Source organism: Eucalyptus grandis, chromosome 6 (assembly GCF_016545825.1).
Source record: "Eucalyptus grandis isolate ANBG69807.140 chromosome 6, ASM1654582v1, whole genome shotgun sequence".
Classification (NCBI taxonomy): Eukaryota; Viridiplantae; Streptophyta; class Magnoliopsida; order Myrtales; family Myrtaceae; genus Eucalyptus; species Eucalyptus grandis.
This window is the reverse complement of record NC_052617.1, coordinates 41,159,117-41,303,295: the sequence shown is the minus strand read 5'-3', so window position 1 is coordinate 41,303,295 and position 144,179 is coordinate 41,159,117. Positions and strand designations below refer to the sequence as shown.

At 38.2% G+C, this 144,179-nt stretch overlaps 7 protein-coding genes and 1 long non-coding RNA gene across 8 annotated transcripts in view; 2 read left to right on the top strand and 6 right to left on the bottom strand.

The window, feature by feature from the left end:
- Positions 1 to 442, bottom strand: part of LOC120294749 — a 1,431-nt gene extending 989 nt beyond the window's left edge. The window contains exon 1 of the long non-coding RNA XR_005552044.1: positions 414 to 442. This is a non-coding gene — a long non-coding RNA (uncharacterized LOC120294749). The remainder of the gene's footprint in view (positions 1 to 413) is intronic.
- Positions 443 to 47,235: 46,793 nt separating this feature from the next.
- LOC104449805 (12-oxophytodienoate reductase 2) lies at positions 47,236 to 51,085 on the bottom strand. The gene is made up of 5 exons (XM_010064073.3): positions 50,909 to 51,085; positions 49,505 to 49,645; positions 49,272 to 49,402; positions 48,613 to 48,789; positions 47,236 to 48,032 (listed from the first exon to the last, which is right to left on the bottom strand). The coding sequence occupies exons 1-5, from the start codon at positions 50,980 to 50,982 to the stop codon at positions 47,440 to 47,442; spliced, it is 1,116 nt and encodes a 371-aa protein (XP_010062375.2). The 5' UTR covers positions 50,983 to 51,085; the 3' UTR covers positions 47,236 to 47,439.
- Positions 51,086 to 54,860: 3,775 nt separating this feature from the next.
- Positions 54,861 to 68,596, bottom strand: LOC104449804 (phospholipase SGR2; the record flags this gene model as incomplete). Its single annotated transcript, XM_010064071.3, has 21 exons — positions 54,861 to 55,590; positions 55,829 to 55,875; positions 56,824 to 56,927; positions 57,009 to 57,057; positions 57,758 to 57,820; positions 57,924 to 58,017; positions 58,594 to 58,696; positions 59,168 to 59,240; positions 59,559 to 59,635; positions 59,769 to 59,847; positions 59,933 to 60,484; positions 60,571 to 60,636; positions 61,522 to 61,671; positions 61,988 to 62,158; positions 63,850 to 63,900; positions 64,942 to 65,094; positions 65,211 to 65,282; positions 65,526 to 65,681; positions 66,139 to 66,318; positions 66,738 to 66,838; positions 68,350 to 68,596. Coding segments are annotated over 21 exons (2,826 nt in total), but the record flags the coding sequence as incomplete, so codon positions are not given.
- A 1,350-nt stretch (positions 68,597 to 69,946) lies between these two features.
- On the bottom strand, positions 69,947 to 76,051 carry LOC104452010 (TVP38/TMEM64 family membrane protein slr0305). Its single transcript, XM_018875609.2, is given in 8 exon segments — positions 69,947 to 70,186; positions 70,762 to 70,872; positions 72,393 to 72,459; positions 73,363 to 73,586; positions 73,674 to 73,766; positions 74,086 to 74,138; positions 75,385 to 75,535; positions 75,537 to 76,051. Coding segments are annotated over 8 exon segments (1,065 nt in total). The 5' UTR covers positions 75,879 to 76,051; the 3' UTR covers positions 69,947 to 70,162.
- Positions 76,052 to 78,640: 2,589 nt separating this feature from the next.
- LOC104449803 (bifunctional aspartokinase/homoserine dehydrogenase 1, chloroplastic) lies at positions 78,641 to 89,288 on the bottom strand. Its single transcript, XM_010064070.3, has 18 exons — positions 89,006 to 89,288; positions 88,391 to 88,455; positions 87,879 to 88,253; positions 87,400 to 87,488; positions 86,987 to 87,290; positions 86,777 to 86,829; positions 86,486 to 86,700; positions 86,278 to 86,365; positions 86,085 to 86,198; positions 85,308 to 85,406; positions 84,885 to 85,079; positions 84,002 to 84,084; positions 81,821 to 82,046; positions 81,083 to 81,228; positions 80,807 to 80,942; positions 80,088 to 80,171; positions 79,905 to 79,997; positions 78,641 to 79,351 (listed from the first exon to the last, which is right to left on the bottom strand). Exons 1-18 carry the CDS (start codon positions 89,143 to 89,145, stop codon positions 79,106 to 79,108), a joined length of 2,751 nt encoding a protein of 916 aa, XP_010062372.1. The 5' UTR covers positions 89,146 to 89,288; the 3' UTR covers positions 78,641 to 79,105.
- A 6,399-nt stretch (positions 89,289 to 95,687) lies between these two features.
- LOC104449802 (probable protein phosphatase 2C 2) lies at positions 95,688 to 99,327 on the top strand. The gene is made up of 5 exons (XM_010064069.3): positions 95,688 to 96,652; positions 97,279 to 97,452; positions 98,212 to 98,382; positions 98,477 to 98,656; positions 98,819 to 99,327. The coding sequence occupies exons 1-5, from the start codon at positions 95,966 to 95,968 to the stop codon at positions 98,963 to 98,965; spliced, it is 1,359 nt and encodes a 452-aa protein (XP_010062371.2). The 5' UTR covers positions 95,688 to 95,965; the 3' UTR covers positions 98,966 to 99,327.
- A 13,603-nt stretch (positions 99,328 to 112,930) lies between these two features.
- LOC104449801 (F-box/kelch-repeat protein At3g23880) lies at positions 112,931 to 115,928 on the top strand. Its single transcript, XM_010064068.3, has one exon. It carries the CDS (start codon positions 113,013 to 113,015, stop codon positions 113,697 to 113,699), a length of 687 nt encoding a protein of 228 aa, XP_010062370.3. The 5' UTR covers positions 112,931 to 113,012; the 3' UTR covers positions 113,700 to 115,928.
- Positions 115,929 to 121,196: 5,268 nt separating this feature from the next.
- On the bottom strand, positions 121,197 to 124,071 carry LOC104449800 (nuclear pore complex protein NUP50A). The gene is made up of 2 exons (XM_010064067.3): positions 123,832 to 124,071; positions 121,197 to 122,838 (listed from the first exon to the last, which is right to left on the bottom strand). Exon 2 carries the CDS (start codon positions 122,810 to 122,812, stop codon positions 121,559 to 121,561), a length of 1,254 nt encoding a protein of 417 aa, XP_010062369.1. The 5' UTR covers positions 122,813 to 122,838; positions 123,832 to 124,071; the 3' UTR covers positions 121,197 to 121,558.
- Positions 124,072 to 144,179: the final 20,108 nt, after the last annotated feature.

Below are 144,179 nucleotides of genomic sequence, written 5' to 3'. Positions count from 1 at the left end.
ATAACAAGATCGTCCATGCCCTTCTTAATTACCATATCAACTGTATTTTCAGCATTCAGAGTTGAAAATCACAAAGAAAAAAAAGGCTAAAATAACTTTCTTGAAGATCCGCAGGAATAACTAGCTGCTCCTCACGCAAATATACACGGAAAATGCAATCAATGTCACAAAACAAATTCCATCCTCCGCGCCCTTCTTCTCCTTCTCCTGGAAGGAAGAGCATAATTGAAAGAACGATACAAAGGTGCATCCACACCGGCACGTCAAAACCTGCACACCGAACGAGCCCCTTCTGTCCACGACTACAGCTAAAAAACACGAGTCCAGGCCAAAACAGGAAAAGCCTACCACGTTTCCACGTTCTCAAACCAGAAGAAAGACCGGAAATCACTCTAAAGTGGGGAAAGATCAACCTGGAAGAGTATGGTGAGGCGCGCCAAGGAGCCGTGCAGGTCTTACTGACGGCCCCGGCCACGCCGCCGGCGAGCAGCTGCGACACCATCCCGATCTGCGACGGCTGCTGCTGCTGGCGATTCTGCGAGCATTTCCGCGCGGCTCCGTCCACCGCCGCCAGGCTCCCGTGCCCCGAGCCGATCCCTCTCTGACCTCCTTCCACCACGACCCCGACCCTCGCCTCCGTCTGCATCCCTTCCTCTTCCCTCCGCGCCCGAATCGAACCCAATCCACCGACGAAGCGGCCGGAGAATCAGAAAGACTTCACGCCGAAGCAACCGCGAACGACGCGCCGAACCGAAACCGAAACCGAAACCGAAGCCTCTCCGGCACCGGCGAGGACGCCCGCCCCGAAACCTCGCGGATTCCTCCGCCGCCGACTCCGACGGATTTTCCCTCCCCTCGGAATCTTCGCTTTCCCTTCAGAGCTCGCTCCGCCTCTGCCTTTTGTGCTCTGCGTAGTTTGAACGAAGTCGGAGAGAGCGAAGACGAATGGAACTCACCTCACCTCGCGGTCGTAGAACGTCGGCGTATCGTCGTTTTTGGGTTTGGCACCGTCCTCGTTTTCGAGCATGTGAAGAGAATGTCAAAACGACTTGGCGTGCGAGGTGTCTGTCTAGGGCTTGCGTCACTTTTGAGCCGAAGAAAAGTTTGCCGAACCGACTCATGGGGGCCCCCACTCGCGCGCCTTCCGCGGGCTCATCGCGGCCGTCGGTTGAGCGGACTTTGGAGGGCGGGGCCCCCCGGTCGCGGGATTCGGCGGTCGCGATTGGCGTGTTTGCGGTGGGGCGGGAAGGGCTGGAGCGGGTCCCGTCGCCGAATACGGAATATCTGATGGCGCTCGTTTTGGAATATCCGCTGCGGCGTCGTTTTGGGAGGGGCGGGCATGCGGTGAGCTGCCATCTCGCCACGTGTGACGGATGGACGGCGGACGAGCCCCGGAGTGGAGGGGCCCTCGATAGGCCGTGACACGGACCGGCCCAAGGACAGGGGGCCTGGACCTGAGAACTGACATGACCCGTGGTCAGCATCGACAGTCCTTACGGTTCACGTGTGCATGGAAATATAAAATTTAAATATGGCACGTATATACAAAAATAAGCAAAATCCAAAGGCTAGTACTCATAGACGGGACTCTATTTCAAGTAATAGAATGTACGAGAGAAAAAAAAAAAAAAAATCATCTTCAGGGCCTTTTCGAAAAGATAAAAGGGTTTTAAAAATTATGCAGATAATTTAGGAGACTTGCTAAATTGAAGTACCATTGATAAGCAGCTTCAAACTATACTACAAGTAATAATAGCCCCTGGTGTTGTTATTGAGATAGATTTTACTAATCGTCTCTGTACCTTCATGCATTTTCAAATCAAGTACATGCACTTTAAATTTATTCCATTGTGCTCTTTTACTTTCATAAAACTTTATAATCTAGTCCCTCAAACATCGGATTCAACTAAACTTAGCTGACACGGCATGACGGTTGGTTGACATTGAAATATGATATGGGTAAAGCATGCAGAGGCTTACGTGTGCATATGGAAAAAATAGTTATGAATTGACAAAATTGGAGTACGATGAGGATAAAACTTAGCTAATGTGGATATCCAAGTGGATGTTTATTTTAACTTTTTTTAAAAACTAAAGTTGCACCACAATGTTGTCTAGGCTAGTCATCTAGATTTAATCGGATCTAGTGTTGGAGGAACTTGACAAAAAAAATTGCGAAAGAAGAAGGATGTGGTTAGATAAATTGAGAGTAGATATCATTTCTCAGTAAATTGAATATTTTACAGGCACAACTTGAGAAGGAAACGAAATTCCGGAGCAAAAACAAGCCCAAGCCCACAAGTTCTTTAGTGAGAACAGATTTTTTCCCACCTTTCTTTAGCACAGTGAGATGCAAAAGATATCGGGCAACAATCGCTCATCCGGTTTTTATCAACCACATCCTATAATTAAATCACGTCGATAATTTGTTTAGTGTGGTGTGCATTGAGAAATGATGATAATTGAGATGGATGATTTACACAATATGATATAATTAGATTAATTGACATCATACATCATATTAACCGAGAATGTGATGTGTAACAATTTTAAATATTTCCCGAGTTAATAAGCATTCTTATCTTCCGAGCATTCTAATTAGATAATTGGCCTTATTGATGCCGGTAATTGTCTTACTAATTTATAGTTGTTTTACGTAATTGATAATTGCTTTGAAATATTCATTGCCATTACAGCTACCCATTCAAAGTATATGTGTTAATTTATGGTTAAATTTCATATTTCATGACTGTTTTCTGTTGAATTCCTTTGAACATGATAATTTGGTACTTTCTTTTGCCGTAGTTGGTACTCCCAACATGTGTTTTCTTTCATATATAAAGAGAAAATGATAAAGAAGCACCTCTCTTAATTCTTATCGATTTGTCTTCTTTCTTGATGTTCTTGACCTAGTCTTGTCTTCAACCAAGATTCATTAAAAAGTCAGGTTGTTTTGTGAGTTTAGTCTTTCTATTTATCTGCGCGTCGGGCCAGGGTTTAGTCAAGAATTTCTCCTCCTTTACAGCATGATTAGTACCTCCAGACCTTCTTTAAAGAAAGCAAAGAAATGAGAAGCATCTATTTTGATTCTTGATCCTTGATTTGACTCCTTTCTTGTTTCTCTTGACATGGTCTCGCATTCAACCTAGATTCATCAATGTTGCCTTCAACTAAGATTCACTTGGAAACTGAAAACCAGCTTACAAAAGTTACTTGAATCAATTAACTCATATTCCTCTCAATTAACTGAAAATCAATATCAAAATCAAGTAAATTAATATTCAAATGAATAATTAAATTAAACTATATTTATTCATCATCCAATCGACTCCTATTGGTTAAAGAAGAAATTTGTTTATAGTGAACAATTATCTTTGTCCGTTATGCATATTGTCAATTACATGTAACTTACATGTGAAACTTCAAAAATTCATTTCGTTCAAACCATATTTTGGAAACGATTTTCGTCGAATCTCATAGCTCCAAAACGTTCTGAACTATCAATTTCTCAAAACTTCATCTCTTTACAACTTTTAAATCAAACCTTGCAATTCAAAGTTCACACAACTCCGGATTTAGGGAGTAATTTCATAGATTACTTTGATTAGATGAATAAATAGCTTGAATTCTAACAAGGCGTTACAAATTGAAATTGATTCGGTTTGTCGGGACGTTCGGAGTGTGTAGGCAAAAATTTCTCTCTCTTTTCTCCATTCCTCTTTTTTTTCTTGTTTTCGTTGCCGGTTGCTTCTTTTCCTTCTTACTCTCGCATGCACACCTGGTGAGGAACAAGTGAAAGTGGGCTGAGTCGTTAAGGTTGAAATTTTATAGGGTTTTGGGCTGAGGTGAGCCCATTAGTATATTTTCTGCCAAGACTTTATCGTAGTTATAATAACAAGGGGAAGGACAAAAGAAGAGCGAAGCAAAGGGCGAAGAAAAGTGCTTCAATAGTGTTTGTTAGTGGACTAGGAGATTTTGATTCTTGATAAGTTAAATAAAATTTATGGTTTTGGGAACTGACCATGATTACTAACTCATGTCCTTAACACGTACCAATATTTCAGACTCGAGAAGATTTTGATGTCGAAGGTCGATATTTCCTCGTTAGAGTGCCTCTAAAAAGTGAAGTTAAAAGATTATATATAAGCTATCCCACATCGGTGATATGTGATGGTATGTGCTAGTTTATAAACCTTTCAAGTCTATCAACAAAATAACTAGCTTTCAAGGATGAGCTCTCCTAAGGATTATTGTGCGTACAATTTAATTTATTGGAGGGAAAGGGGCATTGTACAATACAAAACCCATGGGTTCTCTCTCCAAGAAAGCTAGTTTTTGCTTGGACTTATTTTTTTTCTACCAAGACTTTTAACTAGTCATATAATATAGTAAAAAAGATTTCTTTTTATGTGAATGAAATTATTTTGCCACCTACATATATCAAATAGAAATTAAGAAAAAAAAGGAAGCACAAATGAAGAGCGAAGAAATCTTCTTGACTAGCGTTTCTTGGTGGACCACAAATGAAAGAAACTCTTTTTGCATGGGAATGGATTAAATTTTCCATACACGAGGTGAAATCAAAAGACAAGGATAGTTCTTCACCAGTTTTCTCCTCTGCGCATCGTCTTCTTCCCATGTTTCTAAAAATCAATATTTACTCTCTAAAGGGCCTTTAAAAAGTGATATTTAAAGTTCTATACAAATTGTTCCATATTCAATAATAACCCATGATGCTTTGCGTGGGTTTGTAGGTCTTTTAAGTCTTGAAACCTAGTTATTAACTTTGAAACATGAACTCTCAAAGAGATTATTGTGTGTACAATTTAATTAATAAACTCTTAAGTTCTCTCTTGAACAAAGCTAGTCTTTAATTCAATGAATATTCTTTTACAGCGGCTTTAAAAATTGAATAGAAAACACACGAAGGAGAAGAAATAAAGGGCCAAGAAAAGTTCTTCATGCTTCTCCTCTACTCATTTTGTTCTCTTCATGTTCTTGCACTTGAAAGGAAACTTCTTGATGCTTTCAAGGTCGTTATTTTAGGGAAAAAATGTCATTCCATTTTTTCCTCTCTCCCCTTTTAAAATCATTCATTCTTCTCCAGTTTTACATCTTTTTTATGTTTCTTTAATAATCCTTTCATCACATGCGGGAAGGTCGATCTTTAAAATCTTTTTGATAACCCTCTTAACTTAAGCTTTTGTTATTGATTTTCTTTTGTTCTCTCCTGCTTGTATCTGTAAAATCTTGACTTCGACCAAGATTCTTCTGCAATTTAGGTGGTTCTTGTTGTTGCCTAATTTCCTACTTAATTAGATGGCGACACTAGTTTCGAGGTCTCGAAATGCATTATAAAATATATGTCTACTACAATAAGATAGAAATTTAAAGTGATTGCACAGTCTTCCTCATGAAAGTGATCCGGCAATATTCAACCTACACTTTTATGAATTAAGTCCCTTAATTTAGAAGGTGGTGATTAACCATTGGGAAGTGTGGGAAGCGCCGACGTCTATACCAAACTAAAACATTATACTTAGAGTATCTTAAGTGGACACATATAGGATGAATCTTCTTGATTTAGTATTATCTAGCAAGAAATTTAAAGAATTTTAAAGAAAGACTTTCGACATGAGATGAGATTTTTTTTTTTTTTTGGGTAAGTGTAAAAATTATTAGTAAAAAAATGAAATGAAAGGGTTTTAAAAATGATGCAAATAATTTAGGATACTTGCTAAATTGAAGTACCATCAGTAAGCAGCTTTGAACTATCCTACAAATAATAATAGACCCCGGTGTTGTTATTGAGATAGATTCTACTAATCGGCTCTATACCTTCATGCATTTTCAAATCAAGTACATGCACTTTGAATTTATTCAATTGTGCTCTTTTACTTTCAAAAAACTTTATAATCTAGTCCGTTAAACATCATATTCAACTAAGCTTAGTTGACACGGAACAATGGTTGGTTGACACCAAAATATGATATGGGTAAAGCATGCAGAGGCCTACACGTGCTTATGGAAAAATTAGTTACGAATTGACAAAATTGGTGTACGACAAGGATAAAATTTAGCTAATGTGGATATCCACGTGGATGTCTATTTTAATTTATTTTTTTAACTAAAGTTGCACCACAATGTTGTCTAGGCTAGTCATCTGGATTTAATCGGATCTAGTGTTGGAGGAAGTTGAAGGAAAAAAAATGGTGAAAGAAGAAGGATGTGGTTAGATAAATCGAGAGTAGATATCATTCCTCAGTAAATTGAATATTTTACGTGCACAGCTTGAGAAGGAAACGAAATTCCAGAGCAAAAACAAGCCCAAGTCCAGAAGTTCTTTAGTGCGAACAGACTTTTCCCACCTTTCTTTAGCACAATGAGATGCATACATCGGGCAACAATCGCTCATTCGGTTTTATCAACCACATCCTATAATTAAGTCACGTTGATAAATTGTTTAGTGTGGCATGCATGAGAAAATGAGGATAATTGAGATGGATGATTTAAAGAATATGATATAATAAGATTAATTGACATCGTACATCATATTAACCGAGAGTGTGATGTGTGCCAATTTTAAATATTTCTCGAGTTAATAAGCATTCTTTTTCCGAGCATTCTAATTAGATAATTGGCCTTATTGATGCGGTAGTTGTTTTACCAATTTATAGTTGTTTTACCAAATTGATAATTGCTCTGAACTATTCATCGCCATCACAGCTACCCACTCAAAATATACATATACTTCAATGAAGTGTTAATTTATGGTTAAATTTCATTTTCTGTTGAATTCCTTTGAGCATGATAATTTGGTACTTTCTTTTGCTGTAGTTGGTACTCCCAATACGTGTTTTCTTTCATATATAAAAGAAAAAAAAATCAAAAAAGCACCTCTCTTAATTCTTCTCGAGTTTTCTTCTTTCTTGATGTTCTTGACCTAGTCTTGTCTTCAACCAAGATTCATTCAAAAAGTCAGGGTTGTTTCGTGAGTTTAGAAGCATCTCTTTCTATTCATCTACGCGTCGGGCCAGGGTTCAGCCAAGAGTTTCTCCTCCTTTACGGCATGATTAGTACCTCCAGACCTTCTTTAAAGAAAGAAAAGAAAAAGAAGATGAGAAGCATCTCTTTTGATTCTTGATCCTTGATTTGACTCCATTCTTGTTTCTCTTGACATGGTCTCGCATTCAACCCAGATTCATCAATCTTGCCTTACAAAAAATTCACTTGGAAAGCTGAAAACCAGCTTACAAAAGTTACTCAAATTGATTAACTGATATTCCTATCAATTAATCGAAAATCAATATCAAAATCCAAGTAAATTAATATTCTAATGAATAATTAAATTAAACTATATTTATTCATCATCCAATTGACTCCTATTGGTTAAAGAAGAAATTTGTTTATAGTGAACAATTATCTTTGTCTGTTGTGCATATTGTCGATTCCATGTAACTTACACACGAAACTTCAAAAATTCATTTCATTCAAACCATATTTCGGAATTGATTTTCGTCGAATCTCATAGCTCCAAAACGTTATGAACTACCAATTTCTTAAAATTTCATCTCTTCACAACTTTTAAATCAAACCTCGCAATTCAAAGTTCGCACAACTCATGATTTAGGGAGTAATTTCATAGATTACTTTGATTAGATGAATAAACATCCTGAATTCTAACAAGGCATTACAAAATGAAATTGATTCGGCTTGTCGGGACGTTTGGAGCGTGTAGGCAAAAATTTTTCTCTCTTTGCTCCATTCCTCTTTTTTCTTGTTTTCGTCGCCAGTTGCTTCTTTTCCTTCTTACTCTCACATGCACACCTGTTGAGGAACAAGTGAAAGTGGGCTGAGTCGTTAAGGCCGAAATTTTATAGGGTTTTGGGCTGAAGTGAGCCCATTAGAATATTTTCTGCCAAGACTTTATCGTAGTTATAATACCATGGGGGAGGACAAAAGAAGAGCGAAGAAAACTGCTTCTCTAGTGTTTATTGGTGGACTAGGAGATTTTGATTCTTGATAAATAAATAAAATTTATGGTTTTGGGAACCGACCATGGTTACTGACTCATGCCATTAACACGTACCAATATTTCAGACTCGAGAAGATTTTGATGTCGAAGGGTCGATATTTCCTTGTTAGAGTGCCTCTGAAAAGTGATGTTAAAAGATTATATATAAGCTATCCCACATCGGTGATATGTGATGGTATGTGCTAGTTATAAACCTTTCAAGTCTATCAACAAACTAACTAGCTTTCAAGGATGAGCTCTCCTAAGGATTATTGTGCGTACAATTTAATTTATTGGAGGGAAAGTGGGCATTGTACAAAACAAAATCCATGGGTTCTCTCTCCAAGAAAGCTAGTTTTTGCTTGGACTTATTTTTTTTCGACCAAGACTTTTAACTAGTCATATAATATAGTAAAAAAGATTTCTTTTTAATGAATGAAATTATTTTGCCACCTACATATATCAAATAGAAAAGAAATAGGAATATATCAAATAGAAAAAAAATAGGAAGCACAAATGAAGAGCGAAGAAATCTTCTTGACCAGCGTTTCTTGGTGGACCACAAATGAAAGAAACTCTTTTTGCATGGGAATGGATTAAATTTTCCATACACATAAAGTGAATAGGAATATAAAAATATGGAGGAGGTGGAATCAAGAGCCAAGGATAGTTCTTCACCAGTTTTCTCCTCCGCGCATCGTCTTCTTCCCATGTTTCTAAAAATCAATATTTACTCTCTAAAGGGCCTTTAAAAAGTGATATTTAAAGTTCTATACAAATTGTTTCATTTTCAATAATAACCCATGATGCTTTGCTTGGGTTTGTAGGTCTTTTAAGTCTTGAAAGCTAGTTATTAACTTTGAAACATGAACTCTCAGAGATTATTGTGTGTACAATTTAATTAATAAACTCTTTAAGTTCTCTCTTGAACAAAACTAGTCTTTTATAAGCTAGTCATTAATTCAATGAATATCCTTTTACTGCGGCTTTAAAAATTGAATTGAAATGTAAACACACGAAGGAGGAGAAATAAAGGGCCAAGAAAAGTTCTTCATGCTTCTCCTCTACTCATTTTTTTTTTTTACGTTTCTTTAATAATCCTTTCGTCACATGCGGGAATGTCGATCTTTAAAATCTTTTTGATAACCCTCTTAACTTAAGCTTTTGTTATTGATTTTCTTTTGTTCTCTCTTGCTTGTATTTGTAAAATCTTGACTTGACCAAGATTCTTCTGCAATTTAGGTGGTTCTTGTTGTTGCCTAATTTCCTACTTAATTAGATGGCGACACCGGTTAAGAGGTCTCGAAATGCATTATAAAATATATGTCTACTACAATAAGATAGAAGTTTAAAGTGATTGCACAATCTTCCTCATGAAAGTGATCCGGCAATATTCAACCTATACTTTTATGAATTAAGTCCCTTAAATTAGAAGGTGGTGATTAACCATTGTGAAGTGTGGGAGGCGCCGAGTCTATACCAAACTAAAATATTTTACTTAGAGTATCTTAAGTGGACACATATAGGATGAATCTTCTTGATTTAGTATTATCTAGCAAGAAATTTAAAGAATTTTAAAGAAAGACTTTCTAACATGAGATGAGATTTTTTTTTTTTTTTTTTGGGTAAGTGTAAAAAATTATTAGTAAAAAAATGAAATGAAAGTTGATAGTCCAAAACTTATTCATAACTTAAGCAGAGAAAAGTTGATGAATCATATGAATTAAAGTTAATAATTTCATAATTGGTTCAAAGCGTAATTATGAAACGTAAATGAAAGTTGGTGAAAAATAAGAAAAAGTTGGTGATATGCATACTGCAAAAATTAGTTAGAATTTTCATAATAGCTTCAATAAATTGCCAATAAGTTAATGTAGCTTTAGTAACATAATGAAAGATTATTGTTTTATGTGAATGAATTAAAGTTTCCCCTACATAAATTGAAAATAAATTAACAAACATGGAGGAGGACAGATGAAGAGCGAAGAAAAGTGCTTCACTAGTGTTTGTTGGTGAACTAGGAGATTTTGATTCTTGATAAGTCTAAAATGACTAAAGGTTTTGGGAACCGACTATGGTTCCTTGACTCATGCCAATAACACATACTAATGTTGTAGACTCGAGAAGATTTTGATATCAAAATGTCTATATCTCCTCAGCAAAGTGCCACCAAAAAGTGATGTTTAAAGATCATATATAAGCTGGCCCACATCGGTGATATGTGACGATGTGTGCGAGTTTATAAACTTTTCAAGTCTGTTAACAATATAACTAGCTTTCAAGGATGAGCTCTTCTAGATATTATTGTGTGTACAAAATAATTTTTTAGGGGGAAAATGGGTGTTGTAAAATACAAAATTCTTAGGCTCTCTCCAAGAAAGCTAGTTTTTGCTTCGATACATATTTTTTTTTAGAGACTTTTGACTAGTCATAATAAAATTATAGGAGAGAAATCTTTTTTTTCTGAATCAAATGATTTTGTCAGCTGCATAAATTGAATAGGAACTAAAAAAATGAGGAAGGACAAATGAAGAGCGAAGAAATCTTCTTCACTAGCATTTCTTTGTGGATTTGAAGATTTTGATATTTGATAAGTCAAAACCATTTTAGTGTTTAGGGAACTAGCGAGTGGTCATGCTTACTTGGGCTCATCCCATTGCACGTACCAAAGTTGCGAGTCGAGATTCAAAAGTCGAAATCTCACCCCTAAAGTGTCTCTAAGAAGCAATGTTAAAAGGTTGTATAAAATTATCTCTCGAAATGCTATGTGCACTAGCACGCACATTTATAAATCTTCTAATTCTATGAACTAAATAGCTTATTTTCAAGGATAACAAATAAAAAAGAGCTATCTTTTCGTATGAATGGATTAAACTTTTCCATAATGCATAAAGTGAATAGAAATACAAAACTGTGGAGGAGGTGAAATCAAGAGCGAGGGATAGTTTTCACCAGTCTCTCTCTTGCGCATCGTCTTCTTCCCATGTTCCTAACAAATCGATATCTACTCTCTAAAAGGTCTTTAAAAAAGTGATATTTAAAGATTCTATATAAATTGTTTCATATCGATAGTACCCCATGATGATGTGCATGGGTTTATATCCATTTTAAGTCTTGAAAGGTAGTTATTAGCTTTTAAGGATGAGCTCTTTGAGAGATTATTATTCGTACAATTTAATTTATAAACTCTTAAGTTCCCTCTCAAACAAAGCTAGCTTTTAATTCAGCCTATATTCTTGTACCGACACTTTTAAAATCGAAAGGAAATGTAAACCCATGAAGGAGTAGTAATCAAGGGCCAAGAAAAGTTCTTCATACTTCTCCTCCGCTCATTTTATTCTTTCCATGTTCTTGCACTTGACAGGCAATTTCTTGATGCTTTCAAGGTCGTCATTTTATGGAAAAATGTCATTCTTTATTTTCTTAGCTTCGCTTTTAAAATCATTCTTTATTCTCTATTTTTACATTTTCTTTCTTTTTTTATGGTTCTTTAATCATCCTTTGATTCGCATTCGTGAAGGTCGATCTTTAAAATCTTTTAAATAACCCTCTCAATTTAAACTTTAGGTTATTGATTTTCTTTTGTTCTCTCCTGCCTTTCTCTGTAAAATCTTGACCTCGACCTAGATTTTTCTGCAATTCAGGTGGTGGTTGTTGTTTCCTAATTTTCAAATCTCTGCAATTCGGGTAGTGGTTGTTGTTTCCTAATTTTCTACTCAATTTAGATGGCCACACCAGTTGAGAGATCTCGACTTGCATTATAAAATATCTGTACACCAAAATAAAATGGAAGTTTAGAGTGACTGCACAATCTTCCACATGAAAGTGGTCTCGCAATATTCAACGTAAAAATACTATGAAATACGTCCTCTAATTTAAAATGTTTTTCGTGACTTAGGTTTGCCTTTTAAAGATGGTTAATCATTTGGAAGTGTGGCAAGCACTAACGTCTGTGCCAAACTAAAAAAAATCAAAATATTATACTTAGAGTATCTAAAGTGGACATATATAGGTTGACTCTTCTTGATTTAATAATATGTAGCAAGAATATTCAATCTTGGGTGATAGCATGTGAATAAAAAGAATTATAAAGAATGACTTTCTAAAGAATTTTTTTTTTTTTGGTAAGTGTTAAAAAATTATTAGTAAAAAAATGAAATGTGAGGTGATAGTTTGAAGCATATTAATAACTTAAGCAGAGAAAATTTGATAAAGCATATGAATTAAAGTTAGTATTTTCATATATTGGTTCAATGCGTAATTATGAAAGGTAAATAAAAGTTGGTAAAGAAAAGAAAAATTCGTGATATGCATACTGTAAAAATCAGTTAGCCTTTTCTTAATAGGGTCGGTAATTAGGTGAGCAAGTGTGTTAGAATAGACTTTCACTATATGCATTTTGCTTAATCTAAATCTTGCAACGCATACAGGTTGACTACTTTTAGATCATAAACACTTGAAATTTCACAATAGACAAATATTGACATGTAAATTCACATAAACTCTTCTGATACTTTTGTGAAACTTGGACAATATTTTAAAGTGCTGGTGAAAGAGCATAAAAGTACTTTTTACATTAAATTTAATTGTAAAAAAACAAGCCCAATATATTTTTATGCTCTGACCATTTTCAAAAATTTACCAGCACCGTTTCCTTTTGAAAAATGTAAAAACAAAATTGCGATAAACTCTGTCACTCTACATTGTGCATTCATATATGACATTCAATTTATGCTTGTTTTTCCCAAGGGCTTTCCAAAATAGTCCCTATAGAATCATTCTCTTATAATAATGTAAACGTGATGATCTAAATTTTGTCATAATTATAAAGGCATGGAAATAAATGTATCAATTTAAAATTTTTACCTATACGAAATATGCCTTATTTGCAAGATGGAAACACAAATAAGCGTAACATATAAAAACTAGAATTTCCTAATATACATATGAAATGTATCTCTTCGTAATATAATGGCTATCAACTCTCCAAGAAGAATACTTGAAGGGACACTAGAAGCATCATCCGCGTGCAAAAAAAATTCTGGTCTTCAGAAACCAGAAAGTATCGAGAGCTTGACATTTTCGTTCATTAGAAGTGACGCAGTTTCATCATTTCGAAAAGAAAAACGACCTGGAAGCTTAGTGACATTTGAATCTTGGGTGATAACGCATGAAAAAACAAATTATGAAGAATGACTTTCTACCATGAGAAGTGAAAATATTTTTGGTCAAAATCGGACTTATGCTGCACCACAGATCAAGAGCTGTTACCTCAATGAACTAGAAAAACATGTGTGTCAAAATCAAGCAAACAACATGAAACTAAGAAGATAATCATGCATGACAATGCATAACTGTTGCCACTTGCCGTGTCGTGTAGGGTAACGCTTTCATGAATTAATTACATATTTATCAACTTTAATTTGCACCGTCATCCGATGAAATTGATGTGAAACCTATCATTTTAAAGGTCTAAATTTAGTCGATAATATATACTGAATTCGTAGAATTTCTCCCCTATAGCCTCCTCCATGGCATGAGAATTCTTAGAACTTCCAAATGAATTAGTAGCTTTGTCCTCCCTTTTGATGAGGACGCCTGGCTCCTATCTAGAGAATCTAGAACTCTTTTTATTTTTATTTTTATTAAACTCTAGAGTTCAAAACAAATCAATATAATTTCAAGACTTTCATTCCCTTCTTAGTAATATGATCATTTCGAAAGAGATCTGTCCTTTTTTCATTCAGTCGGCAATGGGTGATCTCAAGCATTTTGGCCTCCTTGTGATGATGATCGTTGTAATGCGTACGAGCCCAGGAGAAGTGGGAACCGCTCCAAATTTTTACCGTCATCAACTCCGTATGAAGACACATTTTCAACGTCTTTAACGAACAATATGCAGCATCGTTAATTTCTCATTAAACTCTAGAGTTCAAAACAGATCAATATTTACATTATACAAACGACAATTTTCTTTTGCCTTTTCTCATTTAGTGAAAGAAGAGAAATTAAGAGCGAACAAAATTTCTCCATTAGTGTATCGTTAGTTTCTGATTAAACTCTACATTTCAAAACAAATCAATATATACAGCACGCAAACAACAATTTTCTTTTGCCTTTTCTCATTTAGTGAATGAGGAGAAATCAAGAGCGAACAAGATTTCTCCATTAGTGTTTCTTGGTGGAGTAGGAGATTTTAATTATTGAAAAGGCAAAACATTTTAGAGTTTCCAAAAGATCGTATTTACTTAACTCATGTCATTGCGTTTACCAATGCAAACTTGAGAAGATCTTGATGGGTCTCGTGCTTCTAAAACATGATGTCAAATATTACATATAAGTTGTATCAGGTCAGTGATATGTATTGGGATGTGTACCTCTTTGAAGCCTTCCAACTAAATAACTAGTTTTTAAGGATGAGCTCTCAAAGGGATTTTTTTTTTTGGTGTCTAATTTAATTTATAATAAATACTAAGGGTTAAATGTACGTGGATCTTATATAATAGAGAATCCTTAGGCTCTCTCTCTCTCTCTAAGAAAGCTAAATGAATTTCCTTTTTAAATATTAATCGTGTATATCTTGTCCTACATCGAAAAAATGTAATGGTGCACATGCATTTATAAGCATGCATTTATAAATCTTTTAAGTTTACTAAGTAAATGATTAACTTTTAAGGATGAGCTCTCTGAGGGATTATTGTTTGTATAATCTAATTTTAGGGTCTCTCCTCAAGAAAAACTAGTTCTTTATTCAACCCATATTTTACAAACCACGTACAAAAATTGTTTAAAATTATATTAAAAAAAAAAAAACACCGAGGAGAAGACATGAAGAGCGACGAAAAGTTAGTCACTAGCGTTTCTTTTCCACGTATTGGCCGTCTTCTTCCCATTTTCTGGACACTCGACTCGAAATTTCTTGATGCTTAAAAGCTTGTCATTGCACGGAAACACGGAAACAGGCCATCGTTTATTTTCCTCTCTTCCCTTTTCAAACCATTCTTTAATCTCTCTATTTCCGCATGTTCTTTTATCATCCCTTGATTTACTAACGTGGAATTGGGAGTTCAGACTTTAGGTTATTGGTTTTGGTTCTCTCCTGCTTTTCCTTACAGAGTCTTGACTCCTACCATGGTTATTCTGCATTTAAGGTGGTGGTGGTTGTTGTTGGCTAATTTTTGTAGTCAATTAGATGGTGACACCAGTTAAGAGATCTCAGCATACATTTAGAGTGATTGTGCAATCTTCCACATGAAAATGATTCAAAAGTATTCAAGTACAATTTCTATGAATTTCATCCCTTAATTTAAAAGGTTTTTCGTGATTAATTTGTTCATGAATGTTTCACTACTACAAATGGGATTTGCAGATAATTAGGAGACACACTAAATTGAAGTAGCCATCGATAAGTAGGATCGAAGTATGCTACCACTAATAATAGCCAGGGTGTTATTATTGAGATAAATTCTACTAACCATCTCTATACGTTCACGCATTTTCAAATGTAGTTACATGCGCTTTGAATTTATTTAACTGTGTTCTTTTACTTTCATAAAGCTTCATAATCTAGTCCCTCAAACGTCAAATTCAACTAAACTGAACTTACACGACAGTCGGCTACGATGTAGGTAAAGCATGCAGAGGCCCACTTGTGTGTATGGAAAAATTTAGTTATGAATTGATAAAATTAGAGTACGACGGGGATAAATTTAGTCAATGTGGATACCTAAGTAGATGTTTATATTGGATTTTTTTTTCATTAAAGTTGCACCATAACGTTGTTTGGGCTAGTTAGGTAAATTTAATATGATTTAGTGCTGGAGGAACTTGGAAAATTTTTATGAAAGAAGAAGGATGTGGCTACATAAACTAAGAGTAGACATCATTTCTCGGTACACTGAATTTTTACTTGCACAACTTGAGAAGGGAAAGAAATTTTAGTGTAACAATCGGGCAATAATCACTCATCCGGTTTTATCAACCATGTCCTGTAATTAAATCACGTCGATAATTTGTTTATCGTGACGTACATTGAGAAAATGAGGATAATTGAGATGGATGATTTACACAATATGATATAATAAGATGAATTGACATCATACATGATATTAACTGAAAATATGATGTGTGATGATTTTAAATATTTCTCAAGTTAATAAGCATTCTTATCTTCCGAGCATTCTAATTAGATAATTGGCCTTATTGATGCCGGTAGTTGCCTTACCAATTTATAGTTGTTTTACCAAATTGATAATTGCTCTGAACTATTCATCACCATTACAGCTACCCATTCAAAGTATACATATACTTCAATGAAATGTTAATTTATGGTAAAATTTGATATTTCATGACTGTTTTATGTTGAATTCCTTTGAACATGATAATTTGGTACTTTCTTTTGCCGTAGTTGGTACTCCCGACATGTGTTTTCTTTAATATATGAAAGAAAAAAGATAAAGAAGCACCTCTCTTAATTCTTCTTGATTTTTATTCTTTCTTGATGTTCTTGACCTAGTATTGTCTTCAACCATGAGTCATTCAAAAAGTCAGGGTTATTTCGTGAGTTTAGTCAAGAAGCTTCTCTTTCTATTCAACTACGGGCAGGCGAGGGTTTAGCCAAGAATCCCCCTCCTTTAGGGCATGATTAGTACCTCCAAACCTTTTTTAAAGGAAGAAAAGAAAAAGAAGATGAGAAGCATCTCTTTTGATTCTTGATCCTTGATCCTTGATTTGACTCCTTTCTTGTTTCTCTTGACATGGTCTTGCATTGAACCCATATTCATCAAACTTGCCTTCAACTAAGATTCACTTGGAAAGCTGAAAACCAGCTTACAAAAGTTACTCGAATCGATTAACTCATATTCCTATCAATTAATCGAAAATAAATATCAAAATCCAAGTAAATTAATATTCTAACGAACAATTAAATTAAACTATATTTATTCATCATCCAATCGACTCCTATTGGTTAAAGAAGAAATTTGTTTATAGTGAACAATTATCTTTGTCCGATATGCATATTGTCGATTACATGTAACTTACACACGAAACTTCAAAAATTCATTTAGTTCAAACCATATTTTGGAGTCGATTTTCGTCGAATCTCATAGCTCCAAAACGTTATGAACTATCAATTTCTTAAAACTTCATCTCTTCACAACTTTTAAATCAAACCTCGCAATTCAAAGTTCACACAACTCATGATTTAGGGAGTAATTTCATAGATTACTTTGATTAGATGAATAAACAGCCTGAATTCTAACAAGGCGTTACAAAATGAAATTGATTCAGCTTGTCGGGACGTTCGGAGAGTGTAGGCAAAAATTTCTCTCTTTTCTCCATTCCTCTTTTTCTTGTTTTCGTCGCCGGTTGCTTCTTTTCCTTCTTACTCTCACATGCACACCATGTGAGGAACAAGTGAAAGTGGGTTGAATCATTAAGGCCGAAATTTTATAGGGTTTTGGGCTGAGCTAAGCCCATTAGTATATCTTCTGCCAAGACTTTATCGTAGTTATAATATCATGGGGGAGGACAAAAGAAGAGCGAAGAAAAGTGCTTCACCAGTGTTTGATGGTGCACTAGGAGATTTTGATTATTGATAAGTTAAATAAAATTTATGGTTTTGGGAACCGACCATGGTTACTGACTCATGCCATTAACACGTACCAATATTACAGACTCGAGAAGATTTTGATGTCGAAGGGTCGATATTTCCTCGTTAGAGTGCCTCTGAAAAGTGAAGTTAAAAGATTATATATAAGCTATCCCACATCGGTGATATGTGATGGTATGTGCTAGTTTATAAACCTTTCAAGTCTATCAACAAAATAACTAGCTTTCAAGGATGAGCTCTCCTAAGGATTATTGTGCGTACAATTTAATTTATTGGAGGGAAAGGGGGGCATTGTACAATACAAAATCCATGGGTTCTCTCTCCAAGAAAGCTAGTTTTTGCTTGGACTTATTTTTTTTCTACCAAGACTTTTAACTAGTCATATAATATAGTAAAAAAGATTTCTTTTTATGTGAATGAAATTATTTTGCCACCTAGATATATCAAATAGAAATTAAGAAAAAAAAAGGAAGCACAAATGAAGAGCGAAGAAATCTTCTTGACCAGCGATTCTTGGTGGACCACAAATGAAAGAAACACTTTTTTGCATGGGAATGGATTAAATTTTTCCATACACATAAAGTGAATAGGAATATAAAAACACGGAGGAGGTGAAATCAAGAGCCAATGATAGTTCTTCACCAGTTTTTCTACTCCGCGCATTGTCTTCTTCCTATGTTTCTAAAAATCGATATTTACTCTCTAAAGGGCCTTTAAAAAGTGATATTTAAAGTTCCATACAAATTGTTTCATATTCAATAGTAACCCATGGTGGTGTGTGTGGGTTTGTAGGTCTTTTAAGTCTTGAAAGCTAGTTATTCAATTTGAAACATGAACTCTCAAAGAGATTATTGTGTGTACAATTTAATTAATAAACTCTTAAGTTCTCTCTTGAACAAAGCCAGTCTTTAATTCAATGAATATTCTTTTAACGCGGCTTTAAAAATTGAATAGAAATGTAAACACACGAAGGAGAAGAAATAAAGGGCCAAGAAAAGTTCTTCGTGCTTCTCCTCTACTCATTTTGTTCTCTTCATGTTCTTGCACTTGAAAGGAAACTTCTTGATGCTTTCAAGGTTATTATTTTAGAGAAAAAATGTCATTCCTTTTTTTTCCCTCTATCCCCTTTTAAAATCATTCATTCTTCTCCAGGTTTACATCTTTTTTTTTTTCTTTTTTTTTTCTTCTTTTACGTTTCTTTAATAATCCTTTAATTCACATGCGTGAAGGTCGATCTTTAAAATATTTTTGAAAACCCTCTTAACTTAAGCTTTTGTTATTGATTTTCTTTCGTTCTCTCCTGCTTTTCTCTGCAAAATCTTGATTTCGACCAAGATTCTTCTGCAATTTAGGTGGTGCTTGTTGTTGCCTGATTTCCTACTTAATTAGATGACGACACTAGTTAAGAGGATACAATATATGTCTACTACAATAAGATAGAAGTTTAAAGTGATTGCACAATCTTCCTCATGAAAGTGATCCGGCAATATACAACCTACACTTTTATGAATTAAGTCCCTTAATTTAGAAGGTGGTGATTAACCATTGGGAAGTGTGGGAAGCGCCGACGTCTATACCAAACTAAAATATTATACTTAAGAGTATCTTAAGTGGACACATATAGGATGAATCTTCTAGATTTAGTATTATCTAGCAAGAATTTTAAAGAATGACTTTCTAACATGAGATGAGATTTTTTCTTTTTGGTAAGTGTAAAAACTTATTAGTAAAAAAATGAAATGAAAGTTGATAGTCCAAAACTTATTCATAACTTAAGCAGAGAAAAGTTGATGAATCATATGAATTAAAGTTAATAATTTCATAATTGGTTCAAAGCGTAAATGAAACGTAAATTGAAAAGAAATTAACAAACATGGGGGAGGACAAATGAAGAGCGAAGAAAAGTGCTTCACTAGTGTTTGTTGGTGAACTAGGAGATTTTGATTCTTGATAAGTCTAAAACGACTAAAGGTTTTGGGAACCGACCATGGTTCCTTGACTCATGCCAATAACACATACTAATGCTGCAGACTTGAGAAGATTTTGATATCAAAATGTCAATATCTCCTCATCAAAGTGCCTCCAAAAAGTGATGTTAAAAGATCATATATAAGCTGCCCCACATTGGTGATATGTGACAATGTGTGCAAGTTTATAAACTTTTCAAGTCTGTTAACAATATAACTAGCTTTCAATGATGAGCTCTCCTAGATATTATTGTTCGTACAAAATAATTTATTAGGGGGAAAGTGGGTGTTGTAAAATACAAAATCTTTAGGCTCTCTCCAAGAAAGTTAGTTATTGCTTCGATACATATTTTTCTCGTAGAGACTTTTAACTAGTCATAATACAATTATAGGGGAGAAACCTTTTTCTGAATCAAATGATTTTGCCAGCTACATAAATTGAATAGGAATTAAAAAAATGAGGAAGGGAAAATGAAGAGCGAAGAAATCTTCTTCACTAGCATTTCTTTGTGGACTTGAAGATTTTCATATTTGATAAGTCAAAACCTTTTTAGCGTTTAGGGAACTGGCCGGTGGCCATGCTTACTAGGCTCATCCCATTGCACACACCAAAGTTGCAGAGTCGAGATTCAAAAGTCGAAATCTCACCCCTAAAGTGTCTCTAAGAAGTGATGTTAAAAGATTGTATAAAATCATCTCATGGAAATGATAGGTGCACTAGCGCGCACATTTATAAATCTTCTAATTCTACGAACTAAATAGCTTATTTTCAAGGATAACCAATAAAAAAGAGCTATCTTTTCGTACGAATGGATTAAACTTTTCCATGATGCATAAAGTGAATAGAAATACAAAACTGTGGAGGAGGTGAAATCAAGAGCGAGGGATGGTGACTCTCTCCTCTACGCATCGTCTTCTTCCCATGTTCCTAACAAATTGATATCTACTCTCTAAAAGGCCTTTAAAAAAGTGATATTTAAAGATTCTATATAAATTGTTTCATATCGATAGTACCCCATGACGATGTGCATGGGTTTACATCTGTTTTAAGTCCTGAAAGGTAGTTATTAGCTTTTAAGGATGAGCTCTTTGAGAGATTATTATTCGTACAATTTAATTTATAAACTCTTAAGTTCTCTCTCAAACAAAGCTAGCTTTTTAATTCGGCCTAAATTCTTGTACCGACGCTTTTAAAATTGAATAGAAATGTAAATCCACGAAGGAGTAGTAATCAAGGACCAAGAAAAGTTCTTCATACTTCTTCTCCGCTCATTTTATTCTTTCCATGTTCTTGCACTTGACAGGCAATTTCTTGATGCTTTCAAGGTCGTCATTTTATGGAAAAATGTCATTCTTTATTTTCTTCGCTTTGCTTTTAAAATCATTCTGTATTCTCTATTTTTACATTTTCTTTCTTTTTTATGGTTCTTTAATCATCCTTTGATTCGCATTCGTGAAGGTCGATCTTTAAAATCTTTTAAATAACCTTCTCAATTTAAACTTTAGGTTATTGATTTTCTTTTGTTCTCTCCTGCCTTTCTCTGTAAAATCTTGACTTCGACCTAGATTTTTCTGAAATTCAGGTGGTGGTTGTTGTTTCCTAATTTTCAAATCTCTGCAATTCGGGTAGTGGTTGTTGTTTCCTAATTTTCTACTCAATTTAGATGTCCACACCAGTTGAGAGATCTCGACTTGCCTTATAAAAGATCTGTATACCAAAATAAAATGGAACTTTAGAGTGACTGCACAATCTTCCACATGAAAGTGGTCTCTCAACATTCAACGTAAAAATTCTATGAAATTCGTCCCTTAATTTAAAATATTTTTCGTGACTTAGGTTTGCCTTTTAAAGATGGTTAATCATTTGGAAGTGTGGGAAGCAGTGACGTCTGTACCAAACTAAAAATAAAATAAAAATATTATACTTAGAGTATCTAAAGTGGACATATATAGGATGACTCTTCTTGATTTAATAATATGTAGCAATAATATTCAATCTTGGGTGATAGCATGTGAATAAAAAGAATTATAAAGAATGACTTTCTAAAGAATTTTTTTTTTTGGTAAGTGTTAAAAAATTATTAGTAAAAAAAATGAAATGTGAGGTGATAGTTTGAAGCCTATTAATAACTTAAGCAGAGAAAATTTGATAAATCATATGAATTAAAGTTAGTATTTTCATATATTGGTTCAAGGCGTAATTATGAAAGGTAAATAAAAGTTGGTGAAGAAAAGAAAAATTGGTGATATGCCTACTGTAAAAATCAGTTAGCATTTTCGTAATAGGGTCGGTAATTAGGTGAGCAAGTGTGTTAGAATAGACTTTCACTATATGCATTTTGCTTAATCTAAATCTTGCAACGCATACAGGTTGACTACTTTTAGATGATAAACACTTGAAATTTCACAACAGACAAATATTGACGTGTAAATTCACATAAGCTCTTCTGATACTTTTGTGAAACTTGGACAATATTTTAAAGTGCTGGTGAGAAAGCATAGAAGTACTTTTTACATTAAATTTAATTGTAAACAAACAAGCCCAATATATTTTTATGCTCTGACCAATTTCAAAAATTTACCAGCAACCGTTTCTTTTTGAAAAATGTAAAAACAAAATTGTGATAAACTTTGTCACTCTACATTGTACATTCATATATGACATTCAATTTATGCTTGTTTTCCCCAAGGGCCTTCGAAAATAGTCCCTATAGAATCATTCTCTTATAATAATGTAAACGTGACGATCTAAATTTTGTCATAATTATAAAGGCATGGAAATAAATGTTTCAATTTCAAAATTTTACCTATACGAAATATGCCTTATTTGCAAGATGGAAACACAAATAAGCGTAACATACAAAAACTAAAATTTCCTAATACACATATGAAATGTATCTCTTCGTAATATAATGGCTATCAACTCTCCAAGAAGAATACTTGAAGGGACACTAGAAGCATCATCCGCGTGCAAAAAAATTCTGGTCTTCAGAAACCAGAAAGTATCGAGAGCTTGACATTTTCGTTCATTAGAAGTGACGCAGTTTCATCATTTCAAAAAGAAAAACAACCTGGAAGCTTAGTGACATTTGAATCTTGGGTGATAACGCGTGAAAAGACAAATTATGAAGAATGACTTTATAGCATGAGAGGTGAAAATATTTTTGGTCAAAATCGGACTTATGCTGCACCACAGATCAAGAGCTGTCACCTGAATGAACTAGAAAAACATGTGTCAAAATCAAGTAAACAACATGAAACTAAGAAGATAATCATGCATGGCAATGCATAACTGTTGCCACATGCCGTGTCGTGTAGGGTAACACTTTCATGAATTCATTACATATTTACCAACTTCAATTTGCACCAAGATCCGATGAAATTGATGTGAAACCTATCATTTTAAAGGTCTAAATTTAGTCGATAATATATACTGAATTTGTAGAATTTCTCCCTTATAGCCTCCTCCACGGCATGAGAGTTCTTAGAACTTCCAAATGAAATAGTAGCTTTGTCCTCCCTTTTGATGAGGACGCCTGGCTCCTACCTAGAAGATCTAGAACTCTTTTTTTTTTTTTTTAAATTAAACTCTAGAGTTAAAAAAAAATCAATATAATTTCAAGGGTTTCATTCCCTTCTTAGTAATATAATCATTTCGAAAGAGATCTGTCCTTTTTTTCCTTCATTCGGCAATGGGTGATCTCAAGCATTTTGGCCTCGTGATGATAATCGTTGTAATGCGTACGAGCCCAGGAGAAGTGGGAACCGCTCCATATTTTTACCGTCATCAACTACGTACGAAGACACATTTTCAACGTCTTTAACGAACAATATGCAGCATCATTAATTTCTCATTAAACTCTAGAGTTTAAAACCAATCAATATATACATTATACAAACAACAATTTTCTTTTGCCTTTCTCATTTAGTGAATGAGGAGAAATCAAGAGCGAACAAGATTTCTCCATTAGTGTATCGTGAATTTCTTATTAAACTCTAGAGTTCAAAACTGATAGATTTATGAGATGGGCCTGAGTTGGCCCATCCGCTCAAATTGGGCCCAAAGGGCTCGGCCCACGGGAATAGGGCCCGTGGAGGGGGAGAGGTATAAAAGGGAAGAGAGAGAGAGAGAGAAGACAACGTTTGACAATAAAACGTACGTCTTCTCCCGCGCGTTCTCTCTTCCTCCAAAAAGAACAGTAAGTTCAAGGCACTGTTTTCTCTCCTTCAAGTCATCATCGATCGAACAGGGCCAGAATTTCTTCCTCTTCTTCGGCATTGGTGTTTCTGCGTGGCTAACAAGGTACGCTCGAATCCGTGGTGTGCTTTACGATCGGTGATACGTGTTTTCCGGGCTTCGTCTTCCGCATAGATTTAGGGGTTCGATTCGGTGTCGAATCCGGTTTTCGGGATCGGTAATTCCCAACATTGGTATCGAGCCCTGTTTCACGTCTTTCCCGATCAATTCGATGTTTTGATTGATTTTCGCGAAATCCCTTCGGCCGTACGGAACCGGACAAAAATCCCGACACCCGAGCGTTCTTCGGCCTTTTTACTGAGTTTTCGTAAGTCGAAATAAAATTCTGAAGGCACTGGGAGAAGCACGACGTCGAGATGAGTCCGGCGATATGTCGATCGCCGCCGGAAGCCTCCGCACGCGCCTACACGCGGCCGGAAGGCGATGCGCGTGGGCGCGACGCGCCGGGAAGCGGGCGCGCCGCCGCGTGCGCCACACGCGCCGGTGACGAACCGGCACGTGCGCGCCGGCGGCGGCCGAGCGGCACGCGCCGGTCCGCGGACCGACGCGTGCCGCGTCACCCGGCGACGTCATCGTGGCGTCACCAACGGTCGATAGCCGTCGGGGATGGCGTCATTGATGACGTCAGCGCCGACGACGGTTGGCCGGCCGGTCACCGGCCGGCGAACCCGACCCGGCGGCGACCCGACCCGACTCGCGAACGAAGCACGCGCCCAGCACGTGCCGGATGACGTCTGCGTGACGTCATCCCCCGCACGCGCGAGGCACGTGCGTTCGGTCCGTGCGGCGGTCCGACCGGCCCGTCCGGTCCGACCGGTTCGACCGTCGCGACCGGTCCGACCGGTCCGACCCGCGCGCCCGTTGACCCGACCCGTTGACCGACGACCGTTGACCGTTGACTTTGACCGTTGACCCAAAAAAAAAAAAAAAAAAAAAAAAAAAAAAAGGAATTTGTTTCTTTTTCAATTATGTCTGTGTGGGTTGTAGGTAATCCATTTTTATTCTGCATTTGTTGCATGAATCATGGAAATTTATGTATTTTCCATTTTGTTTATTATGGATTATAAGTGATCCATTTTAGTTCGCATTTGTTGCGAAACTATGATGCGTAATGCACGGATACCCGCAATCCGAGAACGGACGAAGGAAGAGCTAGACTGAAAAGGCTGATGAAAGAGTTAGCTGATTTTCAGTGGCTTGATGGTGATTTAGTATCACATATGGTCAAGGTCAATCAGATGATACAGGAAATCATCAATAATGGTTATCTTATGCCGGATTTTGAGAAGGTGCCGGCTTTGTTGAACACTCTTCCACCTGAATGGCAAGCAGTGTTAGATCGGCTATGGGAGGTCAACGTGGTCCCGGGTTATAGGAGGCTGGTGGAAGCTTTTGTAAGAGAGTACTATAGGATTGAGTTGGCCAAAACTTCAACCCTTAGATTGTGCGCTACGTGGCGCGAGTGAATGCGCCTTGGTGGCGACATGAGAGCTCTCCAAAAGTTTTTCCATGGTTGGCAAATGTACCTTCAGTTTTCTCAGATGTTTTGACTGATAGATTAGAATGGACATTCCCTATTTATTTCTTTGATTGATTATGTAATGATTACTACCTGATTGTTGTTAATGTAGCAACCGATATATTAGTTGTATTATGTGAAAGCTCTGTTATTCTATTGGATGTTAGATAATATTTGCTTTCTGTTACTGCTGATTGCTGTGGGTAGTTAGCTGTGGGTAGTTATAGAATATTTTGTAACTTCATAGAATCGATTTTGCATATGACAATCATATTAATGATAATTTAAAGTTAGGATTTTTGGAGGATAATTGGAAACGTAGTGACCTTTTGATTCTGAAGCCTTACTTAAAATTATTCATTAATATGATGGGTCTATGCAAATAGGGATGCATAAATGATAGGCATTATTTATTCGTGCATGTATGTCTGATGTGTTCAGACTGATGGTTTCAGCAACTAAGAATTTAATTGCTGATTTGAACGGCTACAATTGTGAAATATTGAATATGAAGATTCAATATGTGCTGGAAAAGCAAGAAGCACTAGAAGCTCTTGACCATGTTATGGAAGATCTTGAGAATGTTGTGCGCCACCTTAAGCTGGTAGAGGACCGCTTAACGGCATGTGAGCTGAGAATAGATATATGCAATGCTGGTTCTAGCTCATAAAGAGTTTTGAGCTCTAAGCGCAAGCGTATTGATTCGTTCAATATGTGGGAATGCAAAGGATCAAGTCCTTATTGCAAGAGATCAAGAGTTAACCAACACAAGAGAGGAAAAAGTCCTCAATTGAAGAAAATGTCAAGGGTGAAATGTTACAACCGTGACAAGAAGGGTCACTATGCTCGCGATCGTCGTGAGCCAAAGAAGGCATACACCTCTTGTACATTTGAGAACTTTGATTATGTGTCAAGTTCTGAATTATTGGCTGAATCCAATCCTTTGTGGAATGTAGATTCATGAGCGACAGACCATGTAGCAAAGGATAGAGGATCCTTTGTGGAATTCCGACGAGTACCAACTGGAACTGAGTGGATCCATATCGGAAACAACTCTAGAGGCGATGTAAAAGGTGGCACCGACCAATAGAACATGCATGGTGGACGCATCTTGATGTTCTATATGCTCTAGAGATTCGTCGAAATTGAGTGTCTGTCTTAGTGTTGGTTAAGCTTGGTTTTGGTATGAACTTCCATAATAAATGTGTAGATTTGTGTTTAGATACAAACTACTATGGTTGTGGTCACTTTCTAGATGGTTTTATTGTACTAAATGTTGACTGTGATGATGTCAATATGTTATCCCCTTGTTTCACGTCTTCTATCTTATATAATAATGATGTGAATATGATGGCATGCTAGACTTGGTCATATGGGCCAACAACATATGAAAAGACTAGCCAAAAAGGGTTTGTTGGGCAACATTGAAAAAAGTCGATTTGCCCATATGTAAGCATTGCCTAGAAGGGAAAATAACAAGGAGACCATTTGGAAAAGGTAAAAGAGCTGAATTTCCTCGGCATTTAATCCATTTGGACGTCTGTGGTTCAATGAATGTGAGAGGAAGGCAATGGGCTGTTTGTTTCATCACTTTTATGGATGATTCTACTTGATTCGGATGTGTCTATTTGATTTCTCATAAATCTGAAGCATAAGTTGTTTTAGAAGGTTTATGAACCTGGTAGAAAATCAATTAGACAGGAAAATAAAGGTATTTAGATCTGATCGAGGTTGAGAATATTTATCGATAAGTTCAGAAAATTATGTGATGAAAAAGGAATAGAAAGACGGTTGTCTATTCCATATACTCCTCAACAAAATGGTGTTGCGAGAGAGAAGAAAGCAGAACCCTACTAGAAATGGTTAGGTCCATGATGGCGTATGCTAACTTACATATCACTTTTATGGAGTGATGTGTTGTTAATGCTGCCTAAATACTTAACCGGGTGCCTTCCAAATCAGTTAGTTTCACTCCATATGAGTTATGGATATGTAGAAAACCGGACTTAAGTTTACTTAAGCCATGGGGTTATGCTGTCTATACTCATATGTCCTCTCACAAGTTTGAGAAATTGAGTCCCATATAAAAGTAGAGTATTTTAATGAGATACTCCGAACACTCAAAAGGGTATGTGTTCGTAAGTGAGCGGAAAGTGGGAGAATAACTGAATTTGAATCACGGGATGTCATATTCTTAGTGGATGAATTTCCTAAGAAGGGCGAAATAGGGAAGATTACTTCCTATTTGAAACCTTGGATTAAGATTATGATATTAATGGAGTTCATCCAAGTGGGAGTAATATAAGATGTGATGAATTGAATTCAACTCATTCTCAATTGCAACCACCTGGTGTGACGACATCATCATTACCTAATCCAAGTGGGAGCATAATGGGGAATGATGTGCTAAGTGTACAATCTCCCATACGGTGAACAAGTCGCCAAAGTATTCCCCGTCGATGTTTTGACATTGAAAGGGAAACTTTTATGGTTGCTCCGCAAGATGAGGATGAGCCAAGAAATATTAATGAGGCTCTAAATTGCCCTAGTAAGGAGAAATGGATTTATGCAATGAAATAGGAAAATGGAGTCAATGAAATCAAACCAAGTCTCTGGGAGGCTGGTTGATCTTCCAAAAGGACGCAAAGCCATTGGGAACAAGTGAGTTCTCAAAGAAAAGCGAAAGGCTGATGGCTCGATTGAAATGCATAAGGCTCGCCTTGTGGCGAAGGGGTATAATCAATAGGAAGGAATTGATTATGAAGATATTTTTCTCCTATAGTAAGATTTGCCTTGATTCGCATAGTTCGGCAATAGTGTTTAGTATGGATCTTGAGTTACATCAAATGGATGTAAAGACTGCTTTCCTCAATGGAGAATTAGAGGATGAAATATATATGGAACAACCTGTTGGTTTCATAGTGAAAGGCCAAGAAGAAAAGGTATGTCGACTTTGGGGGTCGATATATGGCCTTAAGCAGTCGTCAAGACAAGGATATATACGTTTTCATAATGCCATAATGGCATATGACTTTACAATGATAGATGAGGATCATTGTGTATATATCAAAAGATCCAAGGATCAATTTGTGATCATATCATTATATGTTGATGATATACTAATTGCCGGAAGCAATATGGAGCTAGTCAATCTTGTCAAAAGTTGGTTGTCTTCCAAATTTTGAATTGAATGATATGGGATTGTAAACCCATTGACGCTCCTATTGCAAAAGGTGAAGGATTGAGCCATAGACGTGTCCAAGGACTCCACAAGAGAAGGAACAAATGCAACATGTTCCTTATGCTAGTGCTATTGAAAGCTTGATATATGCTATGATGTGTACAAGACTTGACATATGTTTTGCAGTTGGAATGGTGAGTAGATACCAATCCAATCCAGGTCAAGCACATTAGAAAGCCGTTAAGAGAATACTGAGGTATCTAAAGGGAACTGCTGATTATATGCTGAGTTATCAAGGAAAGGATCTGCGACTCGAAGGCTATTCTGATGTTGATTGGGGAGGAGATTTAAATGAAAGGAAATCTACCTCTAGGTTTGTTCTCTTACCGAATAATGGCACCATGTGTTGGAGCAGTAAGAAACAAAAGTATATAGCCTTGTCCACGATGGAATTGAGTTCGTGGTATTATCGGCAACAGTATAAAAAGATGTTTGGCTTAAGAGATTATTGGATCATTTAGGTGTTATTGGAAGTGCTGCAGATTTGTTATTAGTTAACTATGATAATCAAGCAGCAGAAGTGTACACTAAAGATCCAAAATATCATGGCAAGACCAAACATATAGATACCAAGTATAACTTTGTTATGGATATAATTGCACGAAAAGATGTGAACTTAGAGTACATACTACGCATGGAATGGTAGCAGATCCTATGACAAAGCCAATACCTAGAGATGTGTGTTGTGGCCATGTGAAATCTCTAGGATTGCGTAGAGGATGATGTACTGAATATTGTAATTTCCCTAAGAGTTCACATTTGATGAATTTGTGTTTTCATCATTAATGCCTATGAATCTTTGTTTGATCTTTATGCATCTTAATGCTCGGTGCATTACTTTAAGTTAGAAGAAGTATGTCGGACAGATGAGATTAGCCCACTCACACGGGTAATCGCCTCTATTTACTGTGTGATAAATAGAGATGAGACTGTTTTTAAGCTTATTATCTAGGTGATAATTGAGAGCTCAAGCTTAAAACACGTATGTCGCCTTGCGGATGTTAAGATGAGGACATAATACTTACTATGTCCGAGAGTAAAATACCCCACATATTTTACTTTATCTGTCTATGATGCGGATGTGAGTTCGATGAATTTAGTGAATGAGTAGATACGTGAACTCAAGTTAGACATTGGGTATGTCTAAACTATCATCTGTACGGTATTGAAAGGTGTAGACATACGCTCCATGGGAAAGGAGTTAATACCGTAATACGTATTTCATACTACGTATGCAAGAGACGACCAATAAGAGTGGCAAAAGTTTGATCTCAACTTTTTTATGTCGTGTGAGACTCTTGAGGAAGAGAGTTCCTCAACTTCTTAGTCCCCTCATGACTCTTACTTATTCTCAAGATTTCTATTTAGTGTTTGCTATCTTAGGATGTTGCCAATGATCATGAGTTTGATTCGATCTAATGGGGCATTTCTAGAAAAGCAAGCTGGACTGAAATTGAGAGTTTGAAAGAAAGAGGAAGATCGATTTTGGAGAATCACATTGTAGTTTTGTATTCACCGGTTAACCAATTATGACTGTCTTTGTGATAATCATAATTGTGAATACAATAAATATATCATTGTTTAAAAGAGATCAAGAGAGATAAAAATGTGATCGATCGATCTAGGTACTGCATACTAAATCTACTCGGGAAGTGATGCCCATTATGAGCTGCTATGTATTCCTAATGAGATGTATGGCAACGAGCTCTCAAAGTATCTTTGGTCGCACGGATTATTCACCGGTATGAATGTTGAAGAGAGGTAAAGAGGATTATGTTCGACCCACCATGTTAAGAGAAAGTCTATGATGGATTTTTCTCAAATGAGGCTAAGTAGGGCCTGTCCGCCCATGTTGGTTTTGTACCACCATGTGCGAGTGGGAGATGATAGATTTATGAGATGGGCCTGAGTTGGCCCATCCGCTCAAATTGGGCCCAAAGGGCCCGGCCCACTGGGAATAGGGCCCGTGGAGGGGGAGAGGTATAAAGGAAGAGAGAGAGAGAGAGAAGACAACGTTTGACAATAAAACGTACGTCTTCTCCCGCGCGTTCTCTCTTCCTCCAAAAAAGAACAGTAAGTTCAAGGCACTGTTTTCTCTCCTTCAAGTCATCATCAGATCGAACGGGGCCAGAATTTCTTCCTCTTCTTCGGCATTGGTGTTTAATCTGTGGCTAACAAGGTACGCTCGAATCCGTGGTGTGCTTTACGATCGGTGATACGTGTTTTCCCGGGCTTCGTCTTCCGCATAGATTTAGGGGTTCGATTCGGTGTCGAATCCGGTTTTCGGGGATCAGTAATTCCCAACAAAAACAAATCAATATATACAGCATGCAAACAACAATTTTCTTTTGTCTTTTCTCATTTAGTGAATGAGGAGAAATCAAGAGCGAACAAGATTTCTCCATTAGTGTTTCTTGGTGGAGTAGGAGATTTTAATTATTGAAAAGGCAAAACATTTTAGAGTTTCCAAAAGATCGTATTTACTTAACTCATGTCATTGCGTTTACCAATGCAAACTTGAGAAGATCTTGACAAGTCACGTGCTTCTAAAAAATGATGCTAAAAGATCACGTATAAGTTTTATAATGTCGGTGAATGTAATGGGATGTACCTTTGTAAATCTTCTAAGCCTGCCAACTAAATAACTAGTTTTTAAGGATGAGCTCTCAAAGGGATTTTTTTTTTTTGGTGTCTAATTTAATTTACAATAAATACTAAGGGGAAAGTTTACGTGGATCTTATATAATAGAGAATCCTTAGGCTCTCTCTCTCTCTCTAAGAAAGCTAAATGATTTTTTTTTTAAATATTACTCATGTATATGTTATCCAACATCGATAAAATGTAATGGTGTTCATGCATTTATAAATCTTTTAAGTTTATTAAGTAAATAATTAACTTTTAAGGATGATCTCTCCGAGGGATTATTGTTTCTATAATCTAATTTTAGGGTCTCTCCTCAAGAAAAACTAGTTCTTTATTCAACCCATATTTTACAAACCGCGTACAAAAATTGTTAAAAATTATATTAAAAAAAACATGGAGGAGAAGACATGAAGAGCGACGAAAAGTTAGTCACTAGCGTTTCTTTTCCACGTATTGGCCGTCTTCTTCCCATTTCCTGGACACTTGACTCGAAATTTCTTGATGCTTAAAAGCTTGTCATTGCACGGAAACAGGCCATTGTTTATTTTCCTCTCTTCCCTTTCCAAATCATTCTTTAATCTCTCTATTTCCGCATGTTCTTTTATCATCCCTTGATTTACTAACGTGGAATTGGGAGTTCAGACTTTAGGTTATTGGTTTTTGTTCTCTCCTGCTTTTCTTGTAGAGTCTTGACTCCTATCATGGTTATTCTGCATTTAAGGTGGTGGTGGTTGTTGTTGGTTAATTTTTGTAGTCAATTTAGATGGTGACACCAGTTAAGAGATCTCAGCATACATTTAGAGTGATTGTGCAATCTTCCACATGAAAATGATTCAAAAGTATTCAAGTACAATTTCTATGAATTTCATCCCTTAATTTAAAAGGTTTTTCGTGATTAATTTGTTCATGAATGTTTCACTACTACAAATGGGATTTGCAGATAATTAGGAGACACTAAATTGAAGTAGCCATCGATAAGTAGGATCGAAGTATGCTACCACTAATAATAGCCAGGGTGTTATTATTGAGATAAATTCTACTAATCGTCTCTATTCATTCACGCATTTTCAAATGTATTTACATGCACTTTGAATTTATTTAACTGTGTTCTTTTACTTTCATAAAGCTTCATAATCTAGTCCCTCAAACGTTAGATTCAACTAAATTGAGCTTACACGACAGTTGGCTATGATGTAGGTAAAGCATGCAGAGGCCCACTTGTGTGTATGGAAAAATTTAGTTATGAATTGATAAAATTAGAGTACGACGGGGATAAATTTAGTCAATGTGGATACCTAAGTAGATGTTTATATTGGATTTTTTTTTCATTAAAGTTGCACCATAACGTTGTTTGGGCTAGTTAGGTAAATTTAATATGATTTAGTGCTGGAGGAACTTGGAAAAATTTTTATGAAAAAAGAAGGACGTGGCTACATAAACTAAGAGTAGACATCATTTCTCGGTACACTGAATTTTTTACTTGCACAACTTGAGAAGGGAAAGAAATTTTGGTGCAACAATCGGGCAACAATCACTCATCCGGTTTTATCAACCACATCCTGTAATTAAATCACGTCGATAATTTGTTTAGTGTGGTGTTTATTGAGAAATGAGGATAATTGAGATGGATGATTTACACAATATGATATAATTAGATTAATTGACATCATACATCATATTAACTGAGAATGTGATGTGTGACAATTTTAAATATTTCTCGAGTTAATAAGCATTCTTATCTTCCGAGCATTCTAATTAGATAATTGGCCTTATTGATGCCGGTAGTTGTCTTACCAATTTATAGTTGTTTTACCAAATTGATAATTGCTCTGAACTATTCATCACCATTACAGCTACCCATTCAAAGTATACATATACTTCAATGAAATGTTAATTTATGGTAAAATTTGATATTTCATGACAGTTTTATGTTGAATTCCTTTGAACATGATAATTTGGTACTTTCTTTTGCCGTAGTTGGTACTCCCGATACGTGTTTTCTTTTATATATAAAAGGAAAAAGATAAAGACGCACCTCTCTTAATTCTTCTCGGTTTTCTTCTTTCTTGATGTTCTTGACCTAGTTTTGTCTTCAACCAAGATTCATTCAAAAAGTCAGGGTTGTTTCGTGAGTTTAGTCCAGAAGCATCTCTTTCTATTCATCTACGCGTCGGGCCAGGGTTTAGCCAAGAATTTTTCCTCCTTTACGACATGATTAGTACCTCCAGACCTTCTTTAAAGAAAGAAAAGAAAAAGAAGATGAGAAGCATCTCTTTTGATTCTTGATCCTTGATCCTTGATTTGACTCGTTTCTTGTTTCTCCTGACATGGTCTTGCATTGAACCCATATTTATCAAACTTGCCTTCAACTAAGATTCACTTGGAAAGCTGAAAACCAGCTTACAAAAGTTACTCGAATCAATTAACTCCTCTTCCTATCAATTAATCGAAAATCAATATCAAAATCCAAGTAAATCACTATTCTAATAAATAATTAAATTAAACTATATTTATTGTGACATCCCGAAATACGACCCCGTTTCGATAAAGTGAAATGGGCATTTCGTCGACGCGCCTATAGTCTTTTTCTACGGCGATCACTCACGAGTTAACTAACCTATTGGGTAAAGCCGTTAAGGGATGTATCAGCTGTAAAATTCCTAAAAGCTACCTAATTGGTTGGATTGAAATTTAAAATCACGTCGATCGATTTTAACCACGAAATGAACTCGATTTCGGGAATCGAATTTTAAGACGTCATAATTCTTATTTTTAGGATCCTCGTTTCATCGTCGATTTATTGACGGGTCCGAAATTTCAATAAAGAAATTATCGGAAGAAAATTTGAAGCCCAAAAGAAAAGAGAAAGAAAAAGGAAAATTGAAATAAGGAATTATGCATTTCCTTTTCTTTTTCCTCTCTCTCCCTCTCTTTTCTTTTCTTTCTTTTCTTTCTCTCTCCTCTCTCCTCTCCCTTTCCCCCTCGTGCGAATTCCCCACCGCTCACTTTCCCTCTCTCTTTTATTGACCGGTCAACCCTTATCCCTTCTCTCTCTCTCTCTCTCTCTTTCTTTTTCTTCTTCTTCCTCCGCACGCTCGACCGAACCAGCTTCTTTCTTCTCCTTCTTTTCTTCGCCGAGCGAACCAGAAGCTGTAGCTCGCCCCTCAGCCGCTTGCCGCTCGTCCCGCTCGCCGCACCGTCGCACCGCCGCCCGCGCCCGTGCGCTCGCCGCCGTCCGCGTGCGCCCAGGCCGCGCGATCCAGCTCGGCCCAGCCCTGTTTCGCCTCTGTTCCAGCACCGACCAGCCCATCTCCGGCCACCTCCGGCCACCGCCAACCTCGCCGGACCTCCCCCGCGACTCCCTCGCCCTCCGCCGGTTTCCCCTCGCCGCCCTAGCCGCCGGAGCAGGCCCGATCGGCTCCGTCCAGCAGACCCACGGAGTGGGTTTCAGCATCTTCGGGCCCGCTTTTGGGCCGTTTCCCGGCCCCGAACCCGAGCCGTGCTTTGGGAACAATCGTTCCTCGCGTCGCTGCCGTCGGATTGATCCGATTTGCGTGCGATTTGGTGAGTAATCTCACTAATCCAGGATTAGTTGGCTAATTATGCTTAAGGTTGGTTTAGATTTAATTAATTATGTTTAGGTTGTTAGATTAGAATAAATTAGTAATTATTAGTCAATTGTGATGTGATTTAGATAAATTGATTGTGTAATTAGCAAGTAGACGTGGTCTACTAATTATCGGAAGTGCCTCGGGATTTTTCCCCGACCCTTAGTGGGCTCCAATTAGGCTTTTCGGGCCTAAGTGGATATTTTTGTATTTAAATATTAATTTTCGGAATTAAATTTAATAATTATTTATTTTCCGAAAATTCAAGGAGATGGTTCGGAACCGGAATATTGTGCTGATGACTGTGGTGAAGTCCGTTTATTTAATCGGGCTTTAATTTGAGTTAAATGGGATTTTTAATATTAATTATTTAATATCCGAAATTAATTAAATAATTATTTATTTTCTGAAAATTCAACTGAGATGGCCCGGGGCCGGAATATTGTGCTGATGACTGTGGTGAAGTCCGTTTATGTAATCGGGCTTTATTTTGAGCTAAATTGAATTTTTAATATTAATTATTTAATTTTCGAAATTAATAAATAAATTAATTATTTTTCGGAAATTAAGATTTTGATGGCCGACGACCGAAATCTCGTGCTGATCGTCGTGGTGCAGTCCGTTTATTTATTTGAGCTCCACGTTGTATGGAATTGAATAAATTGTGATATTTTAGGGATTTACCCTAAATTGATTGGAATCGATTGAGATTGAATTATCGATTGGTGAATGACCAAGTATGTTCATTCAGCATTTATAATGCTTTGTTGAGTTAATTTAATTATTTGATTGAGTATCGATTGGTGAATGGCCAAGTATGTTCATTCAGCATTTATAATGCTTTGTTGAGTTAATTTAATTATTTGATTGAGTATTGATTGGTGAATGGCCAAGTATGTTTATTCAGCATTTATAATGTTTTGTTGAGTTGATTTATTTATTTGATTGAGAAATCGTTGGGCATTGGTTGTCGATATTGAAAGTGAACTGGTAACCTTGCAAAGAGGACACGTGGCTCGGTGAATTGGAATGTCACCTGGAAAATGCACGTGAGTTCGGTGGTTGAATATGTCACCTTGGCGAAAATGTCGCCCGAGAGAATGCACGTGGCTCGGAGACTCGGTATGTCGTCCCCGGAGAATGCACGTGGCTCGGTGACAGGATTTAGCATCTAAAAGGACACGTGGTCTCGGCGAATTGATGCATCGCTTTGGTGAGATGCACCTTAGAGAATGCACGTGGGTCCAGCATTAGGAATGGCATCTAAAAGGGCACGTGGTCTCGGCGGGTGATGCATCGCTTTGGTGAGATGCACCTAAGAGAATGCACGTGGCCGGGCATCTAAAAGGGCACGTGGTCTCGGTGACTTGATGCATCACTTTGGCGAAAAGGGGCCCGAGAGAATGCACGTGGGCCCAAGGTTCGAGGCACGTGAACTCGGAGACTTGGAATGTTGTCCTAGAGAATGCACGTGGCCTCGCTTTTAGATACTCCTCGTGGAGAGTGATTTGTTTGACATGTAATCGACTAGGTCGATGCTTTGATTTGATGTGAATTGATTGTCGAATGGGAATGACCGTGAGTGGTCTTGTTGGAATATAATCGACTAGGTCGATTTGATCGATGCTTCGATCGGTGATATGATTGCTTGGGTGCCTATTATGAATTGTCTTGACTTGCGGAGGTGGGATGCGAGGCCAAGGTAAGTCCTCCGCCCCGTGCGTGTTTAGGCAGCCTTTAGTATAATAGTTTACTAATCGGGCAGTGGGGTAGAACTCGCCGAGACGTAGTCTCATCCCGGTTTGGAAACCATTTCGGGACCCCGCTGAAGAGCTGTGGAGGAGGAATCCGAGAAGGAGAACTCGGAGGTGAGATCTGAAGAAAATGATTTTGGAAGAAGAAGACAATCCTGAGAGGGGCCTTGAGTACGGCCTAGTTCATCTAAGTTTGTCTTCTTTTGAGATCTCCGTTTTGATGTGAATAGTTATGAAAGGGTTTGTGGTTTGTATAAAAGTGTGGTTATAAATTTCAATATGAAAAATATGGCCCTGCTTTTCTATCCCATCGTTTTATTGTCTGGGGATTTTAAACGCTTCCGCATGTGCTTAAAAAATTAAAGGGTCGGCGATACATTGTCTGGGATATCGCTTTATAAAATCGACCAAGTGAGACGGATGTGTGCGTGCCCGAGGATCGGGCGTGACATTTATTCATCATCCAATCGACTCCTATTGGTTAAAGAAGAAATTTGTTTATAGTGAACAATTATCTTTGTCCGTTATGCATATTGTCAATTACATGTAACTTACATGCGAAACTTCAAAAATTTATTTCGTTCAAACCATATTTCGGAATCAATTTTCGTCGAATCTCATAGCTCAAACGTTCTGAGCTATCAATTTCTCAAAACTTCATCTCTTCACAACTTTTAAATGAAATCTTGCAATTCAAAGTTCACACAACTCAGATTTAGGAGTAATTTCATAGATTACTTTGATTAGATGAATAAACAGCCTGAATTCTAACAAGGCATTACAAAATGAAATTGATTCGGCTTGTCGGGACGTTCGGAGTGTGCAGGCAAAAATTTCTCTCTTTTCTCCATTCCTCTTTTTTCTTGTTTTCTTTGCCGGTTGCTTCCTTTCCTTCTTACTCTCACATGCACATGTGGTGAGGAACAAGTGAAAGTGGGCTGAGTCGTTAAGGCCGAAATTTTATAGGGTTTGGGCTGAGGTGAGCCCATTATTATATTTTCTACCAAGACTTTATCGTAGTTATATTAACAAGGGAAGGACAAAAGAAGAGCGAAGAAAAGGGCGAAGAAAAGTGCTTCAATAGTGTTTGTTGGTGGACTAGAGATTTTGATTCTTGATAAGTTAAATAAATTTATGGTTTTGGGAACTGACCATGATTGCGACTCATGCCATTAACACGTACCAATATTTCAGACTCGAGAAGATTTTGATGTCGAAGGGTTGATATTTCCTCATTAGAGTGCCTTTAAAAGTGATGTTAAAAGATTATATATAAGCTATCCCACATCGGTGATATGTGATGGTATGTGCTAGTTTATAAACCCTTCAAGTCTATCAACAAAATAACTAGCTTTCAAGGATGAGCTCTCCTAAGGATTGTCGTGCGTACAATTTAATTTATTGGGGGGAAAGTGGGCATTGTACAAAACAAAATCCATGGGTTCTCTCTCCAAGAAAGCTAGTTTTTGCTTGGACTTATTTTTTTCTACCAAGACTTTCCTTCGAAAAAAATGCTTTTCATGTTTTCAAATGGCTTTCTTTCTCGATATTCGTTTTTATTTCAATAGAATACCTGCTAAGCGTCTAAATTTCCTCATAATTGGTTTTATCCGAGATGTTTGCGATGAGAATTATAATTTTTGCTCCAACGTTGAAATTCTAATCTTATGTATCACAATCTGATTTGACGTTACATGCTAAAATTAAAGTGTTTCTTTAATGGCATATGCAATTAGATCCTTTGGAACCAACCTCGAAGGGTCATTTGCTCATCTTGCTTCACTCCCATTCTTAAATTTGAAGAAAGAATCTTGTCAAATCGCACCAACGTTCAATAGAAACAATTAAAGAGATCTTCCCTTTGATGAAGATCGCAGGCCGCATGAAGAGGGTTCGCATCATTGACACGTTTACATTTATATTCTCATTGGAGTTGCCACGTGGAAGTTTAAATTATAAATATTTCCCTTGTGGCATAAAGCTTATTATTCCACATCTATAAATTGAATAACACAAGTTGGGGGGATTGAAATGGAAGATGGTTCTTGGCGAATGGAAAAATCTTATTTTAGTGAGTCTCTTTTTAGTTCTTGTGTAGCTCTCCACCAACTAGTGTTTGCGTCGAATTCTTTTTAAATAAATAATTGTTTCTAATGGAGCAGTTCATGAAAGATAAACATCACCAAACGATCGATTATGGCTTAATTATATGATGTCACTATTTCAGCAATTGCATATCCCACAGAAGCAGAGGGAATTAAATTCTGAAGGAAGATGCTGCTTGTTTTTTCTTTTGCAAAACTCTCTAGATCAAAAGGAATCTTAAATCATAGAAAAAGCAAAAAGAAGCACGAAAATATAGATAAACCACTCTCATCTTAATTAACTTAACGAGAAGTCATTGCTTACGCTTGGGCTAATCAATTTAATTACCATACAGTTTCGAACAAAATATAAGTATTACCGATGTATATCGTTGAGATTCCAATAGAGAAATTCGAGTTTTATGGATATAATCTTTTAACTATGATTAATAGAACGAGTTTATATATATAACTTCGAGATTTCTCGAGCAAGATATAAAATTAGCAAATATCTGAAAAGAATTAGGATTCGCGAACGTGTAAACACCACATTAAGCACACAAACCCTAAAGAGAACTGCAACACAGAGCCAATGCCATTAAAGGTTGACCGTGAAATAGCCAATCAAACTGGTCCCTTGATGGCATGAGATCAGGGTTGTCAGGTTCGAGAGGCGTGTTAGAAAGCGAGATGCGAATATAGCGAAGGTGATGATCGAGCTGCACTGTTAAGCGTGTAAGCCATGACCACTTGCACAAAGATATAATTGGCCCAGGTGCGAAAACATATTATCGAGGGTACAAGGCAAGTCATCAGTACACCATCGCAGTCTAGGGTTTCTGACCTCCTTTTTGCACACCAGAGAACTTTTTCTTCTTTGTCACAACTTTTTTCCGTCTTTTGCTTCTTTATATTGGGTGGGGCACCCATGGAGAGGAAGAAAGATCAGGATTGGATTCAATAGCGAAAAAGCTAATCCTCTGTAGTCAGTACCCACCCACAAGCTTCACTATCTGTGTAATTTGGCGTGCTCATAGTCATGGGGTACTTATAATTCTGCTCGGAGGTCTTGCATAATAGACAACCCCACCGTGAAATCTATAAGACTTCTTGGTTCTTGATAAAAAAAAGTACATGAATATAAGTCAAAACCCTCATTCCTCTTTTTCCTTGAGGTTTAAGAAAAGAAAGATAATGCTAAATCTTCAAATACTTAACTGATTCAATAAGGTCATGATAGATCTTGTCCCAACGCAATAGAATAATTATCGAGAGAAGACACTGTTGGGATTAGCCTCAAGAAAATATCTTGGGAGAACCAGGATTCATGGAAAAAGTAATTTGGTAGGGAGCCTTTTTTTTAGCTTGTACATTTTGCCATTCAAGACCCTAGTTTAGCTTGGACATGTACTTGAGATTGGTCTGAGGAATAAATCAGCTGGGGTGCACTTGGATTCTATTCTATTTCTCCTTGCTTAATCTATAATGGCGTACCCTGGGGGTAGCTGGAAAGGAACTGTGAAAGTGAAGGTGAAGATGCTAATGAATGTCCCCCTTCAAAAGTTTATTAAAAAAACTAGTTAAACAGTGCGACAAGTCTTAGATGGATTTTTAGGAGAGAGAAGCTTGTACTATTTTCAAACACGGTCGAGGGTTTAGATGGAATCGGGACCTATCCCACCCACTGCTAGAATATTTGATTTAAAACATCAACGAAGATTGGCAATACATTTAAGCCCAAGTATGTTTTTCACAAACTAACCAAGGTTTCCTGAGAAGAGAATAGGCTGAAGAATTGAACATGCGACCTCTAACTTGCAAACCAAATCTAGAATAACCCAGCCAATTACCTGGTTGGTGACTTGCTCATACTCAAGATAAAGCTAGCTTGTCCAAATGCTCAATAACAGTTTACTAATTCTGTTGTTGGAGTCATATCTAAGAGGCTCGTGGATGCCCTAACTCTCGAGGTTTCATAATTTCTGTTAATATTAAGTACTATTTGAAGAGATATTCATACACAAAAATTTTCAATCAAAATTTTTATCTTGTCAACATTGGTTAAGGTCTCACATTGCTCAAGATATGGTGTTAAGGATAGCCTTATCATATGAAAATTTCGTATGATCTCTCCTTTGGCATTGCGATCAAGATATGAACCCACCTCGCTATAGAATAATCGCCCATGAGTAAACATGTTTATAACCCAAAAGTGTTTGGATCCCCATAAGGTTTTCATCGTTGTATAGGTTAGAAAATCCTTAACTTCTTGTGCATACGGGACTACAGTATTTACACAGATACTTTGGAGCAATGATTCTCAGGGATAAACACCTCACCGGATGCTTGAATTCGTACTAGAAAGATAGATTCAGTGCAATTTGATCTGGTACTTGAACGAATGATCTTTGACCACATTTATAAACGAGGTTCCAAGTCAGCGAGCACATATGATTAGAAAGCGAACCCTAGGATACAGCTAAGTTGGCATCAAACACAGCAAATCTTTGGGAACCAATACATATGAGGTCAAGAATGCGTTAAGATACGTGTCGCAGAAACATTTAAAGGAAAAAGACAAAAGAGTGATTCCGATGTTGATGAGAATGTTGACCAGAAGGAACAAAGTTTTAGAGCGTGAAAAGAGCCTCCAAGTGTATCCACTTTTGATTGGAATTCGCTGGAGTCAAAAGGATTTGCCTTGAATAAATTCTTCACTTGCCATCAGAACACGATCCATCGCTTCTGGAGGGTGGTTCGCATGCTTCGTACAATCCTCATATTAGCTTTCATTTGGGGAAGTAATCTATAAAACATAATGTGCAGCTAAAGATCTCAAGTTTAGTTGCTCGTACCGCTTCTTCCTTCCATCTATTAGATTTGCTTTCATTATGTTCGATGGATTTCAACAATTCATTCAGACACGTGCATTCATTTGGCATGCTTAAGGCTATTAAATTGGCCGTGTTGAGTTTGTTGTTGTTGTTATGGCTCGGTTTGGTAGAAATATCATCATGACTCACCTAGGGGGTGCCGGAAAATTCTTCCAAGAAAATCACCATATCGAGGTCAATCAAATGAGCCTCTAATGTGTGTAGACCTTTTGATAATATGTCATGGATTCTCGTGCATCACTGCATTGCGGGTTGGGGTTCATTTCGGCGAAGGAGATAATTATTAGAGGCGTGATGCAAGTTAGAATTTTTTGGTACATGAGAATACCTAACTTAGACTAAGGAGGAGTTGGTCTAGTGCCGGCTCGTTGCAGACGGGTGAAGGCAAGATCCGACCAATGAATTGGGGGAAAAAAATACTTGAAGTGCAAAAACTTAACACAGAGAGACACTTAAGTGTCAAAATGTTACAAAAATGATGCTTAAGTGTCCAAAGCTGAGTAAAATGGATTAGTTAAATGCTAACGGCAAGAAAATTCGACCAAAATGCTACGTGATAATTTTCCGGCGAGGCAAGTGCAAAACGATGTGGCTAGACAAATGCAAAATCGACGTCATTTTACTGCTGACGTGGATATATAATTAAAATAAATATTAAACAAATAAAATTTAAAGCTAAATTATATATATAGGAGGTAGAAGGCGAGGGCTCAACTTGTTACCACCTCCCCACCGTTGTCGGGAAGGTTTGGCGACAGTGGGGGGAGGGTTAGCCAAGGTCGTTGAGCCCTGGCTCGAGGATGAGGATTGAGCCCTCGCCACCGCCTCGTCCTTTTATTAAAAATAAATAAAAATATTTTAATTTAATTAATATTTATATTAAAATTCAAAAAAAGACAAAATAACGTCGTTTTGATAACTTGTTGCTAACTCATCTTTTAAGTGAATTATATTATTAAAAAATTGTCATATAAAATTTCCGACTACTTTCATCAAATTTGGCACTCAAGTATCTCATTTAAAAAAAAAAAAATTGATATTTAAATGTCATTTTCGTAACTTTTAATACTTATGTATCCCTTCGTATCAAGTTTTGACACTTTAAGTATTATTCTTCCATTGAATTTGTGAGACGTGGACACTGTATTTTTGAATTTGAAAAGAGTAATATGCGTACAATATACTTCACTCATAACTGGATAGTTCCGGGGACATCGTTGGACTTCTATTACGACGAGTACATGATGCAAGCACTTAATCTTCCATTGACATGACTAGATTTTCTATCATTTCTTTCAAGCTCACTCTAAAGAGTGTAGCTAAAGCTTCTGCCTGTTTTCTGGCCAAATCCGTCTTCCGTCAGACATTATCCCTGTACTTTCGAAACCATTATTTCTCAGGGAATTTAAATGAAATTTTTCGACAAACAAGCGGGCAGACATCTTGATTATAGTACTCATCGCATTTAGCTTTTTAGATTTCGTTGTCTGTCCTCCGTGTTCGCAAGAGATCTGTGACGAGATTTATCTCATCAAACGGAAGTCATTTTCGAATGGTACTATAAGAACTTTAAAAAAGTGAAGTCACACTTTAAAGTGAGACAAACCCTAAGATCTTGTAAGCTTTCTCCCTATGTTTCTTTCGCTAATGAAGTTCAGTTTGAACCATACATGCTTCAGACACATGAAATACTCTAATAATCTGATCGAATAAGTAAAATTTAGAACTGAAACTTATATGGATATGCCTAAACATGAGATTATTTGACTATATTGCGCTACGCATAAAACCCCTACCCTCCATGCCTGACGCAAATCACGCATGATTATATTTTTTGTCCATTAAGCAAAGATGTGAGTTTAACAATACTGTTTTTAGGGATAGGAAAATGCGGACTGTGTCTATAGGAGGCATACAAAGTCCCCCAAAAAGAGAGAGCGACCGTAAAAGTCAGCTACTGTGTACCAAAGCATCATAATGGAACAAAGTTTACATGCAAAAGATCCATTCATATCTCAAAAGTTTGAATTTCGTACAACTTTACTCGATAACAACTTGGATATATGTATATTTATCATCAGCAAAAGGCTTATCATGGCCTTTCCTTGTATGTTCTTTCATCTTTCTTTTCTCTCTTTCGGTTTCTCTTTCATTCTCGCATTAGATTTCTCAATGGGCTGCCTTGAAGTGACGATTCCGAGCAAGTTGGCATTTATAAACCGAACCAAAAAACTCAGTTCAGTGTACTGTTCTTGATAACAAAATCCTTACGATAGGTACCCGAGGACCAATCATGCCTTCAGCTAGAAAGTGCAGCGCCGTTTGGCTTAAGAAATTTTACTTGTATTAATAAACAAAAGGCTAGGAAACGCAACAAGGGAAAGATCTCTTCACATGCTATAACAGTACGATAACTAAAGAGAGGCGATGGCTTCTGGTTATGGTTCGGGAGAAAAGCGGAAAGTTCGAACATCTCGCATGTGCTGTCAGACATTCCCACAACATTTATTGGAACTTGTGGCTTGTCCTCACCTGGACACTTTGATATCGATGGTTTTACGTGAAGAAAATGAATTGTAATGAGTTTTTACATTAGGTAATGAATTGCAGCCACAGTGCGCAGACCCGTCCCGCTTTCATCGTTATGGCATACTAATTTCAGAGTTATCCCAGTTGACATACAAAGTCTGTATCCATTAGTCTGGATAAATTAGATGTTCAATGGACAGGATCGAATTGAGGTGAGCCCTATGATCGAAACTCGGAGATTGTGATCTATGTGGAATCAGTTGAGTTTATAATATATGTTGGTTGATCTTAGTAAAATATTGCCTGTTAATTTCTATATAATCTCTCCCTTTAGGCAGATAGATCAGAACACAGGAAACAAAATGCACGTTTGATCTTTTCTTAACTCGTTTTTTCTCTCTCTGTGTGGTGGTAATATGGTATATATTCATCAACGGAGCATAATTGTGATGAATATTAAAATACAAAACTTTGAATCAACCAAAAAACTCCACGAAACCTTTGGGAAGCTACGACCAAAAACAAAAACGCTTTGGGGAAGCGAAGGGCAAAAAAGAAATAAATAAATAAAATACAGAAGGAAGTATTGGGAAGATCAAGTAGAGGATCTTGGAATATGTGATATTTACGAAAAATTTATCAAATCATTCAAATGTTAATCAGTCTTGAACTTTTCAATTTTGTTAATTTATTCATAAATCTTTATGTGCAATTTTAATATATTCATTTCATAAGATTAAATTGATAAGATCGAAAAATTTTAGATTGAATTAGCTTCCACATACAAGTTTAGAATTGATTAATTTATTTTTCTGAAAAGAATGCACTGCTGTAAATTGCTAGCTATAACGAACATTTCTCCAATTAGAATCTATACCTTTGGTCTTTTGTCTTTGCATCCTTTAAAGCAAACAGTAAATAAAATGAGATGAGGGGATGAATCAATCCAAGTATCCTTAAAAAATGGCACATTTTGACAAAGCATGCGTTTGGCAACTAACCATTATGGTGTCGGAACAACCGTAGCTACTTAATTACTTACTCTCTAAGCTAGCCTTGTCTGTCCGAAACTTGAACTTTTGAGACACCAAAACTTACCTTTCTGTAGCAAATATCACAAATAACAAAAGAGAAGTTACGAAGTTTCAATAGCAAATTAGTCAACCCTTCCTTTTTATAATATGGAAAAGTTACTAAAGTGCTGTAAAATACTTGATACAACGATTGTTCGATAAAAATTTTGCTAATCGTAGGAATGAACCATTGATATTTGATGAGTGAATTTTTTTTTTTTCTCTATAGAGCTTTAAATTTTGTCCTTTCAGGGTTACCCTTTGATGTATAGTGGCAACATTTCACTTAAACGGCACTAAATGACCTAAATGATAACTCTTAACTAGACAAGGTGAAAAGATTTGGAATTGGAATTATGATTACAAATCTAGAACAACTCAAACCTATCGATATTTTATTCAAATCGTTAAGCAGAAGCAACACTCCAATTTCACGGCATAATCAATCACCTGCTGATTTCTAAGGTCAAGATAGATGCCATAGCCCTCGATGGATTTGAGTTTTTTGAATAATTGGCTATATGTCATGTCATACTTAGCTAGAGAATGCTTTAAGAAAATCTAATCCATCGAGGTGAAACCACCGGAAAAAAGAGAATTCGGCCAGACGACAATGGACATCGCCCATATGCAAAATGTCATGAGAAGATGTCCTCTTTCTCACGTTAGGGAAACCGATGCTCTCATTACGATTCCAGCATTCATACTTGATATTATTCTTATTGAAAAGAAAGAGAAAAATTTAACAAGCTTGATTAAATATAGATATACATTTGAGTGGGATGTGATTAGCCTTCGCATTTGCTTTGAAATTTAACATAAGAAACGTCCAATCATCTGACAGATTAATTAGATTATGGTTATCCGGAAGCACACGCACAGAAAAAAAGAAAAGAAAAAAAAAAAAAAAAAAAAAAAGGTATGCTGTCCTAAGATAATCTAACACATCAGATGCTCAAAGTAAGGTGATTAAGCAATATTAAACCCTTAATTAAAACAGTCGTGCCCAACAGCCAATCAAATCCATGAGATTCCCTTGCGGGCTATTCGCTTTATTCATGTGATTCGTTAAAGAGGGTTCACTCAAGAACATGTTTTCTTAATTTTTTTTTCTCTTCTTTTTTATTTGCTAAGTTGCTGTACGAATTATTTCAATACAAGATTAGACAATGCTCCTCGTTGACGCATTAGATGATCTCATCAGGTCTAGTCGGCGGTTGAGATAACTTAATTCATGGATCCGTCAGTCACTCATTCGTGAATTAATTTGACTTGGCTCAATTATTATCAAGTTAAAAATATTAAAAGATGACACGGCGTCTTTATTTGATCGCACTATAGATAACATCTTTCAGCAGTGGAATCTAAGTTCAGGAAAAAAAAAAATATCAAGTCTAGCTTGGAAATACTTCTGAATGTGAAGTATACTTCGGTAAATACAATTTCTTTTGAGTAAATGCCAATGAAAACTTGTTTATGCAATTGGGCAATTTTCCTTTAATCTTTCAGTTGGTCAATTTAGCAAATTGGTTCACTTGTTTGCACTTAGTTGCTAATGGGTTTGCAGATGTGATATGCAATTGACTAACAAGCCCATGTGAAACTAGTGGGTCGATTGGGGAAGAAGGGTGTATGATCCAGAAACTCCAAGGTCTCCTTGCTGTAGTCACTGATCCACCTTCAATTGTTGCTGGTCTCCATCACGGATGAGCTTCATCATCTTACCCGGCATCATGCCCCTCCCTTTGTGTATTTGTCTTCTTTTCATGTTTTGAGTTTCATTTTAAGACTTAACACACTCCGCCATCATCGACAACCCTTGTAAGATGCTGCCATATGTTTATCGCGGTCATCTTTGAACATGTGGTACAATTTTTGGGAAGCCTGTCGATTGTATGATCACGTCTTGATGTCGTGCTCATCGGAGATGAATTTTCCAAATCGGAAACTTTTAAACTATCTGTTAGCTCAATGGTGCTAAAACGTGCAGTAACGAATCTTAGGACAATGATCACACCCTCAAACAACCCATCAAAATGAACAGATACCAAACCTATTCCGCATCAAGCAATTCATTGATTGGTCCATGCCCCGTGATTGTATCAAGACGTACAAATTTTATTGTGTTATGCATATCAATGCAGCGGAAGTACAAGGGTAAGAAAATTCTCATCGGCATGCCTAAAAATAGGCAAGAATCAATGATGAGCTGTTTTATTCCAAGTCACGTCCGGCAGTGACTTAAGCCGTGCCCTCCAGGAATGGATAATCGGTGTACCCAATCACCGGGTCCGATACGTAGAACGTCTCTCTGTTGTACTTATTCAGAGGTGCGTCCAACTGAAACCTCTTAGGCAAATCTGGATTGGCCAAGAACCAACGGCCGTAAGCAACAAGATCTGCACGGTTCTCGGCCACAGTATTGTTTCCATCTTCCCGGGTATAACCTCCGGCTACAATGAAAGTTCCCTTGAACAAGTTCCTCATTGGCACAAGACTGTGCGGACATTCGCTCATCTCGCCCACAGTCTTCATTCTTGGCTCAACCATGTGGCAGTAAAGGATCCCATAATTATTTAATTGTTCGACCATGTATTTTCCTAGTGCTTTGGGGTTCGAGTCTGCTGCTTCCGAGTAGGTTGCAAAAGGGGAAAGCCTGATCCCGACTCTGTCTGCGCCTATTTCATTAACAATGGCCTCCACGATCTTAAGAGTGAAACGACACCGGTTCTCCAGAGAACCTCCATACTGATCTGTTCTGTCGTTTACCTGGTCTTTCATGAATTGTTCTAGTAAGTAGCCATGAGCTCCATGTATTTCAACACCGTCAAAACCTATGTCGTGCATGCAAAATAGGCATCACATGAGTTAGTATCATAAAGCAAGAGTGGGCATAAAATGGAAGCTAATATGATCAATGCACGGGACAGCACTCACATACTTCTTAGATTGTTATACAAAATATGTAGATTCTAAAGCCAAGTCAACAGTACAAAACGTAAAACTGATATGAAAATTTTTCCACTAGTATTTCTACATAGTTTCCTTTTTGTTGTTACTGGCTACTTCATTTTTACACCACCTAGAAGAAACATTAAGTGATTTGTTGTCATGCTTTTAAAAATTTCTTGTAACATCAGATTCAGTTCTGCTGAGGCTTTAGATATATGAAGATCATTGTCATGTGATTAAAACTTTTTTTCGTCTCTCAGACAGCCTTTTCTTTTCCCTTGCCATACATGTGATTAAAACTTTCTTTCGTCTCTCAGACAGCCTTTTCTTTTCCCTTGCCATACTCTTACACAGGTTCAGGTGACAAAAACCACACTGTAATAACCAACTTCATTGGAGTAAACCTCCCATCATTGACATAAAAAAAGAAAAGAAAAGAAAAGAAAAGTCAAAAGGATATACCAGCTTCCATTGCATTCCTTGCAGCAAGTCTGAAGTCATTAACAATGTTTGGAATTTCATCAGTCCTTAGTCGCCTTGGAGGCGTGAATTGAGCAACATCAATGCCATTACTTCGAAGTTGAGGAGTCAATGGCTTGTCAGTAGATGAGATTGGAGCCTGCCCATTTGGCTGAAAACCTGCAGAGAAAATCCAGATGCAATATATAGAGAGATCATGCTAATTGCCACTTAGAAAAAATTCCTGTTCCATTATATAATGGCTTCATCTTATCTAGTCATTTTCTTTCAAGGAAATCATCTATCCACCCAGAAGAATTTGACCTACATCACTTCTAAAAATGATAAGACTTAATATGTCATTAAAAATCATGGCCTTTAATCATTTTCACGAAGATGCACATAAAACCAGCAACAAAGCTCAAGCAGATGACATGTTGTTTGCACAAAAGTAATGTCAGCAAGCCTATGGAAACTTTTCTCCTCATTCTGTATAGAACTCACCATTTATTTTGCACGTCTAAAGGTTCTAAGCAGGTTTTCAAACTATTTCAGTTGAAAATCGCAGTCAATTTGCATCAAGTTGAAAATCAAATCAAGCACTTCTTTTGTGCCAATTATTTAAAAGCAAAAATTATATAGGAAATGGAACACGAAGAAACCTGTATTTGAGACCCTCCCAACATGCCAGATCTGACAGAAGAGGATACCACCCTTGGCATGAACAGCATCTACAATGGGTTTCCAAGCCTCAACTTGCTCTTTAGTCCAGATGCCAGGTGTATCTGGATACCTGAAGAAACAGGGCGCAGGAAGTTAAACTCGAGCCTGTGGAAAAAAGTAGAACCTCACATGCTAGGCAAAGTCTATTGGCTGAACAAGTGAGATTAATTACCCTTGTGCAGTGTCAGACACTCCTGTGGCTTCAGTAATGAGAAGGCCACCCTTAGAGGTTCTCTGGGAATAGTACAATATGGCGTGTGGCTGAGGAACGTTCTTGTATGATCTTTGTCTGGTCAACGGTGCTAGAACAACTCTGACAATACAAGCACCGAAAAGGCAGTTTATTAGACGATCTGTTTCTGCTTGAACTTTGGAAAAGCTTCAGTGAAGGAAAAAAAAACAAAAAAGAGACCCTTTTCGCTATTCTAACAAATCAACAATGGTTTGCTAATATTCACCAAAAAAAAAAAAAAAAAAACAATGGTTTGCTAATCGTTGACACTACCAACAAAGCAACACCACTGAAGCACCTGCACTCAATTAAGTTGGTGTATAATAACTCCCAGTCCAAAGCAATGACCTTTCAGTTTAAGGGATGATCCGGCATATTCTGGGGTCCTAATGTTTAGCACATTCAGGCATGCTTTTGCCTAAGAAAAGACGAGCAAATAGAACTCCCAATGCAGCTTTGAACAGAGATATGGCATCAAAACTTCATCAAATACAGAAGGGAGCCATAGCCTTTCCGTCCGGCAGCAGTTTGGCTGTGGCAAAGACTCGGGGCTCAAACCCCACTGTCAGAAAAGCAAAAGAATACAAGACTGAGAGATTTAAGCACTAAGACGAAAAAGACTCTATATTTTAACAAAATGGCCTCAGATTGTGTACATGGAGTAAAGGGAAGTGACACTCTATGAAAACCAAATGACAAGGAAAACTATAAGAAGGTAAGATTAACTCAAAAAGGGTTTGGAAAGGCGGGCAGCAACCAATCTTTCCATGTGCTATGTACGAAAGTAAAACCTGATTGACATACTAGAGTAAGGCTTGATCGGAGAAGCATTTTGGGTTCAATATCACCCATTACTACAGTAAATGCAGCCAATGTGCCAGGAAAGAATGAGGCAGCGGAATCATGAGAAGTGAAACGACAGATGACTCGATCCACCATCCTGACATCCAGTCTATGAGGAAAAATCACACAACAATCTACTTCCAGCACAAATAACACCTCATTCAAATATTTACGAGGTGTATGCTCATTTGATCACTGAAATGCATGTGCAAGTTACCTTGAAATTCCAAGTCTTCGTGACAGAGAATAAATTTCAAGTTTAACTTGTTCTAGCAGAGACAAGAAGATTCACAATTCGAAACCCCCGTTTTAACTCCCCAGGTCCCGCGTCCAGTGTAAAAGATCAAATTTTGACACGCCACAACGACGACAAAGCTCTTCCCACGTAATGGGGAAAGATCAAGGGGAGCTCCAACGGAGGGGAAGAACTGAAGAGCGAGTGAGGAAACGAGACTGAAAACGGAAGGGAATCCTCGAGAGAAAGAAGGAAGAGATGCGAACCTGTGAGAAAGATCGAATCTTCCCATCTTGTAGGGAGTGAGGAGAGGAGGCGTGGGGAGTTGATGGGCAGACATGGTGCGAGCGCTGTCGAATCTCTCTCTCTGTGTTGTGTCCTAAAATGGCGTTGCAGACCCTTTTGATTAAAGGATTTTATGGTCGCGAATTCAGCAGTTCATTCGTTCCCTTTTTATAATAGCGCACAGCGTACTACAAAAGCATCAACGAGGAAGGTCCCTCCACTCCACTCGATCGAGAGAGAGAGTGAAAGTTCAATTCATCAGACGCGTAAGGTCCAATATCTCCACACCGCTCCCGAGAGAGTGCATCCATTGACCGGTTCAATTCAACTTCGTTTTGAAGACGTTAGCAAATACGTTGCCCGAAACTCTGGCGACGTGTTTTTCTATTCACGCCCGAAGCGGCGGACTTTTTGTCCCGAATTAAAGGGCAACTTGGTAGAATGGAGGCTCCAGGTCGACTTTTTCTGAAGATGGTAAATGCCATTTTTTCCAAATTTGCGGCTGAATGAAGATGGATGTAAATTTGAAAATCATAAACCCCAAGTGGAATTCTGATTAGGGTTTTTCCGTGGATTTACTCCATCTTTCCCAAATTTGCTGATCGATTCTCCACCGTCTCGATGGTATCCGGCGTTCTTAGCTCAATGATCCGGCAAACTTTCTTTCCCAAGTTTAATCTTCGTTACGCGTAGTCTTTGTTATAGTGCCATCTTAAGGTTCCTCAACTTTTCTTAGTGGGTAATTAATGTTAGAATATTAAATAATAAATCATATATTTATTTAATAACTTAAATTTTAGAACAATTGATAAAAATCTTGTGAAATCTCATTCGATAACAAAGGGAGGGGTTTAGCTTAAACTTTTAGCTACGTTTGGTGTCCGGATAATAATCGGGATAGAATAGGATAAAGTAAGATATTAAATTCTTTGGATAATAAAGGCGGACATATCTAATCCTATCAAGTGTTTGGTGCACTTTAGGATAATATTAAAAAATAAATATAATATTTATTTAAATTATAAAATTATAAAATAGAAAATTCAATTAATTAAAGGCCATGGAAAAACCCTAGTGGGGAATTATAGTTGTTTGCACTAAAAAAAAAAAAACTTTGACTTTGAATGGATTTTTTTGATATATTTGTCAAAAGTTGTTTGCATTAACTTTGACTTTGAATGGACTTGATATATTTGTCAAAATTGGATGAGGAGTGATTGTTGGGAGGAGATGACCCAAACAAGAAGTGGCTCTCGGCAAATTTTTAGGATGGCAAAGAGGCCAATAAAAAACCAAATTGCTCATCAAACACAAAAACAACACTCTTGAATTGAACATATTAAATTGAAATTAACTTGTAAAATGTGTGTTCCAATTGCTATGCTCAAGTGAGAAAATACTTTCATGATGAGTGACCTCTTAAGAAAGTGCATACCTAAATATTAAAAGACAATGTCAAGGTTGGTGTAGGATAGGTCAAAATGAGAAATTTTTTGAATGAGTTAATCTTAAGGGTATCACAAAAGAGGCAATAATTCAAATTTGGTACTTTTTTTTTTTTTTTTTTTGGACAATCAAATTTGGTACTTTGTTGACGCATTTTCATGACAAAAAGGGTGGGGAACGACAAGAGAGGATGAGAAAGTCCACATTGTCCTACAAGTGAAAACAAAATTCGAAACAGAAGTCTCCCTCTTTATATATATATAAAGGGATATAATGAAAATAACAGGATTATTATAAACAAATAATTATTGATGATGCTATATGCTATATGGACACACAGATATAGTGTACGCATGATTTAATAATAATTATGATTTGTCGACGTCGAAAAATGGACAGGCGAGCAGACAATCGAGAATCGGGATGGACAGCATGTCCAAGTTCGGACTAAATAGACAACGCGAGGGAGACAAACCTCACAATCTGGAGTGGGCGGCCGTGCAAAGTGATTCGAAGATGTCTTTTCAGCCTCAACTCGTTTATTTAGAAAGTCATCAACTCTGACTTGTATTCGGATTTTGGGTCGTTCAGGAAAATATCAGAAGCTACCAATTATGTACTTTTAGCAAACTGGTATTTGACATTCGAAGTTTGCATACACTCATGATTTTTCTTTTTTTATTTTATTTTATTTTTTGCTGAAATTAATGGCCTGAAATTATTACTACTTCTAGTGAATTAATTTTTCGAGTAGATCTTATAGAAACAACACTCAACGCTAAAATCAGGATGTCCATACATTCACGACTTGTTTTATATATAGGATCGAATTTAGATGTGTCTAAGCATAACTTAGGTCATCGAAATGTTGTATTGTTAAGAGACTATTAAGGTTTAAGATTCCTCGGATTCACGAAATGTTGAGTTCCTCGTTGCATAATCCATGATTGATGGATAAAATAAGCGTTAAGGTGGCTACTTGCATCATCGAGAAACAACCGGTCATTTTCTCCATTGCCCCCACCGATAGAGACGGTTAGGGTGCGTTTGTTTGCGTTTCTGTTTAAAAATTGTTAGGGAACAGAAATAGAAAAAAAGTGTTTTGTTAGGGGAATAATTTTTGAACAAAACAACGCGTTTGGTAAACTTGTTCCGGGAATAAAAAATAAACGAAACATGTTTGGTAAATTTGGATAATTTTTTATTTCTTTTATTTTTCTATTTTTTTTCCTTTTTTCCTTTTTTTCTTTTTCATTTTTTTCTCCTTTTTTGGCCGGTCGCCAAGGCCTTGGCCTTGGCCGGCGACCGGCCGGCGAGGCCAAGCTCGCCCGGCGGCGGGCGGCGCGGCCTCGCGGCGAGGCCGGCTCGCCGCCGCGGGCGAGGTCGGCACGGATTTGGGCGAGATCGAGGTCGCCCGGCGGCCGGCGAGCCTCGGCCTCGCCGAGCCACCGCCCGGGCGATGGCGAGGCGAGGCTCGCCGTAGCGGGCGAGGGTCGGCTCGCCATGGTCGGGCGAGGCCGCCGCCAAAAGAAAAAGAACAAGAAAATAAGAGAAAAAGAAAAAAAAAGTGTTTTTCAAAAGTGTTTGAAACAAGAAACACAAAATTTATATTTCTTGTTTTGTTTTTTTTTTTGTTCCAGGAACAAAAGAACAAAAAACAGAAAAAGTGTTTAAAAACATAAAAAAGAAACACAAACAAACGGGGCCAGTGTCTTGGTTATTATCCAAGCATGGCCTTATCATTTCCCGAACCGCGCCAGGCAACCCTAGGGAAGGCTTCACGGGGATCAAAGGTGGGTCCCTAACCCTTTCGGGCTTGGCCGGGATACCCAATGGAAAGATTATCCCATACTACTCACCCCTCATTTCCCTGTAAATGGGTTGTGAGGAGGAGTGGGATCTTCATTTCGGGGGGAGCAGTTTAGAGACCTACTCAGGTCTCAAAAGAAAGCATGATGAGGTTTCTCTTTTCACGGATGGTTATAGATGGCCACTATTGCGTTTCATATAATCTTTATTTTTTAGTTTGGAATTTATCAATTTTCAGCACGTGCTAATGTATAAATAAACACATGCATTATTTTTCTTCCACGGTCTTTTTTTTTTTTTTTTTTTGATATAAAGTTTAAAATACCTTTTCAGTTTCAAAATTTTTGCACCGAAAACTACGAAATTTCAGTAGAACCAAACGTGGACTGGCCCATTTGAAATTATTGAGCACGAAAAATGGGGAGCCGGGTGTGCGGAGAATCCACTACTTTCGTGGCATGACATGGGACTTCACCCACTCCGTTGCCTCTCGGGCATCCAATGAAACCTTTTCCAACGCCGTCAGAGCTTGAGTTTGAAAATCGAAGGAACATTTCCTTTCCTCCTGCTGTCTCAGGAACTTCTCTCCTCCCGATTTGCCCGACATACAGCCCAAGAGATTGGACTTGAGAAAAATGACCGGAATAGTTCTAGAAAATAGAGAAGTTACACAAGAAATTTCTGGGCAGTGGAAGGAAAGAAAAGCTCCTTCCATTTACACAATCTTCTGAAAATCTGTACACATGGAAACAGGGAATTCTTTTGGTACGTTAGTATTACATCTCAACGTGTATACACCCGCGCGAGCAAGAGCAACCTTCCTAATTATTGTACACAACAAACTGTATCCAACGAAAGCGATCAATTTCCCTGCAGTAGTCTGACCCCGCTCCTTCGTTTTTATGTACTGGGTGGTGGGCACTGAAAGCAAAAAGATACCAAGCAAACTGCGCTAAAGCAACAGATGCCGTGTACAGTTGAGGGCCAACGCTATCCCACTGATGACGGAAGGTCCCTGCAGCTCGTCATGGCACTCAAACGTATGGGTGATGGCCCGAGGGTCAGCTGTTGCTAGTCTGTGCATATGCCACTTTGACACCGTCAGAAATTGCTCCATCCAGAAGGTATATCTGCATTTGATGTGGTTCTGTATGGCACATGCACGATTGTTCAAGGTTTCACGACTTTTTTAGCTTTCTTAGAGAAGCTTCTGACTAAGATTTTGTCCGAAAATGTCAAGGGAAGCTCTTCTTCAGCAGCCCCTCTACCTTCGCGCCAAGCTGCATCACCAACCCCATTTTTTGCACCAGATACTTCAGGGTCTCGAGAGAAATAGGGCTCCTCAGGTATTTCTCGATACAAGTGTTTCAATATAAATAAGGCAGTGTCATTATCCCTCCAATAATTTCTGCATCATCCATATGAAAAGATAATTGCAACATTAGGTAAGTTGGGCAAAGGGTACATCCTTTCGTGCTTGCAGACATAAAAGGCAGACAAATATGGCGAAGCAACATATGCGTGAAACAACTTTCAGCAGTTTGCCCATTACCTATGAAGAGAATCAAACAAAAGAATGCACAAAACATTGGAGTGCTAGAAGACCCACAGTACTAAGAACTTGGATATAAAGTCCTGATACTTACGTATGCGAACCCAGGGCCGATATATAAGGATGTTGAAATGTTTTATCCTGCAACCCAAGTAAAATAACTAGCATTAGCAAAATATAAGCTATAAAACATGAGTTGACAGAGAATACTTAACAACAATCCAGCCACAACAATTTATATCCAAGGCCAAAAATGTTATCAAAAAAAAATATATATCTCATATCAAGAGGACTCTTACAAAGACTAGAAGACACTGCATATTTTGAAACATCGAAAATGTAAAGACACAACCAAAAGCTTTCAGGACCAACCCATTCAGGGATATTACAACTGGAATGCAAATTAAAACATATAATTGATTAAAAAGGAACATGACCAGTAACACAATGAATACCTAGTTTCCAAAATCTAGGGACAACCTACAGAAAAGGAGATTTCTTGGCTGCAGTCGTTTCACAACTTATTTGAAATTCAGGATGCACCATTGTCTGATCACAAATTCTTGTCCTCTAACATATCTCGTTATTTTCACATTGATCTTCAGGCAATGATTACCACCAAGAGGTAACATAAAGAGAAATTTCACCACACATACAAAAAGTAAAGAATCTTCAAGCAAAACAAGATGTCAACAGGTTTCAAGCAGCAAAGAGCAACAGTTTAAAGTAAGACAACATCTTGTTGTGAAGGTAATTTGAGGTCAACGTGTATTCGTAGAACGTCATTCATCCAACACAAAAGCAAACAAACAAACACTTAAATAAGTAAGACAACACGCTTTTTATTTTCACATCAATCTTCAGGCAATGATTACCACTAAAGTAACATAAAGAGAAATTTCACCACACACACAAAAAGTAAAGAATCTTCAAGCAAAACAAGATGTCAACAGGTTTCAAGCAGCAAAGAGCAACAGTTTAAAGTAAGACATCTTGTTGTCAAGGCAATTTGAAGCCAACATGTATTTGTAGAACGTCATTCATCATACACAAAAGAAAATAAACACTTAAATAAGTAAGACAACACACTTGAAGCACGTGATCTATCCTTCCTTCTTCACTTCCAGTTAGTTGCTCCATCATAAGCGAACCATACGATCTCTCTTTCTTCTCTTGGCCATCTTCTGCTGCTTCTGCAGATTTACAAGACAGTTTCCCATCACTTAATCATGTGTGTTCATTCATGGGTATAACATTTCTTTGGTGTACGTTACCTTCAAGGGAGTCTCTGTTTTTCGATTGGCATACCGTGAGAACCTTGACCTGCCACCCCATTAAAGCACTAAAATTTAGAATTCAGTTCTTCAAGAAAGAAGACCAAATAAATAACAACTCCATCATTGCTGATTCAAGTTGGCAGGTCTAGGTAACGATTTAAGCAATTTTCAAATATGAATGTGATAGAGAGAGAGATTTTTTTTTTCCTTTCTTGAAGGAAGGAGGGGGGGCACGCTTAGTTGGTTTTGTATACCATAAGCAGATAATTCCATGAAACATCACAATTCAATTCTCGTGCAGCAGCCCCTCTTGCAAGGCATAATTGAAACATTATTGTAATCACCAGAAATCCTATTAATGAAGTAAAAGGGGCAAGATTAGTTGTCCATAATGCATCTACCACCAATTTTACTGCACGGTGAACCTACAATCTCTCTTTTGAAATACTTCTCACACACCGCACTTGATATAGAGTAATAGAGACTACATTGTGTTTCTTTTTTCTTTTCACTTTTCGTTGCTGGAAAATACAATTTCATCTTTCAGAATGGATCAAAAGGTCTTTCAGAATGGATCAAAAGGTCTTCCCCAATGTTTACCACAGAAAATACTGACCTTTAGGGCCAATAGTTGATAAATGTTACATAACCAACCAACAAAAACAAATTTGCATCCACAGTGAGTGTGTGTGTGAGAGAGAGAGAGAGAGATTGAGAGAGAGAGAGAGAGGTCTGACAGAACCCACCCTCACGAGGTTTAGGTTATCCATTATTGCCTGAGAACGAGCAGCTAAATCTTCGGTAAATTCCTATAATAGAAAAAGATATAATCAGTAACCACTTAAACACGATAAGATATAAATGGATTTCCTGGTAAAAGTCAATATCAACACGATAGATAGTTTATCCAACCTGGAATCCAATGTGCAACCTCTTTCCACCTCTGTGGTAAGGAACAATCACAGGACGTTTGTCGGTGTATTCCTTACAGACTAGTGGTTCCACTCTGCATCGGAAATGTCAGTGCTTGCTAAATGGTAGGAAACCTCATAGACCAAACTTTCAAGAATGAAGTGTGTCGACAACAAGGAGGGAATCAATTGAACAAGCCTCGACCTTCTAATCCTTTGTATGAACAATGCCAGACTGCATTGTTCATTATACACGTACCCATTTATATATATATTAAAGAACCCAGTTTGAAATTAATGAATGTTGACAACAAGAGCAAAATGAATCCAACAACTCCCATTTTCTAATTCTCATATGAGAATGCAAGACTGCATTATCTCATTATACTATACAATGCAAGGCTGCATAATTTTATTACATTAGCTGAAGCTTGTTGGATCCGCACACATGCACGCGTGCGCGTACACATAAGTACATATATAGCACGTCTTGCACACAACATCAACCCGACGCCTTTGTTTGCCCCAGCTTGGCAAATCACTGTTAGTTGGGCTTGGAAAGGATCATATACGTCCAAAGAGTCGGAAAAGAAATTTCCAAAATAATATGTCTGAAGGGGGAAATCGGATTTTCTGAATATATCTAGGGCAACATAGGTACTAGAACAAACCTGTATGCTACTGGATCGAAAGGGTGAAAAATGTTGAACATTTGACGGCAAGCAGGCATCTCTTCAATTATGTTTTCTTCACACCAATAGTCCTTCCCTTTCCCTAAAAGCCACAAAAAGCGGGCAACAAAATAATCTCATTACATACAAGAGACGTGATGGACAACTAGATATCTATAGGAGTAACAGCTCAATGATTAAAAAGCAAGAGACAGCTTTGATCTACTCCAGCCGTGATGACAACCAAGTTGGATTGCTAGTATTGATGCTATTCGATCCTTGTTCCTAACAGATTTAAACACTTCCTCATATATTACCAACAGGAGATTGTAGACTGAAATTATACAGAGAGCATAAGCATCCTAAAAACAAGTCAGAATTCTGTTGACATATATCACAAGCAACTTATCCTTCTTTCTTCTTCTTCTTCTCCTTTTTTTTTTTTCTTATATGCAAGATGGTAATATCCAGTGCCTTTCCTTTGAGTAACTCGTAATCCGTGTACTTTATATTTCATGAATTTGAAAACTTGCGAGGAAGAGGAATGAATATCTATGAGGGTCAAGGCCATTACCAATTCCTAGCCGAATATTGCGAAGAGCAAGAAAGAGACCAAGGGGCGATCCAACTGCAAAGAATGTATCAACCTAACAAAAGAAACAGAACAATGTTCATGGACCCAATCAAAAGAATCAGCTATACAAAGAATACCTTGCATCTTTGGACATAAATTGAAAGGAATGAGAAAGAGAAGCACGAAAACTACTCATGCTCTAAAGAATATGAAAAGGCTAAGTTTCCAGAACACTATCAAGTGACACAAGTTGCAATAATTAGAACTTTCGCCAGTATTGATGTCTCATTAACATTAAATTCTTCCCATTTCCTACAGAAATCTCCCACATCATAGTCAAAATAACCCGATCAATTGCAATTGACAAGAGTATGATTTTCATGTTCCCTACCTTGAAACCAAGCTTTGTATACTTGATATAAGGGGTATGACTCCTATAAGGATCATCATTTTGCCCAGGAGAATAATCTGCAAAAATAGATTGCATCATATTATGCTTCTAATTTCCTGAAGGAGTAATGCAAAAGAAGTTAAAGCCAATCTAGAAATTCCTCCAAATGAAAAGAGGTGCACAATAGAACAGTTCTCGAGCAATAATTACCTTGTGGCAATACATCATCCGCTTTCTTTCCAAAAGACTGCAATTCCAATTCAGCAAGTTTTGCTTTCAGAGAATCAATCTGAACGACAGTCAGATACAAAGTTTCAAGATAATGAAATAGGTAGTTCATGGAAAAATATACATTATTCAGTTTAAACTCCTACCTCCTCTTTTAGAAACTCTATTACTCTTTCCTTGTTATCAGCATCTTCATATGCCCTATGATTCAACCTTTGTTCGCTACCTTCTTTTGATCCACAGTTTCTATTTGTTGCTTCATCTAAGCTGTCTCTATCTTGGGAAAGCATGTTATTGGATTCAACAAGGGATTGATGAACATCATCCCCATTCTTTGGTTGGTTGGATGCAGAAGCCCATGGAGAAAGTCCATCAGAATCTGGTTTTGCAGGAGCAGCAGAACAGGAACCCTGAGTACATTCTTCGTCATGCACTGTTGGAGAAGCCACTGTGCTCTCCTCATCCTCACTAGTGGGGAACAGCTCCTTGTTGGCTTTATCCATTGACGAAACTGTTCTATGTTCCATCTCTGTCAAGGATTTGCTTTTAAGATCTTGGTGGTTACCAGATGAAGATTTTTCATTCTCATTTTGTTCCTTATACACCAAATTCATTGGAAACGGAGATGATAGGTTTTCTTGATGGCAAAGTATGTCGTATGAAAGGACACTTCCCAAAGAATGCCCATATATAGAAACCTAATCAGGAACTCTTTCAGAATTAGAACATCTAACTGAACAGCCACAAGTAACAGAAGGCTAATCACAAGGCAGAGGTCTAATACCTTTCCACTGTAACCAGGATTCCTTTTCAAAAACTTCAGATACAATCGATTCAACTGATTGGAGACCTGGAAAGGAGTGATTACTCATCACTTTGCACAGAATAGCACAATTCAGATATTTTAGAAATTGCAAATTGGACAAAGTAGCACTTGTTGTTCATCTCCTTAAGTGAACGGGCTAAACCAAAAATGAAATAGTAGTGTGCTACTTTTTGTTTCCCAGCAAGGCTCTCGAGATCACAAACTTCTCTGGGAATTGAAATGGTTAAGGCAGGCTAAGGGTAAAAATGCTGTTAACTTGAAAGACATGGTTGTTCAAGGTGGGTCTTCACTTATTAACATCACAAGACTTCCCATATCCAATGTGGGTTCACGGTGTTACAAACTCCACCATTTATAGCACTGATATCCTTGTGAGTATCAACCCGTGTGGCCTAGAGATCCCCCCATGTGTAATATGTGATTTGCTCATTCCTGCCCCTCTGCTCTCCTAGAAGTCTACTAGGAACCACACCTTGTTTGAGCCCCCTTTCCAATACAATCATTCACGCCCTTGTCAAGTCGGATTAAGGCCCTAGTCCATCCTCGAATCACAAGCCTACTAGAAGGTGTGTTGCTCTGATACCAACTCTAAGGATAAGACCTGGTCCACATGAATGAACCCAATGACTGCTTAGGGTTGGATCTTACTAATGAATTACATCACAGTGCGTCTCCAATACAATTTAGCACTTGCGGTGTTCAATCAGCAGAATGAAGATATACTGCACCCGAGTACTTCAATCAATGGCTTCTGTTGAATGTGGTCTTAAGAGAATTTACCTTTAAAAGCTATATCATATTATCTGACACAAACTACTTCCATTAACAGTAAACATATGAAATTTGTGTGCACAAGCAGTGTTTATGCAACACAATTTTTATCTGTGAGAGAGAGAGAGAGAGAGTTACCGAATCTATGATATCCTGACAATAAATAGGGCTCATATAGTATAACACATCGTGAACAGTAGCACTCAGCGTGACACGTAAACCACGAACACCATCCAGGGTAATATTGTCAACTGCAGCTTCACCACCGAGCTTCAAACCCTTTCTCCACTGAAACCAAACAGTGCATTATACGTAGAAACGCATCAAGAACAGATTAATTGCTCGCTCAAATTAGAAAAGAGAATATGTGACAGCTGAACAGAACACAAGCTATTAGATGAATATGTCCAATAGTTTCATTTGTGGTGTCTCACAATATCCAAGAACTCTCAGATTTTCCTAATGTGGTACCGTTTCTACGAAGCACTTGCTAAACAAATAAAAGTTCAAAAGGTTGATATGCAAAAGGACTTCATTAATGATAACTAATCTAGAATCCCCAAAAGAACACGTATATAAAAGTATAGGGGAGCTTATTGTCTACCTGGCAGGGGATGAAAAGAACCCTTTGGGTACCCCGTTGGTGAGGAGTCAAGTGTTCTTCAGAAAGACCTGACGTGATATGCCGAAAGTTGCTAACATCATCGACCAAATTAGATTTTTCCAGCCTTTGCCCAATACCGTGAACCATAAAAACTAAGTGCCCAACAGGAACCTAAAATCAAGCACGTATTTTTATATTATCTGCAATCTAAGACTAATTGCATAGAGGAGAGATTAAACAGCATTGTAAACGAATCTTTTTCTCTAATGTGACGTCAATAAACAAGAAGATGTGCATGTGAATTAACAGATTGTTTTCATGTTATGTAAGTGCAAATAACCCTCTAATAGATTTGATGTAGTAAACATTATCTCAAATCCAGCAGTATAACAAATATGAAAATAGTTGCCCATAATCTTTCTATATAAAGCCTAAATTGTTAATTACAGGCATAATCTAATACTTTAGATGCTTCTACACATTCTGTAAGTGTGAATTGCTTATAATTAAGGAAATAACTACGGACTTCAAGATATGATGTACAAATATTTCAGATCACTACCAACTTTTCTAAAAACTAAACCTAAGTGCACGATAGTTTCTTCCAGCTGGACATCCTTTTTTCCCTCCCCAATCTTTGGTGCATATTGGTTATATGACTTTGAATGCAAATATCTACGGTTTGAAACTATGAGTTATCATCAAATTCATTGACCCTATGTTACAGTCAATTAAGAAAGATCAATCAGTTTTAAACACCAAAAGTACCACTAACATCATAAAAAATTTAGATCATAGCTAACCCTGACATACACAGTTTTGCTAAGAAAATTAGTTGTGCCTCATCCAGAGAAATTTTTTCAAAAACAATACCCGATGACAGGATAATTATTGAGAAAAGATAAAAAATTAACTAAGTTTATCTTTATCTTGACGACAAAGACAGGGAACTAAATTTTAGGGGCGAAGCATTAACGAGCTTCACTACAACTTTATCTGATGCTGCAAAATTTTCAAATCCTCCCTTTCTGCTTAAAGTGAAATCTGAAGATAGTGCTGAGAAAATAAATAGTTTTAGTAGTGGCTCATGCTTTCCCAGTTATCCATATATCAAAAACAGTGTCATATTGACTATCAACACCTGATTTAATCTAAGTGCATGATAGTGCTGAAAAAAATAAGACCTTAGAGTTCTAATCCTACGAAAAGTCTGCACTTCCACCCTACCATATAAAAAAATAAAAATAGTACACTGAGCTCAGATAGTGATAATCTCAAAATCTTCAAATATAACTAAAAATTATAAGCTTCTCTGGAAGAAATAGTTTGCAAGTTCTGGAAAATAATTTCACACTGAAGAAGTTCCCAATCCTAGAAGCTTCCACATGTAAAGAAACTCATCCGAGATGTAGAGCATTAGCATAGTTGAAACGAAAACTGTGCCAATATTTCAGAGTTCAACTCACTAAAGTCATGTTTAATATATATTATAATCTAACATGGTGCTAGACTTTCATTCTCATTCTCTAATCTGAACATCCCCTTGTTGATCTCTGGTTTGCTACACATTGTTTACATACTATCTCTGCAATTTCTATAAAAACCTTACAATCAGGGAAACTAAGGTTAGATATTAGCAGTTAGGTTCTTTCAAACAAGTAATCACTAATGTTGGCCAATATAAAACAAGGTATCACTAATTACAGATATGGCAGTGTTGCTATGGAACTGCAAATACTAAGTCGCTATAGTTCTGTTTTCCACAAAATTATTTTATTGAAAAATATTCGATGCCTTATCCAATAGCCAAAATCTCTGAACACATATTTTCAATGCAAAGCAATAGATGGATGCTACAGTACCTGTGAACAGTAATCATCAATTTGCTCCTCCTTCTGCTGACGCAATTCATGCTGCAGCAAACAAAACTCTCACTTAAAGCATCAACGATTTCATATGTTCAATATAAATAATATATATAAAATCCCCCAAAAAAAAAAAAAAAAAAAAAAAAAAAAAAACTACTCCGGCACTAGCCCAAGACGAACAAATTAACCTATCTAGCCAGTTCAGTGATGACTTTCACAGATTTTGCCCATACATTTCATGATGTGCTCTGTGATCCAATAACGAGATTCTATCACACCACCACTTGAAGAGTCCATCACTTTATATGCCAAAACTGCTCGCAGCATTTTCTTTTAAGTCGCTTTTAGTACTTCAAGTGTAATTGAAAAGTTTCCCAATATTCCAAAGCTCGATAGCACATTTAGAGCAAGTTGTCAAAGCGAAACGAGCCCCCAGTTCAAAACCAAATCTTGAACTATCATAATATTTCTCTGACCCATCCTAACCATTCATATGAGATCAAAGGTTATAAACAAAAGAAGAAAAGAAGAGGATTCTCATTGCTGCTAATTCCTTTCCACATGCAAGAGCAAAAGCCCATCTTCTAATGGTTGAGAACATACAGAGTAAGACGAATTCCAACAAAACTTCCATTAAAAGTGTCAAGATGCTCAAGTTAACCAGGTGAAGTGCAGGTGATGACAATGCTTGCAGCTACTTATATCCATTTAGTTGGAGAAAAATAATTTGTCCCTGTGACTTTTCAAAGGAATGGTAGGTTAATTTTAGAAGGAAAAATTAATAAGAAGATCAAAGTTCACATGAAGACACCATTTGGATTGGCAGGTACTACATAACCAGATAATTGGCCTGAAATTCATACAAGTCTCCTCAACCCAATGCAATCATGATGGAACTTCTCCTCTCATCATTCCATGACCAGCACGCAAGAAGTTTACAGTTCCAATGCATTTCGCTGATGGTGTGAGAAGACCAGCAGCAAATATCATCTTTCCTCTTTTGTCAGGACAGTATTGACAAAAATCCAGCAGCTGAAATTTTAATCTCAATCATAAGGTATTAACAGCATGCAAAAATATTTTCACCTGTGTCGGTTTAGGTGACTGAGATGCAGAAAAGCCACGCCTCAGTTTTATCCCATTCCCAGAAAAACCAATAGCACCAGAAAAACCAGAGGAGTCAACATTTAGCCAAGCCTCCCAAGTGTCATCTTCTCCAGTGAAAAGTGCATGCAATCCCTGCATATACAGTGGCAGAATGACTGAAAGCATAGAAAACATCCAAGATGGATCTTCAAATATAGTGTGATTTATACTAGGTCAGTTCTTAAAAAAAAAAAAAAAGCATTTCATACTGGGGTAGAGCCTTGCACATCAATTCGAGCTGCAAATAATCCAGATGGTTGAAACGTTCTCCTGTGCCACACCTAGAGAAACCAATCACAAATTCGACTGACATTATGATAAATCTATAACAAAAGAAAAACTGTCCTTTTTTTGCCTAAAAGAATGTACAGAACTTTTCCCATTTTATTGCTGCTAACTGATATAGACACTTCTTTTAAAAGTTACTTATAAACCTGACTATCATAAGATTTAAGTAACAAGACATCATTTTATTCTTTATCAATTCAAAAGTCAAGAATGCAAAAGTAACAGCTATTGTATACCTGGCAACGGTATGCAAACTCTAACTGCTCTGCGACATCTTCACGGAGAGGAAGCCAATCAAGCCCTCCCTTTCGAGCAAACCAATGCCCTCGTAAGACACGTCGGTTTTCACCATTCCAATAAACAGGAAAACAATGTCTTCTCACCAAGTCTACCTATCCCAATGTTTCACAGAGATTCCGCATCAGGTCAACACACATGCGAAAGAAATTCAATTTTTCTATCATGGAGGAATAAGCTGGGATGATGAATCAATAGATTTCTTCATAGAGATGGAAAATGTGAAAGTGATACAATGCAATAAAGAAGATTTCTTGCGTGAGTGATGGTTATGTAGGTCTCATGGAAAATGCTTTTAAGGAAATGCTTATTTTCAAATCTTTTTCCAACCATCATGGGCAATACAAGCAATACAATGAATCTCTTTAAACTTTACCATGAAGTTAAGTAGCTTTTATCCCTTGTATTGATGATACAGAGAGGAAAGCACCAAACTTAGTTTCAAGTGCTAATTGCTTGGGCATTTGAAAGTTCAGAAGACCTTTCTCCCAATAACAAGGAGAAGACAGTACAAAGTGATAACAGCCCCAAAAGACTTGAAGCAAAACACACCTCATATAGTCCTCCTTTGACTGGAACACCAACTCTCTCTTCCTCGGCTTCATATAGCTGAGCTGACAAATCCGTGGATGTTCTCAACTGTGGGTCCTCACTACTGGATAGCCTTGCTCTTGGACCATCACTACACTCTGCATACTCTCTCCACCAACAGGATAACAATTCCTCCTCTCTCTGTGATTCAGAAATCAAATAAAAACAGAACCCTCAGTACCCAAACTTAGAAAGAATTCCTCGCATAAAGCACATGAGCTAAACTTAATGCAATCAAAATGAGAACAAGAAGTCAAACAAGTTATTTCCTTAGCAGCAGAAGAATCCATCATCACAATAACAGATTGAAGAAGTCAGTTCTGGAAAAAGAAGGCACCCATATGGTTGTTTTCTCAATAAGACCCTCTCTGCATCTTATCATGGTCAATTTTATACTGAGCAGACTGCCTTTAAATAAAGTACTTTTGGATACCGATTTGACAAAAATACGCAATGCAATTGAAAGGTGGCAAAGTAGGAAAATTCTATTTTCAACTGGATAAGCTAGGATAGAATCAAAAATATCCTGAGGACTTATACCAGAGGTCACAAGAAATTACCTGCAAAAAGGAGGCTTCTATTGCCAGAGAATCTCTCATACCAAATCGAAGAAATTCACTCTTTCCAACTATCTCAGTGCGAGGAACAGAGGCAGATAACTCTGGAATAAGAAACAAAAGAAGGTACGCAAAGTTGAGCAATAGGTCCAATATGACTCGAGAACCTTAAAAAGTAATTGGAGGAAAAGCAGATGACAGATACAGAAACATTTAAGCTATCAATTTATTGCGCTTCCAGGATTAATCAATGTCTGAACTCAGAAGCATAGAAACACTGACTGATGCCATCTGAAACTGATTGGTGCCATCAGAAACATCAACAACATGAGATCAGACTAGACTAAACATTAACGTGAATGTGGCCCAAATGTAAAATACACCCACTCTGCCACATAAGGGACAGGACAGAATTTGAGTTGTGTTGTTTGTGTAAGTTTATTTTCGGACGGTTCTTATGCAATTGAATACTCTAAGAAACCCAAGTTTTGCAATCAAGTCCATCTATAATGTCCCCGATACACAGACATGGCAACTTCAACATTTAAAGAAAGGAATATCAATGATTGCTAAAAGTTTGATATCAATTAGCAAAGTCAAAAAATAAAAATAATAAAGGGAAAAATAACAATAAATAATCTAACCTACTCTTACAAATTGAAGCAATACACTAGCAATACACTCACAATTAGTTGATCCTGAGGTTCTTGTTCTTGAGAAAGAATTTGAACCTAATCGTGAGTTTTTAAACAAAGAATTTAATTCAGAAAGAAACATAGAGATTAGACAATGGTTTTTTAATACCTTTCATAAACAAGCTAAGGAAATTAAAGAAAAATATTATAATTTCCTTTATGAACATGAAACCCATATCTTCTTTTTTGATTGGTTTGAAGAACATATATATATATATGCTTCAATTTGTGTTAGATGAACTCAAGTGATTGCGCTAGACTGCACGCCCAAAAGAGTATTGGCTGCTGATTTCTTTGCATCCAGTACTCTTATTCTGTTATTCAGAGAACGTATTTGGCGCATTCCACTACTTATTATACATGTTTTGTCCTCAATTTGTCAAAAGAGAGCATTACCCATTACTTCCTCACATTTAGTATTCTTATTCCAGAATTGAGTGCACCTGTTCAACTCATTCTACAATTTGACACAAATATACCATAAATTCACTGATAATACTTATTCTCGTTTTGGCAAACTAAAAAGAAAAGGAAACGCATAAAAAACAAGTAAACACCAAGTAAAGTCAAAATTACTTGGTGAAAGTTTAATTGTTTTACTATCGTTCTGCTCTCCAGTTCCCCCGTGTGCATGGAAAATGAAGCAAGCAAGCATGTTATACCAAACGATAACTTCAAAAGGATCGTCCTCATGCCTAAAGAAAACGCCGCCCATGATATCCGAAGCTTCAATGACACACAAGAGTGCCCATTCATTTCCACTTCGCAACTCATAATCAGGTTGCTCAAGCTCCAGGCTTACTCAAATAGATTCCCAGACTAAACATCAACTGACTCCACGTGCCAAGAAAGAACAAATGAATGGCCACAAAATGGCGCGCAAAGGCGGAGAACGAGAAAGGGACGGGAAGAAGGCGTACCGTTCACGGCCAGAGGGACCTTGCAGAAATACCACCGGACGTCGGTGCCATCCGAGGGACTCCGCGTCTGAGCCAAGTACTTCCGCCGCCCCTCGCAATGCTGGATCACGTCCTCCAACCTCGCGATGTTGGAAGGCGTGTTCTTCAGCAAATCCGGCGTGGCCTCCACAATCTCGGACCCATCGCCCTCCCCTCCCCTCCCAGCTTCTCCCAGGACCGGCCATCGAAGCCCGGCCGGCCACCGGAATCACGTCAGCTCCCGACCCGAATCCTCAAACCGATCGAGCACTCCGATCCCAATCCCCGCTCGCGGTCGCGAAATCGCGAACTCGGATGGCGTGAACGAGGAGAAGAGAGAGTTGACCCCAAGCAAGTGACGGCTGATGCTGGCGTGGAGAGAGTATGATGGGGAGCGAGAGGTTCCGTGAGGGGGACGCCCTCCCTCGTACTTTCTTCTTCACGGAACCGAGATTCCTCGCCCAATGCGAATCCTTGGAAAGAGAAAGAGAAAGAGAAAGACAGACACACGAAACGAGACGAAGGAAGAAGGAAGAAGGAGGAGAAGGAGTTGGACAGGTTGGAGTTGAACGTTCGGTGGGCAGCAGCGAAAACCAGAACAACCCGGCACGCCCAGAAATGGCGGTTGCAGTTTCTTTTTCTTTGTAATTTCCTCCCCTGCTTTTTCTTTGTAATTTCCCCCTCAATTGAGAAATTGAAAATTAGCGGAAATGTCCCTAAATTAATTCATGAGGTGGCCCCGGAAAAATTGTCAAGGCCTGCTTGAGCTCGCGCACAGGATTCGGAATTTTCTTATTAATTATGGTCGAATTTTTTTCGACCTTACTTTTTTACGCGCCTGAAAAATGGGAAGTGCCCGTGAATTTACGTTTATTAGGAGATGTTAGGAGGGATCATCGAGAGTTCTAGATATACCATTGGGTTTGGATGGAAGGACCGATAGAAATGAAAAGAAATAGGAAAGACCACAGGTCCCCCACATACAAAACTCAAGAAAGCATTTTCCAAAAAATGATTACTTGCATAGCTTGATATAATTAATTAATGAGAGATGTTAATGACAATTTACAGCTTGATATAATTAATCAATGAGAGATGTTAACGACAATTCATTTACAAACATGATTATTTTCGTTTATTTTTCCACAAAACAAACAAAACATAAAGATGCATTTATTTCACAAAAATACTTATGAGTTAAAATACATTTTTCCAAAAATAATCAATTGCATTTCTCACGAGAATAAATAAATTAGAAACATCTTCATCACCCACAAAAATAATTAAGTACAAACTGTTGTCAATTATGACAACAGTTTCCATTGACTAATTTTCTAGGAAAATGTTTCCCAAATTTTTTAATTCGTTGTGCAGCACTCTAATTATAACAAATGGTTCCATTCTCCTATTGTTTTAGAGACAAAAGCATATTCTCTTTCAATTGGCCTTTTAGCGGTCATTGACATGTCCGAAACAAATTGACAACCTACGACGGTTGGGTCGGTTTTTGAAACACCTGGTGACTACGACGTTCCCCCCAGTCACAGGCAGCATCGCGTGACGTGCCAGAGAAAGCCAAGGAAATAATCACGGACTCTTACCAATATATTTATATTTTAATTACAGGAAAGGTCAAAAATGGGAAGCACGTCAGTAGTGGATCAAAAATCGAGGAACAGAATTCTACTCTTGATTTCATTGAGAAATGCGACTTTGCTATTTTTACATGCGGCTAGATTCATCCTTCATTTTACAGTTTCCCCACCTCTAAGTAAGTCCAACCGGCGACCGGCAATCACTCGATGTCTTTCATGGCATCCTGCGCAGCCACAGTAAACACAGGATAACGTAAGAGAACATTAGTTTTTCATCGCAAATACGAACACGAGCACCTAGGCAAAAGGGCATGCTCAGCTTTTGTGCGAGCATCTGTGCACGTGAAAGATAGAGAGGCGTCATCTACCATCATTTGAGACGTGCACGTGAAAGATAAGAGAGGTGTCATCTACCATCATTTGAGACGTAAAAGTTTTAACGTTTCTCCAAGTCCCCGACAAAACTAATTTAGCTCTGCACATCAGAGCCAAATAAGATTCCTCGCTCACTATATATGAAAGAAGCAATATCTAACAATGCACCAACAGGAACTCAGAAACAATCATGATAATGTTACAATACTCTCGCTGACAGACGAAAGGATTGCCCAATACAATCACAGTATTTGCCAGTGATAAGGGTCACCGGAAATTGTGACCAACCCAGTCATTCCGTGTTGAAACATTACCAGTTTTTCTTTTGTCCACTGAAGTAGCTTACTTGGGTACACTAAGCTCCCTAGCAACAGTTGTGATTAGAAAGGCTAGAAGAAGAGCATGCGCTGAATGGAGATATTACCTTTGCAAGCTTGGTCACATAGGTTGCTGCTATTGCAGTGGCCAAAAGTCCGATCCCAAGGGTCAATAGCTGACCATTTCCTCCAGATAAACCAATCTCAGATTCTTCTTGCTGCAAAGATCGCATAATTACAAACAAATAAAGTATTCGGCCTTACTATAATCACTACATCACCTTCCCAGAAGAGCTCGAAGTTTGAAATCTGAACTCATCAATACAGGGAATATAGCGTGCTCAAACATACAAAAAGATTTATGAAGTAAAAGCAAGACAGTCACAGCACTTGTCAATCTCAAGCAGAATTACAATTCAGGGCATACAGTCCAGGTTCTGAGGTTGTTTTGCCAGCAGTGAGTCCCTGGAAATTTTTTCAAGGTGTTCATCTAAAAATGAGTGCCTCTAGAGCCTCTCTAGCAATAGACAATCTACAGGTGCTACACTTCCAGCTACTTCGACAAGTTACATTTAGACAACCCTGGATGCCACTAATCAAGAATCTCCCTACACAACACAACAGGATACAAACTAGTCCTGATAGAAATTTATGCAACTAACAGGCTGCTTCTTGACACCAGAATATTCTTTATCACAAAAGACCAAGATTACTACATGGTTAATTCAAATATGGCTATTCATTGTACTTCAAAGGCTAGGAATGATGTGCTGCATGCTACATGCGCTCATTGTGACGATGTAGTTGTAAAAAGTGGTAAGGTTGCTGTTACAACTCATCTAGAAGGATGAGAGCCCATGTAGAAAGTTGCAATGACATACACAGAAAGCTGTGTTAATGGGTAAATAAAATGGTTAATGACACTGCCAGTACCCACTTTATGATTGAGTACCTTAATTTTTTTTTGTTCAATTGACAAGTCCTGACCCCCTATAAACAGATCAAAAGGTTACGATTCACTCTGGTGCTGGTTGCTGGTGGAGGTTGGGAGTATCTCAACGATAAATAATAAGTTTAAGAAGTAAAGACAACCTCAACTTATCGAATCTGGGTCGATGGGAGGTCTCCCGTAAAATTGCAGACAAAAATTGCCAACTTGGACACAAATGCCATTCAATAGACATTAACTATCTACATTGGCATCCAATGTAGCCACTTGAGACTGCACTGCCCTCCCTCCCTCCCTCCCTCCTCATCACCCAACACCTAAATGTAGATGACACCATCTTTGCTAAATAAGCAAGCCACATAAAAAAATCATGCTTAAATTTTGCCAACTAAGCGAGCCACGTTAGCAAAATCACATTACATGGCAATTTATGTAAAAGATGCCTCACATTGACCTAAATTTGAAAGTTGAGAAACTTGATTGAACAAAAAGAACATTAATAGACCCGATTGTAAAACAGCAAAAATTTGATATCATTACCCTTAATTAAAATTTGATAATCAGCATAAATTGGCCTTACTTTTGGGGTAGTACCCCTGCATATGTTTCTTGAGTAGGCAGTACAAGTGTCGGTCACTTATCCAAGAAAAGGAAAACATAATATGGTCTTCTCTATACTACTTATGAGAACTGGGCTTCTTCGGAGCAAGACGACCAAATGACTAAAAAATATATAAAGTAACAGCCATTCAATCAATAAAAAGATAGAAAAGCCAAAGGTCAACGTACAATGATCGCTCGCCCAAAAGCACCAGCACTAACATATGCCCACGTTCCTGGCAGCATCCCTAACCAACTGCATCCAAAATAATGAAAAGTTTGACACGGGGAAGGATTAGAAAAGGTTCCCAGAAGTATCCACCAAATGCACATGAATCTAGCTCATCCCTATGTCCACATTTTTTATTCTTGCACATTAACAATATCTTTTAAGTCCAGCAAAAAGAATTGTCTGATAAATTCCACAGAAGTTAGAAGGGACTTCATTACTTGACTTGGTGAGTGAGTGAGAGAACATAACAGGTCAATGTGATCATTATCACCTCACAAATCCAATTTGCAAACAACTAAAAACCATACAGAAAAAGAAAAGTCTGACACCGGGGGAAGGGTTAGAGTAGGATTCCCAGTAGTATTTACCAAATGCATATGAATCTAGCTCATTCCTATATCCACATTTATTAGTCTTGCACATTAGCAATATCTTTTAAGTCCAGCGAACAGAATTGTCTAACAAATTCCACAGAAGTTATAAGGGACTTCATTACTTGACTTGGTGATTCAGTGAGAGAACAAAACATGTCAATGTGATCATTACCACCTCATTTGATAAAACCAATTTGCAAACAACAAAAAACCATACAGAAAAAGAAAAGGAGAAGGAGAACTACAACTAGCTCAAGAGCAAAGATAACAAAGAAGCCACTATCTCCTATCTGGCTATTACAACTTATCAGCAGGACAGTGATAGCATTAACTACAAAACTTCCTTCAGCTGAATTAGTCGGGATAGTTTTCGTTTCTCAGTACACAAAAACTGCAATAAATCTAGTTAAATAATATTGACATGCATATAACCTTCTAAAGAGATTGCAATTGTGCAATCATATGCTCATTAAACCATAAAATTATTGGATCACAAAAGTTTGCAATAGTATATATGGCCTTAGTAGTAATCAAATTCAATGAAGACAAATACCTTCCCAATACGTATGGGACAAATTTGACAGATGTGAGTCCATACAAATAGTTCCCAAGAGAAAACGGAAGCAAAGGGCTCAGACGCAGAAGGGTAACGACTCTGAAGCCATTTTCCCCAATAGCTTTGTCAATTGCAAGAAATTTCTTATTTCCTTCAACCAACTTAAGAATTCGCTCCCTAGCAAAATATCTGGCAATGAGAAAAGCAACACTGGCAGCCACCTGAAAGAGGCAGAATAAGATCATGGTTCATGGTTAACAACGATTGTCTACTACACCCATTAGCATGCTCTGGGATCCAGAACTCACCGTTCCACTGATGGAGACAATGATTGTGCCAATTAAAGAACCGAAAAGAAGTCCAGCTGACATTGTTAAAGGTATCGCAGGGATTGCAAGGATCTACATTGACATGAACCAGTTAGCGATGGGTTCCAAGAAGATTCGGAAATCATAACAACAGCTAGTAGATGAAAATAGTGAAAAGCTAAGAATTGAAAGGTGTCATGCCATGACAAGTTGAGAGATGTGGTCGCTCAGACCAACAAATCCAAACCGACTCTCTGCTTTAACTAAGAATGGTGTGCATGCTTAGGAAAGCAAAGGAGGTTTACTTTTAAATTCCCAAAACATTCCGACAGGAACTAAAAAACATTTAGATGAAAATGCAGAAAGGATAGGAGTAGCATCGCAAAGATCAGTCAGAGTATAGAATTTTTACTTCTAGACCAGCATAAACAGCTACAAATAGAGCATATCCTGCTGGGCCATAACCTGTCAATGAGAAGGAACAATTTGAAATCAGAATGTTAACCAGGAAAAAAACAGGTCAAAAAAATATGAAAAATAAAAAAGATGGATGAAATGAATGAAATCACTAATTCTATTTCCATGCACTGTAAAAGGTGAACGTGGACATAAGGATATAAAACAAGATAAATGCCCCTACTTCCCCCCACAGTGCTCCTAGAATTAGAAGTCTACAATAATTAGATAAAAAAGTTCACAATCTACCAATTCACAAGTCTGAACCTGTGAACCAACAAAGTAATATGTGAACTATGACATGTTATGACAGGTATGGGTCCATGTGAGCCTGAGGTAATTGAGAAAGGAATTTGCTAGATAGCCTAGAACACTGAAATTTCCTGCATTCTATCTGAGGTGGAGGCGCTTCCACTGCTTATGCAGGAAGAGCTGTCACACAGAGGGACACATTAACATGGCACGACATTGTTGCTGATCAGAATGTTTTGAAAAAGCCTGAGTACCTTAAAAGGCCCGACGACAAAGTAACATCTTCACTAGAATGAAAAAGGCGAGTCTAACTTCATTAAACAGGCACTTTGTTAAAATTGAATATTCAATGTATGCATAAACTGTCTGAGAGTGAGATGCTTTTGTCAACTATGCAAAAGCTTCCTCACAAAAGCAGGTCTCATAGACAAGCACATTGACCGTTAATAACCTGCATAAGGAGGAAACTTCTATGTTCCTTCTCCCAAAAGCATGAGTCAGCACAGTGGACCCCATGGACTGTGATCTTCTAATTAGGGGATTAAGCTAAGTTGTGGCAGAAAGAGAAGAGCAACTTAAATGCTTAAGTTGGAGAGAAACAGGAGATCACTGGATTGAATTAGAAAGATTTTGTGACACAAACATTTAAGATCATTGACGACTGAGATCGGGCCAGAGCACTAGTGTCCAAAATGACCACATCCAGGTGCAGAACCTCAGCTCTTCTCCATGAAATTAGAGGTGAAACTGATTCATTTCCCTGTGCCTAAATGCAGGGAACAGCAATACTGATTCTTTCATGACAACAATCATCAATGCCTTGCTTGAATGCCCATCCCCATTACCAATCACACGATATCAACAAAGGGTTCCTAAAAAATTTCAACTTTCAAGAGCAATCACAAGAAATCGGGAGCACCAAAATTTAGACAGAAACCTGTCTCTACCTTTGCAAACGCAGACGACAAGAGAAGAAGAAATCAAATTCGGCTCGCATCATTACCGTCAATGAAGGTAGAGAACTGGGTCAGAAAACCGTTGATCTGGTCCTTGTACACGTACCCGACGGTAGCGAACCCGCCCACCACGCCCACCAGCAAGGCGCCGGCCAGGAGGGTCCCCTTCATCGCCGTGTCACCTTCCAACGCCGCCGCCGCCGCCGCCGCCCTCCTCCTCCTCTCCCTTGAGCTGCTGGCGCTCGTCGTCCCCGTCGCCCTTGGGGCCGAAGAACCACTTGAGGCTCTGCGGGGCGCTCGTCTTCTGGAGCGACTGCTGCCGCTGCTTCTTGGTCTGCTTGAGGGACGAGCATGGCTTGAGGAAGTGGAAGCGCTTGTTGGGTCGGAAGCTGAAGAGGAAGGAGGAAGGCGGGGACGAGAAATGGAGGCTGTAGATGAGCGATGACGATGACGACGACGACGACGACGACGACGACGACGACGATGATGATGATGATGATGGGGAGGAAGAAGAGGGTGGCCTCAGCCCGAGGGAGTGCATCTTAGGCTGGGAGCGAGGAGGCCACAAGTGACATCTGCTGCCTGGTGGAGAGAGATCAGAAGGAGAATGCCATGAATGGAATCCGCCTGTGCGTGGAGTTTCTGGTCAGGGTGGAGCCATGGGGGCGATAAGGAGTAGTGTTCCTGCTTCTGCCTCGCGGCAGCACCACGTGTATGCGAACCCGAACGCGGAATTTTCTTCTTTTTCCCCCCCGCGAAACAAAATCCATCTTTTCAATTTACTTCTCCTCAATCGATCGAAGAATTCGAACCTTAAAATCCTCGAATTTAGAATTTATAAGGTCTGGAGAAGAAATCTTTTTTTATAGAAAAACATTTTCTTTATTTTTCGATATTTGATTCGCTTAAAAAAATGAACTAATCAGTAGAAAAAAAAAGGTTTCTCCACAAAAATTTAGATTTAGGAAAATTATTTTCTCTTTGAAGAGAATCGAAAGATGTTTTTCAAAATATATGCTTTAACACTTAAAACTCCAACATTGATTCTCGAGTCCAACATTCAAAATTAGATATCGGCAGCCAAACCTAAGTCCATTGAGGCCACACTCGAGACTATAGTACTCGGATCCTGGCCCTCAACGTTCATGCCTAGGTCCATTGAGGCCATCCCTAAACCCTTGGCACCTGTACTCAATACTTTGACACCCGAACTCCTATCTATAAAGGCTATGTTCGGGTCCTCAATGCTCGAGCTCTAATTCCAACTCTCGGGCCTAGTTCCACAAAGGCCGTGTGCGGTCCTCGGTGTCTAGACTTAGGTCCTATTTAATAAAGTTTTCGTTCTTAAAAAATATTATTTTAGAAAATTTGAATTTGTTATTATGTTTAATCTTTTTTTCCTTCTTTTTTCTTTTTTCATCTTCCTCGATTGGTCGCCGGCCATTGCAACGGCCGGCGAGTTCATAGCCTATGGTGCAGCACGGCTTGAGCTCACTTGTGAGGCTCGAGCTCGCTTGTGGCCGACTGGCCAAAAAAGAAGTAAAATATAAAAATGTATAAAAATATAAATTTTCAGATAATTTTTCTATCATATTTTTCTTACCAAATAACATTAAACTATTTCCAAGTCTTCTTCATATTTTAGCCAATTTTTGAAAAATGATATCATTTTTAAGGTACATTTTTAGCAAAACAAAAGGATCCAAAGTCAAAAAATTCTAAACTCATCCTCGCTTATTTTCTACTTCTGCAATCAAGTCCCTTGAAAAAACTGAAAAAGATGGCTGCACTCCGCTCCACGAGCCAAACGATCCCTTCCTCAAACTATTTATCTTGCGAAATTTCGTGCCCAATTTCTGGGGACGTTGACTGGAATATCGGAGCTATATATTACAATACAAAAAATCTAATTGATAAAGGCATTAAAACTCCACGATTTAAAAGTCTTTTTCTTTATGAGTTCCTTCCTAAAAGCCACTTTCAATAGCCATGTATAATCCTTTTTTTAAGAATTTTCATCTACGGTGCCCCCAATTCGAAATATAAGCGTGTTCATTTAAAAAAACTAATTCAATTACTTTTTAGTAAAATATTTTTCCATTATCATGTTAGAAAATTTATTTTCCTAACTTCTAATTTACATATTTTATTTCAATATAAATAATTTTCTATTAATTAATCATTTCCAACAAATTAAATTCACAAAAGTTCAGAAAATTCTTCCATTCAAATATGCACACCCTAAGGTCGCGCATGACAAAATTTCGGAACAAAAATTAATTTCTTGTCATAAATTGATTTCTCAATTTATATTCCATAAACGAGTTTACGAGTAAAAAACGTATTTGATAACAATTCAAAATTTATATTTCTAAAATAAAAATTCGTTTAATAAAGAATAAAATTTCTATTTCTAGGAGTGGCAATGACCGGCATTTGGTGGCCATAGTTCGACATCCAGCGATCGGTGTTCAACATCCGATGACCAATAGTAGGCGGCCGAAGTCCGGAGTTCGGCAATTGGCAACCGGCATCCACCATTCGAAGTTCAACATCTGACATTTGACATCCGGAGTCCGGCAATCAGAGGCTAGTGGCCAGAGTTCGGTGGCGAGTGGCAAGCGGCAGACATCCAGTGACTGGTGGCAAGCAAAGAACGGTCGGCGGCGAACGGCGGCGAGTGGCAAGCGGCCGACATCCAACGACTGGTGGCAAGCAGTGAACGGTCAGTGGCGGACATCCGATGGTTGTGGTGAGCCTCCGGCATCCAACGATTGGTAATGAGTAGCCAACGACCAGTGGACATCTGGCATCCGTCAACCAGCGGTTGGTGATGGGCGGCTGAAGTTCAGTGGCCGAGGCTGGTAGTTGCTGACCGACAACTGGCAATGAGCATCTGGCATCCCACAGGCGATAAGTAGGTGATGGGTGGTGATGAGGCGAACGATAAGTAAAATTTTGATTTCTCATTTCTATTATAGAAATAAAAAAGCTAAAAATTTTAATTTCGATTGTTCCAAATCTATTTACGAAATAGAAATCTGTTCTAGAAATAGAAAAATGAAATTGCGTTACCAAACCGATTTATATTCCAAACCTATTCCGGGACCAGAAAAACAGATAAATAAAGAAATAGAAATATTGTCATGTGCATCCTAAATTTCTGTTTTTCTTTTCTTTCGTAAGATCAAGATTTTCTGCCTCGCAAATAATATTGCAAAGCACCAAAAAGAAATCCTTCCCAAATAGGAGACTTTCTTAAAGTGAACTTCGCCTTCAAAGTTCTTCTGGTATGACTGGACATAAGAATGAAACTCTTTACTTCAATTGCATTTATTCATTATTCTTTATTCCCTCTCAAAACTCACAAATGCAGAAGTCAAGAACGATGTGTCTCAGTTACAGCACTAAAAACTTCAGCACTACTCCACACCTAATAAATTAAACCCTGAGACGAATTACACTTCCATCTCGCAATGCTCCCATTCTGACCCAACCCTACCCATCTGCCGTGGTAAGATTCTTACACCGACACATGAAAATGTCAACTTGAGCAGCGACTAATCACCAAAGCCGGCATTTTCAAGGGACCAGCAGAGGTTTAACCCACCCAACGCCACATCACTGAAAACCACATAGAACGGCCAAAAGTAACAAAAGAAAGTACACAGTATCTTAGCCTAAGTAACAGAAAGATTGAGTCACCCAAGGTTGGAAGAACATCGACAGGCTGAGAGAAGACTCTCGTTAGGCACTATCTCACTCAAGCTAAGATGGGGCGCCGAGATAAGAGGCAAGCCGAAGTATGTCGCTGAATATGCCGCCAGCAGTGACCTGAGCCCCAGCACCTGGCCCACGGACTATCAAAGGCTGCTCCTTATACCTAGTAGTGGTGAAAGCAATTATGTTGTCAGTGCCTGAAAGTTGAGCGAATGCGTGATCCTTCTTGTATGTCCGCAGCTCCACTGCCCCTCTTTGCTTCAACAAATCCACTACACCCACATATCTCAGTACCTGCAAATGGGACACGTTTCATCATAGAAGAAGAATAGGAGAAAAGTTGACTACAGCATGCTCAAAAGGTACAGATGAAATTTCAAAAATGAATTCTTCATGCACCGATAGGATGTATGTGGATAAAAATCGACTCTACCATACCCACTGGAGGATAGAAGTTCAACGAAGCTATGAAGTTAGGACAAGGTTGTAATTACCACTCTCAAACTCCTTGGAAGCAGTGGCTATAGCTGGTAAAGTTTCTTGCCATCTAAAGGAAGGGTAATGCTGAAGTCACCTGGAGTTCATGCCATCTATGAACCACTCCAGGGGTACATAGCGCATCGAATGGAAGATCAAAATAACACTGTATTTAGATTTCATACACCTTATTTTGGTTTGCTTCCATCTACATACTGACGAACTTCATCACAAGATGCTCTCATCTAAATTTCGTGAAATTAGATGTTTCATTGAAGCACTAACATCGGAAGGCAACTATTGGATACAGTCTAAGTATCACGAGACTATTGGATATAGTCTAAGTAGTATTATGAGTTTATATACTCACTTCGCCAGCAGCCTCAGCTTCCTGTAGCTTGTTGGTCCATTCTTGGTCAAATTGCGGTAGCTTCTCCATAAACTCCTCAGCTGATGCACTAGTCTACACAGCATAATCAGGTAAATGCATCAAAAAGTATATTCCCAATAATTCAACTGTTAGGTCTATAATTGGGGAAAACTGAATTCTCACTCTTAATGGTTCTGGGACAAGATTGTCCACAGGGATGTCAGAAAGTTCCAGCTTCATACCAGATTCTCTAGCGAGAATAATCACCTGCATTGTCGAGACTGTGAGGTGCATTGATATTGGAACAGGAACATAAGGTTTTCATGTCCAAATCAATGAAAATAAATCAAGATCCATGTGCTATAGAATTATATTCATTATAACATTAAGAATCCAGAAAACTTCGGGAGAAAGTAAAGGAAAAAGGCTAAGATATCCACCAGAACATAATAATTCACGTGTGATGGTAAGGGGCATCAGTTTTTTGTCATGCATACCTACTCTGAAAGGAACTACGTAAGTAATCAATTTATCAACCAGAGTGCTGAGGCAGTGCAGCGTCTTAGGTCCTTAAAGGAGTAGTTTGAAAGACAAAGGTAAATTACAGTCCAGATGCTCTGCAGATCCATCGATTCAGAAAGTTGTCTCCCTATGAAGAAAACTCTCTTCGGCGAACATATTATAATGGAAACAAGCCATTGAAGATCACACAAAAACTTCTTGATAAACAGAGGCGAATGTGCAATAATAGTGCTCTCCATTCAGCAAGCAGTGGTAAGTTTGTTCCCCCTCTCCTCAAAAGCTATAGTACTGCTTTAACGTATAAACACTCTCCTAGTAAGCAACAATCCCCTGAACTGCAGTTATTTAATGCATCTGCACATATACAAAATAGGATATACCTTTCTCTGAACATCTGTCCCAGAGAGATCATCTCTTGGGTCTGGCTCTGTAAAACCTGCCTGTTTTGCCTCTGCTACCACCTCACTGAACGATCGCTTGCCAATGAAGTTGTTGAATATATAGCTCAATGTACCACTGCAACAACATAAGGAGAATTGAACAACTCAGAAAGTATACACTGCAGGCACTAGCATGCATTAAATACCTAGCTTCACATACAACATCCTGAAGGCCATGAACTGCAAATTAGAAAAGAAAGTCCAAGACGGAAATACCTAAATATGCCTTCAATACGGAGAATTCTATCCCCAGTTTCAAGAAGACCTCGTAGAGTGCTAACAATTGGGAGACCAGCACCAACCGTAGCCTCATAAAAGTAATGTGTATATGACTGCCGCTGTAGTGCTCTCAATTTCAAGTACTGCCCAGACAATAATTGATGTTACAAGACCCATGGCATTGCCTCAAAGTCTCAACATGACTATGAAAAGTAATAGGTACAAGACAGTTCAAAACTGTAAATGGCATTTAAGCATATAGCATTCACAGCTTTATAAGAAACAGATTTTCAATAAGCTCTGTTAGATAAAAGTCTGCGACCATCTTGGAAGTGAAAATCATCATTAAATTGGGTTTTTGGCAGTGTGCATTATTGGTTATGAGCTAATTCCATTGATGTCTCCAAAGAGACAGTTCAGTTAATCTAGGTTCATCTAGTCTGCTTCTTTTTGTATCTTTCCCTAGACCTCCAATCCACTAACGTTTGTCAAAATAGTTTTTGGCAATGGAGAAGTTAACATAGAACTGCAGGAATTCCAGAAACGCAGGAAAAGAGTGCTTGACAATTATGCCACCATTATTATGACAAACTTCACTCAATATTAAATTTGTCAAAAAAAAAGAGCTAAGTGGCAGAGTCATACAGGACAAATGAAGGATCTGTTTCATTCATAACATTTTCAAATCTAGAAAATTAACTGCTCTTTTCATCATGATGCTGGTAGAGATATTACCTGATCAAGTGGCCCAGAATTCGCCTTTTTATTTGGAGTGATCACATGAATTCCCCGTCGCAACCAATTGTAGTAATGACCAGCAACAACAGAATCTGCTGTACAATCTACCAGCACAGTATTGGGAATAAAGCCATTTCCATGCACATGCTGAATAAATTTCTCCAAATTAGCCACCTCTCCATTCTCCTTTAAGAGCTCTTTCCATTTAGATAAGTCAACACCTCTACAACCAGAAATATCGATTCAGATATTACAATAAACAGAAACTTCATATGGGTTGGTGTTGCTAAGTTCTACCCTTCAATATGATTCGGACAGACATAGACAGCAAATAGACTGCAAAACATAAGCATGCATAGGAAAATTACTCCCTTTACTGATAAATGACACATCGCAAGAAATTGCCATTGTCTGGAGATAGGTATAGTGGGCAACCATTGTGGTAAATGAAGATTTTGAGGTTGATAGTGGTGTGCTTTGAAGAAGATCATCACCTTATCACAAATTGTTCCCTCATAAGTGTGTGTTTACATTTTCTGAAACATGCATTCCAATTAATTCCCATACTTGTTAGTAGCATTTACAAAAATAATCCACATCCCATTCATGTTAAGAAATATGATAAAGCTTTTTATACTTTGATTTGTTAGTAAGCCAGACTAGCAGAATACGAGAGGATGCCAATGAATGAAGCATCTAATTAAGCACCAGGTTTTTATCTGTGCAAGTGAACAATGGAGCAAAAAGCAGGGGGAAATTGGAACTTGGCCAGAGATGGCTGGAGAGGAGTAAAACAAACTGATGCAAAGTCCCAATGCAGAAGTCAAATGACTGTCGAGTAAAATGAATCTTCTTCTACATAGATTGTGGTGAACAAAACTAGCAGTATTACAACTGGCCATTAACAGTTTTCAACCATCTTATTTTATATATATATGTATGTATGTATGTATGTATGTATGTATGTATGTATACATACATATATATACATACATATGTATGAATGTATTTATGTATGTATAAGTTTAAGATTATAAGGCTATCAGATTTTGATGGTTGACGTTTGGGAACCCATATTGTGACCCGTCAAAGTGAGCATGATTCAGATTTTGACGGCTGGTTCAATTTGAAGGAGAATAATGGAGTCCATTTTTTTAAAGCTGGGAAGAAGTAAAGAACAAACATGATGCTTTGTACAAGAGTACTTTCAAAACCATAACCACTGGTTGAAAGTTGAATAATTTAGCTCTAATTTTCAAAATGTTCAGGGCAAATTTATGGAAAAGTGTCATGCAAGAATATAGCATGCATTATACATTTTCTCCAGATGTTCCGTGCATATACTAATGTGCACCCTGATGTTAGTTCACCAGTAGAAAAATCAGTGCCTTATTTTCTCAAAAGGAATTCATGCCATCATAAAAACCTGTCATTTCCTATTTTATGAAAGAATTGAATAATTTTAATTCAGGCACAGGGAACAATACCATACTTTAACACTCCCATAAAGTTGGGTCCTTATTTGATTGATCTACTTATCTAATTTAACATTCTACACAATGATTTTCCAGCCCAGGACCTAATCTTCATCATTACAAATTTCTAAGATTTCCACAATTTTCACAACGAGGAAACTGAGATTCTTCATCTTATAGACTAGAAGTGAACATGACCTAAAATATCACACTTGATGAACTTTATTAGGAGCTCCAGGGCTTTTGCTCCCAAAGACTGTTTGGGATGTGAAGCCGAGTTCTATGGAGTGCATTATAATTTATACCCATGACCAATGGTTGACATGCATAGGGAGCAATGCTCCAGGAGCATGTAACAATTGCTCCTTCAGAATGAAAAACTGCCTTGACCAAGAGGCCAAGATATAGACGCTACTAGATAAAACGGGATATATTATTGATATTCACGACGATGCTGCTGCCTGCACATTAGTAACCAGACAAAGTAATTGTTATACCATAGCTATTAACGCGAATCAGCTAGAGACCAGAATGAGCTTGAACTGAGAAAAGAGTTAATCATCTCCTTCTTAACAGTGAAGCAGTAATGATATAGCACAACAGGTGAATAACACACGGAGCTTTACAAAAAGTACTTAATCTTGAAATTTTCACTGGATGATTTTGTTTAGCAAGAACATTTATTCAGAGTCTCGTGACTTACGCTTCACTCAAAAGCATCGACTTTGATCCTGTGATTCCCATGACACGCAAGTCAATATTGAATTCTTCCTTAAGAACAGCTGCCTGCCAAACAGACATAGCGTTTGTTTACATGTACAATATACATAGAGAAAATGCAAAAATTTGCACATGAACCAACACAGAAAAATGGAACACACTGCACTAAGCATATCTGAGAGTTCCATACAGTACCTGCATCGCTTTTATTTAGCTGCTTTTATGCTAGATTTTCATCAAAAAGACTAGAGATAAGCTATACCCTAATCTGATGAGGTCCTAGCATCTAAGTGACAACTGTTTTTTGGTAGCACGGCACCCTCCTACCACTTGATCAACAAGAATGAGAATCCAGAAAGAACCTTTCTCAGACATACACTCAATGGCTGTCTTCATGATCTAATCCACCAAAATTCTCACAGACACAGAGCTAAGTATGCTGAACTTTCCCACCTCTTCTCTTTATACATTATAATAATATCGCTTTGTCAACCCAATCACGAAAGATCTATTTTATATAGTATAGAAATAACATTTAACCAGCCTTGAGGAACCAAACTTCCACAACTAAGTTCTGAACAGATATATTTGGGTCTTCAAGGACAAGGTCAAATGGGCCAGGTCTAACCGCAATAGCTGGTGCTTTGTTCAACAATTTACCCCTTCAATTATGTGTTAACATTACGTTGTCAACCATTCGGATTAAAAAAGAAAAAAGAAAGATCGTAATATGACATTGGAAAAAAAACAATATGATCCCAAACCTTCCTTCCAGCGCGTTCTTATTAAATTACCTAAAACTATGGTGAGCGCCACAAGCAAACACTACATGCTTTTAAGTAACATAGATTATCAACAAGATGCACCTGATCCCTCAGTTGCTCGAGTAAGGTGCTGCCTATTAATCCAGGTCCAATGATACCCATTGCAATCGTTGTCCTTGAAAGATAGAACCTTGAGTGGACAGCCCTAAGGGCTCTAATACAATCTTCCCGCATTACAACTACTGTGATATTATATTCAGAGCAGCCTTGAGCTATAGCACGAACATTGATATTTGCCTGCATCAGAGAGACAAGTTCAGAGGACTCATTGCTTAAACTTCAAGGAGAAACAAAATCTCTTGGATCACATCTAAAAAGATGTTAACACTCCCAGATTAAGTAGCATGTACTTAAGCAATATAATTTCAATTTCGGAATCGGTAATACAAGAAGGAGACAAGTAACAAATTATCTTTATTTCGGCCAGCAATCTCAACAGACCTAGAGGATATATAACTTTCTAACCTTTGCCAGGGCATTGAAGAGTGTGGCACTGACTCCTGGGGTACTAGCCATTTTCTGGCCAACTGCTGCCAATATACTACAGTTTGAAATCACTTGAACCTGAAAAGAACTGAGTTGTCAAAAAACCCACTAAACTGATGTACAGATACAATTGCCAGAATTCTGAGAAAAAAGCAACTGACGTATTTAAGTGTGTTTATTCCGCAAAATAAAATCTAAAGTCAGGGGCAAAATTTGATGCTCTCAATTTCAAAACATTAACTTCTTTTACAAAGTCTAGCACTGAACAGTAAAGCAACTTAATGGGGCAACCTCTCTCTCTCTCTCTCACGCGCGCTAGCACAATGCCACGTGCATTGATGCAACTGGTAACGAACGTGATACTGAGATCTCATGACAGGAAGAGAGCTAATAAATGATCTTACTGGTGAGCCTTAGAAGACAGTCTAAATTATAAATAATCGGGGAGACAGTGCTATCGGTGAAAATAAGCCTAAAGACTGAAGGCCATAGAAAAAGAAAGCATTAACTAAAGGCTTGCTCGAAAGAATTGCATCATGCAGGATTGTTTCAGGTATGCTGCACGGCTTTCTCTATAGTGAGTCTGTGACACTCTGCAACACTGAGGTGACTTTCCTCTGTTTGCATGTGTAAATACATGCACCGCTCTATTTCATACAAACTAATAATAGGTGCATAAGGTATTCGCCACAAGTGATGATAACAAAATAAGCATCTACCTACTAGATAAACCCCAATTATAAAAGATGGAAACACCTTTGAGAGACGCCCAGCGTCAAGAGCCTGACGAAATCTGGACTGTAGAGCCTCGGAGACCGCCTCAACTTCCTTCTCAGGTACAGCAAAACAAACAGAATGCTCACTGCTAGCCTACAGTGCATCGTATAAGATTCTTGATCATACATTACTTAACCAAATGCAGTATCCGTCAAACTGAAGATAGAGGTACCTGAGATATCATGATAACATTGGCTCCTACATCCTTCACAGCACCAAATATGGCACTGGCAGTACCGGGAACACCAGCCATTCCAGTTCTGGCAAGGGGGAAAAACAATATGAAAGAGACTCAACCGTATAAAATTGCAAAATCCTATATAAATTGAAAATAGAGATATGGAAGCTATTTGTATTGGCCGTAATAGGCAGCCTCTCACCCCTCAACATTAACAAGGGCCAGATTGTCTATTGTTGCAAATCCCTTCACATAAGACTCCAGCTTGTGAGAATCCTCATCTTCGCTCACAGATGGACGGCAAATCTTTGTTCCAGGAGCAGAGAGATTAAAGATATTTCTTATCACTATTGGAATGTCATACCGCATCACTGGGATTATGGTGCGAGGGTGTAAAACATTAGCCCCAAAGTATGACTGCAGACAAATGAAAATGAATGAGAAGCAGAGTAGATCAATGTTTGAATGGTATTTTCATAGTCATCTTATTTACCATTTCCCAAGCCTCTTGATAGGAAAGAGTCTTTAGTATCACAGCCTCACCAACTGCAACAAGACAGAACCAACACTTCAAACAATTATCTCAAGTTTCCCGGTCAGCAACCGTTATCATTGGTACCAATGACAAATACTATCTCCAAGAATCAGAAACTTCTAATTGGCTATCTTGGCTCATGACCAAGAGAACAGAACCATAACAAACCTTTTCTTGGATCAGCGCTATAAACACCATCAACGTCCGTCCATATAGTGACCTGTCGCGCTCTAAGTAGAGAACCCATAATTGCAGCTGAGAAGTCACTCCCATCTCTTTTTAATGTTGTAGGAATATTATACGGAGTGCTAGCAATAAAACCAGTGGCAATTATGGTCTTAGATGGATTCTGGGAGTACCATTTCTCTAGTTTTTTTTCAGATGCTGGAAAATCTGGATCTACTTGATTAGAATTAGTAGGAGATACGATTAGGACTTCCCTTGTATCCATCCATGTGCAATCAACCCCATTCTGCAGTGTGCAGAGAAACAGTATAGAGCAGATGCTCATATCAGCACAACAAATATCAACCAAAAGAAAAAAAGAAAAATGCAGAAGAAGGAAGTGGATATGATTAAACCTTCTTAATGACAGAGGAAAGCAGTTGAGCTGACCAGAGCTCCCCATGCCCCACGACAAAATCTGTGAAAGATTCTGTTGCGTGGCCAGCTGCAGGACAGCATAGACTGTCAATCTAAGGACCTACTATGTGCAACATGATATCACCCAAAGAAATGGTGGCACCAGTTGCCAAAACAAAAGTAAAGTAGCAATAAACATTAACTGAATGAATTAGTCGAAAAATCTGAGGACATAAATAAAATAAAACAAGTTTTTAACATAAGATATTAAAGTTAGGTAAATTCAATATTTAGGCTTTAATCATTAACAGTCCAAAGGGTCTTACCCTTTTAATGGCCAACATCATATAAATGCAAATGTAAGGTGTGAAACGCTGAAGTCTAAGGTAATATCTCCAAATGGCCACAGATAATGTACATAGACACAGAGAGAGAGAGAGAGAGAGAGAGAGAGAGAGAGAGAGAGAGAGCTTGATACCAATATATATTGCTCGAAGCATGGCTTTTAGGTTACTGATGTCGCCATCCAACAGTGATAGAAAATTTGCAAGATTGTTCCCCTCAAGTAGATCAAGCGCTGTTGATCTATGTTTTTCTAAAACATTGTCTAGTGCAAACACATAGGTATCATCTCGTGACTGTGCCTTATCGATGAGGTCATACATCATATCAGTCACCTTTGACATTGCAGAGACAACCACTAATTTCCGTTCTGAATCATCCTTCATAATTATATTGGCCACATTCTTTATCCTCTGAGAGTTTCCTACGCAAGTCCCGCCGAATTTATGAACTGACCATGTTTCACCTTTAGGGAGCTGAACCTCTTCAGCAGCCATATCCACCGGAACATCTGGCAGTAATTCGACATGAGAAGTTGATGAGAAAAAAAAAATTATTTTAGAGTACCATACAATTACATTAGAGGAGAAATATTGCTATATCTGCCAATAATTACACAAATAAGAGAGAAATGCTGAGGGACTGAACCTGTGACAGATGCATGAATGGTCTTCGATAGATCTCTTCTTCTATGAGACGGTACAACACCTACCCTGCAATAGCAATACGTAGAAACATATTCTCAGTGATTTCTGGACAACTAGGAAAGGATTTTACAGCAGCTCCTTATCACAACAAACGCACTGCCACAAACTCACAAGTGAAATATTCGCTACAACAAGGCACACTGGCTGCTCGTGAAGCAGCTAATTACAACGCTTGGCGAGCTAGAGCCACGCATTTACACGCATATACCCGGTTTCGGCCGACAGCTAGCGAGAAGGTCAGAAACTTCCATTCGCACATACATGCAATCCTTCCTATCAGGTACAGCTGCGCTGGACCTCTTTCGCGGAATTAAAACGAAGCATGAGAATGCCGAATTGAAGAACAAGCGATGCAAAAGTTCTCGGGGCCTCCGTGTTCCCACGGGGTCACTGCATCATTGCATACAAATGGAACTCGCGCGCAAATCTAACTCTCTCTCTCTCTCTCTCTCTCTCTCTCTCATTTCATTTTCATCGCCCCTTCCGGCGATCTTCCGGGGGAGAGAAACGGGAACAGCAGAGCCTGAGAAGCGCGAGCCGAGAGAGGACAACGCACCTGCGAGCGCGCGAGCGCGGGAGCGGGGAGGGAAGGGAGCGACGGGAGGGGGGGAAATGGCTCCGCCCCGTCGCCTCCCCGGCCTCGCCGAGCGCCACGCGCGGGGGGCGGCAGGAGATCGAAGCGGAGAGCAACGCCATGGCCACTGCCGAGCTCCACCAGGAGATAGAGAGAGAGAGAGAGAGAGAGAGAGGCGCAGTTGCACGGTGGCTGCTCGTGTTTTTGTGCTGCTCGTGTTTTTTCTTTTGGCCTCTTCTTGGCGGCTTGTTGTGCTTTTTTTCAGGGAGCGCGGCGCAACCCGCTTCTCAGTTTGGTGCGCGACGTTCGTTCGTTTCCCTGGTCGCTTGGGGAACGATCGCCTGCGACCGGAACTAGCATGCCGCATCTTTTTCCACCCCCACGTTTCCCAAAAATCTAGGGGTCATGAGCACGGTCCGGTCCCCATCGTCGGGTCTCGATCCGTCCATCGATCGAGATGGATTAGGGACGGGATTACATCTTTGGACTTGGACATGCAACGCGAAGACCAGTCAAATGGGACAGGTCGGGTTGGATCGATCCGGCTCAAATTGTCCCGTCCAACCCATTTTGGGCCATTTTTTAAGCAATTACAAGTTTAATGACCCATATCTGATTAAATCCGCGCATGGCATGATACTAAAATGAACCTGCAATGATAAAACACTTTAAGTCCATACTTAAATTAAAGGTGACCCAAGGAATGAGTTAGCACGAAATTGAATGAGAGTGAAAAGAAAATGAAAAGAGAATTATAAAAATGGATTTGATATAAACTAATTTTGAATACATTTGACACTCGTATTATTCTTAACTTTACTAGTCTAAATCCATTTATAGCTCATTTAGTGGATATAAGGAACTCATATAACCACTCAATGTATCTAATACAAGTTAAGAAATTGGTCTATAACCCATTTTGATCAATCCAACAATAGGATGTGAGCCTTCCAATTTTACTCTCAACACGATTACAGTTGGTCCGGTCTAGCTTGTCCCAACATTCTGAAACGTGCCTTAAAAATATTCTATGTAATTGAAAGCTTAGATCTAACATAACTAATGCACTCTTTTCTTGTATTTTTTTTGGTCGAAACTTTTTTCTTGTATTAAAAAAAATTATTGTAAATGATCAAATATGCGGAATGTATTTATATGCAACCTTGGAGATTCTTTACTTGTAAATATTAGTGATAAGTATCGTTGCAGGATAGAATTAATTATATTGGAAGCAAAAATAGCACCTTTGTAATGCTAATTATATGGACAATGATTTGTTGAGATTGATAAATTAAATATTGCGATCAATTTTTTTTCATTACTAATTAATATGAAGGGTTGTTTCATGACCCATCTCTCCACTTACTGTACGGATTTATCATATCAATCTTAGCATACTACTTGAAGTGATTGAAAATATCATTTTCCAAATTACATCTTGATTTTTTCTTTTATCAAAATTGACATACGAAAATGCGATAGAAAGTCGCTATTCGATCATTTTAGCATGATAATTCTCTTTCAAGTTCCAATTTTGGTTAAGAGACGTGAGATAATTGTGGATCCTCGACGACAAAATTCGGCAATATAAGCCAAAAATGATAAACAAGAGAAATGTGGACAACGTGAGAAGTGTTTGGCCAATCGAATACAAGGATTCAATCAAATCGCCACCAATGACTCGATGGAAAGAGCTAGTGAAAGCCATTGCCACGACTTGATGTTTAGTGTCTGACTTGTCGGCCTTGTATTTTCAATTGGTAGAGAGATATTAGAGCTAGTAAAATGGGTCATATATGAATTAAATGAAAGTTAAATATGGGTCAAAAATGGATATGAGCATAAAAAAAATGGGTTTAAATAGGTTATTAGGAAATTTTGAACTCATGACATTGTTTAACTTTGTAAAATGTTTTTTTAATAAAAAATCAAAATTATAATTATTTTTCATATTTCAATTTTTTTCTTTTTTTTTTCTTTTTTTTTCTTCCTTCCTTAGCCAACGGCCGGTAGGGCAATGGTCGGTCGTTGGCCGGCGACAGGCCAGGTGAGGCTCGAGCTCGCCAACATCGAGCAGGGCCTCAGCCTTGCTGGTGTCGGATGGGGCCTGAGCCTCGCCAGATCAGCGAGATTGAGCCTCACCTGACGCTAGCGGAATCTCGACTTCGCCAGATCCGACGAGGCTCGAGCCACGTTGACGATTGGCGAGACTCTCGCCAAGGCCCCGCCCAACGCCGGCAAGCTCGATCTCACTTGTGGCCGGTCGAATTCCATATAAAAAATTTATAAATCTCAATTCATGAATTTCAAAACACGGTGTTTGGGCTCAAAAGAGCCTAGCATGCATTTAATAGGCCATGGAGGTTTGATTGTCACTATTCGTGATGGTGTAATTAACTGACCTTTGGATATTTATGACGTCAAAATTGATTGAGGCTTCAGATTGCATCGCTGCCGTTCGCTGTTGTCGGGGATGGGGATCCGATCCGTAGACAGATCAATGATTTTCAATCTTGTGGACCGAAATAATTGCACGAGGAACACATTATTTGGTTCGCAAAAAAATACGATGCTTCTCATTTTCCTTTGAAAGGCCGGGCTTCTTTCTATTATTTCAATTTTCACTACTTTTCATCTATAAAATTTTCTTTACTAAAGATGTTTCTGAAAATATTGAAATATTTCACATTGCTAAGCCATAGGATTTATACGTTTTTCCTTTTATACACATGATCTATATTCACTTATTAATTTAAGCATTTGAATTGGACATTATACTATAGTATTAGAAGAAGATATCTGACATTCTAATATTTTCAGGCTCTTATTTATCTTTCTTAGATCAAAGTTTATCCTACGCATGAAGTGAAGTATTATTATGCCCTTATCTAATAGGTTAAGTTTTTAAAACATTTTATAGTGGTCCTGCGATATCTTTCTTGTGTTATCTGCAATCACCACCTTGACAAAAATAAAATTAAGAATGTTCGAAAAGTGTTTTGAATGTATTCCTTAGGGGAAAGAAAGCCACTAAAAAACAAAGAAATTATACATATTATGATATATTTATCCAAAACTTTTATTGTAGCACAAAAAACTCCAAACTCATACTCATAGATACATTAATCCAAAACTTGCATCAATATGGCACATATCCCAAAATTTTCTTATAACACAAAAAATCCTAAAATTATATCCGCGGTGTCATATAAGTATATATTTAGAAGTATATATTTAGAGTTTTTGGTGTCACAAAAAAATAATTTGAGATAAATATACTATACAGGTATAAATTTGAGATCTTTTACACTATAGAACATTTTTTGGAATAAATTAGTCACATGAGTACAAATTTGGAGTTTTTACATTAAAAATATTAAGATAGAAGTGTCACGATTAGCATAATTTAAACTTTTTAGTGGTTTATTTTTTCTAGGTTTTTCCTTTCGTACATTGAAAACGTTTTCGAGAGTGTATGAAGTGATAGATTTACTTATGTTATCGCTTGCACGAGTTTGCTTGGATGGAGAGCATCGAAGATTCCAATTGACAGGTTGAGTGACAATATACTTGCCCAAAAAACAAGTTAAAGAATGACCAATAAGACGCTGCCGGGCAAGACAGTTTACTATTTCCTTCGCAGCCTTGGGCTCAAGCCGGGAGAAAAATTCTGAATTCATCAAACTAATGCAGGTAGTGCAAATCGCTAGAGAAATAGACCAGTTGAGGTCCACCAAAATCCGATGCAAACTTAATGTGACCGCTAGCTAAATCATAAAATAGAAATATATATAATAAAAAAAAAAATCGAAACAACGTTGAATTCTCATCTCTCTGTATGTATTTGGCTAAAGGGCATTATGGGGGGGGATTGTCAAAAAAATTATCAATTTATTACACTTTTATCAATTTAATCCTAAATTTTATAATTTTATTAATTGAGTTCCAAACATTTTTTTAAGTTTTGTCAATTGAATTCATTCGGTCAATTTTGATTAAAAATCGCTAACATAACAGTTTAATTAACGCCAACCATCTTATATGACAAAGTCAGTGTTGATGAAACCAAATTTTAATTAAAAAAAATTTAGATTTTTTCTTTATTTATTTGTTTTTACTGTTTTCAATTCAAAGGCCCAATGGGACAGTTGGCCCCTAGGTGAGCCCTAAACCGAATTTGGCCAGGGCACGCAAGCCCTAGCTAGATATGTTGCAAGGTGAGGGCATGGTAGTCCCCATTAATCATAGCGAGGGGGGGGGGGGGACTCTGATGCTTTCATTGTGGCTTGTCAAGGTTTGTGATACTCTTGCCAGCCTCAATAAGGGGCCGCAACTCCTTGCCAATGGCCGGCAGCCCTGTTGGCCCTTTAAAAAAAAAAAAAAAAAAAAAAGTATTTAAAAAATATAAAATATCAAAAATCAAAATATTATTACAAATTATCAATGTCAACTATAATTATATTGCATAGGACTGCCACCGGCATCCATGTCAATGATTTTCCAGCCAAAATTTGCATAATTGACTAAATTAATAAAATTAAAAGGTTTATGACTCAATCAACAAACTTATGACAAGTTTTTTTTTAAACTTTTTAAACAATTTTCTCATTTTAGATAGCAATCGTCCCTGGACACAAGTTTCTTTGTCATGACCCATACGCAAGGGATCTTCTGCTCGACCTGTGCATCGGCAGGCATCCTATACAATATAACATAAAGTGACTTGTGCAGGCTCTTGCGGAACAAGCGGGGGTCGTTCGACCCCCATTCAAACCATAGTCCGGATCAGAGAGAAGATCCTCGTCGTCGCTTGCTCTTAGATAAGGATTATTTAGACAAAGTTCCGAAGTCGAGGTTTGGGTTGCGTGGAAAATACTGCTTTAGGAACACCAACAACATGAGAGGCTAGAACGTTATCAATTCCATTTTTGTTGGCAATAGTTAGCTCCATTAGCTATGTTAGAATATTTAAACAAATAATCAATCACGCATTTATCTGACAGCTTAAATTTTTAGAATAATTAATAATGGTCACATAATATCAGAGTAAGAAGTCTCGAGTTTGAATCTTTCCAAACTCTATTTACTTTACATCTAAGGTCAAAGTTTAATCTACACGTAAGGGGGAGTGTTAGTATATTTAAATAAGTAATAAATAATATACTTATCTAATAGATTAAACTTTTAGAATTGTGGGCAGTGGGACACTTCTAATCAGGGCAAGGATGTTGCCGGTTGGTGAGGCCGTTGGCTAGAGTTGTAAAAAAAAACAACAAAAAGAAAAGAAAAAGGAAAAAGAAAAATTAATAAAAAATTGAAATATATTAAAATATTATAAAAATGTCTACGTCAACGTTGGTAATGTCATGTAAGAGATAAGTGATTTTCAATCAAAATTGATCGAGATGAACTCAATTGACAAATCATAAAAATATTTAGAAGTTAATTGGCATGAATAAAAAATTTAAAATTGAATTGGCAAAAATGTAATAACTTTAGGACTTTTGAACAATTTTTCCTTGTTAAACCCTCCTTCTAATTAGCAACTGTCTGGCACATTGCTTGTTGTATTCTAGGGCTGAGCGTTTGAATTATTTTCCCCATTATATTGGCAAAAATGCAATAACTTTAGGATTTTTGAACAATTTTTCCTCATTAAACCCTCCTTCTAATCAGCAACCGTCTGGCGCATTGCTTGCTTGTATTCTAGGGTTGAGCGTTTGAATTCTTTTCCCCATTATGTTGGCTCTCACAGCCTTACCTTGCATTCTAAGTAACCTAAAGGAAATGCTAATTGCCGAATACATTTGTTGATATGGACGTTGCTTATCTTACATGACATGACTGGGTAACATAGACAATTTTTAGTATTTTTTCTTTTCTTTGTTTTTTATTTATTTATCAACTCTAGCCGATGACCTCGTTGGCCATAAGCGAGGGCCATGACATCCTTATCTAGCGAGGTCATCCACCAAAGTTGTAAAAAATAAACAAAGAAAAGACAAAATTAACGTAAAATCGAAAAACATTAAAATATTATTAAAAGTATCTAGGTTAGCGATGATTACCACACAAGACGGTCAATGTCCATATCAATAATATCTTACGAAAATTAACTTGATAGATTGAATTGCCAAAATCTAAAAATATTTATAACTCAATTAATACAATCAAAATCTTTATGATTGGATTGACAAAGTATAATAAGTTGAAGGGTTTTTAGATAATTTTCCCTGTGAAACCCTTCCTTCCAACCTGCAACCGTCCAACAAAGGCAAATATACCAAGTCATCGTTCGATTCCTACGCATATATTTTATGACATGCCGTGTCGAACACCCAATCGCATTCAGCGGTCAGCGTCTCCTTCAGGCTACTTACGAACAACGCCAGGTAAGGTCACGAGAGCCGACATGATTTTTTTAATTTTTTATTTTTTTTAAGGGTGGAGGATGGCGTCAAACGCTCGACCCCGAGATACAGGCAAGCCAAAAAAACGCCAGAAAGAGATGATAAGATAGACGACTTTACCCAGTCAAACGAATCCGTTTCCTTAATGGGCAAACTTTGAATCGGCAAAGAGGAAAAACCCAAAACGAAGTTAAGCGCCGAAACTTCATAGTAACAGTTACACAAACGTTTGCCAATTCCTAAGGGGGGCGACGACCGCTTCCTTGGCTTTGAACTTTTCAAGAGACCTTTTTGGCACTGTTCATCTTACGTCTCTTTTGTTTTGCCCTCGCGGGCGAACCCATCTTCTGTTGCTCATTCCGTTGACCCAATCCTTGTCCTTTTCACCGGCCCTTTTTCCAAATCTGAATCGGGACTCCTGCAAATTCTTCATTGCACATGCCCTTTTCCGCAAATCGCATCGTGCATGATTTCCAGGGCGCTCTCTCTGTCTCTTATATTCCCATGCAGTGTCTTGGGGACGTGAACTACGATGGTTGATCTGCATGAGCTTCTGTTGGGCTTCTCTATCGTCTCCGTGGTGCTGTTCTCGATCCGGAGGCTCCAGAGCCTCATGATGTCGGTCACCGCCATTGCGCACGAGTCCTCTGCATTGTCGGTGTCTCCCGGTCCCCTGTCGACGTTCGCCAAGGTTCTCGCGGCGTGGAGAGGGCCGTCCCCAGTTTCTCCGAGCTTCCTGCCCGAGACCCTGGAAAGCCCGGCTTCCGCAAAGGGAGAGATATCGAACCAGAGCGCCGCTAGAGAAAGTGATATGTCCCGCGCCGAATTGGAAGATTCGCAAGACTTAACGCGTCCAGAGAAATGTGATGATTTGTTGACGGTCAAGCAATGTAGAGAAGTGCGTGAAAAAGGTTTGCACGATGTCCGTCCACGCGAGATTAATTCCGAGGCGGCGACAGATGTCCCAGCTTCACCGGCGCAGAGATTGATTGCTGGCGAAAAGGTGAGTGCTAACAAGCTTAGGAAACGGCCGGCGAGGCTTATTTTGCCGGAGAATTTCCCGGCTCTCGAATTGGGCTGCGAGAGGTTGAAGAAGAGAGAGAACAAGGAGTTTGAGGTGGAGGGAAGAGATTACTGTTTGGTTAGCAAGAAAGGGAGGAGAGATGTAATGGAGGACAGCTATGGAGTCACGGTCGATGTCGCCGGAGATCCCAAGCAGGTAGGGTTTAAATTTATCGGGGGGGCATGCCTTCTTTCTATTCCATGTTTTTGCGAATTGATCATGATTCATTTTATTATAGTAATTTTACTAGCTTCGCTGTATTGGTGACTATCCTTATTTCGTAATCAGTCTTCCGGTTCTCGATTATCACAAATCATAACTTTACACGATTAGTGTCAACCTTTTCAAACTCAGTGGTAAGAAACCATGAATTGTGAATGGTTTTGGATTATTCACTGGTACATAATGATTTAAATAGAAGAGTTCTTGTCGAGGATTATGCAAAGTCTATCGCCAACATAGGCAAATGGATTCGTCATTCCTAGGTGTTGATTAGTATTTTGGACGATTGATTTTGGTGTTAATAAGTTCCTAAACTTCTTGAAATTTAGTTTCTATTAGCATCTCGTACAAAATTTTTCGGCACAACACGAGCAACAATTAGTCTGCTTGTTCCTACTTCGACCTTGCCGTGTTCGGTGAGATCGATTTCAATGCTTTAATCAGGACTTGATCTGGCTGTCCTAATTATTCAACTTCAGAGCTTATCATTTGCACATGCATAGGAAATGCTGTACTTTCCGACACTTTTGAAGGTCTAATACAATTCCTCTTGTTCGCAGGCGTTTTTCGCTGTAATAGATGGACATGGAGGCCGAGCCGCAGCTGATTACGTCGCTGAAAATCTAGGAAACAACATCCTTAGAGAAGTTGAAACCCTAGGAGAGGAAAGAGGCTCTCTAGAAGAGGCCATTCGCAGGGGCTACTCGGTCACGGACAAGGAGTTTCTTAGTCAGGTAAGCCGTCTACTTCAGGAAATAACATAAGAAATAGGGATGAGTTTCAAGGTACAATGGATGTGCTTCTGGGAATTTCAAATGGGGACTAAACAATAGAGAGTTGACTACGTGAAATTGCTCAGAAAACCTTGCAATCTAGATGACGGGCTCGGTCGTTGCTCCTCGTTTTGGAATTTGACACTTAGACCTGGTCCTATTTCGTTTTGCCTTGCGTGTTGTCTGTTTAAAAAAATCTCAGAGACAGGCTGTGACGTTTTCGAAGTAGTTGAACTTCAATATGATGTCTCTAAGCAAATGTTTTCAAAGGACAATTCATCCTGAAATTTCGATGCATCTTGACTTTGCTCAACAACCCAAAAGTCCTCTAGATGATTTCTTGGACTTTGGAACCAGTCGAGTCTGAGCTGTTTTTGAGTGACTCGGATTTGACTATGCCTGATAACCATACTCTACGCGGACTTTGGCTCTTCCTTACGAAACTGAGTAGGTTCGAACTCGAATGCACCGAATAGTCTGGTCGGTGAAGGCCAATAGTTGGATAAATGAAGATCGACCTGAGTTTTAAGTGAGTATGGATTGTCAAGTTGTCCATTTCCGTTGAGTCTGCATAGTATATGCGATGGTTACTCGGCCAAACTAGGTCTTACTTGTACAATCTTCAAGAGAGTTTTCCTTCATGAACATAATCATTCCAACGCTTTCAGTTTAGTTTTACTAAGGAATTGCCAGAGCTGATACAGTTTCACATAAATGCAGGGTGTAGTTAGCGGAGCTTGTGCAGCTAGTGTGCTACTGAAGGATGGGCATTTACATGTAGCTAATGTAGGTGATTGTAGAGTAGTTCTATGTAGGAAAGGAGTAGCCGACGCATTGACCAGGGACCATCAGGTTAGCCAAGAGGACGAGCGCCTCCGGATCGAGAACTCAGTAAGTCGTCTTTCCAATTCCAGAGCTCGATAGCACTCTTCATCACTCCACGGATGAGGGTCAGACATCTAATGAAGAATCAATACTTTTGCAGGGCGGCTTTGTACATAGCCGTAATGGGGTGTGGAGAGTACATGGCTCTCTAGCGATTTCTAGAGCAATCGGGGACTTGCATTTGAAAGAATGGATAATTTCCGAGCCAGAGATTAAGATGTGCCGGATAACGCCAGATTGTGAGTTCCTCGTCATGGCTTCAGATGGATTGTGGGACAAGGTAAGATTATGCCGCTCAGGATCGCACTTATATCGTTATCAAAGATATTCAGGTTGATATGGTTAAAAAGAAAGTACCTGAATCTGATGCAATTAAACTGAGAAGATTATGACTACAACAGCAGAACTCGAATCTCGGTTCAACGACCTCTTTTTGTTGCAGGTCAGTGATCAAGAGGCGGTTGATTTGGTGTCCAGACAGACCAACTTGCAAGAATCCTGTAAGAAGCTCGTGGAATTAGCTTGTTCCAAAGGCAGCCTGGACGACATAACTGTGATGCTCATCAATCTTCAGAACTTTCGTTCCTGATGGCCGCTTTCTGCACAACCTAAAATGTCGATCCACGACAAACCAAAGGAAGCTAAATCTCGAACACATCTTTGGCCCGGAAGGACCAGATAAAACGTCACGCACCTCACGAGTCAGCGAGCAATCCCACCATGATCAGTTTTGCGGGCTGCAGCGTGTTTAAGTGTATATACCAGGAGTTATATACTTTGAAGAATGATAGTTTGCGCTGCAAATCAAGAGTAGATTTTTACATGCCTTCCCTAGAGAACATACAGATTTAAATTAAAGTGGGTTTCACATTCCTTCCGTTACTTAATTGTTATCATTTTGGCGTTTGTACTTGACTAAATCCAACTCTAATCCTATTCTATTGGCGTTGTTGGTTGATGATATCTCTACACTCTTAATTCATCTTCAGTCCACAAAGAAAATTCTCCTTTTCTGATATGCAAGGGAAAAAATAAATCCGAAGAAAATTATGTTGAGAAAACATTCCCCAAGTAATTTTGCTTTTACTATTTCTGCTAATTTTAAAAAGTTTTAACAAAACTTTGATGATATATCAGCTTTTGATGAATGAAAAAAGTAAAAAGTTCATTTGAAAACCTTCTTTGAAATCTGCATCCTTGAAGAGTTGCAGTCATCGATCTAGAAGAATCGGTGCCCTCTCAACTTCCTTGGAGGCCTAGAAGAGCAACCAACGGAGTTTCTATCTTTTCTATTCTGTTGTTAGCTTCATGTCTTTGTTCATTTGGCTTTGGAATCACGTAGTTGGTTCTAGTGACAAGAAGTCAAATCGGAGTTATTTGCTACTAGCCACCTTCTCATATGCTAAAATCCTCAATTCCTCAAGATGCATCAAATCTCGATTCGCTTGTGCTCAGCCTAAAGCTTGGATTGACCTCCATCTAACGACGACGATGCTGGATTTTCTATCAGGGGCAGTGGTCGATGAGGTTGAGAGCCCAAATAGGACTTGTCAATGGTAGCAATGGGGTAACGAAGTACAAAAATTTCTACAGTTAATGATCTCAGATACGACTAATGATCGATCTCAAGATGGGGTATCGGTTGAGGAGGAGCCGTGTCGATGAGAATGGCAAGAGTGTGAGTGGGCATCTCCAGACTAGGGATTATTGAAAGGAGCCATTGGCATTGCAAAGGGGAAGGGGGATCTTTGAAAGATTGAATTTCGCAAGAGAGGCAAACCCAAATTTGAAATTGATGAGGCAAACTCTTGCCAAGGTTGAAATAGTTGCCAGCTGCAACAAAATTGTTCTTTGACATGAAATTGTTGATCACCAAGTGTTAATTGAATAGAGGCATAAGTTAGTCAAACAAGATGATCTAGCGATGCTTGGATATTGCTACTCTGTTGTAGGCAAGCAGGATCGAAAACAACACAAAAAAAATTGCAGGTGCTAGGATAGTGGAAGGCTCGGAATAAGTGGAGTTTGATGCACTCTTGAGGTGAGAGAAATATGTCACCAAGGGGATTAGTTGCGTAGCTTGGGAGTTGGAGAAGAAGTTGAGTCTCAACAGAAGCATATTTATATTATGGCTTTGCGATCAGAATTTGTGATAAATGTTGGAATAAAAAGAACTTATTTTTGAAAGCTCATTTCGGCTTTGTGGAATTGTCTACAAACCATTTTGAGGAGCAAAATTTAAAATTTTCGATGAGTTAAACTATGTTGTAATGGCTCGTGTTAAAGAAAACCCAATCTTGGTCATACAACGAGATGACACAAAGAGCGATGGAGGGGCTGATAATGGAGGTGATGTAGAGAGTGAGAAAGATGGAGAAAGAAAAAAGAAGAGAGAGACGAAAAAATAAACAACAATGTTCTTGGATAAAAGTACCACTGGTTATGAATAAAATTAGAAGTTCAAGTCCTTAATTGAGGCTAGAGGTGTTAAATGGGTTGTGCACCCATTTATGGACCCATTTATAGTTAAATGGGTCGTTAATGGGTCAAGCTTTATTTTCTAAAGCACCCGTATGATTTTAATTAGGGGTGTGCAAAATACCCAGGAACCGCGCGAACCGCCGGGAACCGGACCGGAACCGCCTAGAATCGACGGGTCTTGAGGGAATCGGTCCGATTCCCGGTTCCAATTTTTCGAAACCGGTGGGTACCGGTCCGGTTCCCGATTCCATGGACGGATCCGCCCACCCGGACCGGACCGGAACCTTTTTAATATTAAAAAAAAAATTACTAAAAGATACCTTAGATTGGATCTCATCTCCTCACTCCCTTCGTTTTCGGTTCTCTTTCTCTTTGTCTCTTCCTCGGTTCCTCCTAATCCTATCGCCATTTCGATTATGTTGGAGAAATCTTCCTGGAATATTTTGAAGCTGACAAAACGTTTCCATCAGTCTAGTCTGAAAATTTGCAGACTCTTCTATTCAAAGTCTGAAGACCTCCGGACTGCTAGACTCAAGACTCAAAGTCTATTCTCATTGAAAATCAAGGGCAACTAATTTCTGATCCCATGAAAGTAAACAAGCTTATGCGTGGACTCTTTAAGGATTGGAATCACATAAAGACCTCAATAAGGGAGACACAAAGAATCATGCCACTTTCGGTTGATGAATTGGTTGGGATTCTTCAGTCTTATGAAGTAGAGTGAATCAACGAAGATGAAGATCCTAAAGGTAAGAAATCAATTGCATTAAAATCTAATGATGATTCGATGTCACGATTTTGAAGACGATATGGATGACGAAGAGCTTGCTCTCATGATAAGAAGATTGTAAAAGGCGAATAGAAAAGGAAGAAGATTCAATCCAAAGAAACAGAGTTTTCAAAAGCAACATACTAAGTCTGTTGAGGATGATGAATCAAACAAAGATGTAGTTGGCTTTGAATGCAAGAAAAAATGGACACATTAGACCCAACTGTCCTCTTCTGAGGAAGAAGAAAGAAAAAGCTGAAAAGTATCGAAATGCTCTTAAAGCAGAAACCTGGAGTGATACAGAGTGTGAAGAAAGTGATGATGATTATGCCAATTTATATGTTTGATGGCACAATCGGATTCAGATACAAACTCCGAGACAGAATCAGATTTAGACAATGAATTTGAGGTGAGTAACTTTAAAATCCCTATTAAAGTTTCTAAATACATTGATGAGTTGTGTTTTAGTCTTAAGACTTCTCTTAAAAGGATTTCAGAACTAAAAAGGAAAATTCTGCACTAAAACAACAAGAAAATGTTTTGAAAGAAAATGTCAAAGTTTTAGACAAAAATGTTTCTACCTTGAAAGAAAATGAGGGCAATCTTTCAAAAGAAAATACATTCTTGAAAAATGATTTCTCAAATATTTCTAAAAGATTTTCTATAGGATATGAGAAACTGGAAAAAATTCTTTCTGTTCAAAGACCTTATTTCAATAAATCTGGTTTGGGAATGTTTGCGGAAACCATTCCTTTAATTGATTTTCCTAAAGTAAAGGAAAAAATTAAGCAAAGACCCACAAGAGATGCTTACAAAAATAATTTTAAAAAGATCTTTGTAAAACCAGTAGGTCGCAATGTTCTTAGATGTTCAAAGTGCAATAGTGCAGATTATTTTGAAAAAGAATGTCCTATGGTTTGGAAACCTGTTAAGAAAGTATGGGCAAAATCGCATATAATACTAACACCAATGGACCCAAGAAAGTATGGGTACCAAAGAAAGTTTGAGTTTCTTCTTTAAATGCAGGTCACTATCAAGAAAAAGGTAAAATGGTATCTGGATAGTGGATGCTCAAGACATATGACGGGAGATTCAAATTGTTTCGTAAAGCTTGTTCAAGTAAATGGTGGAAAAGTCTCATTTGGAGGAAACAACAAAGGAAGAATTGTGGGATTTGGAACTGTAAATATTGGAAACCTCACAATAAGCAATGTTTCCTTAGTGGAAGGACTCAACTACAATCTGCTAAGTATAAGTCAGTTGTGTGATACTGGTTTCAAAATCAACTTTCAAGAGGGAATATGTTCATGAACTAGTAAAGATTATACTCAGTCATTCATGGGTCGAAGACATGGAAATATCTACCTCTTGGATGTGAAACCAGATGAATCACAATGTCTGATCTCAATTCAAGACGAAGCGAACTTATGGCACAGAAAACTTGGGCACATCAATATAAAACATATAACCAAAATTTCAGCAAAGAAGCTTGTTCGCGGTTTACCCAATCTATCATACCAAAAGTCTGATCTATGTACACCATGCATATTGGGAAAGCAGGTAAGAAATTCCTTTAAGCCAATAAATCAAGTTTCCACTAATCGTGTATTGCAGCTTCTGCATATGGATCTCTTTGGACCAACCAGAATTCAAAGTATTGGAGGCAAGAAATATTGCCTAGTAATTGTGGATGACTACTCACGATCTACCTGAGTATATTTCCTGGCAAGTAAGTCTGAAACATTCTCTTACTTTGAAAAGTTTGCTAAAAAGGTTTAAAATGAAAAATGGTATGTTATTTCAAGTATAAGAACAGACCATGGAGGTGAATTTGAAAATCAAGATTTTACAAAGTTTTGTGATGAATCTGGTTTTCAGCATTTGTTCTCCTCTCCATATACTCCAGAACAAAACGAAGTTGTGGAAAGAAAGAATAGGTTGCTTCAAGAAATGGCTAGAACTCTTTTAATTGAAAGCAACATCTCTTCACGTTTTTGGGTTGAAGTAGTTTCTACAACATGTTATATTATTAATAGAGTTTTTCTAAGACCAATTCTGGAAAAAAAAAACCCCTATGAGTTATTCAAAGAAAAGAAGCCTATTATTTCATATTTTCATGTGTTTGGATGTAAATACTTTATATTGAAAAATGCAAATGATCGAGTTGGCAAGTTTGAAGAAAAATCAGACGAAGGCATCTTCCTTAGATATTCAACCACAAGCAAAGCGTATAGAGTCTGCAACAAGAAGACTCAATCTGTGGAGGAATCAATGAATGTCAAATTCCAAGATTCTATGCAAAACGAATCTATTCAAACTCATCTTGAAGAATTGAATTTGCTCCAAACTCTACAAAGCCTAAATCTCAGGAAGCAACTCAGACTTCGAAAGACTAGCAACAAATGATTATTGAAGATTCAAATGAAGAAAGTGATCATCAATCTGACAAATCAACCAGTAACTGGAAGCATAAGTCTAGTCATCCCAAAGATCTCATTGTTGGCGACATTAATGAAGGAATTCGCACAAGATTCAAAAGGCACGAAGAGTCTAGTGCTGTGGCTCTTATTTCTGAAATAGAACTCAAAAGCATAGAAGAAGCTTTATCTAATGAAAGCTGGATTGAAGCTATGCAAGAAGAACTCAAGCAATTCGACATTAATGATGTCTAGGAGTTGACTCCTAAACCGAAAGGTAAATCTATTATTGGAACTAAATGGGTTTTTAGGAACAAGATAAACGAGAAAGGAAAGGTCGTAAAAAACAAAGCAAGACTCGTGGCCAAGGGATATACGCAAGAAGAAGGGATAGACTATGACGAGACTTACGCACCAGTAGCAAGGTTAGAAGCAATTTGATTATTACTTGCTTTTGCTTGTTATAAGAATTTCAGGTTATTCCAAATGGACGTCAAAAGTGGTTTCCTGAATGGATTTATTCATGAGGAAGTCTATGTGGAACGACCACCTGGGTTTGAAAACCCAAGGAAACCAGACTCAGTATTCAGATTGAAAAATGCCTTATATGGTTTAAAGCAAGCACCTCGAGCTTGGTATGACAGACTGAGTAAGTTTTTAATTCAAAATGGCTTTGTAAAAGGTAAAGTAGACACTACTCTGTTTATCAAAAGAGAAAACAAAAGTTTTCTGCTTGTTCAAATATATGTTGATGATATTATTTTTGGATTCTCTAATGAAAGCTTGTGCAAGAAATTCTCTAAGTCTATGCAGGATGAATTTGAAATGAGCATGATGGGTGAGTTAACCTTCTTTCTAGGGCTTCAAGTGAAACAATTGAATGAAGGAACTTTTATTCATCAAGAAAAATATGCGAATGATCTTGTCAAAAAGTTTGGATTGGAAAATTGCAAAAGACGATATACCAATGTCAAGCTCTTTTGAAGATAGACAAAGATGAAGGAGGAAATAAAGTTGATCGGAAGCTATACGGGAGTTTCATTGGTTCACTTCTTTATCTTCTTGCTTCTAGACTTGAAATTCTGTTTAGTGTTTGCATTTGTGCTAGATTTCAAGTAGACCCAAAAGAATCTCATCTGAGTGCCGCAAAGCGTATTATCAAATACATTGCATCAACTTCGAGCATTGGTCTTTGGTATCCTAAAAAGGGAGACTTTACTCTTCTCGGATATTCAGACGCAGACCTAGCCGAATGCAGAGTTGATAGAAAGAGCATCTCGGGTACCTGTCAACTACTTGGAAGCAGGACAATATTTTGGTTTTCAAGGAAGCAAAGTACAGTAGCTCTTTCTACAACAGAAGTGGAATATGTAGTTCTTGGAAGTTGTTGTTCACAAATTCTGTGGATAAAACAACAGCTAAGAGACTTAGGAATTGAAGATTCATACACGGAGATTAACTGTGACAACACCAGCGCAATCAATCTCACCAAGAATCCAATCCTTCACTCAAGAGCAAAGCATATAGAGATTCGACATAATTTCATTAGAGATCATGTTCAAAATGGAGAAGTTTCGATTCAGTTTGTTGACTCAAAGAACCAATTGGTGGATATATTTACAAAGCCTTTGGAGAAAAATCAATTTGAAATCATCCGTTCAAGACTCAACATCTTGAAGTTTGAAGAAGTTAAAGTCTAAAGACTCCTAGACTCAGACGATCAAGGTTTTCTTTCGTAAGTTATTTTCTTATGTCTTGATTCTCATCTCGAAAAGGTACGATTATCAACCGTGTTTAATTATTGCCATCTTTAATTGACGTGATTATTGCAACGTTTCCTTTTCGAAAATAGAGTTATTTTTTAAATGAAAATTATCTAATTTTTCAAAAAAGGGCAGTTATTTTTTAAAAAGGCATCTTTTTACTTTCTTTTATGACGTTCTGTATGCCTCTCTTTGACTGTTATATATATTGTCAATTTCTCTTTGTTTCACTCATAAAAACCCTAAGAGAGTACTGATCTTTCATTTTTGTCTTCTTCTCTTGTTTAATCTTCGAAAAGTTGTCATTTTTCTTGGGAAAACAAGCTTGGAATCTCTCAAAGACTGTGAAAAATGTCTTCCCAAAGAAAGTCTTCGAGGATCGCGAACAGGGGACCACAACAAATGCATGAGGGGCCTACGCACTTCGATCTCACCGAAGAAAAGAGTTTCCTAGTCAGCAGAGCCCACAACATTCTCAGCAGCGTCCGTCTTCTCCATCTAGACAACAGGAGGTTGCTCGACAAGAAAAGGAAGAAATATTTGAAGACGCAGAACCTGTAAGAGTCTATAAGCCTTCTTTTACCTACAAGCTTTATCGTGCTTTAAAAAGGGGAGGAACTCCTTTGAACTACATTGACGAATTTTTGAAAGAAAAAGGGTACAAAAATGAAACCTTCTTTTTACGCACAATGGAGCGTTTGGGAATTGCCCCTGCTGGGTCAGCGGAAGAGGCATTCGAAAATATCCCAATCGATCCTCGTGTTGGAGGCCTGAATCAGATAGATGGGAATGATGACGACAAGTTGTACAGTCAGTTTCAACCGAGAATGGGTGTTGTGGCAAAAATTCGGGGAAAAATGATAGATTTGTTTCGATTGGAGGAACAAAAGTATCTATACTCTAAGTTGTTGAAGCGTGGGGTAATAAACCCTAGAAGTGTAGACTTTGATTTCCTTGATGCTGTGAATGTTAAATTGAGGGAAAAATTCAATCTTCTTCAACTTGAACAGTTTTGTTCGATCTCTAGAAGCTTATCTTTGAACTCACTGCTTATTTCTATTCGAATCTTAGTTTCTTGGATGCGAATAGATTCTCTTTTAGTGTTCAAGATCAGGACTATGTGGTGGATGTAGATATGTTGGCTGATGTGATTGGGGTTGAAAGGGGGAGATATCAACCCTTTAGTGTGTCTATTGCTCGTACTACGTTGGAACTTGTTAATGATAAAAGGACAGAGGGAAAGGTTTCCTACTCAAGGATGGGTGCATTCAACATTCTGCTTCACAAGATTGTGATTAATTGCCTCAGACCAAAATCTACTTCAAAGACCGATGTTTCAAACTTAGAGGCAAAGCTGATGTATGCCATCAATGCTGGGAAAAAGTTTTCTCTTCGACATACTATTATGTTCCACATGTACAGGGCAGTGGTGAAGGACAAGGGTTAACTTCCTTATTCAGCTCTTGTAACAAAGTTATTCAGACATTTGAATATTCGGCCTCCACGAATTCTCTATGTTCGATCGTGCGATCAAATGGTGGTGGGACTGAAAATGGTCTCTAAAATGCATCTGAAGGAACTCAACAAGGCATTGGAGAAATTCAAGGAGAAAACCTCTATTAAGTCTCATCAAGTCTCTTCGACTGCAAAGAGAAAAGGAAAGGAGCCCATGGTAGCTCCATCCAAGAAAAGAAGAGCTCTCATAGTTGATGATGAAGATGATGAGGAAGACATCACCATTTCTACTATGGCATAGAAGAACTTGAGTCGTTTTGTTCAGAATCAATGGAGAGACAAGAAAAGACATAGATGAGACAAAAAGAGAGGACTCGAAGAAAGAGAAAATTTGGAAGCGAGAGGGAAAGACAAACGAGAGGAGAGAGAAGTAGAAGAAGGAGATGAAAAGGAGGAAAGAATTGAAGAAGAAGAAGAAGAGAGAGGAGATCAAGCGGAAACAAAACATGAGGAACACTCTTCTCTACTTGAAGGCATGGAAACGGGGGGAGACCGTGAGAAAAGAGGATTGTCCTCATATCTTGCTACTATGAGGGAGTCAGTCGCTCTCCAGCAGATCCAGAAGATATCTATGCCTCTCAATTTCCTGAAGAGGGACATGATGTTTCATCGCCCAATTTGCGTGACCATGCTGATTTGCCATCATCTGTCTTTACTCCATCAGATCGAGCAAAAGCCGCACGCGGATCGAAAATTCAGCAGACTTTCGCGAGAATTCTTGATGTTCTCTTGGAAATGCGGTGTCAGATATATGCTTTGGGATGCAAAGTTCAGAATCTGCAGAATGCGAGTCAAGCTTCTTCAGTTTCTTTGAATGATCAGATCCAAGCCCTTTCTCTTCAGATTCAGGCAAATGCTAAGGGTGAAGATGTGGCACAACTGAATGAGGACTTGAAAAAGCTGGAAGGCATTGTCCAAGTAAATGAGAGATTTCCGGCTTGTTCGTGTTCCCAAGCATTCTTGAATCCATTCTCTTTTCATCTCAACCTTTTTTTTTTTTTATGACAAAAAGGGGGAGAAATGCAAGATTTGAAACTTTGAACTTAAATTTTGTTGAACTTTGGTTTGTTTTGATTATGACTTGACTTGAATGTCTGGATGTCTGGATGTGGACTGAATTTGGGATTTGGATTTGATTGCTTATATTAAGTACTATTGATATCTTATGAATGTCTTTATTCACATGCAAGAATAACCTATTTTCTGTGGATGTAGATTTTAGTGTTATTATTAAGTCATTTATCTTTATAAGATATTCATATTTGCTTGAGTAATATTTTGCAGGTCAAAGTTATTCAAATCATGAGAAAGTTTTGTCACCATAAAAAATGGGGAGATTGTTGGAGAAATCTTCCTGGAATATTTTGAAGCCGACAAAACGTTTCCATCAATTTAGTCCGAAGATTTGTAGACTCTTCTATTCAAAGTCCGAAGACCTCCGGACTGCCAGACTCAAGACTTAAAGTCTATTCTCATTGATAGTTTCTAGACTGTCGAAGAAGGGTTATCCAGAACTGGGTGTTTCATTAAGGATTTGACCTTATCGACTGGAGAAGATCTCTTGGCTGGATATAATATAACGGAATCCTTTATTTGATTATGATTGATTCAGAGATTAAGGATCCGATGATTGGCGAAGTATACTTGGAAGGTTCTACCTATGGAAACCAAGATCTTGATTGTATGGACGAGCAAGATTGATGGGCTATCGACATGTTCCTTTAATAGCTTGAATGATCTTCCTAATTGATTCCGTCCAATGGGTAGATTGAAGGAATTCTTTTGGTAAGTGACAATGGGTATGATGGCATAAAGGAGTATAAAAGGAAGACGTTCCAATTATTTGAGAGTGTGTGCGCGATAGAAGAATTCCAAAGTCTGAAGCTCTTTGTTCTTAGTCAATTCATTTGTTGAGCGAAATCTTGTACGCAAAAGAGAGTTCATATTCTGAGAAACCTTGAGGAAGTGTGGTAGACTATCTACATTGTGGAATCAAGGGAAAGACTTGCTGTAACATCTCTTTTGTTCATAGTGAAATCCAGCCGATGGGCTGTCAGTGCGGAAGAGTGGACGTAGGCTTGAAATAAGCCGAACCACTATAAACCTTGTGTTCAATTTTCTCTTCCCTACTCTCTACTTTATTTTGATCATAATTCGTCTTGTTAACCAAAGAAGAACTTCCTTTCTATTGTCTGCTTAGTATTGTTCTTATATCACGAAGAATTATTTTTTATTCACCTATTCACCCCCCCTCTAGGTGCTTATACTAGCTATCTCAAATTCCTCCTTGAGCGTCGACGCCGCCGCTGTTGCTCCTCCACCACTGCTGTCCGCCCCCTCATGTCAACCACCACTTGCCACAGTCACGGAAAATTGTTTCGTGATCGTTCTATGTTGAAAACACGACCATAGACCTCCTCTCCTCCTTCCCAACTCATAGATCTGACCGTTTTATGTTGAAAACCAAAATTGTTTTGCGTCAAGATCGGTTCCATGGATCCACCCGAGAATTGGACCGGACCGGCAGTCCGATTCTCGGGTGGATCTCGGTTCCAATTTTTCGGAACCGGTCCTTAACGGGCGATTCCCCGTTCTAGGTCGGGAACCGCCCGCCGGACCATGCACGCCCCTAGTTTTAATGGGTCAAGACTAAGATATATGGATCTTAAATGGGTCAGCTCTCTAACCCATTTAAGACCCATTTATCAACCCATTAAAAATTAACCCATTTATTTTAACTCAAAACCTCACCATCTCTCTCTTCTCTCTTTAATTTTACAATTTTTAACTTTTTTTATTATAAAAACCGAAAATATAATTATTTTTTTATTTTAATTATTTTTTTTTTTTTTCTTTCTTCTTCCTCTCGGTTGTCAACGACCAGGCCAAGTGAGCCTCGAGCTTGCCGACGTCGGGCGAGCCGGAGCTCGCCAATTTGGCGAGACTCGAACTGCCATTGTCGGGCGAGGCTCGCTCGGCTCGCCGGGCGAGGCTCGAGCCTCGCCGATCTGGTGAGCCGCGAGCTCGCCAGGGTCGGATCGGCGAGCCACGAGCTCGAGGCTCGCCTATGGCCGACCACCGGCCGTCATTATGGCCGGCCGGCCAAAGAAGAAGAAGAACAAAAAAAAAACAAAAAAGAAAAAGAAAATTAAAAATTAAAAATTATATTTTAAAAAATAAAAATAAAAATAATTAAAATTTTAATTTTTTAAAAAATAAAAATAATTAAAATTCGATTTTTAAAATAATTATTTTAAAATTTTTAAAAATTGTCCATTAAATTTGTATTGTATAAAAATATTTTAGTTTTAAATATATATAAGAAATAATTTTTTGAAAAATTATAAAAGAATTGAAAAATTATTAATTGGATTTGTATTGCTTGGAAGTTTTTAGTAATATAATTTAAAAAAAAAACATAAGAATAAGTTTTCCTTAGTTTGGTTAAATATGAAAATATTTTATTAATATGAGTTGGGTTGAGTATGGGCCGGGTATGGGTTGGGTTGAGTATGGATCAAATAATTTACATTAGACATAAATTGGTCATAAATGGGTTAATGAGTCCATTTGGATCGACCCAAACCCGACCCGACCCATCCGTTTAACAGCTCTAATTGAAGGTAAGTTAGCCACTTTGGATCCTTATTTGAGATAGTGTCCACTTTAGGTATTTTTTGAGAAAATTGCTCTACTTTAGGTCCTTATTTAAAATTTTCCTAAAATAATTTGAATTGAAAAAAAAAATATTTTTTTAGGAAAAAAAAATGAGGAGGAGGAGGAGGAGGAGGAGGGGGAGAAGGAAGTGAGGGCTTATAGAGATGTGAGATAAGAGAGATTAAGTGAGAAAAATATTTTTAACTTTTCAAAAGTAGAAAATATGTTCCTTTAGTTCAAAAGACTTTTTTTTCCTTTATGAAAATAATTTTTCCCAAGCAATTCATTTTCCATGAAATGAACGTCGGAAAATTCGAAAAACAAGTTCTTAGCCTTTATTTTCTGTGAAATGAACGGGGTCAAAATCTAGAGTGTCTTCTCCCAATATGGAGACGATGAGGCTCCATGACCGCCAGCCTCATTGAGATCTGGATGAGAAGGAAAAGAACAGAGCTCATTGAGAGCATGGATGAGATGGAGAATTGTAAAAGATCCCAGCTACGAGCTCAAGTGTGTATGAGCATGGACATAGCTATGGAGATATGGACATCCATAGATGTCGAGATTTGGACTTCCAAGGAAAGCCGAACTACCATGAACAACGGCTTTGATAGTGTTGATGTGAGCTCTTCATGTTGATTTGGAGGAGGCGCAGCAGAACATGGGGGTCCGGTAAATGGTGGTGCCAAAGGTGCTGAGGGGAGCTACTTAGTGTTTAGTTTTTATTTTTCATGACCCAAATTGAGTCGCATCATCAAGATATTCAATTTTTTTTTACTTCTCGCTCACTAGAATGAGACCCCACCTAAAATTTTCAGTTCAAGTCAGTTGGGTTTAAGTATGTTGTTGCACCCTTACCAGCACATCTCTCTTTAGTTTTTAAGAGTATGATGATATGATTTTAGCTCTTTACTTATTGTGTCTCCCATGAAATTGTATAAGTAGAAAAGAAAAATTTCAAGCTTTGAGAAATGATAATAATTAATAATCTTAAGGCTTTGTTAGCATAAAAATTTTAAGGGTACTATGAGAATAACAGTTTATTATAATTAATAAATTATTAAAAAATAGGTCCAACATTAATTTATAATTATTTATAATTTGATTTTTTAATGATTATTCTCATAGTATATTAAATACTATCATTTTTGTAATCATATGTTGATTAGTTTTCATGCCTGCACTATCTATTATGTTATGTGGGGAAGACACTTGGCTATGTTTGGTCATCCGAATTTTTAATCGGAATAGAACTGGATATGATAGGATATGAAATCCTGAGATTTTTTTATATCTCATCAATTATTTGGTAAATCGCAAATATTAAAATCGCATATATTTACATCATATCATATATATTTATATATGACATATCATTATAAATGAAAATAAATATTCATAAACGGATATGGTGAAAATATCTCGTAACATTATTTCTTAATTTATATTTATTTATTTATTTTATTTTTCCTCTTTTTTATATTATTTTCATTATTATTATTATTTTATGTTTCATCATTCTTTAATAAATTTTTATCAAATAGTAAACTGTACTAACATACCTAAAATACAAAAATACCTAAAATATACAATAAATGTAAATATTTGATTTATAGAGTGAATGTTTATTATAAGATAGAATTAAATTGATATATAAATTAAAATAAGATTAATTAAAAATACATTTTTATTTTAAATTTTAAATTTCTTAAATTATAATTCAAATATTATTTATATTGAAATATAATTTCAATTTTGTTAATTTAATAACTTTGTTGTTCAAGAAAAGTTACTTTCTTTTATGAATATTAGAAATCTATCCACGTTAAGTATCAAATAATTTTATTTTATCTATATTCCCTTATATTCGATTTTATCTTGTCTTGAATAAGTATCAAATGTAAAATATAATAAATCATATCCTATCCGACCGCTAAACGCAGCCTTGGTGCTTTTCAAAAGAGAGAGCGAGTGATATCAAATGAAAAATGTTGTGCTTTGTCAGTGGAGTCTTCTTGTCAAACCCTGCCCATCATGAGTTCCTCCTCCGACGATGACCCGAAGCTCCCTCACGACGTCGCCGTCGAGATCCTGAAGCGGTTGCCGGCGAGATCGCTCCTCCGGTTCAGGTGCGTCTCCCGGTCATGGCGATCCACCATTGACGACCCTCGTTTCGTGGCCCTCCACCTGAGCCATTCCGCTCTCGACGCCTCCAATTGGCATCTGGTATACGATCCTCTCCAGGACATGTGCTCTCTGTTACCCAATGCGTCCCTCACTCGGCCTTCCAAGTCTCAAATCGAAATGCCCTTTGCTGCCCCTCTCCACAGTTACGATTTTGTCGGTTCGTGTAATGGTTTGATCTGTGTCACCGGAAGTTTCATAATTGGCAGTGATCCGACGATGTATCTGTGGAATTTATTCACCAGAAAGCACAAGGCCATTCCACGACCCGCTCTGGAGAATCCAATTCTTCGCGGGAGGGCTGCTTGTATAAGTTTAGGGTTTGGCTTCGATGCTGGGTCTAATGACTATAAGATTGTGAGGATTCTCTTCTGTCCAGCTAACCGTCGACGCTTTGGCCGGACTAAGTGTTCAGCCAAGATTTATTCACTCAGTACAGATTTCTGGAGAAGTTTGGAGTGTGAGGTTCCTGCTTTATCCTACCACGAACCTGTGGTCTTCTTGAATGGGAATCTGCACTGGCTTGCTTTCAATTGAGAGGAGACTGGATACGGATTGATAATCTTGTTTGAGGTCGCAGGTGAGGTGTTTGATGAAATGACTCTTCCAGAAGAGATTTCTCACCAAGACAACGGTGGTTATTGAGTGATTTGCTGGCTGTGTTTATTAGTCGTGCAGAGGCAGCTGGGCATCCTGAATCTCATTCTGTTTGTTCTGTCTGGATTATGAGAAACTATGGTGTGCCTGATTCTGTATACTTTTGAGGCTAGTGGACTGTTAACCGGATTCGATGGCTTCACGCAGAATGGTGAACTTGTTATGGAAATAGACAATCGAGGACGAATTATTCGGAATCCGATGACAGGAAGAATCACACTCCTTCCACTATCAACACCATGTGCTTTGGTCAACGTGGTAGAGAGCCTTGTTTCACTTTAGATATGATTTGATTGCTGCTATATGTATTGGTATGAAAGAGTGATGCTTGCGGAGAAGTTGAAAGTTGCATCTGAATTGAGAAGAAATAGCATATAAGATCCATGTGACTCTAGGTTTCAGCTTTGATGCTAGTCTAACGATGATAAGATTGTGAGGATTCTCTAGTCGAGATTCATTCACTCAGTACAAGTTCTCTGGAGAAGTTTGGATAGGTTACTGCTTTCTTCAGTTACATGCCCTCATTCTCCTTGAATGGGGATCGGCACGGTTTGCTGCAAGTTGGATGATCTGGGAGTGGAGATGCATCAATATACTTGTTCGATTCGTCAGTGAGGTGTTTGATGGAATGGCTCTGCTGGAAGAGATTATTCACGAACACAATGGTGGTCTATTAGTGACCTTGGAAGTATTAAATGACTTGCTAGCTGTGTTCATTAATTTCACAGATGCAGTTGTGCATCCTGAACTGCATTCCATATGTTGCATTTGGGTTATGAAGGAGTATGGCCTGCCTGAGTCTTGGACTAAGTGGTATCCTTTCGAGACTTGTGGGCTAGTAGCAAAATTTGATGGAGCCTGTGATGGAAATGTGTTTCTTGAATCCAATTTCAGGAAATTAAGCAAATCTTCCACTATCAACACAATGGGATTTGGTCACTGTCATAAAGAGCTTTGTTTCACTTTGGTTCTGTCTGAGAGTTGAAAGGGACATCTGAATTTAGAAGAAATGGTCATATTCATATCCACTCTGGCTACAAAATAATGAGCAAAAGAAGTGAGGTGGTGCCCATTTATTATCGGTACTAAGCTTTGGAATGCATATGCCTTTTCACAGAGTTTTCATTTAGACTAATCAAAGTGTGTTCTGTGTATGAGTGAAAGCATGCAACTGAAGACTGCATCTACACCTTCAGCATTACCACTACTAGCAGATTATAGATGACGTGGGAAAAAAAGAAGAAAAAAAACCATAAACATTTTTCAGCTTCTCCACATCTTACTCTATAGCATTGCAAAGAGTGCAACTACAGACTACTGTGTTTTGTTTCTTATCTCCTGACTTTTTGGTAGCACTGACAATGCATACCTAACAGGCTCGTTTATTGATCAATGTAGACAGTTACACTAATGGATTAAGGAAACATTGGAAAGTATATTATCACCGTACACCTTTCCCCCAAATGAGTTGTGGGTTGGAAGTTTCATTCCATCTTATGGTACAGTAATGATTTGGCACGTTAACAATTATTTCATCAGCCCTGTGGGAATGTGGTCTGTAGATGAGATACTCTCTGCTTCCTCCTTGATAAGACATCCGGGAAAGTGAATTCAAATTGTAGTTTTCCTCCCAAGTCTGGTGCAAGGTGCTCGAGCTCTTCTTTATTGATAGGAATTCTGGTGATTGTCAATCTGAGCTCAACTGGCTCTTGCAAATGGGGAATGGCAAAGAACAGCAGAAAGTAATGTGCTAGTTTCTTTGGCATGCCAGTATATAATTTATCTGGAAAGCTTCATGGCCAAGCTGCTGCTTCGTGGACGATGTTCTTAGATTCATCAATGTTTTAGTTTAACATCAATTTGGAGTTTATCGAGTTTCAAGGGGATATTCTTAGATCGATCAAATTTGAAATCTGTCGAGTTCAGCATCTGTTTGATGCAACGCCTTAGATTTGTGTAGTTCATGCTTGTTTGAGTACAGTTTGTAATTGTTGTCTCTGTCCTGTTGGGCGGCGTGTGGGAATATTCCCCTTAATGACCCTCTTGTTTTATGAAGTTGATGATGCAATGTATCAACTTATCTGAAAAGAGAATTACAGTTGTCCTTTACCTAATGAATTAGACATGTGGGTCTCAAAGTACATATCAAATAAATTGTTTTGTCAATTATACGTATTTTAAGAATATAGATATGTTGTTGTGACATTGCCGATGATGGATTGCAAGGGCTTGGCGGGGTTATTGCGCCCTTGGCTGGCCCGTGCTCGGTGTATTTTTTATATGTAATATGTTAGCAAATCAAGATAAGAGGACAATGAGAGCTTATTGGAAGAAATGTCGACATGCTTGATGTATGTTTTAGTATATATTAACTAACTGTATTCCATGAGATTTCGTATAAAAATTGCTATATCTTCTGTTTCATGTTAGGTATTGCAGAAACTTTTATGTCACTTCATGAGTTAATTTTCTGCGTCCAACATGGCACCTTGTTTTTGCTATAAAAAAGCATATGGCACCTTGTTATCTACGTGCATACGAGTTTGATCGTTTAGCGACTTGGAGATTGCAAATTTAAACAATAGCTTTTTTGCTTTAAGAATTTTTTGATTGAATTAACAATATTTGTACGAATAGTCCTGAAACTAATAAGGTAATTGCTAAATTCCACTTAAAATATACATTGATACTTGGTGGACGAATTTGAAAATTGATATAAACGTAAACAAATGCCCATATACTTATAAAAAAGACAAATGCATACATACGTGAATACATTGAACATATGATCCATTTCAAATGAGATATCGGATCATACACGATGGTGTGCTTATATTTATCTAAAATATAAAATGATAGGGATAATATAAATAAGTCAACACAAAAATCCAAACCCCTTTTTATATAGATTGACAATTTTATTATCAATATTCCTTCTTCATCTCAACTATTTTGATTCTCATCTTGTTGAAAAGGGTTACCCTCATGCTCAATTATGTTAGGCGTGCTTGTGCTTCAGCAAGGGCTACGTTTCAACCTGAACTGGACATTTTTATTTTGTTTCGATTTTAACATAATGCCCAAAAAATGAAACCATAAATAAATGATAAAAATTAACTTACCAATGTCATATTTTCAACAAAAGAAACCTTTAGAAATTCATACTAAGAAATTATATGTGATTTAATTTGAAACATTGATGCTAGTTTAAGTGCAAATGACTTTTAGCAAATAAACTATACAGATAAAAAAAGTATATTTGTAGTTTTGTAAGATGATCCAGACAACTTGTTTAAATTGTAATTTATTCTTCACCAATTTAGTCTTAAGTTTTGTCATTGACCCTCTCTTTCTCACCTTCCTCCACAATTTCAAGGATTGTTTGCAGTAAGTTCATTATTTGAAACGGAAAATATTTGTTGAAATAGCATGTGTTTAACAAATTATTCTAAGATAGAAAAAAAAAACTATAATTTCATACAGATTTTTCAAGTAATACAATAAACACATGAAAGCGATTTTAAAAAAAAAAAATTAGCTCCTCCCAGTTCTGAGTTTGACCCCAAGATTAGTCGGCCTGCCATCAAGGTCAACGGGGTTTCTTTCCAGCTTTCTACTTCTCCCTTCTTCTCAACCCCTGAAACCGCCATGAGTTCGTCCGGCTCCGACGACGATGGCGGCTTGAAGCTCCCTCATGACGTCGCCGTTGAGATCCTAAGGCGATTGCCAGTGAGATCTCTCCTCCGGTTTCGGTGCGTCTGCCGGTCGTGGCGTTCCACCGTCGACGACCCTCATTTCGTGGCCCTCCACTGGAGCCACTCCACTCTTGACACCTCCAGCCAGCATCTCGTGTGTCTAGACTGTGACGGCCCGAGCGACGGTCCTCGGACATGCGCAAGGAATGAGTCCCTCTCTTGTCCCACATCGCCTAAGGAGAGAGTACTAGGCTAATTTATAAGGCTTAGGTCCCTTATAAGGTTTAGGTCCCCTCTAACTGTACATATGCGTTTTCTTGGGGGTAGTATGAGCTACCCCGAGAGGAACAAAATCGTGAGGACTTAGTGTTCAAAGCAGACAATATGTGTACAAGTGAAAAACTGAGGTGTGTGTTCAAGAATCTTTGTTCGAGGACTCCCGACCATGTGTGGGTTGTTACAGGACTGACCATGTGTGGGCCGAGGACTCCCGACCGTGTGTGGGCTACAGCAAGAATGCTGTTCTGAGGACTCCTGACCATGTGTGGGTTGTTCTGAGGACTCCCGACCATGTGTGGGCTGTTCTGAGGACTCCCGACCATGTGTGGGCTACAAGCAAGACCATGTGTGGGATGTTCGAGGACTCCTGACCATGTGTGGGATGTTCTGAGGACTCCTAACCATGTGTGGGATGTTTTGAGGATTCCCGACCATGTGTGGGCTACAGCAAGAATGCTGTTCTGAGGACTCCCGACCATGTGTGGGTTGTTCTGAGGACTCCCGACCATGTGTGGGCTGTTCTGTGTGGGCTGTTCTGAGGACTCCCGACCGTGTGCGGGCTACAGCAAGAATGCTGTTCTAAGGGCTCGTGAGGACGCTCTTCTCTTTACAAGTGATATCAGAGCCGACTCTCGACCGTGTGTAGGCTACAACAAGAATGTTGTTCTGAGAGCCATAGCGAGGACGCTCTTCTGTTAAGAGGTGATGAGTGTGACGGCTCGAGTGACGGTCCTCGAATGTGCACAAGGAAAGAGTCCCTCTCTTGTCCCACATCGCCTAGGAAGGGACTATTAGGCTAACTTATAAGGCTTAGGCTTAGGTCTCCTCTAATTGTACATACGCATTTTCTTGGGGTAATATGGGCTACCCGAGAGGAAGAAAATCGAGAGGAACAAAACCGTGAGGACTTAGTGTCCAAAGCGAACAATATGTGTACAGTGAAGACCCGCGATGTTACATAGATCGTGGCGATACATAGATCGTGGCGATGATGCTGTCTAGAGCTTGTGCTCTTTGTTTGTCAAGCCATCGCCGAAGCCAATCAAAGTCGCCGCAATACCATCATCCGCCCGCGCCAGCCCGTCGCGCCTCACCTTGCCGCGCGACTGTCTTCGCCGTTCCCTGGACCTCTCCCTGCTCCAGCAGTGTCCCCGAGTCTTCCCTTGACCGTCGGACCACCGTGGACAACCGTACGTTGTCGATTTTGTCCGCCAAGCTTGCTGCAGCCACCTCTGGTTCAACCTTGCTGTTTCCGCCTTCCCAATTGTTGAGCAGCCTTTCTCAGTCCCAAGATCAACCAAGAACAGAGAGCAAACCAGCAGAGGGTTTTCAATGCTATTTGGCTCGTTTCAATGCTTACCGGGCCTCAGTTGCTAAGCCCGCTTTTCCTTGCTTTATATATAAGAAGTTCCAAAGGAAAATTTTCCAAAATTATCTCTCCAAGATTTGGATTTCCTAAGCTTTAAACTTGTGGCAAAGCATCCTTTCCAAATTTAAGTACTTTGACTTATGGAAACCCAAATTGTTATATGAGTGGCAAAATCTAAGTGAAGCTCCACTCTAGGCAACCTCAAAGTAATCATATCTTCTAAACAAGCTCCAGACCAATAGGTAGATCGACTAGATAATCCTCTTGGAGATATGTTTAACAGTTAGCTTGGACAGGAAGGAGTATAAAAGCAAGTCTCAAAGCTGAAAGAAAAAAATATATACAGCACGAGAGAATCAAAACTTATAATTCCGAAGTCTTAAGAGTATTTCCGATCAAATGCTTTCGTCCTTATGATTGTGTGAAGAGTTGTTCACACGAGCTTGAGTAATCATTACTCAGACTTGTAACTTCTGATTCGTTTGTATAGTGAAATCCAGCCGATAAGATGTTAGCATGATAGGGTGAATGTAGGCTTGTCAAAGCCGAATCATTATAATATTTTGTATGCAATTTTCTATCTCGCACTCTCTTTATTTTATTTTTAATAGAATTAATTGTAAACGCACTACACTTTTTGTCATCATAAGTTGTACTTTTGCGATATTAGTTTTCAATTCTTCTAATTTCCGTAATATCACTTATTCACCCCCTCTAGGTGATAGATCTAGCCCTAACAAATTAAACACTATAATATGATAATCACATGTATCAAAATAGTGTCTCTAAAAAGAGATTATAAAAGTAATTGAAAATAAGAATTAAATTTCCAGAATACTAGAAGTAGGCCTCCTTCGACGCTGCGAAGGTCCTTTCCAAATTCTTGAACGATTCGGGAAGGTTGCCTACGAGCTTGAGTTTTTCCCAAAGCTTAAGTTCCATCCAATGTTCCATGTAATTATGCTCAACTCATATCCCGAAGGCATTTACACTTATGATGATAGTATTGTACATTTACATGGCTTCTCATTCCATTTGGTTGGTTAAGTTGGTTCGAAAGGGCGTTTAGTCATTTTGGATTTCTTAGGCTCCGCTAGAGGAATTCCTCACCATTGTTAAACAACCGGATTGACTTAGCTGACCCTTCTTTGTCGTGCACCTGTAACGAAAGCGACATATAACTGCCCACGAAAGCGACAAATAACTGCCCACGAGCTTTTCCTCTCTATTGTGAAATCTATAAAGCGATTAGTGTAAATAACTTATACGTGATATTTTCATCCTTAAAGTTTGAAAAAAAGGAAAAAAAAGCTACTTTTTCTTTTGAAAAATTTCTGGCACAATTAAAAAAACAGACCAAATTTTTCCATCATATTACTTTTATCTATATATTACAAATTTAATGCCATAGAATTTATTTATATATTTGATTTTGGAATTATAACCATCGACTCAAACTTGCAGTTGAAATGTCCCATGTATTGTTTTTTGGCTTGACTAATACCCTTGGATTTATTTCTTCAAATGCATCTGCAATATGTGGTCATCATCGCACGATTTGCGGCCATCGTTGCCCCGCCACTAACGTATGGTACGTGTACTGTCCCGCTAGCAACGCTCGGAATGAAAAACGAGGAGAGACGGTGGGCGAGCACATGGATTTTGAAAACCCAAAATTTGGCGGGAAAATACTGAACGACTTCAGACCCAAAAAAAAAAAAAAAAAAATACCGAACGACTTAACCTTTTTTATCATCCTATACATAGAAAAGAAGCCTCATCATGGCAGATTCCTGTATTTGATGAGAAAATATTCTTGATTTGATTTTAACCAACCACAGACAAATATCAACGTTGTTACATGTCTTTATCCTATTGTAGAATCACCCAGACAAGGCTGTATCTCTCCTGTTGGAACATGGGAGGACCGCACTACTGCTCAGTTCAAATATTCAGTCACTCTTTCTCAATGAGCAGAGGAGATAATTGGCAAAACAGAAAAAGTATGGACCCAGTGAATCCTGTAGAGCCAAGTTTAATGACCGCCATATGAGCAAGCCGAATCATGCTTAGCAACCAAAAGGTAAACAAAGCTGCTTCATTATGTCCTCTGATCGGTAAACTCGTCAACTAGCAACCCGATATGGACAATAGCTCATCCTCTCGTTGCTGCATGTTCTGAGGTTTGTAAATGATAGTTCACAGTTTAAGACACAATACACAAGAAAGGTAAAAAACATGTCAGCAAAGGCCAAAGCGACCAGAAAGATCATATACCCTAAACTCTGCTTCATGAGGACCCAGAAATTGCTTAGTTATGAGATTATTCTCACCAATGACTTCCACAAACGACATCGAAACAGAACAGAATCGTCTATTTGGGCGTCTACCACCTTTCACTCACTTGAAGCTTTAGGGGAATTTTCTGGAGTCTTCAAAACTGCAGCTGTATCATCATCTTTCTGTCCCGTATTACCTTGGTGCATTACGACGGCCTGACGGAACACTTCTACGATGGAGCCATCTTTGAACTTGAGAGCAAATGTAGAAAGATTGCCCTTTTCTTCAGTGATGCTGTTAACGCACGCAAAAGTGATGCCTTTCTTTTCCATATTTGCGAGCTTCATTTCTGGGTAAAGACCGGCATTCAAAATAAGCCTGTAATTCCCCCTAGTTCTCATGACGAGTCTGGCTTTCTCATTACCAGTTGTCGAGACATTCACTTTGATTTCACCTTTACCACGTTCCTTCCAGCTACCCTCCACATATTCAAACAACACAGAATCAGCAGAAAAAACCACCCTCTCATTTTCTTCACCTGTCTCAACCACAACCTCCTGCAGAGTTGTGACACTGCTATTCTCACCCTTGGACACAACAGAAGAACTAAAAATTGAGGAGTTCCCATTACTGGAGGGACCAAACCCAAAAGAAGGCTGGTCACCTTTGAGTCCAAAAAGAGAACCAGAACCAGTGCCTGTTGCAGACCCTTCCTTTGGAATAGACCCAAATGAAAATGTAGAATTAGAAAAGCCAGTACCGGCAAGACCGGTGAATGCATTTTGTGTACTTGAAAGCTGTCGGAATGAGCTCAGCGGAGTAGTTTCAGTAGTTGAATTTGCATTTTCGTCATCTTTCTTGACATCGCTTTCGGTTTTTTCACCTCCAGTTGCTGCCTCGCCCTCTGGCTTAGGTTCCGATGCGTTTTCAACATCATCATTGACATCTTTATCTGCAACATCCTCCTTATCTGCAGCGGATTCTGTTCCAACCTCTTCAGTTTTGCTTTCTGCTTGTTTATTATCACCATTGGTGTCCTTCTCAATCTCTTTACCCTTTTCATCCAAACCAGCAGTAGCCTTCTCACTCACAACTTCCTCTTCAGGGCTCGCCTCCGTGGGCTTTGCCTCAGCAGGTGGAACCAAGCGAATTCCAGCAAAGGGATTGAAAGAAGGGGCAGACGTGCCTTGATTTCGACGTACTTTGACAATTCTCCTCATTGCTAGCACTTCATTGCTTGCCCTCTTGAAGGTCCCGCTCTCTTGTTCTGATGCGTCATCCTCATCATCAAGCTCAGGCCTATCGCGATTAAGTTCTCTACCCGCGGCCCTTTTCTTTGAGGGAGGAAGGGTGTTCTCTGTGTCTCCCATGGAAAATATAAATCAAGACCAAATTCCTGCATCGACAGAGTCAGTAAACCGATGAACTTCTCCCTTGAAAAATTTATCAAAAGCATAGCGGTACACATCCTCATAAAGATTGTAACTAGACATGGTAAATGACATGTTAGTGCACATTCCATCTAATGCAAACAGCATAAAAATTGCTGCAACCTAAGGGTCAAGGGAGTTGGCGAATACTCAACACTAGATTGCTCCTCAAGAAGTGAGGCCCTGATTCATTTCTCAGCAAGCCCTGGTGAAGGCAACTTTCTTACAGTCATCAAGCAAGCTCCTACCTCGGTAATTATCCCATTGCAGAACAAGCTACACAATTTCTTGGGTGCTCTAAGACACTCAGTCAACCAACATCATTAAGAAAAAAACCAAAAAAAAAAAAATACCTAAAGGATTTAAGTATGTTCATTTAACTTCACTTCTTATCCATTCAGGGGCAAATGAACACTGAAATACATCCCACTATATTTCGTGCCACCGTTCTAAAAAATTACATAAAGTAATCTCGTGTGAACACTCTCCAGCGACTATTTCAAATGACGGAGGAAACTCACAAATTTTTCGAATCCAAATGAACAATAACCAGCATCCTGACCAACATAAAACCAAAACAAACATTGCATCGAAAACACGACGCATACTCATGACATCGCTAAGCCAATTTTTCATATATCCAAGACAAAGAGGAAGTACAAATGAACAAATGATCAATTCAACACACTGAAATTTCCGAGTACTACACGCAATCCTAGAAAGAACATGGCAATCTGCAATCCGGCGTATTTTCGCATTCCAATTGACAGAGAAAAACACCAGGTTTCGACAGAGACAAGAATCAGCGTACGAAACTTTTTAAGTTTCGCAATTTTTTATTACGAGAAATGAAGACCGTGTCACCGCTCGCTCACTCCCAATGCTTCCACGAAGCAAGCGCCATGTCTGACGGAAGACAAAGCTATTGCCCGAGCAATAGAGAGAGAGACGGAACGAACCTGGGGGAGAGAGAACCCTCGCCGAGAAGAGGACGAACCGCGAATCGACAGCCGAAATGGAGGACCGGGAACTTGATCTACTGGAGCACGAGCCGGCGAGGAATTGACGTCTGAGAGCAAGAGCGAGAGCTCCGATCTCCGACGAGCGCTCGCCGGAGGCAGCTGGCGGAGGTTTTCGGAAGCGGGAAAACCTCGGAGGTAGAATGCTCCGATAGCGAGCGAAAGAAACGCAAGAGGGAGCGGAACATAGAGATGTTAGGGTTCAGAACGTGGCCATCTAACCGAAAAGACGAAAGTATCCTCGCAGAGGATCACATCTACAGGCAACCCATTTCTGAAATGATATTGTCTTCACCACAATCCCCTGGAAAGGTGGAGATTTGAATACTCTGCCTTTTTTTTCCAAGTTAAATAACACTTTTAAATATATTAATGATTGAACGCAACAATTATCAATATTATCGCCAAGAATTATATTAAGTTTATAATTTCTATGACGATTAAAACCATAATTTTCTTTTTCTCTTTTTTTATGTGAATTTTCTCATTATTGGGGTTCCCTCATTAAGTCGTTGCTATGTCATGATCTATTAAAAAAAAAAAAAATCCCCTGCAAGGAGCGGTGCTTAACGACACATGTATGAATATTAGCAAGCTAGGCTTGGCTAGGTGGAGACCTTGCTATAATATATATATATATATATATATATATATATATATATATATATATATATAAATCATTAAGCAATATAAAATTATATTAAACAATTCAATCATGGCATCTCCTTCAAATATTATCATAAATTATTAAAACTGACTACCCACAAAGTAAACAAAAAGAAAGGAATGAAAAAAAGAGAGTAAGAAAATAAGAAGTTCATTCTTCACCTAAGCGAGCACAAGAAGTGGACCTTGGGTAAAAAAATCGAGTAAGGGCGCATTTGGTAACATTTTGTTTAAAACTTCGGGAAACGAAATAGAAAAAGTTTTCGTTCCGTGGAACATTTTTTAACAAAAACGTGTTTAGTAAACTTGTTCGGAAAATAAAAAATGAACGTAAACGCGTTTGGCAAATTTGTATAATTTTTTTTTTTTCTTTTATTTTTTAATAATTTTATTTTATTTTTTCTATTTTCTTATTTATTTTTCCCTTTTTTCTTTTTTCTTTTTCTTTTTCCTTTTTCCTTTTTTTCTTCTTTTGGTCGGTCATCGGCCTTGGCCATGGCCAGCGATTGGCCGACGAGGGCCGGTGGCCTCGCCTTGGTTGGGTGAGCTCGCCCAGATTCGGCGAGGCCGAGCTCGCCTAGCGGCCGGCCGACGCTCGGCCTCGCCGAGCCACCGCCGGGCGACGCGAGCCTCGTCGGCCGGCCGGGCGAGCTCGGCCTCGCCGGGGGCTGGCGACACTCCGGCGAGGTCACCGGCCCTCGACAGCTAGTCGCCGGCCATGGCCGAGGCCGGCGACCGGCCAAAAAAAAAAGAAGAAAAAGAAGAAGAAAATGGAAAGTGTTTCTAAATTTTGTTCTAGAAACAAAAAATAACTTTTTTTTTGTTTCTTGTTTACTGTTGTTCCATATGTGTTTGGGAACAAAAAATAATTTTGGAACAAAAACGCAAACAAACGCGTTGCTTCTTTTTTGTTCCGGGAACAAAAAACAGAAAAATGTTTAGAAACAGAAAAAGGAAATAAAAACAAACGCAGCCTAAGTTGACATGTGCAAAATAGCATCATTATAAGTCCTCATTTATATTTGACCCAAAAAAAAAAAAAAAAAACGAGTCCTCATTTACATAACATTAAGATTGATCAACAATTAGGATGAATTTAGAAATAATATGGCAGGTTGGTAAAAAATCCCATCAATTTTTCATGAGAATACACTTTTGACTCCTAAAAGAAAGGGGATCGTTTGATTTAAACAAGAATTCACGAAATTGATTTTCAAGAGCTGAGAACTCCTCACAGCCGATAGTGCTAAATTAATGAATTTATCCTCCTTACATTATTCTAAAAATGCACTAATATTCATAATTGAGTTATGAGTTAATGGAAGAATTATGATATTATTTCGCATTACTTTATCACTATCTCAAATTATCGTAAGACGAATAATGTGTTACTATGTTTATTTGATTGAGTTGGTGAAAGAGAGGTAGGTAGGTTACTAGACGACAAACGTATGTTATCATGTCGACATGAGCAATTAGACAATGACATCACATAAAATTCAATGAAGGTGTTGCACCCCAACCTGCTCTGGGCTCATGATAGCCTGGGCCATTGCTTTTTCACTTAGGTTATTTGCTTGCTTGCGACGTTTCAGAACGTGTCGCTGATCCATTCATTTCATCTTTTGATCATACACAAGCGGAAGCAGGATAAATATTTCTCAACTATTAACAAACAATAGGGATAGTATAAGTCATACAATCAAAACACACTTTATATGACACACATCTACCATCAAACATAATATGTCCTTACATAAAATTAAAAAAAAATATAGCTATTTACACGTCCGCGTAGTGGATTCCTTCATACTTGTCCAAGTATCGAGGTTGGGTTAACCTAACACCTATATTCTATGAGGGTGACCTCACAAAGTGGTATCCCCTACGTGTCTAGTACACGTCCATCTCAAGGTATTTTGGCTCAGGTTCGGATAGCCATGATTAGGGCCTGAAAAAGTTAAACAACGAGGAGTGAGATAAATTCAACGAGTGAACTTTCTAAATCTCGCGTAGGAAAGTCATTTACCTCAGAAACGTCCTAAATATGCAGGTTATCTATTGATGGCAGACCAATAACAAAGCCTTCGCTTTATATTATCTATTAACATGAATTAAGCCACTCAACATGCGACACTTTATCATGTGTCCAATTATAGTATTAATAATCATTACGTGAGTGCACAATTCCATTAAGCATACGAAGTTCATAATTTATTAATCCGGGTATGAATAACAATAATTCCAAGCACCATGCAGCAACTTAAATCTCTCGAGTTCTAATCAAAGGCGTATAAATCTATAAACTTATGTGTGCCTTTTTGACTCAAATATCGACGATATTTTCATGCCTCTCAATTTATAAACATGGTCAATCAAAGCATGCATGTGCCACATAAGTCACTGAAATGACATTTAATTCATGCATTTTTCTCATGTAACTCATATATATCCATGCCACACGTGTGTAGACTTTGGCATCATTCTCATCATATGCACTCAGCATTCATGCACTTTACACATGTGGTGTCTCGAGAATCGCATGGCATCCCATACTACCATGCAACCCTTGAGACTATGTTTCCAGATTATTACGACCACTCAGGTCCCAAGGCTAACTTGAAGGTTTGTAGTCATCCGGTGTAATCGAGTATCGTCTCGCCCCATCAAGCACGGCATTGTCTCGTGTAAACGCATCAAGACGGCATACATGTAAGGAGTTTCATTTCGAAATCCATTTGTGAACGGCATCTTGTTGACTTTGAGGCATTCGAACTTAATCAGATATCGTCTTCGTAAAATGCATCAAACAAGCTCACACCCTACGTAAAACGCATCGGGGGCTTTATATGATCACATGAGCACATCACCACTCACGCCCATTGTTATCTTTCTCATTAGCCAAGTATGAATGCCTCAATGACGTGCTAAACAAAGTGTGTCTCATGATCTATCGAAAGTACATCAATAAAATATGCTGAGCATGAAACGAGAATCCATGGCTTGACCCCTTACGTTGAGCACTGGCCTAAGTCCAATTCAGAGTGAAAACGATACGCTTCAACATTGCACTAAGACCAAGAAAGGATCAATTTGTCGTGCCATGATCATCGACCTAGTACCAAACTTAGCTCAGAAATGAAACGTTTCAGGATTGCATTGAGATCAAGAAAGGACCGGCCCATTGTGACATGATGATCGATCTAGTATTGGACTCAATTTAGGAACGATACGTCTCAATATTGCCAATCCCAAGAGAGAGATTTGACTTGATGTGCTTCCTTGCACATCTAAGAACCATAGTATATCTCATCTCGGAGGTTCGAGGTTATTTCACGCATCGACCATGGGCAATGAACATAATATATGTATGACGACTACTTCCAATTTAAACATATGATACATTGTCATCATAATATATTCAATAACTCATCTTTTATTTATATAACATATCACAATACCATAACGTATTTCAACAATATGCCTTATCACGATGTCACTTCATAAAATACATATCACCACATAATAGTCTATCACCCTATTACAACATGTTATAAGAACATATCACACTTCACTTGTCATAACTTAATAATTTATCGCATAACTACTTATCACTTAACTTATCGAACCAAGAAGTGATAACCCATCGATAAAAGTTGATAACCTATCGCCATAATCTCAATACTTATCGTCCGAAACTTGATAACCTACCACCCAAACCTCAATAAGTTATAATCCAAAGCTCGATAACTTATCATCCAAAACTCGATAACCTATCCTCATAACTTATCGAGATAACCTATTGGAACCCAATGATCACTTATCACATAAAACCCACTTATCACATCAACAAAGCACAATTTAACATTAATCTCACCCTAAACTATTTCTAAAATGCAACAACAACTTTAATTAAGGGCTAGAAAGTCACTCACCCAAGTCCAAGCTTTAAAAAGCATCGGGGGAGGAGCGGCAAGGCTGGACAGTGGCTGTGGGCTACTAGTCACGTCTCCATAGCACACGTGGGAGGGCTAAACGGTGTCTCGGGTGGCGGCACGGTGGCGGATGGCCTCCCTTAAGGTAGTGGTATCCAAATCACCAACAAAGGGAGAGAGAGAGAGAGAGGGTTGTTATGAGGGGCTGGACAGCAGCTTCCTTAGCCCAAAAGCTTCAACTTGGCGACGGAAATGATGGTTCGAAGGGCGGTTTACGGGTGGCAATTGTGATGGTTGGTTACCGATAAATCTAGAGAGGAAAATGAGAGAGAAATGGGTATGAAATGATAAGGAGGATGAGGGAAATTCATCTAAAGGGGAGGGAGAGAGAGAAAATGAGAAGAAGAGAGAGAGAGAGAGAGAGAGAGAGAGAGAGAGAGAATTGCCATGGGAACCAAAGGAAATGAGAGTAGAGAGAGAGGAAAAAAATCTTGCCATTAATGTCCATCCCATCCAATTTCTTAGAACCTTTCTCAACAAATCAAAAGAAAATTTCTTGGAAAAGAAAAATCCAAGCCATTAATGAAGAGATATGCACTTGAGTGAATAGGTTTAGGGTAGGCTTGTCATTCCTCTTCTTCAACCACACATGGGCGCCCAACCTTGGCCAATTCCACCTTCTCCTCCTTATTTTTAGTTGATTGAGAGGGCAATTTAGTCATTTTACAAGAATGGTGCATTATTCACGTACTTGAGTATAATAAATGTTAAAGATCTTGCAATAATAGCTCCAAACTTGGAAAGCAAGAAGAGATCCTAGCCCTTTGTTGGCCAAGATTATCATCCAAGATCAATGGCCAAAATAGTTTCTTCACTTTCTCAATTATTGAAATGATGAAATTCCTAAACTTGGGAAGCAATGATTGATCTCAACCATGCAATTGCCTAAGCTTGTTCTTCAAGTTTGGGCGTGTGGCCCTCTTCTTCCAATGTGAAAAACAATTATGAGTAATTTTCGAAATGAATGTCATTATCTTATCAAACATATACAAAAAATTATAAAAATCTAATATGTTGTAAAGAAGACTTTAAATAATATTTTTCATGAAGGAATCCAAGCCTAATTTGTTTTTATTAAGAGCAGAAAATCACCAAATACAACCCAAAATTTTGTCCGTTGAACAGTCCTAATAGCTGCAGAAGAAAACCCATTTCAATATCTAGATATTCATAAAACACTTTGAAATTTTAGTACATTGTAAAAATGAATGTCTTCCATAACTTTTGTGAAGGAAATATATTCAGATTTTAAAGGGAGAAGTTTACAAAAAATCGAGAAGACAAACAGGTCACCGTTTTTACTACACTGGGCAGTTTTCACACAATAAAAGAGTAGAACTTCGTATTAACCATTTCACATTAGAAAAATCTCAAATTAGAGTATATTGTAGATCAAGATGTTTTGAACTTTATTGTAAGAAGTTTTGTGAGATTCAAAACACAAAAAACCCTATAAAATTGGAAATCAGTGAAGGTCCAATAGTACACAAACTATTCACAGAGATAGGGCTTAGGTTTGGGCTTAACAACTTAGGTTTAGGCTTAACTCATCCAATTTGGATCTTAACAAGCTTAATGGCTCATTGGGCTTCCAGTTTCTAACCTAATTTCACTTATCCAAGAATTTTGGGTTTATCGATAATTATCAAATATGATGAAGTAATGTTCAGTGGTGGTCACTTAATCCTTTAAAGTCTGATATCCTTAATTAGACTAGAATTTGTGGTTGAAAGCTATCAAATGTGACTTTAGCATAATTAAAACCAACGGGTGGCCTTTAGAAATTCTGTGAGTTCGACCCATAGTTGATTTGATATCAATCCACATTTAAGCCATTTTTCAATTCATGGGTGATCATCGGTTCTCATGTAATCGTAAGAGGTCAATTGCTCATTTCGAAGTATATGATCATTTAGAATTGGTTTATGGTCATTTGTAATTAATATAGTAATTGTGCGGAATCTCTCGCAACCCAATTATATGCTATTATCAAAACGATCTACAACCGCTCTTGCATCAGCTTGAAACGGCTTAAGATTGTCCCTTATTGATCATTATGGTTGAATTGTCAATCCATAGTTGAGTTCTCTAGTCATGCGTATCGAAATCCTAAATTGCCATTCCTAATAGGTTTAGCACTCTTGAATAGTTTATGAATTAATTCAAAGTCTAATTCTACTAATTGCGCATTGATAGAAGTAAACACCTTATTGTATCTTGATCAAATTTTGAGGATGTCATAGAAGGAGAGTTTTGCGTGATAATCTTTTTGCTTGAATTGAGTTGTATTAGAAGGACTCTCCCATGACCCAAAATCAAAATCGGTGATATGAGTTATGCATAATAATAGATGAAATATTTTTAAAAAAAGGATCAAAATATGAATAACGAATAATTAATTAGTATATGAATAAATTATTCCTTTGATTTGAATCTCATGAATGAAGATATTCTAGTAACAGTTGAAAACCCTCTATTCTTCTTTGATTGCAATCAAATTTTGAGAATAGCTAGCAGAAATATTATTACATCATGAAAGGACATCTTTTTGCTGTGTTATTAATACATCATAAACCACTAATCGAAAGTCCATGATATATTATATCCATATATAGGATATTTACTTTACATTTTCTGTTCATTCCTAAATATCATTTAGAGCAATATACAACCTTTAAAAGTCGTGGTATAATTTTTCTAGTTTTTCAATTGGCTAGACTGATATGGCTAGATTTATTCCCGTAAATAAAGGTTAATAGTCTCTTAGCATTCTTCGTGTTAAATTCCTTCCTTTACTCACAAGAAGTAACAATGCCGTTAGGTTAGAAATGTTCATCTCATGTAACACCAATATTCAATAAGATCATTTGATATCATTCTTCCTATTGAAAGAGACGATGAAATAATTAATTGGATATTCATTTAACATAAACTAATCAGAAACAACATAGTACAACAATATAGTATATCATAGTAAAAACCAACTCTGGTAACTTTACAGGCATTTGATGTAACATGTAATTTTTCCTTTAGCTGAATTATTTTGTAAAGAGCGGTGCTATTTTAGTATTTTTCTTTTTGGGTACATAATGTTAGTGAAATATGTCTTCGAAATTGGGTAGTACAATGAAATCGGATCGAGTAAAACAACTCGGACTTTGAGGCGTAATATCACTTTCTTTAAGGATTTATTTGCCCCACAACGTTGCTAATGGTCACCGGCAAAAATCCTCAAGGATACAACAAAGTCTCGGATGAGAATACTAAATAACAATTTTAGTATTTCTCCAGGGTCTCTCTAAGAAACAATCGAAAAATTGGTTGCTGTTTTTCAGAAAGAGGACTCGAAAATGACAACACTTTTCTTTCAAAAAATGACAAGTATATATATGAAACAGTATTGCAACTCTTCGTGAAAATTGCGAACAAACACATCTTTAGAAAATTGTTCGGATAAACCAATGCGACTCTTCGAAAGAAGTCGAATAACGAACAATTGCAATCCTTCGGAAAAATTAATACCGAATAAGTAATTTTCCAAAGGTTGTCTTGAAAAGACACAAACAAAATTCGGAATTTTTTTAAAATAGAATTTTGAATTTTCATTTATATTTCATTTCCGAAATTCTCAAATTAAAAGGCAACCTTTGAGAGGGAGATGGTAGGAGAGCCCAAGTTGTCAACAAGTCTAGAACGAATAGCCACATAGGCCCGATGTGTGAGGGGGAGATTGTTGAGGTTGTCCCATGTTGGTTGTGGAAATGGCTGGTGATTGGTTTATAAGTATGAGGAAAAGCACCATCCTTTGACTGAATAACTTTGTTTATAAGTATGAGGAAAAGCCTCATCTTTTGACCGAATAACTTTTCACTTAGTTGTTGAGTGTTGGATTAGTAGGTCCTGCCTATCAAAAGCAAACAATTGCGCAGCATGGTGTTTCTAAACAATTTTCCCATGAACACCAGTAGCCTCGCACATCATTATGTTCAATTTGGTAGAGTCGATAACAACTTTTCTTTTATGCATGCTCTAGGTTAAACGACCAGAATAACTTCATATCTTAGGTGTAGGGAGCAAGAGCTTTCATGTAATAAATAGAGAACGAAGGAAATTGAGTGGGCCCAAGATTATGTTGTGGAAATTAAGATGTGAAATTTCATAGTATAAATGCCAAACTATTTTTTGATGTAAAGTGCATGGAGAATAGTATAGTTGTCTTGGTATTAATGAGACATGCTAATGCTATACTTCTTGCTTTCTAATTACTTACGACTTATTCCTTCACCTTGATGAAGTTTGATATTTCTATCATATAGCCTACACTTCACAAGCCCAGTATAATGGCACATGTTGTTCATATATTGGAGGGGAAGAAAACACTTCGGATGCATTATGCAGATTGCAGGTTGGCCTGATATAGACTGCTCTTTGTTTGAGATTTCATTTTGCAATTGTTCGTGAGACCTCATTCGGGCATTTTGTTTATGCTCTTTTAGTACATACAAAGTTGATTTTTATGGTGATGAAATGGATGTCAATTTTCCGCAAGATGAGATATCACGTACTGAAGTTTACAACATTGTGAATGCAATCAATCAATATGTTAAACCAACGGATGGGTCTCTTATTAGAGCATCGATCCAAGTTCCTTTTTTAATCAACTCTCATTATTAGTAACTGTAGTTTGATGTGACGGTTGTCTTTGTTATGTTAGGATGACATAGTTAGTGCAGCTATTCTTACAAAGAAAGATACATTTCCGAATTACTATGAATTCAATCACCTCATTTACAGTTTAGGAGTTTTTGTTACTGGATCAGGTTCTTTCGACAAACCTAGGAAAAAGGGTAGCGGTTGCTTTGGAAGAGAATATGCTCTGCCCTGAGCTCGCCATTTGGAAACCACAACGTCTCTGGACAGAAAAACATGTCATAATATGTCATATGGCAGGTTCTTGATACAAGTGCCTGAAGATTCATCAAATCAATCTAGATGGGAAGCAAAATAAATTTGAAATTGATGGACCGTTGTATAATAATTTGTCATTTCCTTTTTTCCATTCTGTAATCGAACATGCACTTGGAGACCTACTACGGATCATAAATGCTATTAGATTTTGGTAGGATCACTTCTGACTGTTCTAAATGCTTAAATTGTTAGATGAATGCGTAGTTTATTATTTAATATTCAAATGCTCCCCCTCACGCTTAGTATGGTTTTTTTTGCCTAGTACTAAACGTGAAAATATATAATTGGGGAAGCAAATGGGGCTTGGTAAGATTTGAACTCAAGACCTCAAGTTATAATACTATATTAGATTTTGGTGGGCAGAAGAACAGCCCAAGTACCAAAACTTGGCACAAGGGGACACTTAAGTGTCAAAACTTCGAAAAGGTATACTTAAGTGCTACTTTCTTTGAAAAGTGGGACAATTAAGTGCCACATCCAGCGACCCTTGCCGGAAATCTTACGTGACAATATTTTATTATTTTTTATTGCCTACGTGGCTCGTCGGAGAGCTGAGTCGGCTCTAACTCACCAGAAACAACGTTGTCTGCATAATAAAAGCCCCGAATCTTCCAAAAACGACGTCGTCTCCCCAAATGCCCCAAATCTAAAACCCTAAATTGGCCAAAATCCCTATTGAAGTGCTTGAATCCAAGTCTCGAACCCTAATTTTTATTTGTCCAAAATTCCTTCGTCGAATCTTGGAAATAGAGAGCAGGACTCGCAGCAGCGCCTCAATTTCCTCTCACCGAAGCGAAGGAGAAGGCCGGCGTTTCTATTTTTGTGGGTTACCGAGTCCAAGAAGAACATCGTAGACTTGAATCAATCATGGGAGAAGATTTTATGGATGCGCCTGATATAAAAAACCGTCGAAGTGCAAATACTTCAAATGGGTCGATGCGAAGTTCTCTGACCAAGCCACATAGGTGATATTGGATCTACTTCATAAAAGACAGCAATCTCTATCTATGTTTGTGGAAGACTTGGACGATTTTGACTCATTGCAAGCTCAAGCGTCTTCAGCTAAACTTTTCAAGAATGAAGTCTCAATGCAAGCTCAAGCATCTTCAACTAAATCTTTCAAGAATGAAGTTTCAATGATGAAAATTGAACGAAAGTGTTATCAATAATTTATTATGGTGTTGTTTTGTTGTCTATTGTACTTTATGATGAAATGTAAAGCACTTGAAGATGAGAAAAAGTTTCTCTGACTGCCATAGTTAAAAATGGTGTTGTTTTGGATTAAATGTAGGCTTTTTTCTTTTTGAAAGATGCGAAGTTTGTGTTGTTCCACAAGATCATTGTGGTTTTGTTGTTGTTTGTGCTGTCATATGTATTGTGAGTTACTTCTTGTGTTTGTGGAGATGTTAAGAAAATAGAATGAGTGAATTAGATGCTACTTGTACTATGTTTTTATTTGTTCTTGAATATAAACCAGAAGCAAATATTAGAATTGAATGGAGTTGCCATAAGTTAAATTACCATCATCTTCTCTGTTTTGCTGTAGACCAGCATATACACAAGACAAATATGAGTGATTACTCGAGTGCCATAAGTTGTATTTAGTAATTACTTAAGTGCTAGTCACGATGAAAAAAGGATCACTTAAGTGTCAAGTTATTATTAAAGTGATCAGTTAAGTGTCACTCGTAATTAAAAGTGAACATTTAAGTGTCAAGTTTTTTAGAATATGATCAGTTAAGTGCCAATTTTTTTATGGGTTTTCTCTAAAAATTGCGCCAGCCACTACCACCGGCTGCGCCACCAACCATCACCACTAGCCACACTAGGCGCTCCAGCCACCATCGTGCTGGTGGTGTTGCTGCACAAGGTACTAGTGCAAGCTAAGTCTTGCACTAGCTTGCACCAGTACACATGGTGTAAGATGTGCAATCTGCACACTTGCACCAGGTGCAGGTGCAGCATAAGCCCATAACCTCCACCACAAACCCATAATCACTGGGCATCACCACCAGCCACACCAACACCCCAGCCACCACATTAGCACCCCAACAACAAACTCACTACCACTAAGCATCACCATCCACCACCACTAGCCACACCAGTACTCCAGCTACAACCACAGAACACCAACAACGGCAGCAGCAAGTAAAAGTAGAATCCATGACAAATAGCAAAAATTGACAAGCAGCGCAAAATCATAAGATCATTCCATTGATATTGAAATTAAGTCTCACATCATCAATGACAAACTAAAGAAAAAAAGAGAGATAATCATCCATAGCAAGTGTTATTATAACATTTACATAACTGTTTTGACTCCTAAGCTCCACAAATCCTATCACTTTCCATCTCATCAATCAATATGCACGACGCCCCCTGTTCGTGCTCTTTTCGATGGGTCTTTCACTTGATTCATAATTCTTGCACTCTTTCTAACTGGACGTGCAACTTCCTCTTCAACCTTCTCAGTATCCACTGACTCAGATGGAGCTACAAATGTCCCAAGCCAAATTGATTCAAAAGGAGCTGCAACTAGGTTCTTCCTCTTCTTTCTTGTTGGCGCAGTTGATGTTTTCCCTTTTGTTGGTGCAGCCGTTGATTCTTGAGTTGAGTCTGAGATAAGAACCTCTAAACTTCTCCTAGGCTATAAAAAGACAATAAATTATCAGCAAAAGTCTACAACATAAATTAAATTAAATGCAGCCAATGAAACTTACATTCAGAATGATTGTTCTAATACGCTCATCTGTATAAAGGCCATAGCCATATTGTCTTAACCTCTTCCCAAGTGCCCCTCTCGTTTGAATAGGGGCGTCACTTTCAGGAACTTGTGATTTGTCGGCTCTTTTTCTTGCTTGTGATTTCTTGGGCCCTTCAATTACAGCCGGGGCTTCTTCGACCAATTCTTTAGTTGGGCATCTTCTAGATGGCCTTTGTGTAGCTACCCCTTCACTTGGCCTTCTTTTAGTTGTCCTTCTGTGCAGTCCTTCAACTTCCATGACACTTCATTATGTTCGGCCTTCTGGTAGTACTGATGGTGGTACTTGTGGTGCCCCTTATAGTGATTTTTCTAGTAGCCTTTGTGGTGACCCTTGAGGTGGCTCTTATGATGGCCCTTCAGTTGGCAATTGAGTTCTAACTTGCTTTCTTCGAACCTGAGAAAAAGGCAAAAGACACAATAAATATAATATCAGGCCATATAATAATGTAAAGAAAATGAAAAACTGAATACAAATGGTTGAATTTACCACGCGTATTTCTTTCGTTGCTGAAGAACAGTCAACTTCAGCTGGCCGTGATGCTGCTTGGGCCAATCCTTCAGCTAGCTGTCTTCTACATTGCCTTCTTCGAACATGCTGTTCAGTTTTATGACTTACTGGGGTTTTTCTTGTGACTTAACAAACACATTACATACAAGGCCAAATAGGATATTATGTACATTTTTATGATAAACGACAAAGCAACATAAACATAAAATAAATTTCATGACTTATCGGAGTTCTAGTTATCGAATGAAGAACAGTTGACTCACTTGGCTCTACTGTTTGCATTTCTCAAACTGTCTCTTCACTAGGCCCTTCACCTTACCTCAACGATTGTTGTTGCTTCCTCAATTGACAACCTTTAATATTGTGGCCTGCTAGGCAACAATAAGAGCACGTCATCTTTGCACCCTGCCTGTTCATTCTTTGTTGACTCGAGATCTCTCCCTCCGCCATTCTTTGTCTTCGTTTTGGCCTTCCAATTTTCTTCTTCAGTGGCAAAGGTTGAGGTGCTTTATGATCCGTGGGCTCCTAAAACTTGCTACTTCTAATTGGCTATATTAAGAACTGATACGAAGCAAGGTATTTTGATTTATGGTACCAATCATCGATATAATCATCTGTATTGTCGCCCTTCAACTGGATGGCACATATGGCATGTGCACATGAAATTTCACTTACTTGCTATGCTCTACATGAACACTTCCTACATCCTAGATTGACAACATACTTATCAGTACCCTTCACTATCTCATATCTGTTATCTCCATTCCAAATGGGATGACAATGCCTACTTGTAGCCAAGTTCTCATCCAATTTCTTGGCAATCCAATGACCATATTGTCTAGTTGACTTTGTAGCCTCATCTCTTTGTTTCTGCAGCCGAGTCATAACCGCAACTCGTATATCTTCAAGCATTGAGATGACTAGTTTGCATCTGGCATCTATTATCTTCGAATTAAATGCTTCACAAATGTTGTTGTTGACATTATTGCACTTGAACTCCTCACTGAAGAATGCCCTGCACCAATGCTTTGGCTCTAGTTGAAATAGGGTAGCACAGCCTTCCTTTGTCAACTGAAGCAGTCTTTCTTTAGCTATCCTAAAGTCAGCCATGTTTCATTCTTTGCTAATTGCCAAAATTGCAACTGCAGCTTATCCCATTTGTAGGTCTTTGCCCAATTTCCGTATATGTGCCGCGCACACATTTGATGTTTAGTATGGGGCAACAACTCGACTACTGTCAGAACCAATCTCTACAATAATTCAAAGTAAGAAATGTGAGCAAATTACATGTTCATATTACAAAGCAAACTATTGACTAAATTTTTCAAAAAGCAAACGTTACCTTTTGTTGGTCGCTCTTGAATGCCCACCCTTCCCCGTTTGTTATCTCCAAGTCAACCATTAGATTTTTCAAGAACCATGACCAATTGTCCTTGTTCTCAATCTTTACGACAGCCCAAGCTAGTAGGAACATTTGGTTATTCACATCTCTTCCAATCGCCGCCAACAATTCTCCCTTGCACAAGCCCTTCAAGAAACAGCCGTCCAATCCTATAATCCGTCTACAACCAGCTAAAAATCTCCGTCTACATGCATTAAAGCACACATAGAACTTATCGAACTTGGTCCCATGATCAGGAAGCGGTCTCTCAACCACCTCTACATACACTCTACTTGTAGGGTTTTGCAGCCTAGACTCCCAAGCATACTCCCACACCTGCCCATATTCCTTAGCATACTGACCAATAAGTATTTTTATCACCTTTTGCTTTGCTCTTTTGCATTGAGTCCTAGATACATTGATGCCTACACGCTCCTTCACCAGCATCCTAAAGATAGTAATTTTCATCTCAGGCATCAGCTTGATCAGATCAAAGAAGTGCTTTGACAACCATTCACTTGTTACCCTTTTGTTTTGAAAATTAATGGAACAAGTGTGTTCCTCTTGGTAGGCTCTAATCTGGAAAGACCCACTCCTCTTAACAAATGCACAGTAAATCTTCCATGGACAATTTTGCTACGAACACCTAGCTCTTATAAAGTTCTTAGTGTTTCTAATTAAATCAATATTTCTTTGTGCAGCAATGGAGTTCTTCAGTATAGCTTCCCTAAATTGTATCGCATCATGGAATTTCATACCTACTGACAAAGTAGGAGAGGCAACGGATAGATCATAGGAAGGAAACTTACTTTTCCTTCTACACACAGCTCGTTGATCTTCTTCAAGTTAGTCCTGGGAAGTAGCGGTGTCGATGCTTTCTTCATAATCTGTCTCCTGGCCAGCAACACCAACATCTGCAAGGCCTTCGTCTCTGTTTGGAACTTCATCAGCTACTTGCAAAGTTACAAATCTATCTGACAAAAAATCCCTTTGTTTTTTCCTTGATTGTGTAAGCTCCTCATCGTCGTCATCACTTAAGATTAATAAATTTTCAGCAGCCAACCCTTCATCGTCATCATCACCATCACTGAATTCAGCTACTTTCCAATTGAATGGACCTAGACTTAGAACCAGGGAGGACGAAGTCAATTTTCTGCAGGTATGCCTTCTCACAATGGGCGAACAACTCCCGTTCAAGCCCTTCAGGGACAGCCTTTTAGCAGAAAACCACTTAGCACTTTAGTTTACAGCCTAGAGACACTTAGAGATGCCAGGATGGAAACGTTTCTAACCTACCCGAGCTACATTTCTCGGAGGATCCTACCGGGCTAGAGAAGAAGAGGGGTTTAGAAAGTCATAGAGGTTTTTTACAAAACACACACTTTACTTCAGGGGACTCTGCCCAACATATTACCCCTCCTTGCCTTATATAGACAATAAGAGGTCACAAACAAACAAAGACTAAGCTCATGAGTCTAGATACAAACAGAGGCGCCGGAAACTTCCGGGAGGAAATTATTTGCACACTATGAACAGTGACCATACTGTGAACAATACTTTCCCTAGCCTAGTGCTACAATAAAAGTGAACAATAACTTGCTACAGTGAAATTGTACGGACTCAATGATCTCATTCGTCACGAGCATTGTAGTCATAGTCAGAGTCATCTGAGCTGTGTACTGTCGCTAGGCAATGTTCATCATACTTTTGTTCAAGTGTTTCAAGGTTTTATGGTGATAGAATCTGGATGAGCTGACGAGATGTGGATGTGAAGGCTTCCTCATATGCCCAATGAGATGCTTCTTCTTCGGCCCAGTTTGTGTTGTCATCTTCTATAGTGTCAGTAGGAATGCTTGGCTGGAGCCAATTAGATGGCTCTGCATAGAAAGACGTGTCCATGTTTTGGGATAAGGACGAGGGTCCTTAGTCATAGGGGTTTTGGGAAAGAAGACCTCCCCATCGTGCATAGGGGTCCTAAGTGGATTGGACAATGTCATCTACACTTGTCATTTCATGATCTTGGGATGACGCAGTTTGTCTGAATTCTGCAAGTGCTTCCTTAGCTTCTGATGCTAGTTCATAATGATCCAATGTAGTGGGTACATTATAGTTCCAGACATCTTCAGGAAGTTTTGTTTTCTTGGCAAAGAATTCTTTGGAGTTCTCGGTACTGGTGTTCACAAGATCTAACACATCCTGGATAAGATTTGTGAATCCGAGCTTCTCTACTGTCTAGGTGAGGTTTGTAGGCTGTAGAGCAGGATATCATCAATGTATATCGCTGCACTTGATAGGATTGGTTGGAAAATTCTACACATGGCCTTTTGGGAAAGGGATGGTGCTACTTTTAAGCCAAAATGAAGAACTTTCCATTGGAAGTGCTGGTTTGGGATATAGAACCCTGTTTTGGGCATGTCTTCAAGATGAATGCCCAATTGCCAAAATCCAGCTTTGAGGTCGAATTTGGAATAAATGTGGGCCTTAGATATTCCACTAAAAAGGGAATTTCTAGATGGTAAAAGGAATTTATCATCTTGAAGGAAAATGTTAAGGGATTGGCAATTGATTACCAGTCTCATTTTTCCTTTGTTTTGCTTAGCACGTTTGTTGACATAAAATGCTTTATAAGCCCATTGAGAATTGGAGATTTTGATAAGGCCTTGTTGCAATAGTTCTGAGCATTCCCTTTGAGCTAAAGCCAAGTGTTTTGGCTTCATTCCCATATGACTTGCCATTGTTGGATTGATGTCTTCATTCTTTTTGAATGGAAGGCGGACAAAGAACTCCAGATTTTCCCATAATTTATGCATAATTGGATCTAACAGACTCATTTGGATGGAAAAGAGTCTCTGAATATTGACAAATTCAGAAAAATGGTCTTTGTACTTGAGACATTTTCCAGGAATTATGCGAAGTTGTGAGATTTGAGTCATAATGTCCCAACCAATGATTAAATCCTTGTTGGGAAGACTGGATCCAAAGATTTTTGTGGTGAAGGAACACTGAGGGAAGAATTGGACAGTTACGGGGGTGGTTCTGACATTCGTGGAAAAAGTATCTCCTGAGGCAAAATTTAAATATATGATATAAGGAGTCCAGTATTCTTTAGGAAGAACTTTGGTGTCCAAAATTGAACAACTTGCTCCAATATCAATGAGAGCAATAACAGTGATTGGTTTGGCAAATTTTGAGGTGAGGATTTTTATAGGGAAATTGAGACAATGAGTTTGGCTTGAAAATATGTTAAGACTTGGTTCTAGAGATGTGAGTGATATGTGAAAAATATCTTCAGATTCTGAATTTGACTCAGTTTCACTGGAAGTGTGATAACATGAAATGACACAAAGGGTTTGTTCAGATGGTTTTTTATCAGCAGAGAATAGTGATTCGATATCATCATTTTCAAGAGAAATACATGTTTCATTCTCAATTTGATGTATCAAATGATGCTGACCTTTTCTAGCTTGGGGACAATTTTTGGCAAAATGTCTCTTCTGATTGCAAATGAAGCAGTGATTTGATATTTGTGGCCTATGTGATCCTTTCTTTTGCGTAGGTATCGCCATTTCTTCTTTATTCGGAAGTTCTTGTGGCCATGTTTGGATTTTTTTAACCATAACTTCTTGAAGTGCTTCTTTTTTTGGGAAGCTTTTCCACAAGTACCATCGCAATCTTTTTTGGAACACTTGATTTTTAACTTCTGGCAAAAGCAGGCTGTTTCGAGTTCTCTGTTGTCTGTGATGTAGGTGCGGACCATCTGGCGCTTTAAGCACAATTCTTCAAGGCATATATGGATTTCTTGCTGTATTTCTCCCAAGGGAATATCCTGTACTCTCCTTTGTTTTCCAGCAAAAGAATCTTTCAATCATTTGGGATAATTCTTTAGGGATGGAAGTCAGGAAAACATGCTTTAGATTTGGATCAGCTCCAATATGATAAAAAAGCTGAAGCATTTCTCGATAATGCTTATCAAGATGTTTCTTCTGGAGGGAGCAACATTTTCTTTCAAAAAATTCTCTTCTTTTTATTTCTATGAGGTCAGTGGGTTTTCCAACAAAGAAATGGTATAAGAGAGTAATAGCATGGCTAAAATCTGGCGAACAGCATCTGCGCCCCTCTCCTCCCCGTCTTGTTCATCATGCCCTGCTTCATCCCTAACCTCAGTACTAGCTTGAATATCATATCCTCATTCTCCAACTTAGGTGTTATCTTTGTCATCATCTTCGTCCTCACTATCACTATTGTATTCAACAAATACTTTTGCCTCTTCGTCATGAAGATAATGATAGGACATCTCTAAAATCATTATCATCTTCCAAAACTCTCAAACCATCTCTCAAGCCTTTCTCAGGAACACAGTACATCAACTTTTGTACTCTACAAGGCAAAAATGTCACTATATCCCTAACAAATCCAATATAAGATGCATTTTTTATATCTACAAAGATAGTATCCTCATTTCCCCCCTTATACTCCCACTCATCCTCCTCAATCACAAAATCCCCACCGTAGTAAACGATGACAACAACATAGTCCTTATCATGAGCCATTTCTGCAACAAAAGAGGAAAGATATATAATTAACTTTTGGGACCACATTCATAAAGGACAACAGATAATTGCATGTGGAGGTCCCTACACTCTTTATTAAAGAAAAGAAGAAAGAGGGAAGATGCATAGGTCAGATGACAGTTATAGCTTGAAAAGAGGCCTTAGGACAAATAGAGATTGGGACTTGACAACTACTTTGATTATGCCATCGCATTTCTTTAAAATATGGAGAGATCCCTCAGATAAGCATGGGTCCTCATGACACCAATTTCAACAATGCAATTTATTAAAAAAATACTTAGAAGTCCCCATCCCCACGACAACAAGAGATTTGATTCGGACATGTCCAAGGTCCAATACTCCGAACCCTAACAATCACCAATCACCATTGCACATTTCACATCCGACCACTACAAATTACTTTCGCACATCACAATTCAACATCCGAGCCCTAAATCACACATCACAGTACCTACCACCACATCTAAGCCTTAATTTTCCTCCCGCTGAGCCCTACATTTTGAGGCCGATTCTAAATTGTCAATCCGAACCCCCGAATAGGGTTCTAGCACCACATCTGAGCCATAAATCTCACATCAATACCATACAAGCCTAAACTTTCCTAGTCGACCTCCAAATTTCAAGTCCAAGCCTTAATAAACGAGTCGGAGCCCTAATTTCACCACAGGGGAGAGGAAGAAGAGAAAAAACCTGAGCAAATTGACGACGGCGAGCGACGACGACGGCGACAACGACAGCGAGCGACGACGACGGCGAGCGATGATGGCAAGCGATGACCTGCGAACGGCGACCTGTGGACAGCGAGCTGTGAACGGCGATGGAGAGAACATCAGATTTGGTGTGAACTGATGGCCAAATGGTTAAAATCCAAATAAGCTAAATGACGTCGTTTAGCACTAAGGAAAAATGACGTCGTTTAGTTTGGCCAAAGGCAGAGTGGATGGGGCGACGTCATTTTCCTTTTCCACGTGTGCTTTTTTTTTTTATAACAAAATTGCCATGTTGGTTAAGCATGTCGCTAGAAAATGCCATGTCTGTATTTTGACTGGTTTTTGGCCGGATTAGCACTTAAGTGTACATTTTCAAAGTTTTGGCACTTAAGTGTCCCTCAATGCCAAGTTTTGGCACTCTAGGTGTCCCAAACTCGATTTTGGTGGGACCACTGCATATTGTTTTAAAAGCTTAACTATTAAATGAAGGTATGATTTATTATTTAAATATTTAAACAAATGCACATGACAATTACCATTTCCTTCTTTCTTTGACGTTGATTTTTGCGGTTCTAGATCATTTAACTAGAGGTTATCCATCATTTACTATGGAAAAGTAGGGGAAGATAACATTTGAGTTCTTTAAAAGAAAACTTGGCAGGAAGATTTTTTAGAATGAATTAGGGAAAGAAAATGCGATTAAACATAAACCCAGTAAGAGAAAA

Coding starts and splice junctions, on each gene's coding strand:
- LOC104449800 (XM_010064067.3), bottom strand. CDS start 122,812: ATGGGAGACACAGAGAACACCCTTCCTCCCTCAAAGAAAAGGGCCGCG.
- LOC104449805 (XM_010064073.3), bottom strand. CDS start 50,982: ATGTCTGCCCATCAACTCCCCACGCCTCCTCTCCTCACTCCCTACAAG. Junction 49,646..50,908: donor AGATTCGATCTTTCTCACAG/GTTCGCATCTCT, acceptor TTGTATTGTCAG/AGTTGTTCTAGCACCGTTGA. Junction 48,033..48,612: donor AAGGAATGCAATGGAAGCTG/GTATATCCTTTT, acceptor TGCACGACATAG/GTTTTGACGGTGTTGAAATA.
- LOC104449802 (XM_010064069.3), top strand. CDS start 95,966: ATGGTTGATCTGCATGAGCTTCTGTTGGGCTTCTCTATCGTCTCCGTG. Junction 97,453..98,211: donor ACAAGGAGTTTCTTAGTCAG/GTAAGCCGTCTA, acceptor ACATAAATGCAG/GGTGTAGTTAGCGGAGCTTG. Junction 98,383..98,476: donor GCCTCCGGATCGAGAACTCA/GTAAGTCGTCTT, acceptor ATACTTTTGCAG/GGCGGCTTTGTACATAGCCG.
- LOC104449801 (XM_010064068.3), top strand. CDS start 113,013: ATGAGTTCCTCCTCCGACGATGACCCGAAGCTCCCTCACGACGTCGCC.
- LOC104449803 (XM_010064070.3), bottom strand. CDS start 89,145: ATGGCGTTGCTCTCCGCTTCGATCTCCTGCCGCCCCCCGCGCGTGGCG. Junction 79,998..80,087: donor TTGTCCCAGAACCATTAAGA/GTGAGAATTCAG, acceptor TATGCTGTGTAG/ACTAGTGCATCAGCTGAGGA. Junction 79,352..79,904: donor AAGCTGAGGCTGCTGGCGAA/GTGAGTATATAA, acceptor TCCCATTTGCAG/GTACTGAGATATGTGGGTGT.